The sequence below is a fragment of the Manduca sexta genome, chromosome 28, assembly GCF_014839805.1.
Source record: "Manduca sexta isolate Smith_Timp_Sample1 chromosome 28, JHU_Msex_v1.0, whole genome shotgun sequence".
NCBI lineage: Eukaryota > Metazoa > Arthropoda > Insecta > Lepidoptera > Sphingidae > Manduca > Manduca sexta.
Genome location: NC_051142.1, coordinates 2,319,928 through 2,460,736, shown reverse-complemented (window position 1 = coordinate 2,460,736; position 140,809 = coordinate 2,319,928). Strand labels below are relative to the sequence as shown.

At 36.1% G+C, this 140,809-nt stretch overlaps 3 protein-coding genes across 5 annotated transcripts; 2 read left to right on the top strand and 1 right to left on the bottom strand.

The window, feature by feature from the left end:
• Positions 1-5,026: 5,026 nt before the first annotated feature.
• On the bottom strand, positions 5,027-6,406 carry LOC119190970 (innexin inx2). Its single transcript, XM_037444615.1, is given in 2 exon segments — positions 5,027-5,400; positions 5,403-6,406. Coding segments are annotated over 2 exon segments (1,080 nt in total). The 5' UTR covers positions 6,303-6,406; the 3' UTR covers positions 5,027-5,220.
• Positions 6,407-52,042: 45,636 nt separating this feature from the next.
• LOC115449656 (innexin inx7) lies at positions 52,043-67,533 on the top strand. Of its 3 annotated transcripts, none has more exons than XM_030177526.2 (8): positions 52,043-52,231; positions 58,846-59,141; positions 59,526-59,703; positions 61,329-61,476; positions 63,634-63,823; positions 64,363-64,513; positions 65,312-65,501; positions 65,759-67,533. In XM_030177526.2, exons 2-8 carry the CDS (start codon positions 58,902-58,904, stop codon positions 65,913-65,915), a joined length of 1,254 nt encoding a protein of 417 aa, XP_030033386.2. In that variant the 5' UTR covers positions 52,043-52,231; positions 58,846-58,901; the 3' UTR covers positions 65,916-67,533. The 3 variants fall into 3 exon arrangements, with proteins under 3 accessions (XP_030033386.2, XP_030033385.2, XP_030033387.2); XM_030177525.2 differs by lacking the exon at positions 52,043-52,231 and adding an exon at positions 54,870-55,022 and having other exon boundaries at positions 58,843-59,141; XM_030177527.2 differs by lacking the exon at positions 52,043-52,231 and adding an exon at positions 54,932-55,027.
• Positions 67,534-74,880: 7,347 nt separating this feature from the next.
• LOC115449650 (innexin inx1) lies at positions 74,881-137,125 on the top strand. The gene is made up of 8 exons (XM_037444306.1): positions 74,881-75,212; positions 100,867-101,187; positions 106,634-106,741; positions 111,903-112,058; positions 128,492-128,649; positions 129,291-129,485; positions 132,641-132,802; positions 133,051-137,125. Exons 2-8 carry the CDS (start codon positions 100,939-100,941, stop codon positions 133,106-133,108), a joined length of 1,086 nt encoding a protein of 361 aa, XP_037300203.1. The 5' UTR covers positions 74,881-75,212; positions 100,867-100,938; the 3' UTR covers positions 133,109-137,125.
• Positions 137,126-140,809: the final 3,684 nt, after the last annotated feature.

Sequence of the window (140,809 nt, the reverse complement as noted above, 5' to 3'; positions counted from 1 at the left end):
TAAATATGCGGATAATCATCAAGCAAATCCTTAATTACCACCATATCCGACGTCCGTGTGCTATTAAATCCAGTGAAATCGTAAAACGACTATAAACGAGATGTAAATGGATGTGCAGCTGTCGACAGTTCTCTAGCGACATTAGATTTATACGACTTGAGTCTATTAATAAATAGCTTGTGTCAATAATATGGTTTATGGCGGAATAAGCGACGGTGATATCTTTCGAGAGCGTTACATTTCGAGGCTTGAAAGGCAATTATATCTAAGCGACAAACAAAAGACTTTTAGTGTAGAGCGATTTAAAATTTTAAATATGAAAATTCATAATAATTATACTATTTACATTATAAACATATAGGCCAATGATATTAAAATTGTCAAGCTGCAAAATTAGATCAAACGACGCACAAAAATCTGGCAATTCCAAATATTTATATAAATTTTTTCGGTATATTTGTCATTTCGATATTATGATTGCTTCAAGCGTGAATTTGATCTTTACGTGTAGATGAATTAGGTGGGTCGAATCTAGTACAATAATGAAAGGATGTAGTTCTTTATAAATGTCAGTATGCGCCAAGGAGCTTACAAACTTCTTGGTTGGCACAGCCTGTTAATGCACCTAAACTCGGAACTTGGGCTAAACGCTCTAAATTAGTAAATGTGTTATGTCCATTATGTCCATTCGCTGTGGTACTTTATAAACCAGTACCCCTAGTACGAATTTCCGCGCTATCATAAAGAAGGCGCGTGAACACTACGCGCAGGTAAACTAATAAATTTCGAAGAAATCACGTAGCCATAGTATATTAAAATGTTTGGAAATCGGAGGGACGAATTTGTATTTTAATCGATTTCAAATAAGAAGTTTTTATATTTGACCCGTATACACGATACGAATCATATGTTTAAAAGATAATTTTAGGTCTTTTGAACATTTTAAACCCTTCAAATATTCCTTCTTAAACTGTCTGTCTAAGAGTCTTTGATAGCAAGTTACAATGATGTGTATTTTAGCAGATGTATGGAAACAACAATTTTAATTGCATTTTGACAATGAAATGACTGAAACAAAATCCAGATTATAAAAAAATTAAACAACCAGAGTCTTAAAGTTTCTGGTTGTTTAATTATTTTATAACTATAGTATATTTATCATTTTGTATATATATATTTTTACTATCAGTTATAAATTTTGAATAGATAGCTTCTAAAATACGGTTACCGTGTCGTTTTCCTGGGGAGTACCATAACAGTTATTTACACTACTATAAAGATATATCTCGGAACTACTAAACACATTTCAAAATTCATTTACGATTAAAGCTCCATACGTTGCTCCTTGAGTAGCATTAATAAAGAGCATAAGCCATTTTTTAAATTACATATTCCAGGCACAGATCCTAGAGTGAGCGAAGCTTCTACTTTCATCTAATACTTCTTGACATAGTTAAAGCAGGTTGTAATAGTATTTGAAATAGAGCATGCATGTGTTTTGTCAACGCTGCACCAATTGTATGCATTAGAAAAGTAAACAGAACACGATTTGTTTATGCAATCGTCACGTAGATTGCTTTTGTCGAACATATGTGAAATGTGGCTCATATGACGCCCATTGCAATAGGTTAATGCGAAAGAAATTTGATACTCTATTACAAAACATGCTCAGAAGACAGTCCAATATGTCGAGGAACTTTGAAATTCCTTATGTTTGACATATCGCTGGCTCATTATTACAAGAATCAATGTTATGTTTCATGTGTTAATTAAATTATAAAATTCTATGTCTTTTCCAGGAACAAATTCATTAAATAAGTAAAAAGAATGAATTATTATATTTTTTTTCCAACATTAAAAATTTTAAACCTCATTTTTCTAATAAACTTAAATACAAATAGACATTGGGTATATTGAAATAAATTAAAGTATTCTTATGAGCCTTCCAGTAGTATAGCAGGTAGTTAAAACTTAAAAGATTCGGGTTGCTATGTGAGCTGTCGGGGCTAAGCGACAGAAAAGTGATTTACTCGTCTCGACGATCTTCTGAGTTTGAAATTAAAACATTAAAACATTATTGAAAGAACAACAAGTGCTGTGAACGCTGCTCCTTACAGTTCTTGCTCTATAAAAAATGTTAAAGGATATGCCTTCCTATAGACTATCTTATTCAATTAGGTAACCAAATAATTGTTCTGTTTATTCCTTATATAATTTGGGACTTATCGAAACACAAGTTTATTCACTGATTAAAAATACTAATGGGTAGTCTCATAGAGTAAATATTCTCAAAAAAACTCAGTTTTATTGAAGAAAAAAATGTATTTGAATACATCAATGCAATTCCGATTATTCTATGTTTCTTGTTAGTTAAAAATAACTAAGTTGAACTCTTTATAGAACTAAGCGCGTTTATAGAGAATTGGCAGGAGGTTCTTAGTCCACAACACTTACCCGCCGTTTGGTACGGTTCTCGGAAGTGATCCATTGTGTGAACATCCTTTTGTTAGTTTACAAACATTTACAAATATAACGCGTTGAGTATTCACCACGCGCGTACAATTAAACTAAGTTTTCTATTATTTTATATTTTTACACGTAGGTCATGGATTGTATTTTATAGTCAATGTTTTAGGGAGACGATTCCAAAACAATCTCTTGTAGGGTTTCGAGCACATGTAAACATCTTTCTACAATAAATTATTTTAATTTTGATAGTTTATTTTTTTTTATTGCTTTGAATGACGAGACGAGCTTGCCGTTCGCCTGATATTAAGCGATACGACCACCCATAAACAGTAAAAACACCATCCAACACATAAAATTATAAAGTATTGTTTGGTATTCCAATGCGCTCGCCATCCTGACACATGAAATATTAAGTCTTATTATGTCCAGTAGTTACACTGGCTATAATGGCCTTCAAACCGGAACACAACAATGACTACACACTGCTGCTTGGCGGCAGAAATAGACATTGCGGTGGTATCTGCCCAGGGGGACTCTCACATAAGAGAGACCTACGACCAGTGAAAAAAAAATATGTTCGTATTGTGTTTTTAATTTCAAAATAAATATACCACTAAAATTGTTGATTCCGTGCATCTCCTCCTATAGTACACATAATTCTAATTTGCAACTAACACTATTAAAGAAACAATTTAATAAGAAATATTTAAAAAAAAATGAAAAGACCTAAAATTTATTTTTTCGTAAATCATTGCATATTCCAGACGTAATTCGTGCGTGGAAAATTTATGGAACAAATGCTCAAGGCCTTCGCTCGGGGGAGGGTCTTAACATAAAATTTCATTAACATATGGAAATCTATTGTAATCAAATCACCGTGCATCACGAGGTTTAATTAGGTATATTATATTAAAAGTATTTATAGTTTTTCGAATTATTAATGGATTCAATTTAGTTAATACAGGTTCATTAATAGTAGATAATTAACAATTATGACCATTCGTTTAGGAATTTTACTAAGAAGTTCATATAAGAACGCTTTTTGATAACTTTATCATAATGAACACATGATTACTTACGTATTTACGTAGTATGCGTAAGCTCAGCATTATTTATGTTCAAGGTCTAAGAAGCAAGGTCTAAGCTTAGCTTTATTATTTAATTTCATGAATACCTTAACCATTAAGGCCTTCAAGGCAAGGAATCAAGATTAGAGAAGAGTAAGGAGTTTTTTGGCCATAGGAAATATTATTCACCAAAGAATCACAACAGAATGCTTATGGTTAATTTGTAGCGAGACTGGGAAGATGTCGAGATGGGTCCGAATGACCCATAATTTTGCAGATAAATCATATCAGAACATTGTGACCTTTCCAGTTTAAAATTCATCTGATGTTATGGTTACGCTGTGGTGTTGTTAAAAACTATGTTTAGTTTAGATTGTTGTTTGTTGTTCAATTAACAATTTCTTTCTTCTTTAGATAATTTATGAAACTATAACGCCTCAACTTGTAGGAATGTTATTTACCATGTCACCTCTGTGATAATGGTTATTATCATAATTAGTCGTTAGTAAACATAATGATATGTATTACTAGCTTAATAGTATAATGTATTCATCGGTGAATGTAATGTTACGTTGACAAATTACAGCGTGACGTATGTAATTAATTTATTGCCGTTGTGTTGGTATGTGTTGCGTATTACATAGTATGTCACTATTCGTTGTGTAGTGACTAGTCAGTAAGGTTATTGCGTCATAACAATGACAATTTCTTCTACGTAAGAACATACTGCCTAGCGTCATCTATTATCACTTATAAACTTTATGTTTTCGATCGTAACGCACAGATGGCGTTAGTAGTATAACACGGAAGAAGTTCCAAGATTCAGCCGTGATTACGAACAAAGCCAACTTGTTTTATTATCTTAATTTAGTAGTGTGTTGAATCATCATAATGTTATTTTTTAGCGCATAATTGAAGGGAATCGTCAATGAAACAAATGTAAATGTTTTTGTGGCAGTAAATATATTCAGAAAATATGAACAATGTCGACTAAACTTCGTCGATATAAAAAACGTTTCATACACGTGTATTCTATCAAACAGTAAAAATTACAGTATTGTCGAATTCGCTTAATTGATTGCTTAAAATTAATAGGTAGTTTATTGCTTTTTACAATATCGTATCGAGTACAAAATACGATAACAAAGACATCAGTGTTAACTATCTTAACTTAGCAATAAGCCAGCCGTCCACTCGTCCAATCTCGTACACGATATACACTTAATTTAGATTTATAATAATTACATATCACAATGAGATATCCTTCGACGATAATTCACTCGCACACAGACAGTACAGTACAAAACGAAGGCACGAGATCTACCTACTAGCTACGACTATTAGTAAATATGCCCCTATTAACCCTAAATGCGCGCGCGTCCTACGTGACGCGACTCAGTCGAGTGTTGCGTGGAAGAGCCGAGTGCCGGTCGCCGCGCCGCCGCCGCGACCCGCGGGGTTCGAGCCGCGGTGCAGCCGGCGACGGAGCCCGCGAGTGCGCGGCAGCGTGGCGTCAGGTTAAAGCGGTTCTGGAATACAATGAGCGGTCGAGCTAATGGAATGTCGGCGTGCGGCCGCACGCGGCACGACCGCTCCCGGCGCCCTTTGTGCGCGCTGGCGCTCCCCGCCCGCTCGCCGTGCCGAGCGCGGACACCATGTCCGCTGTTCGCTCGCCCCCTCCTCACTACACAGTGTCCTTCCCTTCAAACTTCTCGGCGAGTTCGCCCATCAACTCTTTGTAGATGAGCGGATCGATGTTCTTGCCGAGCTGGTACAGTACGAACCAGTCTCCGATTTGCAGCTTGCGTGCGACCGCCTCCACTTGATCTTGCGGGGCGAGACGGCTGCGAGCGCGCAACAGGTAGAGTAGCGCACGCGCGGGCCGGCCACCACCGCCGCACGGTACAGCAGCGAGATACCACTCAGGATTGACAGGATCATGAACCAGAACCAGAGGAACACGTAGATTTTCTCGTTAACGATGTTCAGCGGCAACACACACAGTCCGTCGAACTTCTGCACCGTGCCGGAGGGACCGTATTTGTGGAAGGTACACTTGGTCACTTTAGGAAACACGCGCGCCATCGGGTCGACACGCTCCTCGGGCTCCATCTCAGTGAAACTGACCACGTCACTGCCGTACGTGGAGAACTCACCGTCGAGGAAGAAGTCCATGAAGAATATCTGTCCGACTACGTTTATGAAGTTCAAAACCTCACATATGAAAAATCGGAACGCGTAAAAGTTTTGTGTGTTAAGATTCGTGTAGAAGTAATCGACGAGGAGCTTCTTACGGTCCGCTTTGCAATCCTCGCCAACGACCGGACAGTTGAGGTCGAGCACTAACATCTTGATGCGGCCGCCCTCCCAGGTCTTCCACAGGTAGCGCGGCACGTAGAACAGGATCGCTTGGAAGAATAGCACAAAGCACACCCACTGGTAATATTTATGATACTTGACTTCGTCTTGCCCGTCGATGTGCGAGGCGACGCCGGCCTGGACCATGTCTTTGCCGACGCGGCCCACCAGCCGGTTGGGTATGGTGAAGGTGGAGTAGATCCAGCAGTACGTGTCCATGACGGCGAGCGGTATCTCGTCCACGATGCAGTCGATCGGGTCGCCGATATATTGTCGTGACGTGACCAACAGCGAGAACGCGATCAGGATGATCACGGTGGCTTTGTAGTGCAAACGGAACACATTGTTGTCGATGCACACTGAGTCGAGCTTGAGCAGCCCCTTCACAGAGCCGAAAACGTCAAACATGGCGGTCGTGCTAGCCGCAGGCGCGCGGCGCGTCGGTCGCGGTCGAAAATGTCGGGCGTGCGCTTCGCCCTCGCGTCGAGTGCGGAATGATCGGCAGTGGGGCGCCGCAACAGTCGAGGAGGGCGCAGGCCACGGCGGGGAGCGACGGCGGCGCGCGGGGGAAGCGGCTCTCTTTTCCCCTCGCGTCGGATCAACGACACAGCACTGACCCTATTTCTATCTGTTCGTGGCGTCATCTGGTAGCCACGATGGCGTACCCAGGGGCTATGCATCTCGGCGCTCTCGCGGCGACGGCGAGCGGTGATAACCGGCCGCTGCGCCACACCACGGCGCGTAATTAGAGGTGTGTGCGGTTACATCACGGCGAAAACTGGCGAGACGAGCGACAGCGCTGACACTGGCGAAGGTTAATGAGGCGTATCCAGGCATCGCTGTTGTGAATCACAAAACTTTCAGATTTTAAGACAATGTTGCACCAAACATAATAGCGATAGTGGTCCGTCAGCTGTGCACACAAGGCAATTAACATTGCTAACATACTTTTATTTGTTTTACCATTACATTATTAATATTAATGAGTTGAATGCAACAGTCACGGAGATGACAGACAATTAATTGTAACAAATGTTGATTTATGTTAATTTAATTTCAACATCGATTTATGCATTCTTATTGACAAGCTCGCAATCATACAACGGTTTTTTGTAGCCTTTATTTGGCAAGATTTTTCCGAATTCTATTATTATTTAGATTTATGTCATTTTGCGCCGCACAATCTCAATGCGAGGGTTGCTAGAAACCATTCTATAATTATTTATTAATATCTAACAGTCACGTACAAATGGGGTTGGCTTAAACCAAGGGCGAGATTTAAATTAGGCTATTACGTGAATCGTATTATAATTATTAAATCATAATCATGACGTATTACGCGAACGTTTCAATTTGTGGTCGTGTACCTTGGACTATGTGCTTGTCTGTGTTACATTTAAAGCAAAACTCCCGGCTGACGGATTCGTTTACTGACTCATCGTCCTAACCGATAAGGATAATTTGAAATTTAATAATTTCGTTATGCATTTTTAGAGGTCTTTAAATTTTCCTTGTAGTAACATTATGCTGATAGGTTTATGTCTAGAAGTAAAGCCCACGTTTCGTCTCGCAATCAAATACTATACCTACTTTATACGTATGCATTATGAAAGATTCTTTAGTTTATAAACTAGTATATAGGAACTTGAGAATGGGTGATTTTTTGGAGCAATAAATGTGTATAAGTTACAGATTAGTTATAGTAGCGGTGAAGAGTCCATATAACTCGATTCCTATCGGCTTCCCTTTCGTAATTTATGTAAAATCGAATTATTATTAGAACGATTTGCAGACCGCATATATGTGTATTAGTACCTATATGTTGTGTCGGGTTCCTTTTCGGAAAATTTCACCTTTGGCCCCTGAGTAATCGTATAAATAATATTTGTATTGTTATATAAAAAGTATTTTTTTTTAAATAGGGGATACCACTACTTTTTACGAATATTCCCTATCAATTTCAGGAGTAACCTTTTGTGACTCTCGCGAATTGTATACCCTCGTCAAAATAAACCCAACATAATAACTTTGTGACCTATACAGCTACTTCAAAATAAACCTTGAAAATAAAAACGAGTTAAAGTAGTCATTGGACTATTTATATGTGAATTTACACATATATTTTTTAATGAGTAACCACAAAATACTTATATCAAAGTCTTGTTGACAACCCGCTCGCGTTTAAGTCTTTTTCCGGAAGAAAGGTAATGGCATAAAAATTGAGATAACATTATTTTATTACGGGTTAAGAGAGCTTTATAAAACTTAAAAATAAAGTTTAGTATGCAATATTAAGTAGAACACACACATAGATAGAGGTGAAAATGGTGCACCCACTTTTTACAGTGTGTATTCCGTTCCATGATGTGACAGGGGGCGAGCCTATCGACATATCGTTCAGAGACCTAAAAACTGTAGTCATAACGTAATACAATTATGCCATCGACAAAGTTATTATTAAGTATTTAAAGTCCATTATTCAATATTAAACCAATTAATATAGAGTACATTTTTGCTCGCGTTTAAATCTTTTTCCGAAAAAAGTTGTAGTAAAAAAGAAATATTTGATTATTACGTGATGATTAATATTTATAATAATAAAACACAATGTGAATCATTTCAATGATACTAAAAAAATGCACAAATAAACAAATACTTAAAAACTATCTTTTTTAATCTCCGAATAACACAGAGGCGTCATAAGGTTTTTTTTACCCTGCGTATCTCTGTAGCCGTCTATGTCAATTGCATAGTTCTCAAACGAGTGAACTATATTAGTGTAATTATTCTTGGAATTATGTTTATTATTTTGGTGTAGGTAATTAATAACTTCTATCATTTCAACTTACATATATTTCCACTAAACCAGAGCTACCTTTAGTAGACAGAGTTAGCAAGTCCTAAAAGTGGGACGGGAAAAATGTAGCTTGAGTCAATTAGCCTTTAAACGCAATAATAATAATAATAATAATATCAGCCCTGTATTATATACTGTCCCACTGTTGGGCACGGGCCTCTTCTACTACTGAGAGGGATTAGGCCTTAGTCCACCACGCTGGCCCAATGCGGATTTGTAGACCTTACACACTCGAAAATTCCTATAGAGAATTTCTCAAGTATGCAGGTTTCCTCACGATGTTTTCCTTCGCCGTTAAAGCAAGCGATAATTCACAAAGAATACACACATAATTTTTTAGAAAAGTCCGAGGTGTGTGCCTTTAGGATTTGAACCTGCGGTCATTCGTCTCGGCAGTCCGTTCCACAACCAACGAGGCTATCTTTAAACGTAGAAATAAGAAAATGCCCTGGTAGTTTTTTTTTTATGAATGTCCCCTTTCTCCGCACGCTTCTTTATACCCGAAATAGTTAGCACATTAAATATGATATGTATTACTAAAAGAAACAAACATCATGCAGATGGTAACGACTCTTCGCAATGTCTACATTGTGGACTGGGTCAAGGCGTACACGTAATCTTTTGAGAACATGGCCGCAGAAAATCGAACCATATTCAGAAATTAAGGCAAATTACATGTTCGATAAATGTTCTAGAACGTTCTTTATACTTATCCTCATAATTTAATAATTTAAGAAGTAATCTTCTTCATGTCCAATAGCGTTTTGTACACGGATGTCCATTTGGATAGGCATCATACCACAATTTAGTCTATAGCCACCATAGCACACAGGCAATGTTAAGATGTAGGGTTATATTATAGTGTCCGTACAGGTAGGTAGTAGGTTCTGTAGGTATTGCACTGTTCAGTTTATTTTTTCTTTTCAGCGGCTTGCGAGCCTTGTTTTTTTAGGTTTTAATGACAGTAGGTATAGTTATTTGCTTCACCATCCTGAGAAGTGAAATTTCGTTGCTTCAAAATTACTTTGGGTTCGATTCCCTCTGTACAACAGTTCTTAGTGTTAGAGTTAGATATCGGAATGATAGTTATCTAGAGAGATTGTGGTATACAAGTACTTAACATTCCATTTTTATTCGTACACCGTTAAGGTAGTACACTGCACCCAATGCTGAGTGGAGTGGGGTGAGTGTCGACTGAGAATTGATGATTACCCCTCCCAGTCGCCACAATTATGCCGGCCCGTTTGAAGCACTAACAAGCGATACGGTCAATAATAATAACAAAAGGCATTTCAGTACAAGATTACCTTGTTTATGCAAACAAATAATTGAAAACCGCGTCATTAAACACTGATTCATAATATTAATTTACTAGAAAGTGAAATATTCTATTTTGTTCGCAAGAAACTCCGGTATCTAATCGTACGGTGGATATCGGAGATACCACGTCGGCGTATCGAGTATATGATACGTAATTCTTAATAATACTCCTTTGGTTTCAAGGCGAAATGATTTGGCATTAACACCGTTACCAATAAACGTTTTGTTTTTAATCAAAGTTTTGTCATGTTTTTCGGTAAAGGATGGGCGAATCGCTACTCATAACTTGTAAAGAATTTAATGATACTGGTCATAATATAGAAGTTGTGCATTAACCAGCTTTGTAAACCAGACTTTATAATTTTAGGTATTCGATTGTTGCTATATAATTTATTTATGGTGTACCTTTATAATTCTTGTTGATAATAATACTGTTGTATAATAAAAGAAAAATACTTTATCACGTGATCAATCAAAAAAGAAATAATTAAAAATTTCGTTTAAGTTAAACACATCGCGTTGTTTCTCGTAGTCCTTAGTAGTAACAATGTATTCCTAGCCACAAAGAACTAATGTGTTATTCGTCATGTGTTTTCAACTTTGCTGCTTGACGGCAAAAATATATAGTCCATTGAAATGTTCCATTTTTAGGCCTTACCTTGCGTTTTTAGAGGACGCAATTTTATTTTTGAAGTGTAGGGGGGGTCAGTGTAAAGCTAAAACCAAGTTTGTGGGGTCGCCACCCTTGTCCCACGGCCGCCATCTTGAAAATAGGGGTTGAAATGGTTTTTACGATGTATCTCATAAACTATTTATCTGCCAAAAAAAAAAATAAACATTTTTTGTTGCAAATTAAATTCTCTACAACTTTGGTCCAGTAACTTTTTGTCGTAGAACTATAAATAAAAAAGTTATAAGCGAAAATGTTAAGAAATTCAATGTTAAGCAATGTCCATTGCAACGTCATCAGAACGTGTGTTTATAAGGTTCATAATATTTTTTTTTGTACTCTCATTACGTACAACATAAACCCGCGGTTGTCGGCTTGTACGCGAATTACTTGGATCCTGAATCGCTTTGGCACAGATGAAGCAATTGTTCACAAATACAATCCTCATTAAATTAATCACTTAAATTTTTTTATTGGCCCTAATTACATGTAACTAGATGAATAAGTTAATTTAGTGAATGAATTCTTTGAAGATCAATTAATACGAAGTTTTATTATTATATATCCACACTATTTCATGACATAGAATAATAATTTATATCACAATACTTGTTTTATGAGATGGTAGATTAGTTGTCGATAGACCTATGTTGACGTATTTAGGTATTTAGGGTTTGGTAATCCGTAAAAGCGGGGATACCTGGCCGTAGAACGGACTGCTGAGACGAATGTCTGCAGGTTCTAAACCTAAAGGGCACCTGTGACTTATTGTAGATTTATATGTGTATTTGTGAATTATCACTTGCTTTAACGGCGAAGAAAAACATCGTTCAGTATAAGAATTTTGAGGGTATGTCAAGTCTGCCAATTACACTAGGCCAGACTGTTGGATTAAGGCCTAATACTTCTCAGTAGCAGACCTGGCCCAGCAGTGGGACGGTATTTAATACAGGGCTGACATTATTACTATATTATAATTTGTAAGAGAGGAGAATTGGAAAGGACAGTTAATGATAGCTGTTATTAACAGGCAAAACACACATCATGCCTTTATACTCCAAGGCGGATGTGAAACCAGAGCATCCACTCTTTGCCATGTGTTTCAGTGGCAAGGTGCCCATAGAACCCGATTCCTACCGACTTCCTTTTAGATTTATTAACTTTCGTCTTTGGTTTTGTTTTCTGTTAAATTGGCCGCAATATGTTAACTAAGGCAATGTGTTTTGCATCGGGTTACCTTTTGAAAAATTCACCCATCGCCATTGATGTGTGTTCCATGATATGTTGTGATACGCGGCGAGCTTATCACCATATCGAGCTAAAATGTCCAGTCCAGGGTGGTACTGAATATAAAAATATAATATCAATTTGCCCAACCTGGGATTCGAAACCGCGACATTAGGGCGGTAGTCGTACCTCGTATGCAATAAACTATGCCTCGGGTTAGGCTTTTATTAATAAAAAACTGAAACTATGCGTTCGTTTTTGCGATACAAAAATATAGTACTTTTAAAAGTCCCATACATGTCAGATGGACGGCAGTCTTAGCCTTTAGGTTACAAAAGCCGGCTTATTCATGTATTTCAAGAAAATATTACATGTGCATCGTAACAGTGACTCACTTCATTCAGTGTTTTTATTATTCGTGCTTTGAACCACGTATTAGCAACTGTTATTTTTAGAACTATAAATATTTGTGACTGTTCATTCTCCTTCAAAGTAAGTCGCGTTAGAAGTTGATCACATTTTTTATTATTATTTTATCATTACATTAATTCGGTTTACATATTTTATTGTATAAATTAGGAAAACAGATACCCTAGTAACGTTCAGGAAACGACGACAGGTGAAATTTCATTATCAATATCATTTCATGTTATGAATGATATCATTTCATGTCTTTACAAATTTAATTTTGAACTATATAATTTATTTCCTATAATTTTTATTTATCCCCCTAGGAGTAGGCAGGGGCGCAAGAAATACACACACTTTCCGCCGTGTTTATTTCGTCCTATAAAAGTGATAGGTGACGAGCCTATCGCTATTTTGGGCGCAAATTCCAGACTAATACTGGCTGATGCTAAGTAGAAAAACCCATCATCACTGCCTGACCCGGCGATCGAACCCCAGACCTCAACACAGTCGTACCGTAATGCAACCCCGCCACCGAGACAATACATTTTTATATGTAATAGAATTATTATATTATCATTAGGTTAGTCGTTTGATAGTTAGTGTCCCACTACCCATACGCACTAACGCAGTTTAATTCAACCATTTAACATAAAGCTACAGCGACAACTACTACACCGAAGTTAATCTGTCTTTGTGTATTTCGCTATCCTGGCTTTGTGCGTGCTTTGTGCTTTGCAGCCTCAGGCTTGCCGAACTTTACCACTTAGTACCACTGGCAATCCCATCCACAAAAAAAGCACTTCCATACCTACAGAAACTTTAGATTTATAGGTACTATGACCTTTTATAAACCAACCTACAGAAACAAAAGAAATGAAGAAATTGAAATGAAAGTTTTTAAAAGAGAACCCGACACAATTTAAGGTACTCATAATGTGCTCAATGCGGCCTGGAAATCGTTCTAATAATTACATTTTAGATCAATTAGTAATTCAATAATTAGGTTATAATGAACCATTTGCCACTCTTACTTAGGAATCTATCGTAAAAAAGTTTTTTTCATGTGACAACTTCCAAATCCTTTAAAAAATATAACCACAAAACCCCCTTCAGAGAAAAACCCAGTGTTATTCGAAAAGAATTAATCATTCGATGACAAACTTCGCAGTAAATACCGAGTGTGCGTGCGTATTTTTTTCCTTATTAGACATAGCTGAAACGTAAATCTGAAATTGTTTTTTATGGAGTGACAGGTGAATAGGTATTAAGTTTTTTGATTGCTACTTATGCAGGACTCACGTTGATCTTTAATTGAAATACATTGTAGTTAGACCAGCTATACCGAAAATTGCGGCTCGCGGAACTTATGCAACTGGCTGACGTGAATTAAAACATCTCACTTAAAGTAGAGAAACATTTTCCAACATCATTTGACTTGTATGCTATCCCTGTAAGCATAAAAACATTCAGGTAGGTAGGTTAGCTAGGTTAGGGCCTATTTAACCTCACCGATGAGGAGAGCGACGCGTCCTTGAATTAATTTCATTAAAATATAGAGAAATAAAATTCAATAAAACGTCACATTTTATTTCCGTTTATAGATACTTATGTAGATCAATATTAAGTTGTGGCCCGAGATACCGTAACTAAGATGTCTCTGTGGCTCGTAGCAAAATTAAAACAGTTGGATTATACTGTTCTTAGGACCACATCAGGTTAAATATGCTCTTGCGAGTGAGTTTGGCAGTGAACTCCAAGGAGTTCAACCAAGAAGGAATTTGACCAAGATTAATGATGATAGTATTGATAGTAACGCAATACAAGTATAATTGTACACGTGTATCTCTCTGGTTGCTAGAAAGCTTCATAGTAAGTGTGCCTTTGCCCTTGTGAACTATCGAATGCATTAGCATTCGGGCCGTTACGTCCAGTTTCTGCTACGAGTGTCCACTCGCAGCGTTGATTCGAATGTTAAGCGGTGCGTAAACCTGTTTGTGAGGTGACACTGCCGGATCACTATCACAAGGTTCTAAGTTATTTCTTGTATAAATTGAATTATATATCACATCATTATATGTCTTTTTCAGTAACAATTTCCTACAACCCCAAAAGATAAATAAAGAGGAACCACTAATGGTCTATTCTAATTTTTTACTAAAATGACTTTTAAATGAAATTTAAAACATATATAAAAATTAACATAGGGCCAGATATGCCTTGAAATTATACTTTGTGCCTAGCCGTGGTACTAACTACGTTGGCCAAGAATTTCAGTAATACCCGTATTTTAAACAGTGTTTTGCAGGCATATCAGAGACGCTTCGGAGGCTGAACGTCAATAATGGAAGGATGATGCCATCTTACTGGACGTAAAAAGACTGATTCCAGATCAGAAAGAGCATTTAAAAAAGGTTCGGCGAAATATGTATTAACAACTTCCATCTCTGCTTACCTTTTCTGGAATACAAGCGTAAGTTATTCTATGTTGGTTAATAATAATTTGATTATGGCCTTGATTTTTCACTGGCCATATATGGGTTGTAAAGTTCTTAATTCTTTCTAGTTGGGGTAAATTTCTTAGAATCATGATACTTTATAGATTTTTTTAGGGATTTGATCCACCAAAGAGGAACAAATCCATTCTGCAATATTCTTTGCAGTTAAATATTTTATATTTTCTTTTATTTTGAATATTTGCTCTTTAGGGCTTTGATTATCTATTCCACAAGTTATCTTGACAGTCCATAACAAACAAGTAACGCATACAATCACGTTTACGACATTTTGAATTAATTTCACGAAGATAACGTAACACAGCCGAGTTACGAGTTTACGCTGTCAGAAAAAAGACCCTCGGGTTTTTATTCCGGTAAACACTTTCTCTCAAGCAAATCCGTGTGGAAGAGTCAAATTGAATTGCTGTTATAAAATAATGTATTGGAAATACCCCTGACAAGTGAATATCTCGAGTACTCTGTTACAGTTTTGACGTGGTTATGAAATCATTGTAAGAACAAAAACTTATTTTGTTTTCTTGCAATTAGTTTTATTATTGACTAAAATAAGCTTTAAGTAAATATTTACTTCACAACCGAAACAAATCCCCTAAAATATATGTATAATAAACCAATGAATAAAATCCCTACCTACGTCATTTCAATATCAAACCCTTAAAATGTTACAATCCGTCTATCAATTCAATTGAATTTTTGGATTATGGCTCCAGCGTTAACAGGCGATGATTTTGTCAATGTCAAAGTCATCTCTAACAAATTTACTTGCAAATCATGGGAATTGTCACGTTTATCACACTGATACTCATAATCTGTCACCAATGGAGACACAATCCTAAAATTTAATTAAAAAGAACAAGAAATATTTTTTAGCATCCAATATTATTTACATTTTGAATTGGGATTAGGCAAGCGAGGGAAGAGTTATCATTCAGCTTATTCCAGCTTTACTAAGTTTGCGTATTATTTTCTGGTGGTTGCGGTATAAGATAAATTGTCCAGTAAATATGTTGGCTAAGACTCTTTTTGAATAGGTATGTGGTATCTCCAAGTGGTGTAAAACAAATCCTTTAAAGTTTATGACGTATGGGTTTCTGTTCCTATTGTAACCGCACATTCGTAAACACTTACGTAGCGTAACTGAAAATATTTTTCATTCATAAATTTATCCATAAGGATTAATTTATGAATGAAAAATATAATGAGCTTAAAATTGTATTTTTGTATATTCACAAAGGTACCACACTGCACCTGATGATACGCAAGGTGGAGCCCAGATAGAGTTTTATTCCGGATTTGTTTTTTCACGCAGGCGAAGCCGCGAGGATAAGCTATTATTCTATAAAAGACAGCTTAAACTGGCTTTGAGATTATGCATAATTTACAGTCCGGTATTATATATTAGCACAAGTAAAAAGGCTTTGGTTCATATTAACAAATAATTAATAAAGATTGTTGATGAGTGTGTGTACACTAATTGCAACGGCACAGTGTTTGATCCCACCTCGGGATAATTAGAAAACACATATCAAAACACATGTCGTGCAATTTGACAATCAAGTGATACGTCCTTGACCCCTCATTTAAAATATTAAGCTGCCAAGAATATAATTCCATTAACAACGCAAAGCGCATTAAACCTACGTGTTCTAAGAAATATTGTTTATTTATTGGTGTTTTCATAGTTATTAAAATTGGCTTCAATTAAGCATTTGTTATCGTCAACTTTGCGGTTACCTCATAATATAAACATAGCGCTGTGCGCAGGTTTGTTTGAATAGGCCAGCTCGACCGGGTTTACCACTGTCTTACCGAAAACCGTGTAGCAGCGACAGAACTTTAGTGCATCAGTGAATTTGTCGGAAGGCTGATAAACTCCTTCCTTCGTTCGACTACTTTTCTTTATGTCTGTTTTTTCCTATTGTAAATCTTCTAATAGATTGTTTACAAGTGTGATTAATTTTTGTCCGGGGAACCTACCTGCTCATTCGTTTTGTTATCAAAATATATATTATAAAGATCTTGTCACGGCAGAATTGAGTTTTCAGGTGATATTGTTGGGACGAGTGGATAGAGAACTTTAAAAATATACTTGGAGTCGAGAGCTAAAAACAAAAGAGAAGGGGGTACGAATTGACTGCTAAAATCATTTTTCACTGATCAACTTTATAATAACTAAGAAAATTATATTTCCATGTGAAAGTGATGAAGCATACACAATACTAGTTTAACAACCACCAACAGTTCATCAATATGACGATGACCCGGAATGGGACTTCGGAAATGTTAGGTTTTATCCTTATTCACATGCCGACGTGACTCATATCATGTTATACTGGTACTCAACACACGTTATGAAAAACCACGTCAACGGCAGACAGGAAACTTAGAACCAAAATATAATATACAGAAACACATATATTTAATAAGCAAACAACATATTTGGACTGACTCGGTTGCGTAGTTGTACTGCATCAGTGCATACGCGCTACAGCAGCACTTTGAGGTCCTGGGTTCGAATCCCGGGTCGTGCAAAGTGAAATTTGGGTTTTCCTGCTCAGTATCAGCCTGCAGTCTGGAATTTGTGGCCAATATGGAGATAGGCTCGGCCCCTATACCATCATCGGACGGATCACACTTGACGAAAAATGGGTGCTCTGGTTGCGCCTCTACATACCAAAAGACCTGAAAGGGAATAAATGCGTAGAATACTGTATACCTAAGGAGTTCTCTGTGGAAATTTTAGGGGTGTATGAAGTCTACCTATCCGCACTAGGCCGGCGTGGTGGACTAAGGCTTTAACTCTCTCAGTAGTAGAGAAGGCGTGCGTGCCGTGCAGTGGGACGTATTATATACGGGACTGATATTATGTTATGTATATTATATGTATGTAACATGATGTAAATCAAAGTATTATGCGCTCTTTGAACAGTAAACCGCAGCTATAAATATATATAATTAATCGAAAATGGTTCGTTAGCAATGATGTGTTACCTTGATTATGTTTCCTCTTAGTGTGTATTAAATTGAACGCTTCATATGTTTTTTCATTATTTTTATACGGCCGTGGCATAGTGGCCCCACTGCACCTTACAATAAGTGGAGTGGGGTACAATAGAATGTAGACAGACGAGAGATGATTACCCTTTGACAGTCGACACAATTATGCCGGCCTTTTGGAACCGGATATACACAAGCGGATATAATTAGCGGCGATAGCCTAGTTGGTTGTGGAACGGACTGCCGAGACGAATGTCCGCAGGTTCAAATCCCAAGGACACTGTGATTTTTCTAAAAAAATGATGTGTGTATTCTATGTGAATTATTGCTTGCTTTCACGGTGAAGGAAAACATCGTGAGGAAACCTGCATACCTGAGAAGTTCTCTATAGGAATTTCGAGGGTGTGTGAAGTCTATCAACCCACACTAGGCCAGCGTGGTGGACTAAGGCGTAATCCCTCTCAGTCGTAGAGGAGGCTCATGCTCAACAGTGGGACAATATATAATACAGGGCTGATGATGATGATGATGATACACAAGCTGATCCCGGAACGCGACAAAGTTACGTGGGCCACTATGGCGGGTTTAACACCTTGTGGACGGTGGTTGCTATCTGGACGGATATAAAATATATCCTACCACCAACAATCTACCATTATATAAACATCTAGGGTAACTTTTTATTATACTATTGTGCACTTTTAAGCCGGGAGAGCTATGAAGAACTATCTTACATTTTATAAAACAGAATCTCCCACCGCGTCTGTCTAAACGCGGTAAACTCAAACACAACCAAACCTATTCAGATGATATGGAAGAACTTTCAGACCCTGGGAAGAACATAGGTTACTTTTTATCCCGGAAAAGACATACACGCGGGCAAAATCTCGAGCTAAACTAATCAATTATTTTTCTTCATTCGGGCGTAAAAAACGTCTAGAATAATAATTGACCGTCAATAGTTATCGCTTGTCATTTATATGTCTTGAAGGGTATAAAGTGGCATTAAGTTGTCAAAAAATATTTTATCGCATCGCCGACAAGCCGCGTCATAAATAACTGGCAGTAAGTATTGAAACTGTAGATAAGTAATTAGAAGGCAGTGATATTATAACACTTAGGCAGGTTATGTATTTGTTAAAATTATTATAAACTAAATCGAAATTGATTCCATTAATTACTGGAAGAAAAATATATTACTCCTCTCTTACGACGGGATAACGAAAATAGTATATTCAGGATGGGAACAAAACGCTAATACAAATAATAATAACTTTTAAAATAAGGCTTTAAAACCTATTAGCATATCAATTACTTTGAATATAATAGAGATACCTGGAAATAAGATAGATCTCTTAATTATAATTAATTTGCATTATGTGTCTAATGTCTTAGTTTGAGGATCACAGTACGATGCTATGTAATCTAAAATGCAAGTGATATTTCAATTGTTTATGGCGAGCGCCTTGCTCGTTTCGTGGCTCATAAATATATATTATATATGTATGAAATACTAAACATACATACTTGCAAAATTAATTAATTTATTTACATAAAATAAAAATACACGAATAATACAACACGCTTGGTTTATACTAGAGCTTTGTAATATGCAGGCGCAAACACATCTATTAAACACACTAACGAAAGAATAAAATGATGTAAAATGTAGCATGCAGGCTGGTTGAACACCGTTCCTCTTTCAAATATCGTGACACATTTTCGTTTCATCCAGTTTCAAATCAAAACGATTTTAAGAAGTTTCACTTCAAAAACTCTCTTTATATTCTTTTCTTTCTCTGATTGTTAGATACATGATGGACCGTTATTTATATTTGTCTTCTAGAAATAGCTACGTGTGTAATTTGTGTTTATTGTCTTTTATAGAGCCGTCTGTTTGTAAGCATAAATGTCCGAATATAATAGATTTTTGCAGGTTAATAGATGAGTTTTATTATTAAGTTAGTGTGAAAACAATTTCAGATGTGAATTTGTTTTCTTTATTTTTGTTAATTAATGTCTTGAAGTTTCTCAAGAAACCGGCCTATAATAAGAAACATTCGAATTTACTAATTAACAAATAAAACCAAATGAAAAACGTCAGGATGTAACATGTCTGTAATAAAACATCATTGATAGACCTAATTCCAGTGTAATGCTACGATAAGGTAAAGTGTAGCGTTACGATTGGTCGAAGGATATTAAATATACTTACCATGAAGGATTTTATACAATTAATATCCTTTACATTTAGTTAATTTCGTAATAGAGACGGCGCAGTACAATATATAGTACTTTGTAATTCAAAGTTCAGAATGGTTTGCTTTAGGAATAGTTTTACTTGCATAAAGTGAGAGAGTCACTGATCTGATCATTTCGGGAGGTGATTTTTTTTTGAGTGGTAGAGTTATTCTCTTCTTTATATATTGCGTACAGCATGCATAAGCTGTTTCAACCATGCATGCACGGTTTTATTGAAAACCATCACAAAGTAACACATTGCTGCGGCGTTTTGTACGGTGAGTGGGATTACAGGCATACATATCTGGAAATGTTTTTTGCCTAATCCTTTGGGACGTTCCTTTTACTAGTGGTAAAATGTTTGGATCCAGATAGCAATACCAAACACAAGGTGTAAAATCCGCCATAGTAGGCCACGTAGTGTCGCGTTCCGGGAACAGAATGTGCATATGACTGTCAATTATGCAAGCCTGGTTTTAAACAAGCGAGGGATCCACCTGGCCTCCACTCACTTTACCATCAATTGCAGTGGGTCCTTTTGCCCTATTTATATAAAAATACCGGCAGTGAATCCACGATTATCTTGGTGGCTGTCTCTCAGCAATTGCGTTTTGGATTAGGCCGTGTGCGAGTTGTAAGGCAGGTCAATATACTCAGGTCTGGCGAACGTGACTGATATACCGTTTCTGTACGTGGACTGTACTTTATTATGAAAACTTCATATAGTTATGCTATCGACGATAATATTAAAATAAATAAAATATAATGATTTCTTATGTTTACGCGAATGATAGACCACGGTGGTCATGGGGCGGAACATGGGCGGCGCTGCAAAATCTTCAAAACGTCGGAAAATAATAAAAAAATAAGCGCGATATAATCCGTAAATAGTTTTATTTCAATAAATAAAATGTTTAAAATTTCTTATTAAAAATCATATCGATCATCGAGAAAGCGACCTTGTGAGTTGAGATGAAATATTTCTCTAAATCCCACTCGACTGACACCTGCCATCAAGGCTTATTTTATCTATTTTAGGCAACGAATTGTTTCCTATCACGAATTGTCCTTCAAAATGCTGTAATGTTAGAAATATATATTAAATATTACCATAAAATCATTCTAATGCCGTTAGATGTCTCCTAAGCGAGAAATTAACTGAGTATTACTTTGTGTTTGCTTTATGTTTTCTCAAAACTGTTATTGTTACAAGTCATTTCGTCCTATTGAGATACAGTATATGCATATATTTTTTTATTGATTTGAATGACGAGACGAGCGTGCTGCTCGCCTGATTCGCCTATACGACCGCGTATAAATAGTAAAAACACCATTCAACAACTTGAAATACAAAATATTGTTTGGTATGCCACTGCGCTTCGCTATCCTGAGACATGAAATGGTAAGTCTTATTATGTCCAGTTGTTACACTGGTTACAATGTAACACACGTATTTAATACCTCAATATGTAGAACACAGAGCAATGTTATGCAGTGCTTTAAACTCTTACCAGAGGAGCGCCTTGCTCTCGTTCAGCTCCATAAAAACATAGCAGTGTTCTATTACTAACCCATCACCTTCATAGTTTGCGCGATAAGATACCTTATCAACAACGTATTACAATCGGGCCGCACCTTTTTATAATTCATTAGGCGTGGTGGCGACAATTAAGATAACGTCTACAATAATAGCTGTTAAAATGATATCGAACAATCGATTGCGAATTGAAGTGGGTGGGATTAACTGTTGTTTAGTGGCGAAGAGTTACATTTTCCGAAAGGAGACCCGATATAAAATATCTATATATATTATAAGACAAAGTTCCCAAAATCTGACTGACTGTATTTGATTTTTTAAAAACTACTGAATGGATTTTTGTATGGCTTTTACTAAAACATAGGGCAAATCTTGAGGAAGGTTTAGATTAATTGAGCATTACGGTTTTATGTAAATTGACTGAAATATAACCATCACTGTTGGTGCCGCTCCGCATTCATGTGCCTGTCTGAACGCGATAAACTCAAAATCTACTCAAAATCTACTCCCTAAATAAAATCGCTTTTCTTGATGGTGAGTCCAACTCTCTTCTACATGTTAAAATTTAGTATTTAAAGAGCATTGCTGTGTTTCACCGCTCGATGTCATAAAATGGGTCAGTCCTGCCTGAGGGTTGCAGTGGCAAGTATAAGGGCGTTATAGTCTAGAAAAATGGAAGCTACATTACCCAAAATTATAAAGTATGGTTCTTTTAAGATACATCTGGTATAAGAGGTTAAGGCAGATAATACCCTGTAAAAAAAGCAACAAATTACAATTTCCTTCAAAATTGAATACAATGAACTTTCCAGAATTAACAACTTTCCTACACCATTCAGGCAATGTAATCTTTAATAAAGTATTCTGGAATCCTATTAGTTATTCCTATACTTCATACAAACTACCTCACCATACTTAATATAGATAGTTGTGGATCACGTATAATGTTTCTGATATTAAGCTCGGTAATGAGAAAACCTGCATGAGTGACTTTGCGGTCTGTAATGCGGCCGGTCCGGAGGGGAGGAGAAGTGCGCCGCGCGGGGTTCCGGATTCCAACAGAGATTATTTTTTTATTCTTAAGATACACAGTAGATCAAGCATGATTAATAAAGAATTGTGTTAAGAATCCATATTGAGTAAGTTAAGGTGTCCTTTAACAATCCTATACTACAAAAAACGGATTCGTACTACCGATTTCCATGCATTTTACTATTACCATGGTTACACGATTCGAAGTTTACACACGTTTGATGTTCATGCTGCTGTATTGTAGCTCTTAATACGATCACGAATCCAATGTCTTGTTTATGAGTTTGGTCAAATGGAACTTCAAGTACGATTAATTCAATTACGATTAGTAATTGAAATATTTATTATCCGTGTTGTTAAGAAGAAATGCCAGAAATGCTTTTAGTCAACCCAATACCGTAAATTTCGATGCCAATTATTTGTTCTAAGTTTCATTGGTTGATATATACTCATGACTCAAGTCTTTCACTGTTTATTCGGAAGACAACTGGCCTGGAAGACAGCTGGATCTGTCTCTCTTTATTGTTTTTTTTGTTATTGTATCGGGCTACGCAGTCAATACTGGGCGAAACCTACGAATGGGATACTGAAATCCCCCTTACCGATTTCAGGCTTCTGCAGGAAAGTTGGGAGGAGATATCCGGGGAAGGAAGTGTAGGGGAAGGAAGTGTAGGGGAAGGAGAAGGAACCCTCTTAGGATTGGAGGAGGGGAGAAGGCCAGGAAATGTTCGCGAGTCCTCATAGGCCTCAATGTGAATAGACAACTATGAGGTATACCCACTGGACCGTGTGCCTAGAGTCGCGGCAGATGACCCCCCGTGCGTGGGTGTGCATTTGGTGTGGAGACCGTTCGCGCAAGAATTGCTTTGAGGAAGCTCCATGGAGGGTTAGGAAGGTATATCCATGTATAGTATTTTTTCTCCAAAAAAGTATTTGTGATTTGATTGTTTTAAACATGTGTAAATAGGTAACCTTGGTTTGATATCAGTATGTTATCGCTGATAAAACTCGTTCTATTGGGAAATTGATATTAGATGAATGACAGTCGGCGTCATTGATGTATATTTATAAATGGTTACCCGTTGCCCTGTTCGTGTTGGCATCAGTTATATATTTTATAATTTATTCATTTTGAATCATTTGTTGCGGACATAAGCGCGTTCAAACAAACAAACTCTTCAGCTTTATATAATAGTATAGATGGGTAACTATTTGTTGGTCGCGGCTTCGTGCGCGTGAAATGGCTTTCCCCATACAAAAGTCCTTTAACTATTGCAGTGATTCATAGCGCCACCACATGTAAGACGTCGGCGTCATGTAGTTAAAGAATCAGATTAGTACATTCTATTACTTCCGTCTATGTGTTAATCCAAGAGATGGTCTATCCATGTGCTAAATTTCATCTAAATCTGTTTTGATGCGTTTACACCTTCCAAACATCCAAACATTATCTTAGTAAGAAGTAGTATTAGTAAGAAGGATTAATAAGCTTTTATACATTATTCTGCATTTGCCACTTACAACGTCTGCTTAATAAATAAAATAGGAATAGCCCTAAAGATGGGACCATTAGAGTATATTTTTTACATTAGCTAAACTATTAAATATTCATAAGTAGATAATTTATCTCATATTGTCAGTGGACCACTGCTCCAAATAAATGAACTTATTCTCGTAATACTAAATTTTATCCATACTATAGATATTATCACTAATACCTCACTCCTTTTATAATAAGACCGCTACATACAACATCGGCGAATGTTGACCTTACTTTGTACGATGTTTTAAAATGTTTATGATTATTTTAGTACGACTGCATAATCTTTTCGTTATCAATGCTTTGATGTTCGCGACATGAACATGACAAGAATGTCCTAAAAGAAGAGATATGGGAATGCAAAAAGTCCAAGGCCTCGCCGGCCATGTTGCGTCAGTGTTAGGGTTACCACACATAAATTAAGGAATGCCTGGCTAGGGTGCCTAAAATTCCTGATTCAGAAAAATGCATGGTTGTAGAAAGCTGTGGGTAATAAGTAAAGTCCAACAGATATTATAATGATAAGTATTTATTGATAAAATATTTTCTCATTCATGATGGAAATTCACAAATGCATGTCTCAGATTTATGTTGAAATTAGTCCGCACATTCATATCTTAAAATACCCGTCAAATGCGGTAAAAGCATGGCGTATGGTAACCCTAGTCGTTGAGGTCGGTGCAAGATTCAAATCTGTTCCTAGACGGGCGAGTTGCGCCGGCGCAGACGGGCAGCGGGGTGGCAACGGGCGGGGGCGACGTGGAAGAGGGCTCGGGGAGGCCGGGACGGGGTGTGCGGGGCGAGGATGGGTAACACAGAACCCGTCAGACCTGCAACCGGAGTCCGAGAGACCGAGACCCTCTCTCGCGAAATACCTCTACAGCCTTGCAACTTGTTTTAGACCTAACCTTTAACGAAATAAAGGTGATAATTGAAAAGCCAGATGTTACCATCCGTTAGAGTTTCTGTTCCTTTTTACAGCTCACACTAAAACAGCTTTAAATCTACATTTATCTAATGAAACCTCGCTGTTGACGGTTTTGACATAAGGATTCTATTTCTCTGCTTTTCATCCTTATTTTATATAAATATTTTGAACTTTAAAACAAGGTCTTTAAAACTTACTTTTCAATGAATTTGCGTAGGGCATTTGTACCTTTTTTGTAAACGAAAACAGATAATGCACAAGATATGTTTGGAGTTTCTCAGAATTGAAAAATGTTTGTCGTTAGTTGGACCATAGACTTTTTACTATATTTTTTTAACAAAATTAAGTTGTCGTTATTTGAAAGTTATAAAAACTGGTCAGTTGTGAAACGGATATTGATTTTTACTTATGCTAAAGACAAAGGTGCGCCTTTAGTTTATTTTTATAGTTTTCACACTTATTTTTTACTGATTTTACACTTTCCTATTACGAAAGCATTAAACTATTCTGTTTACCAAAGTCAAGACACCGTTCTAGACCTAAATAAGTTTAAAATAGTTTTTATTTTGGCACGTATTCAGACTAAGATATAAAGAAAGTCAAATACCCAACACTATTATTGATTATTTTAATTCTCAATTTTTGGCATAAATAAAATTATTTCCAAAACGCATCAAATTTAAAAAATAAACTAAATTTAATTTGAAAACAGAACACAACCCAATCAACAGTACACTTCTACACATTAGTTGTGGGAACGTACCCGTTCTTTGTCTACTGAATATTTATCCTGCGCATCGATACGTACGTTGCATTTTTATGAGAGAACTTGTCCTGCGGCGTCTTAAACGACCACAAAAAATGGTCACAGAGAATCGTCAAAGCTATCTATCCACCTCGGATTAGAGCCTCACAAGTCTACTGTTGTTTGCTTTGTCGAGTTTTTTTTTCACGCTGGCTTTCGTTTTTTGTAGCGTCAGGCGTGGTGTAAACGGCACCTGAATACGAAGTTAAGATGGTCAATTAAATGAGCGGTTGCTGTCGTCTTATTGCAATAGTTTATTTAGAGTAAGTAGGCAAATGATAAGAGGGATGTTAAGTTAAATCTTAAATAAGTTTTTCATTATTACAAAAAATATATCGATGGTTGGCAGGATATTATTCGCGATATTGAGTTTTATACATATTGACAATCAGTACATTTTTCTTCGTTTTTTAGAAAGTCTCAATTATTAGAAAAATTATGTTGCTTAAGTCAATTAGTTTGCACCCCCTGGATATATTCCATACCCATTGTACTATTTACATGTAAAGTGCTACATTAAGTGCAACGACTATGAAAAATGTTTTTTTTTATTATTTATTTTTTTACTTCACATACTATTTAGTTTTGTACATAGGCGGATTTAATGACGAAGGCATTATGTCCCAGTCAACTTTAACGGACAACTTTAAAGCACAACGGAACCGCGAGCAAAATCAGGTGCATAAGTGTGTGTTAGACTTGCATAAGGATAAAATAGGAAAAAATAATTTGTATAGCTTGGTTTCCAGGTAGCTTTAGGTATAACAACAAATGACTAAAACGTCTATAGGCTGAATGAGGGGAAATACTACCTTTTTCAAAGAAAATCTGCAGAGTTTGCGCTATATGAAGGAAATATTGTAAATACATTAGTAATACCTATGCATAGTTGCATTATCCTTAAGCTGTGTGCACGTAAGCCAACTAAATGTTTAGGTTCAGTATCCAAAAGCCATACACACACGAAATAGCCATTCGACGTTTAAAGGACTATGATATATCATATAGGCATATCTATAGAACTATGATTCTATCTTTTGAACAGAAAAGAGCACGCCAAAATGATCTTAAAATCTTATTACAGTGGCTGATATTGTGATGAATTATAATAAAACCAAATAGTGTTAGGTGCGGGCAGACTTCTCGTATAATTACAGAGATTATACATCGTTTGGTGGTAGTAATAATTGCATGAAAGTTTATAAAATTCTTATGCTTAGTTGTTTATTGTTGATAACTTTAAATGTTTAAGCAGCGTATGCATCGAAAGCTATCAAAAGGAATATGTTACGCCCGTTTTGCAGCTTATTTCATTGATGCTCAGCTCCTATTTGTCACAGCATTATTATGTATAGCCTATAACCTTCTTCGATAAATGGGCTATCGAAAATAAAAAGATTTTTTAAATTCGAACCACTAGTTCTTGGGATAATTGCGCTCTAAGAAACAAACTTAGCTTTATAGAGATGTAGAGTTTAATTCATCGAATGTGATGAAATTACATTACATTAATTATTTCATGTACTGCCTCAGTGACGTAGTTGTACTGCATGCGCGGTACGGCAGCGCTTTGAGGTCCTGGGTTCGAATCCCGGGTCGGGCAAAGTGATATTTGGGTTTTTCTGCTCAGTATCAGCCCGGAGTCTGGAATTTGTGCCCGATATGGCGATAGGCTCGCCCCCTATCACATCATGGGACGGAACACACTTGGCGAAAAGTGGGTGCCATGGTTGCGCCTCTGCATACCCCTTCGGGGATAAAATGCGTGATGTTGTGTGTGTGTGTGTAATTATTTCAAAATATTTTGAATAAAGTTGTGGACCTAAAGCTAAGTCAGTTTAGATTAGTTCTGTGTTTTTTTTTTTATTTCTTTGAATGACGATACGAGCTTGCCGTTCGCCTGATGGTAAGCGATACGACCGCCCATAAACAGTAGAAACACCATCCAACACCTTGAATTACAAAGTATTGTTTGGTATTCCACTGCGTTCGCCATCCTGAGACATGAGATGTTAATCTCATTATGTCCAGTAGTTACACTGGCTACAATGTCCTTCAAACCGGAACACAACAGCGACTACATAGTATACTGCTGCTTGGCGGCAGAAATATACATTGCGGTGGTATCTACCTAGACGGACTATCACATATGAGAGACCTACCACCAGAAAAATAGCATAGCCTAAAACTATATCTCGTAGTTTGTATTGTTTGCGTACTGGAACCCATACAAACATTTACTTTCAATATATTGTAAACATATATTATACTTTCCTGCTCGCTAAAATACTACGGGAAAATTTTAAAATATTTTTCTCTACCGATTCCCTACTATGCTAGCAATTCATTCATGAATATTCCACAAAACCACATAAACAACAGCTTTAAAAGAACTATGATTTATCCTCTTTGTTGCTACTATAAGTGTAGGGGAATGGCCCTGGATTATAATAAACACTTAATTTAAATATTTTCTTATAGTATAGAGAGATTTGCTAGAGGGTTTACACTTTATGTTTATTAATAATGTCTGTAGAAAGAGATTTGCTAGAAAGTCATTACACTTTACGTTTATTAACAATATCCGATTATTATAATTTATCGGGGAGTATCAAAAGTGAAAGAAAAGAAAGAAAAAATCATTTACCGGCTACAGATTGGGTGATAAACATATCTATATAATATATAAAAATTACTCTCTATTTCCCTTGGTCATGGCATCACGCGTGAACGGATGGAACAATAACGCTAATATTTTATTTGTTGTGTTAATAATTATTGAAATTTTGAAATTTTGTTGTCTTTGTCATAATATCCTAAGCTGTTTAATAGAGAAATACAATGACATGAACCTTTAGAAACCAATAAAGAATCAAACAAACATTCTTCAGTATGATGTATATCGTAATAAAATGTCGAGGTTAACTGTGGCTGTAGTCATCTGAGTTAGCCCTGTGGAATGACGAGGAGACTCTAACAGGTGCGAATCCAAGGCGGCGAAGGTGGTCATGGGCAGTACCTGACTCATGTTTTGTCAAAGTCCATATAAACTTACAATACCTACCTTTAGTTAAGTTGAGTATTGTACTTTATTTCTATTGTTGTCTATCAAGAAAAATTGAAGCATAGAGATTTGTTAGTATTGTATCATCCTGGTCTAATGAAAAGACCCCTTAACCAAGTCTTGGATTCGTCCCTGCTCGAAAATGTTGATAGCGAATGAAAGCGTACTGTTTAACGTGAATGGGCGATGAGTATTTCTTACAATCATGGTTTGTATTTACGGCATACATTCTTAAGTATCTAGAACTTTCCTAGAGAAACTAAGCGTGCTAGCTTGCGGAAACACCTTTGTAGTCTGCTTTTATAGGATCTACTACATTTTAGAATATCAAAAGTTAAATTCATAGTGTTCATATAAAAGTGTGTTTTGGGATTAAATTCAGCCCATAGCATTCTTTAAAAAAATAGCACCAATGATAGTATAGCCTCCAGATTAGCGCATTCAAACAAACGAAACTGCCGATTTAAAACATTGGGTCTCCTCCTAGAAAAAAGTCGCGCCAATCGTATTTTAGAAGCTATCTATAGAACATCGCACATATGTATAAAAAAAATTACATAATATTTATACAGTACGTTATCCTAATTATAGTGTTTTAAATTTTGTACATTGTGTTATTAATTTGACAATAAAAGTGACATTTAAATTGTTGGTTCCGTGCATCCTCCTTCTCTTAAACACACATAATTTTAATTTGTAATTAATACTGTTAAATAGATGATTTAATAACGAATAATTTACTAGTTTTAAATTTTCAAAAAGACTTAAAATTGTTTATTAAAGAAATTATTCGTAAATCAAATAAATCAAAAATTCATAAACAAATGCTCAAGGTCTTTTGCTTAGGACAGTGTCTTAAAAAGGACAAAAGATCGTATTGGTGACATTGTGTAAAAAAAATCTTGGAATTTAATCGTATGCAGTTACCTAATAGCCATAAGCTTAAGGAAAGTTAAATAATATTTGAGTGTTATATAATACTTGCGGAGGTATCGCGGCCTGTTAACCTCGTAACAGCCTGTGTCGTGCGGTCAACCACGATCCTCGCTTGATGTTTATGAACCACTTTATCTTGGTTTTGCATAATCGCTTTATATAGTATCTGTTATGTGTTGCTTAAGGTTTTGGCATTGTTAATACCTTTCTCGTAGAGGTCCTGAGGATTATTCCAGAATAAAATGCCTGTGTTAATCCAAGATATGGCCTATCTGTGTGTAAATTTCCCAAATTCGTATCACACGGCATTATAATTTTGCCCAATAGGCTCATTAGTTGTTATACGGTTGTGCCTCTTTTACTCATTCTTTCATATTTGGCAACTTTTTAATTAGTAATTATAACATTTACATGACTAAATCAACCAGTTATGTAACAGTGGTAGAAATTGAATTATTTATATTTATCTTTACATATATTTCTTAACATGTTAACATCCAATTAAGTAGGTAATAAAACTGTTTTTACTCCATATAAATATATGGATATAAATTATTTATGAGATATTTTATAATGATGCGGGAAAATGTACATAATAGTAACTACTTCGCAGACGCTATCTAGTTTTTTTATCTTTATTTAAGGGGCTTGGTCGTAACTTCACGACCATTTCGCTCGCTATCAAGTTGCTGAGAAACATTAGACTACATTGAAATGGACAATTGTTTCAGTAACTTCAGCAATTATTAGTTAGCCTCCTGGAGCCTTGGCATTATGCCCGTCATGCCATCCTACAGTTACGTCACAGAACATTACCAATATTAATTCAGAATACTGTACTTACCATCAGACAGACATCCTTTTAGTGTAAAGCAAAAAACAGCATAGTTTATGTATAAGTCGGTATACATATGTATAGAAATAACATATAATATATTCAGGTGGTCGACCGTAGTTTGACAGAGGTCTTGTGCAACATATACCGGCCGAACGGGTTTGCATTTCGCCTACTAATTTTTATAAAGCTATTTATGTATAGTTCGACGACTTTTAGATTTTTTGTTAGTGCCTACGTAATCTGGCTGGGTGGGTAGGGTGGCTATACTTTGCAATAACGCGAGACTTTTCGACATAATGGGTGGGAAAATGTAGGTAATTTATTTTGCGAAATTTTGTGATAAAAAATACTTATAATATTATGTAGAAACAAGCATATTTATTTTTATTTATCTTTCGGGGTTTGTTTTGCAGGGAGCAAGCCTACGTGATATTGGGAACGATTCTCAATTATCGATGAATGAATGGTAGATATGTGACTTTAATTTTAAGTATTGCCACGAGTGGGTCTACTGGGTTTAATATGCAATAACAGCTTGTTATTGCGTTTCATATGGCGAGTGAGTAATCCGTCCAAATACCCAGCACTCTTTTTAAAAAACTAAGTAAACAGCATCGCTCAAAAGTCCCTTTCTCTTTCCCGCATACGAACAAGTGATTCTTTACTATATCACTACAGTAGGTAAATAATATATTATGGAATTATTTAGTTCCCCCGAGTGTAGTGACGCACAACCTACGTACGTAAAGCATTATCCTTTTATGTGTTGTGAAGTCTGTGTAATGTATTTCTATCTGTAAGCAAGTAATTTTGCATTATGGTTGTATTGCATTAAGGTCCATTTTAAGTATTAATTATAACGCATCACAAAACTATTTTATTCATTTATTTAATACATAAATAAGATCTTTACAACTCATTAGTGAGGATGATCAGCGCAGTGGGTTACTATGGGTTGTTTTATACATCCATTTTGTGGGTTTTGCTACAGTTTAAAGGCAGATGTGGCTTTTTAATTTGGCTTCATCGTAAAACACTTAATATTTTATACTTAAAAACAGTTAACGTTTGATCACATTCCTTTTTATAGCGTATTTTGGCACACAGTTTAACTATGCCACTTTGTTTTAAAAGTCGATTCCAATGCTTAAAAATATTGATACCAGAAATATAATGAATGCGCTGCTAGCATCAAGATACGAGAATAAGGTTACATGCCAAAATAAAAAGAAAATGTATTATCCTAAATTAATATAGAAAATATTGTGTTATTATTGTGAGTTGGCTGTATTGTTATTGTTTCGTTTACTAAACGACGGCACGGCTATAACAGCAAATTGTATGGATTTTATGATGTCTGCATGCCAGGACCTGGTAAAACGTAGGCTAAGAACTATACAAATAATCCTCGTATAGGCTGGTACAAACATCTCATTGGATACAATCTCTCAAGATGAGTTGAAAACATGAGTTGATGGAACTTAAACAGGTACGCAAAAGATATTATAGTATACAAGTGTCTGCTCAATACACAGGTGCACTCTCTGTTCGTTCATTCTTTTAGTCCGGGGGACGGAAATCTGACATGATCTGAGAGAGATCAGGCGCAGGACCAACGGCTTTACGTGCTTAAGAGGCATGGGGTATCACATCGTCAACTTCCTAACTCCGAGCTGCAATTGAGTAATTTTTAAGATGGAAAAACCGAGTCAATTTTTTTTCGAACTTAGGACCTCAGCGTGGTAATCACACTCATCTATACTATTATATAAAGCTGAAGAGTTTGTTTGTTTGTTTGTTTGAACGCGCTAATCTCAGGAACTACCGGTCCAAACTGAAAAATTCTTTTTGCGTTGGATAGCCCTTTGTTCGTGGAGTGTTATAGGCTATATATTATCACGCTATGACCAATAGGAGCAGAGCAGTAATGAAACATGTTGAAAAAACGGGGAAAAATTATTAGTTTTGAGAGCTTCCGTTGCGTGCGCTGCGTAAACGCTTAAAGTTATGTAACAATGATGTATGACGGGATTGTTCCTCTTAAAAAGTTCTAAAAAATATATTATTAAACAAAGTCCCCCGCTGCATCTGTCGGCCTGAACTTGTTAAACTCAAAAACTACCCAACGTATTAAGATGAAATTTGGTATGGAGACAGTTTGAGACCCTGGGAAGAACATAGGCTCCCGGGAAATTACTACTTTTATAACGGAAAACTTTAGTCTGAAAAACTTTATAACGCGGGCGGAGCCGCGGGCAAAAGCTAGTACCGTATATAATCACAACTACGACACCGAGGCGGTCATAAATAATTCTACCAACAGTCATCTTTCTCCATATACGAGATATGGTGTTCCGTACACTCATTCTGTCCGACTCAACTGTACTGCAATCCGTACACCTGACTGTATGACATCAACAAATTAACAGCGTGTACTTATGTACGGAGTGACGCTCATAATATAAGAACTCGATTGTAAGTGTAAACCTGGATGTGAATAAAAAATATTAGTGAAATAAGTAAAATTATTTGTTGTTCAAGTGATTAATTAGGTTATAATTAGTGTTGCCCAAATTCAGTCTTGGTCTTGCAGTCTTGGTCTTGTTCTTGCGTTTTTGCAAGACCAAGACCAAGAACAAGACCGCGTATTTTTAGCAAGACCAAGACCAAGACTGACCGTGCAAGACTTGAGCAAGAACAAGACATAGCCTGCAAGACTCTTGCGTCTTGCAGCTAGGACTTAGCGCTATTTCACTGAGTAGTTAGGTGTAACAGTTCGGTGTATAGGTAGGTACGCTTAGGAATTCTATGAGACGCAAAAAACTGTATCAAAGAATATGAAAANCTGGACCTATGCGCATTACGACTAATACCATAAACATAGCGAATAAAAAATATCTATTACAATCAAACTGAGTGCATGCATAGCTATGTTTTAACCATCGGCACTTTGATAATGCGGCATCAAAGGTTTTGTACTTACTTCTCAAAGAAATTTGCCGCTTTTCGGAAGTACATGGTTATGATACACGCGCCGGCGGCTTCTTTTGAAATCTAAAACAATCGTTGCCGCCACGCCGAAATCATAACATTTGACACTATTTGATTGCCGCCATAGGGCGTAGGTATACTCATGCAAAATAATTTCGAATTTTAAGAGTACCTACAGGTGTTCCAAAGAATAAATAAGTTTCAGAGTGCTTAGAATGAAAATGAATACATTATACTGATCACGCAAGTAGTATTATGATTGGGATAAAATGGTAAGGATAGCCCGACTAGAAATTTAAAAGTGCGACCAATGGGGCCCCTCTTGGGCTTCCCTCTTGGGGCCCACTTTGGGATGTCACGCAAAGCCCTCTTGGGCCCCCATTGGGAAATCCCAAATGGGCCCCCATTGGGAAATCCCAAATGGGGCCCAATTAGAAATCCCCATCAGATCCCCAAAAAATCAAAAATAATTTTGAATTACGGACTCTGATGGTACTATAACTTTATATTTCGATTAGAAAGTGAACTATTGGTTGAATGCATCCTTGTCGTCAGTTGGGCTCGAACTCGGGTCCTCTTGATCATCAGTCGTTCACGTTAACACTGGTCCAAGCGGGAATATTACATTCGTCGCTTTATTTGATGTACATCGAATCAACTAGATGATATTACTAATATTGCGGTTAAATGTTTAATATTTGTTTCTGTTTTTTCGTTTATCTTAGTTAGATTTATTCAAGCGGAACTATTAGCAATAATTTACTATTTCAACGTTGGGATTTCCCACTTAAATCCCACTCAAGCCCCAATTAGGAAATGTTAACAATAATTTTTCATTTTTACTTTGGGATTTTCCCACTTTGGCCCCACTCGGGTCCCAATTGGGAAATATTAATAATAATTTTTCATTTTTACTTTGGGATACAATGATAAATCGTAAAACTCTTTTATTAAATTTCTTATAAGTTGAAGGTTCAATCTCTTTCTAGACAGATAAGTATTGTTCTTTAAAATACAGTCAAGTTATTGTAATTAATTTGTTTTTTTACATGTTTTAGCAAATGTAAGCTTATAAATCATAAATGTTTATTAAGAAACAGTTACTTCCATGGAAAACGACATATAGGTCAGTTGATTTTTCGAATTTCTTATCAAATCTTCAGTTATTTATTAATCTGCTTGATCTTTACTATGGCTATGTTAATTCAAGCTCACAATGTTCCAATTCTAATACGTTTTTCTAAGATTTAAAGTAAACTTTAATAAATAGTAATAGACTAATAGGTAATTGCAAGACTTGCAAGACTCTTGCTGCAAGACCAAGACCAAGACCAAGACTGGGAGCGCAAGACCAAGACCAAGACCAAGATCAGGTGTATTGGCGCAAGACCAAGACCAAGACTGGCTAAGTCTCGTCTTGTTCTTGCATTTGGGCAACACTAGTTATAATAGTGACGTTTTGGTTGCTATTTTAGTTCCGATTTTGAACCAATAGTTTATATAGATGTTCGTGTCTATAGAATATACGTCAATGTCTCACAGTAAATGTTGTAAGTCGAAGTATAACATGGTTACCAGCCCTGCATCAGCCGCGGTTAGCATTCACCGCACGTTTATTGATAACCGTGGGCTTGGACTGGCTGTAAAACCTTATGCCGTTGCTATGTGAATAATGCATTTAAATATGTGGGAATGTTTTTTATTACAATCTCATTCGACGAAATTTGGGTGTGAAAGTAATGGTTTATTTAATCGAATGAAAGAAGAAGGCGTTTACTCGTAACAGCCACGATTGTAGATTTTTTATACGCGCACTGCAAAGTAATTGCACTCCCCTGATACTAAGTCCAAAGGGGTTCAGGTAAAATAATGATTGAGGAGAGATGTTCGATTGACCAATAATAGAAGCAAGAAGTACAATTCTGGTGTGTTCTGTAACTTTAGGGAAAGTGAGTAATTATTAGGTCTCCAAAAGTAATGATTCTGTAACAGTTAGGACGTTATTTTTACTTAGTCGATCTAGCACATCTATGACAGAAAAATAGTTAAACTACCATTAATATAGCTAGCTTTACAGGCTAAGAAATATACTACGCGAGAGCTTCAAAACTCGAAGAATACATTTCTACCCACATATCTGTCGGCTCCAAATCACCGACAAAGGCTTCTCTTATCTAATTTATGTCAAGCGTCAAATACTATGACCTACATTTGTTTAGTGCTGTTTAGTGTTTGAATTACGATTAAGAAGGTTGATAAATGTTATCGTGTGATCTCAAGGATAGATGTTTTAGAAATGCTGAATCACTTTCACTAGTTTTTAAAGGATTACGATTGCTTTTATCTCTAAAATTGTCGGCGCATGCGCAATTAAACATTGAATTCGGAAGTTTATTTCTGTTCTATAAGAAGGCAAGTATTAGTTACAATGATTATTTAATAAAAAGGTGTATATGTTATAAAGTCTTATGTCACGTTACGATTGAGCTCATTAACAAATTGTCTTAGTATCGCGTAAGCATCTATGGATATTTGTCTTCTAAAGAATGTTCCATAATATATGATACGTACGGTACATCATGTGTTGTTGTTAATACCCACGGTAAAGTGATCCACTGCGCCTGATGGTAAGTAGAGTGGGCTTCAATAGAATGTTGACTGACGAGAGATGATTACCCCTTGACAGTCGATACAGTTATACCGGCCTATGGCCTGATCCCGGAACGCGACACACTCATGTGGTGTACACTATGGTGGGTTCTAACACCTTATAGGGGCGGGCGGATATAAAATATATCCTACCACCAGCAAATGTTAATTTCAACGTCAATATCTTAAAAATGTCATATTGTAGTTTGTTATAATAATAAGTGAGTGCAGTACAATGTCGTATCTACAACTTTTTGTTAAAATATCATTGATCGGTTACGAAACTAGTGTAACTCGTATATAAAGTATTGATTCAGGTTTCATTGTTGAAGCTGGGAATTGAAGCCGTCTTGATTTTGTTTCTTTTCTATGTCTGCATTTTTTATATTAAATTTAGACAAATGAGTGAAGCGATCTCCTGGTAAGTGGTAATCCCCGTTCACAAACACAATCAGAATCATTGTGGATACGTTTTTGACCCGTTCGGCAGTCTTGCAAACCATACAACCATTTGTCCCAGAGTTGGTATTCTAGTTTGATCATTTATTCCTCTTGATGTATTCTTGAACGGCCTCTAAGCAATTGGTAATACAATTATATTCGTTTGAACAGGATCAGAGGCCAAATGGCTACAACGGTTGGTATTGGAGGGACGAGCCTCACTTGACCTCCCGACCTGGTGGAATGTACGCGCGCAGTCATGCAATCTTATCTGTAGGTATTCGCTAGCCACTCGGGCACAAGTTAATGGATCAAGTATTATTGATATGTTCGATTTAATAAAATTCTTAACAATGACTCATAGTGGTGATATATATGAAATTTGAAGACAGATTCCATCGCTAAGGACGTAGAATGAATTAAAAAAAAATATTCCAAAGAAAAATTATCGACACTCGACTAGTTAATTGAAAATAAAAATTGTAAATAGATTTAAGGAGGTCCAATTCCTCTTTCTTTATAGGTACTTATCAATTCATTCCTTTTAATGACGGCAATGATCGTAATTTTTCTGGTAACATGAATGTTTATAATCAGCGGTGAATACGTATGATGAGGCGCATTACCCAATTGCTTATTTACTGGACAATAATAATAAATTGTCATTCTTAGGTTCCACAAAAGAGACATTGGTGGCATTGATCTATTGTGTATTCATTCTGGTTGCAATCATCTCTACATTGTGCACAATGCACATCCGCTTGTGATGCGAAGATGTCCAACATTGCTAAACATGTTCGGCATCACGTGTAACACCAATGTTGTCACAAGATTGTAGGGTCATAAAAAGCTGATTAATTTTAAATAAGAATGTAGTGTTCCAAGATAATGCAATGTTGATGCGAGAAAATTCCGTAGCTTGATAATATAAATACATATTGTTTTGGGTCGTTACGTAATGTTTTATTATGATATGATGCCGATGTTTGTTTGTCCGCGTTTCGAGGCCGTAATGATTTGTCAATTATTTAGCTTCTGTTGGCAGTTCGCTCTCGTTATAGTTTATTTCTGGTATAAAAAAGGTCTGGTTTTTATTTAGGCATGATGTCGCTCTCTACAGCCGTTTTCAATAAATCCCAATCTCAATGTTCAATCTGATTCTGAGAATGAACCAATCAAAATAACTCATTTGTAAGAATATCAAAAAGATTCCGGATTCGAGTTCGCTATTAGGCAAAGTTTTATTGTATTTTTTTGTTAAATGTTAACTTGGAATCTGGAATTCGTTCCCGATATAGCGATAGACTCACCTAAGACATTACGCGACAACCACGGCAAAAGTGCCTTTGCCTACTACTTTAGGGATAATAGGGTGAGGTGTGTGTATTTTTGTTTTTGAATCATGTCAACAGTTCGTTTTAAATACTTTGATGCATAGGTTTCAGAATAAAATGTCACATTGTCCTGAATGTCGCAAAATGCCTACACATCTACATATTAATATACTAACTGACAATGACAGAGAAACTGTAGTCACACCTGAATTCATTGAAATTAAACGAAAATATACCTTATATAGAACATATTACTGACTACATTGTTAATTATTATTATAAAACGCACCTGGTTTTTCTGCATGTTATTATCCTTTAAAATATTCAAAGTAATAATTATATTTACATTACCACGTATAGTAATCGAGTGGTTTATTTTTATTATTGACGAGTGGTTTATTTTTATTATTGATTATAATCATTACCTATTGTTGTTTAATGTAGCTTATATGTTAAACTAACAGTTAATATAAGTGACATATACACTTATTAAGGAATGCCGTCTGAATATCAACCACCAAGGCATTGCAACCACAGAACGTAAAAATGTTGCTATTTGTACCTATCAAACAGACTTACTAGCTTGTCTTCAATCAACCTTTTTTTGGACACTACCCAAAAAACACGTTATCTCTACCACCATGTGGGGATCAGTGGAACGATTATTATTTTACCGGTCTTCTGGCCCAATGTCGACTCGGGAGTATAGCATCATTCGAGCGAGCATTAGACCGAGTCTCTAACCCTGTGCATACACTAGCATACCAACCAAAACCCGCAGAGTACTTATTCGGCACCCGGGACGGCCCCGGGGTATCTTGTTGCACTGAGATATCATGCCTTTAATCAACCATGAGTCTTCTTCTGGCATATAACCGTCTATTTCAATAAACTATCCCGATCGCTTCTTTCGTTCTATCGCAAAAATTGAGCAATTACATTTTTTATTTGCTTAAAAATTATTTATTTCGTTTGATTTTATTCGCACCGAAGATTAAGATTTGGATTATTTATTTAAATCGGCCCGTAAATTGTCAATTCTCAATTATAATATACTTAGTCGGAAGACATTGTTTGTTTCAACACGATATACTCTGGTTCCACTTAATTTATTTTTATTTTTATTTATGTATTTTTTACCGCCACTGGTCAATGAACGATGCGAATCGATTTTTTCAATCTATCACAAAAATGGATCAATCTGAACAACATTTTTTTGACATGCTTACAAATGATTTATTCTACACTGCAATATCCTTCAAACTGAAACACAAAACAGCTGAGGCAAATTTACAATTACAATTGATTGGCGGCAAAACAGACAGTGCCTACTCAACTACTTCTTAATATAAGAGACCTACTTAGTAACTTATCGTTTTTCTAAAAATCATGATCGCAAATCCACGACCAGCGTAGATAACAAATAGCTCCCGTAGCACTTGAACTAATTGAGCCGCTCCCTCAGGACGCTGGCTCGGCAATTACTTAGGCCTTGGCCGCCTACACTCTGATTGCTACCAGTGTGTTTTGACGCCGCGTTTAATGAGGCTCATATTTCTTTCGATTCTTATTGTAATTAACAGATGGTGGAAGTTAATGTATTTATGCTTTTGTATGGGAATGTCGGGATCAAAGTTGTTTGAATTTGCAAAATGGGTTTTACTACTGGATGTTGGAGTTTTGTTTGAAGCAGTGATAGGAAAGCTTGGTTACTTTTAGACGAAGTGTAGATGTCTAGTAATAATATCCATTCCATTTTCACGTAGACTTACGAAGTATTCACTCGGTTTGTTCCCAAAAAAATGTAAACCAAATACAAATATTTATCAAATAATTCCTTCCTTAGCGCCTAGTATTTGTGATTTCCTAAGTAAGACAACTATAATTATGATATACAAAATTACACACATTATTAACAAATATAGACCGAATAAGTGCGTAGATTTCATATTTCTGGAACAACATTGATGAAACACCTACATGAGGCTAATAGATCAGTGTTTAATACTTCAGTTATACGTCCTGTTGTTGAAGGTCGGTACATAAAGATACATGCTTGCTATTTACGGACGCTAGGAAGTGGACTATTTGCATCCACTTGTGTTCATCAGGTGTCCTTGTTGCAGTATACAGCGCCGCGGCTCCGTCCGGGAGTGCATAGAGATAATTTATATTTATCAGGCGTTGGTCACGGACCGATTTGTTAAATATTTCCTGGAGTAAAAGTCACTGATACTAACAAAGGATACAATGGTCTGCAGGTTGATCCAGGATATATACCTTTATGATATAGGGGGCGAAAGAGCATATGGTTCACCCGATGAACATCTACAGTACCAAGGGGTGTATATTTGACGGCTTTTGAGGTGGGAATACACTCTTCATTTGAAGGTCATCAGGTCGTATTTGTTCTGGCGGCAATTAATTTCATAGTATTGAAGTAAATATATAGTTCTTTTAAATAAAAAAATTGGAAAGATGTAATGAATTATTCCATAGTTTTTTCGGATGGTCTAACTAATGTGGCAAATTTCATTCAATTCCGTTGAGCGGTTTTTGCGTTTGCACATAATTTCAAATGTCTACACAAATTTTCTGATTTATACCAAATATTAGTAAGAAGTAAGATGAAATGAGCGACCGTCTTAATGCTCAACCCTACTTAACAAAGAAGGCTTGTGAAGCACGGGGACAGTGTAATATAACTGATATTGTCCACTGGCGAAAGGAGAAATTTTCCGAAAGGGAATCCGACACAAAATTTAAGTACTATTATGCATAAATGCTGTCTGCAAATCGTTCTGATGATAATTAGATTCTACATAAAAGGAAGCCGACAGGAACCATATGGACCCTTTGCCACTGATAATGTTATTTCTTTACAGATCTAACGATTTGTCAACAATGGATACACAGCTCCAGGCCGCAGGGCGCTCCAGGGCTGAATCTGAAACCGACTCAGCAGTCTATTTGAGACAACGCTTTAATAAATCACGTGAGTACTGAGTGAATTACTGATGGTAGGTCTCATATGTTAGAGTTCGCCTGGGTAGGTACCACCACAATGTCTATTTCGGCCGCCAAGCAGCAGTGTGTAGTCACTGTTGTGTTCCGGTATGGAGGACATTGTAGCCAGTATAACTACTGGACATAATGAGATTAACATCTCGTGTCTCAGGATGGCGAGCGCAGTGTAATTCAAGGTGTAGATGGTGTTTCTACTGTGTATGGGCGGTCGTATCGTTTACGATCAGGCGAACGGCAAGCTCGTCTCGTCATTCAAAGCAATAAAAAAGTGTTAAAATTTCAAAATATAAATACATTGAAATTATAATAAACAATATACTTGCAATATGGCACGTAGTATAGGAAAAGAAGCGTCTGGTGCGGTGATGAATGTTTAACAGGTAAACCGTGGGGTGGTTACAATTACACGTAAACAATTGTGGTTATTGAAAATGTCAAAACACTTGTGGTGTTTATGTTGTCTCTTTTCCTTATTTTTGCACTATGCCTACTTTATTGCATGACTGCCTCGGCGGCGCAGTTGTACTGGATGTGCGGTACGGCGGCGCTCTGTGGTTTTGGGTTCGAATCCCGGGTCGGGCAAAGTGATATTTGGGTTTTTACGCTCAGTATCAGCCAGGAACACACCTGGCCAAAAGTGGGTGCCCTGGTTGCGCCTCTGCATACCTCTTCGGGGATAAATGTGTGATGTGTGTGTGCTTTATTGCTTTGATGTTAAGGATGGTTTCATTTTAGGGCTTCAGTAACGCCACTGACAGTATGAGGTTTGTGATGATTTCTGTGGTTGTATGATCTTGGTGCAATTAACATGGCAGGGACTGTATCTATCCATATTAGTTCATATTATATTTCAGATAGAATTTCACCTCCTTTGCCAAGTGGCAGTGTAGAAAGGCTGGTAGGATGGAGTCCTGTTAAAACACGTTGATGTTTCGGAAAAACTGAATCTTTATTACAATTCTCTATTAAGAATATTTTTTTTTGTTATAAATTACATTTTTACTTTTCTATCCCTACAGGATTTCTAAGTAATCATAAAAGTCACAGGTTCTAACTCCATGAATTTTAAACAAATCTTTAGATTGACTTTCTAATATAATTTGCCCCTGACTTGATCCTTTAGATACACCTGTCATAAGGCGTTAATTCTTACTCCCACTTACCTAGAAGTAAGTATATATACATACATTTTGCTAACGAGTTAGCAAATGAAGACATTATATAAATAATTTAGATTTACAATAAACGAGCGGTGTGGGGCCAGCGGTCCTCATGGTACCGTGTTATTAAAGCCAGGTACAGCTCGATTGTCGTGAGTCATGGCCCAGCGCAGGTAGGATCCTCGATAGCCGAGTCATTTTAGTGATGGAAAGGAGTATTGATTTTGTATCGATGGTTCTCGCATTTGTTAATTTTCGTCTGCATCCCTTCGTTTGCTGCAAAATCTAATAATGAAAAAGAAAGTCCTTTCGTGACATTAATGTTCTATTGTGCAATTGAGATAAAAAATAACTTAGGCGATTATCTATCTGCCTTTACGCATCGATCTTACAAAGAAATTACACCTTAATAATCGTTTAAATCAGAATAAAACAGGGATTGCAATTGCTGTTCGTCGGCAGCTGGCAGATATATGTATAATGACTATTAGGTGTTGCCTGCAGCTTTGCCTACGTAAAAAGCCTTTCCTGCTACAAAAAGGCCTAAATCACTAAAGCGATCCTTTGCGCCATTGATACAACAGCGCCATCTTTTAGAAAGTTTTTTATGGAAGCAAATCCCGAAATAAAAAGTAGTCATATGTTAATCCAAGACATTGGTCTATTCATGTGCCAAATTTTATTCCAATCCGTTGAACGGTTTCTGAATTAACTTCTAACAAACATTCAAACATTTTCACAAACTTTTGTATTTATCATATCAGAAAGGTAATATGAGGAATGACAAAATAGTAAGGTAAGATTTGGCAGCACACACTTCTAGGCTTATTTATTTTTAATTACGTTGTTTTAAGACTTACCGACCCGAGCCTTCAACTGTATATTATCGATACATCATCGGACATCACTAATGGCGCGTAAATGCAGTAGTCGTAACCCGAGACTACTTTCCTAACGGGTCCTTCTCCGTCTCTCTCTCTCTCCCCAAAATTCCCTATCACCGTCCTTCTCTTGCGTAGGTGTAACCCAAATAACTGAGTGCAGTGATAAGGGTTTTCTAAGAGTTTTCGATGAATAGGTTTGTTAAGGCGTATTGTTGATTGGAAAGTATGGGATGTATAGAATTTGATAGTATCTTATGGTACTTTTAATTATACGACGGAAGTCATTTGTATGGGACCTTTTTAGTTTATGTTTTGCGTAGGGCAAAGAGATGTTTGTAGAAATGTTTATGCAAAAATCTTTATTCTTATATATGCTTTAAGGCGATACCTCAAGGTCCATTTTCATACATTTTGTTTCGCCTTTAATCTGGGTAACTAAACAAGTATTGGCAAGTAAAGAATTTAAATTCACGTCTAGTTAGTGATTAGTTCTCGCAGTTGAAGAAAAATGTAAAAATAATTAATAATCATGGATATTTCTGCCTTTAAAATTTCGTCATATTAAATTTTAAAGGCCGAAATATCCATGATTATTAATTATTTTACGTTTTTCTTCAACTGCGAGAACTAATCACTAACTAGACGTGAATTTAAATTATTTACTTGCCAATACTTGTTTAGTTACCCAGATTAAAGCCGAAACAAAATGTATGAAAATGGACCTTGAGGTATCGCCTTAATGTAGGGCGATGCAAATGTAACCGTTGGTACAAATAATGAAATTGAAACGCTAATGTAATTATAATAAGATTTAAAATCACGGTGTGCACATGAATGCCTTGCTGTATTGTCGTGTCGGTAACTTCGCCTTATATCGCGGACAAAAGTTAGCCTTAAAGATAATGTATATTTGTAGATTTTATTTCGTTTCTATATATTATATTGATTAAACGGCACAATACTACGAGGCGACTTGCATACCCGAGAGATCTATTGAACTTCGAAGGTACCTACATAATAATTTTACCATCAAATATCTAAAGCATGAAACAAATACCAAAATATATGCAGTGGTATTTTTCTTCAAAGTTCGGTTACTTCGAAAAACCTATTGATATAATGTCTATAAACAGGTAAGTTATTGTAAGTATAATTTGTATATATCTACCGGTAAAACAAACTAAGGCAGAATGGAAAGCCAATAAATCGGCGTTGATTTATCGTGGGCATGCGCAACGTGGTAGCGGCGTGGTAGTTAAGGTCACCGCCAGAACAGGTTCTGCGACCACGGGATTCCAATCGATACCGGGATTTGGCTACATTCCACGCATGGCTTCTATGTTTTATTGCTACATAATTGTGGGAAAATGCGACAAATAAGTTACATAAACTAGTAATTATTTAATTTTCACATCTTACATTAATTTAAAAATGATGTAGAACTAGTAGACTGACTAAGCAGGATGCAAAAGTTCGGGCGAAATGAAAGGCTCGCAGAAGCAAAGAGGGGCTCTGGCATCTAAACTGGGATAACGCCTTCAGAATAAGAAGCAGATTTACACTTCAAACATGTTGAAACGGACTTAATGCCACAGTTGTTCTTGTTAACTCGAGGTGGTACAAACTTCAGACTATAGAGGTACAAAAAGCTATTTGGAATGAAATAAATAATTGATCAGAACCTATTAAATTGTATACATTATTTAGATTTCGTCAATATTAACTCTACAAACTGTTCGGAAATCAGTTCTCATCGAGAAGAACTGGTAAAAAACTCGTGTTGCAATGATAGACCAATAATGTTATGTAGTCCGTAGTAGACCGTGTAGTTTAAAATATGAAATCGATCAAATAGAGCTGTTCTCCAACTCTACCACGGTCAAAACATAACTTACATTAGTTCATTCTTAATGTTATAGAAAGTTTTTGTTTGGCATAAATCCTTGGAGTTATTAGTGCAATTTATAAGAAACTACATTTTCCTTGAGTGCTTTAATTTCTACCGTGGGTATAGATTTTATGCTGGTAACGAGCCGAACCGAGTACTAGATTTATTTTCTCATAATATATGGGATAAACTAATGTTCCATAGTTACAATTAATATCGATGCGATTTTACTTGGTTCATTTGTGTTCAGGCTATTTACATAATATTTTTTTTAATTTAACCTTACGTATAGTTACCATGTAATAAAATGACGAGCTATTAAGATGGTTTTATATATTATTTATGATACAGCATATTGAAGTTCCAATCTATAAGAGAAGGTGATTGGCCTCAGAAGGCTTTGTTAGCCTCGTCATCCTTTTACTACACCTAATTGCACAATATTAATGCGCGTTTGCCTACTAAGGTAAAAAATATGTTTAAACTTACCGCTTTACTACAAAAACTTTGTATACGTTTAATTAATTAGTGTTTTGTCTTGTTGAGTTAAATGTCGTTAACCGTCAAAGAAAGAAACAAAATTATGTGTAACTAAACAGCTGAACTTAGCGTTTATAATAAGGCCTGGGCAAGATTACCGATAAAACGGTGGAGCCATTTTTAAAAGAAGAAGTAAGGCCCATATTTATAAATAAATATCTTTAATTAGATTATAACGGTGAAGGGAAACATTGTGAGAAAACCTGCATACTTGAGAAGTTCTCTATATGAATATTGAGGGCGTGTGAAGTCTACCAACCCGCATTAGGTCAGCGTGGTGGACTAAAGCCCTCTCAGTAGTAGAGGAGGCTCGTACACAGCAGTGGGACAGTATACAGGGCTGACATTATTGCAGATTACATAAAATGTGTTTTCGATTCGAAAAGCATTAAATAAGTATTACTTACCAGTGATCGTAGTAAAGACGGCCCTCTACAATCGTTAACGCTATAGAAATGACGTATGTTAACGATAAGTCTGTTACTTGGATATATCATTCATATATGTATATATGGCGGCCCCAGTATTGGATTTTGGGGTAATATAGAGATGAACCCGCTTCCAATCATAAGTTGGACTTAGGTTTGGCGAACCGCGAGCGCCCTAAGACCTAGGTTATATTTTATGTACTCCTTGGGCTACCCCTTGGAGGATATGTGCGTGGTCATATTGTGTGTATATAGAACTAGATACACCAAATAGCTGTAACAAAAATGTGTAATACTATGGATTTTCAAAACGATTCACATACCTTATGGCATTATTGATTACGCTACATAACATGAGATGTATCGGGCACAATGGAGGTTAACTAGCTAGTCTAGATAAATTAGTAGTTTCTCACGGCGAGAGCCAACCTGGCTGTCTGACCCGTGACTCACGCGCACATACACGCTGTGTGTGTGTGTGTGTGTTAACGTGTGTGTGTGAGTGTGCGCGCGTATATGTGTGCGTGTTGTGAATTCAAACAAACACGGCCTGGCAACAATATTCATACTTTTTTTAATGAGACAAGCAAGCCTCTCGCCTAATGAACGCCTCAAATATACATAAGAAGTAACAACTCCCAGAACTGAGTTTTGCAAAACATTGCTGTTAAATTAATAGTTGTTAAGTCTTAAAATGACCAACCTTTATCAGTATAAAATAACCCTATACTCTCTTCAATAATTAATTAATTATAGTTAATTCTCTATAGGTACTTTAAATTTGAACACGACAGACCTTACTACAGCTTGGCATTACAAATACGTTATGTATATCAGGTACCTACTCCCAATTTATTTTAATTATGACATTAAAAAACACCATGACCAAAAAAATATTAATAACAATTTAATAGGATTTCCTTTAAAAACTGCTGATTAAAAGAAAACATTATGTAATTAAGAAAACAACATCAGAACAAGAGTTTTAACCCAAGGTGTAAATTATGCTCCCCATCAGATTGTAATAGTGTTAATATTCGGAGTTGAGGCTCATTCAATCAGTCCGGCGAAAGGAATGCAGTCTCGGTTGCTCCAGACCGTGCACACATACAAACACATGCTGTGTGTGTATGTGTGCCGCTCTACTATTGTGTAGTAAGTCATCAAAACTCGACTCACGTTTTCGTTGCAAAGGATAATAATAATTTGGAATGATATAAGTTGTGTTAAGTTTGAGGGATTCTAAAGGTGGAATCTATAGTTTAATGCTTTGTTTTGTAAATTATCAATTGTATGGAATAATATATTTATATTTTTTAAATAATATTTATTTACAAAAGTACCATTTTTATAAAAAATAAACATTCTGCTTATGCTGAGCAATAGCGTGGAAGTTATTATTATTATGTAATCTAAATTCACAGGTAAATAAAAACATTTCTATTTCAGATCCCATATACAACAAATGACCTTTGGAGTAAAGGTGAGTCTCACAAATTATAATATTAAGATAATGATTTGTGTATCGCAGTTCAATATTCTTGTATTAATTATGGATTGTTCCGTCAAATTTTTACTGAATTTGATACAATACAAAAAATGTCGGATATAAAAAAAGGGATGTAAAAACAGTATTTTTTTTTATTTGTGTATTACAGAAGAATAATGACATTTTATTAAAACTATAGAAAAATGGTAAATTATATGGGAATTTTGTGAGTATTGGAATAAAGTACCTAAAGTTGAAATAAAGGTAACATAAGCTTCATGAACAAAACAGAAAATTACGATTTTTACTACCATATAAAAGTAAACAATTTAACGAGTTAAAATCGAGTTTCCAAACACTTTGTTTTCCCTAGTAGCGGATAAGTTGCACATAATATCTCACAGCGTAGACACACAACGTACACACATACAATATTTTTTATTGCTAATGATGTTAATATAGTTACTTTATAACCAGTTTACTGTGGTATTAAAAGTGCCATGTTAATGTATGGAGTTTGGGTAATGATTACACGTTTAGCATCGCGGATGTGGCTTTAAATACTGTTAGACAAAATTTAGTTATCACTGTTGTTAATTGTTACTTGTCATTGTAATAGTATGCAATCTTTATAAAATGCTCGCCTGTATACAATAACTATGTTAAGTAGTTTTCTCAGTAAGTGATTTATTTATAATCTTATGAGAAATAAACGATTCTTAAACCTAAACCTAAACCTAGATCAAGCAATATAGAATGTAAGTGAAAAGGTTTGCTAAGTACATGGGCAAAGACAGTTTTCGACTCAAAGGTGGGCTCGATCCAATGATCTATTCTCGAGTATTGACATTGAGACGTAAGACCGGTGAAACCAGCATAACTGTTCCACTCAACCTTCCCAGTGGTGGGGAGGGAGGTGTTAAATCTCAAATTTTGATCCAATGGCCCAGCAGTATATGATAGTTCTCAGATGAAATGATTTATTTTAACGACTTAAAATTTATAAAATATGGTATGGTGTACTCGGGACTTATAAATGTAATTTTTTTAAGAATGTATCATTCGTTTTATATTAACTTTGTTATATTTTAATGTAAATTTGGCACAGATGTTTCAGACTAACATAATAAAGACGTTTCACCCCAAAAAAATATTTTATTTTTATTTCGAGAAACTTAATTTCAAATAAAATTTATAACTGTCTATAATATTACGAAGCAAGCAAGCAGGTGTCCAATAAACTGTAATAGAACGCGACACCATGACACAGCAACTGTCATTGCTATTAATAACTAGGTTTCTGAGTAATCACGGCGCTAGTAATAATTACAGCAACGAATCAAAATTTCTAGGTAGTAGGTTCTTCAAGTAAGAATCAAATGTAATAATGGTATGTTTTCTAGTAAAAGTCCGTCGGGGGGGTGTTCCAAATGTCTTAGGCAAGGCTTGTTCTGTTTTAGTTCGAAGGTATTATGGCCTTTAACATTATTAGACATTACGAGATTTATAAATTAAAACCCTTTCCCGAGAAAACGGCTTTGAGCATTTGTTCCTTATATTTTGGGCGCACGAGTTATGGTGGAATTATGCAAAGATTTACGAATTATTTCACAAACGAATACAAGTCTTTATGACAAATTTAAATTACCAAAATATTCCTTATTAAATTGTCTATTTAATAATGTTGGTCACAAATTAAGATGACGTGTACTTTACATTATACATGTTTTATAAATTTTAGATAGCTTCTAAAAATACGCTTACCACGCCGTTTTGCTGGGGGAGTACCATAACTTTAAAGTCACAGGGAAAATAGCGCAGCTTTGTTAAAATATGGCGAAATACATGACACGAGAGGCGACTTCGTTTTATTGTGATTGATCAAGAGAACAACATGTCACTCACGAATTAGTCTATTAACCAATTACAATAAAACGACACGGGTCTTCGCGTCGTATTTATTTTACCGCATTCTAGGGCCGCAGCGCAGTATTGTACTCTCCTTTGATTTTCAATTAAGTATTTAAAGATCTAGATGGCTGCTACTGTTTATTGTCAGTAACGTTTACCATCAGATGAAAGGCTCGCTCGTCTTGTCATCCATATGTATCAAAAAGTAATGGCAATCAATTTTAAATAATATTAATAGTAAAAAGTTTGAATTCGTTAACATTACAATATGGAAAAAGGTTCAAGTCTGTAGATCCAATGTAAAGTTGGGTAGAGTTTCTGTCGTTTACTGGAGAGGAATAAGGATGACGATGAAACCAATTGTATTAAGGAATTTTCACTAATTGTATGGAAAAAAAAAAGAGGCAGATTACGCTCATTAACTCGAAGATATCCCGGTTAAATCGGGATACCATTTTAAACAAGGAAAATTGCACTTTCTTACATAAATCTTGACACTCGAAAACAATTGTCATATAAAGATTATTCATCATCATTTCCTGCTTGTTTGAAGATTGTAAATAAAAGCCTGCGATTACAATGAATGCTATTTCATGATTCAGTGTTAGTTTAAATTGTGAGTGATTCATGCTCAAATCTGTTATTGTAAGTATTAATCATCAATCTTTGTGGAGCAGCGGTGAGAACGAGAAGGCATGGGTTTAAGTCTTGTTTGCGACAATGGATAAAAACTATAATACCGTTCTACTTTGAAGGATATTTTCAAGAGCGTCGCAAGGCGATGGCCCACGGGGAGAGGAAAGTTGATATGGACAATGAGAACAGTATGAATTGTAGGTAAAGTCAAAAGCACATGTGCCTTCCCCACACTCTCTCTCCCGCTTTAACAATAACATAGAGCAGAGCATAATTTAACGTACAGAATATTAGGAATGGAATTGGCGAATTTGTTCGAGTTTTAGAACCTATAGGGAGCCCCGCTACCCCTCCCTGCCCCCCCTTAACGACGTCCTTGGCTATTGTAACTAATATAACTACACCGCATTGTGAGAATTAAAATTTAATGTCTAACTGTGACGAGCGCAGTGTATTGATAAGTACTTTGTAATTCAAAGTTGAAGGGTGCATTGAGAGAGGTCCTGACTCATGACTTACCATCAGGCGAGCGTTGTGCTCGTCACGTCAGTCAGTAATATAAAACTTGCTAAATCATATTTCGTACACAACTTGCATTATCAGGAGTTTTCATACGATAACACTACAATTTCCGATAGCTAGAACGATAACCTAAATAATGGTCGAAGTAAGAAATGCAAGCGAACAGACCTACTCTCTAACTAGGAAAGAAAATTTACCATTATAAATGGGATAAAATACTAAATAAAGTTTAAAGTAATAAAAACTTGAATGAACTCCCTTCATAGATGTTCGGAATTTTAAAAAGAGTGCTCAGCGCTCACCTCCCGGTAGACAACGGCTTGGCTGTGTCTTTTGAATTGCAAAGTCCATGGGTATCGGATGCTCCTTACCATTAGGCGGACCCCTTGCTCGTTTGCCTACTAAAGCAATAAAAAAAAATCCAGCCTTGTATTATATTATATTGTCATGCTGAGCAGAAGATCGCCATCCATTAAAATAATGTGCCTGTGTTTGTTTAGAAATGGAATTAAAGTAAAATATGGCGTTGAAATTCTCCCATCTGCTGTTTTATAAGAACTATTATCATAGAAATTACAATCAGAAAAGACTATATAATTGATGATGGCATGTTAACATTTCTTACTAGGTAATCCTCGCGGCCCAACGTTTCCAGATCCAAGCCAGGGGAAATTTAGCAGGATGCCATACTAGGGAATCCTATTTAGATTTAAGAGTGCGTTTCCTTTCTTCTTTTTCGCCGTAGGCGTAGTCGTTTTAGTGGCAGAGAGTCGCCAATATAATATTGGAATTCGTAACTGCAGGACATAACAAAAACTATGGGTATACATTTTTGAACCTGAATTGGTCTTAAAACCCGCTATAGAGGCTACGTAAGAGTGTCTTGTTCCGGGAACAGCCTGTTTATATCCGGTTCCAACAGGCAGGCATAATTATGTCCACTGCTGAGGGGTAATCATCTCTCCTCAGTTGATATTCTATTGGACTCCACACCACTTGCCATCAGGTGCAGTAAGATCACTAGGCCGTGCTACTGTATTAAGAAAAAAATGTATATTTATTTACACGTATACGTCTCACTTTATAATATTATGTTTCTATACGAGACAATAATTTCTATGTAATATGAACTTAAAATTCGACACGTTGCGTTTCAAATCACCTTACCAATCAATTTCAATCACAACTCCTCAAAACGAAATATTTAATCCATTTTAATTCCTAACAATGTTTGCTTGTGTTTGATTCTTCACTATTAGTGCTAATAAATCACTTTATCAGTTAATACTTTAATCCTCTTTGGAAAAATCTACGTTTAATTACGCATTATCAGTGTGGTGTGGCGCTGGTGTGACGGAATCGAAGTTGTCTCCTTTTAAAGTGTTTATTTTACGACAAATTTAATACAAAATTTACCTTAGTATTCTTAAATTGTGATCTATTACTCTAAATTAAATTTAAATCTAACTCGGAGTACAGTAATAGTGGAAATTATTCGTTACGCACGAGTTTTTAAAGGTAAAACAGTTAACTTATGTTTTTTGAGCAGGTCTTGTTTATGTCGTGGTTTATTTTTGTACATTATTGACTTATATGGTATATCACAAAATATTTATCACACCATTCATGTAAAATTGGACATTCAGTTAGTCAGTTATGTCAAACGTGATATGTTTCTGGTAATAGGCGTGGCTGATTGTGATAATAATTGAGTTATCTGCATTCAAAAAGCGGGTAAGTATAATAAAGAAATACTTTGTGCAGTGGTAGCTCGATTATTATCATTAACACACACACGTACGGGCGCACACATGCAACAACGCAGACATGCCTTTCATCCTCGAAGGAGTAGGCAGGAGCGCAAATGTTGCACCCCCTTTTCGCTATACGTATTCTGTCCAATCATGTGATGGAGCCAGCCTATCGCCATATTAAGCATACATTTTAGACTCTAGGCTGACATTGAGCACAAAAACCAAATATCACTTTGCCAGACACGAGAATCGGATCCTTGACTTCAGCACTGCAGTCGTACCGTAATACAACTACGCTACAGAGGCAGTCAGGAAGAAAACATCATTTTTTTATTGCTTTGAATAACGATATGAACTAGCCGTTCGCCTGAATGTAAGCGATACGACCGCCCATAAACAGTAGAAACACCAACCAACACCTTGAATTACAAAGTATTGTTTAGTATTGTACTGCGCTCGCCATCCTGAGACATGAGATGTTAAGTCTCATTATGTCCAGTAGTTACACTGGCTACAATTTCTTTCAAACCGGAACATAACAGTGGCTACACACTGTTTCTTGGTGGCAGAAATAGCCGTGCGGTGGTACCTATCCAGGCGGACTATCTAGAGACCTACCACCAGTAGCGTGTGGTTAAATCAACATTTTACATGCAGAAGTTCTTAGTCGCTGGCTGTTCGTTTTTTTTTATCTTAATTTAGGACCATTTTGACATAGTGAAAAGAGAGTGAACACCCGTAAAAACGGACGTATGGAGCTGTTCAGTTGAGCGATAGTTTTGTTAATTGCTGTTCGGATAATCGACGCTCTATTGTATGTAAATAGTATATTAAATGTAATTTTATTTATAATGTTTCTACATACTTTTATGTAGAATCGGTATATACTGATGGCCAAAGTAAATTATTGTTGTAAACAAATCGCACATTGATCATCAATTTGTCTTCCGCAACACCAAAATATCAAGTCTTCAAATTTAACTAACGCTATATGATTTTGTTGACATTACCATATCCAAGAATAGAAATCACAGAGGATAATTACATAGTGACACATAAACACATCATTACGGATGTGATGACGTAATATTATGTCTTATAGAGGATCGTGCGAAAATTTATGGCATTGCATTCGGACCTTTGTTTATAAGTTGGATAATTGTGACAACTTAATACTTATTTCAAAGCTCTTTTTATTATTATGTTACCAAAATAAAAGTAGCTTGAGATAAGTGAGAGAAAAGGTAGTCGATTGCTTTTTTACTTAACGTTTACGGTACAGAAATGCATAAACAGGAGAATATTAAGGAAAGATTTAAAAAAAAAATAAGAGAATAAATAAAAATTTGCTAATTTAAGCATTGATATGGTAAAAACTGGATGCGTAAACACAAAATTTCAGTTTATTATACAATATCTCTTTGTTTATTTTTTAGTTGCTTTCTACTTAATACTTCCTCTTATTAATTCTTTGTGTCACTATTCATAAAAGTATTTTAATTATCTATAGAAAATACCCTGTAGCGGAGATATAAATAATATTTTTCGTTTTATTTATTAAATCATTTTTATTTAGAGCAAATAAATAACATAAATCAAATTAAATGTTAATTATGCGAGTTATTCAATATAATATAATATGAATAATTTATTAGCATATGAATATATTTAAATGGGCATCATTTTGTTAGGTTAGTGGACTAGTTCTAATTTTCAGGTGGCTCTTTGGGTGTAATAGAAATATAGTTAAATTATTCACTAAACACAGTAACATAATTTTTTGAGTAGAATTTAAATGTTAATTCCGTTTTAATATTTTTTTTAGAAGTTCTAAGAAGGAACAGATCCATCATACATATTTGTTGCGTAACTTGCAGCGCTCGCAACGTAATCTTTCAAAAGTAATAAATTTTCACAGTTTTTGCAATATTTTTCATTACTGCTCTGCTCCTATTGATCATGGCGTGATGATTTATAGCCGATAGTCTTCCTCGATAAGTGGGCTATCCAACACTAAATATTCTTTCAGTTCAAAACAGGAGTTCCTAAGATTAGCCCGTTCAAACAAACAAACTCTTCAGCTTTATGTAAGAGTACAGATTGTCTGCGGCTCCGCCCGCGTGAAAAAGTTTTTCTAGGATAAATATATTCCCCGGATAAAATACCTATAACCCTCAGAAGTTATATACGTTAGCTTCCTATTAGAGAAAACAAAAAAAAACATCCCTATAGTATGTAGTTACTGAGATTAACGCGTTCAAACAAACAAATCCTTCAGCTTTATATATTAGTATAGATGTAGTTTTAAAGATAGTTTTACTGTAGAAGCATTAAAAGAAGATTGGTGAATTAAATCTGCAAGCAATGCGTTTAGAGAATCATTATTTATTTTCCTATTAAATTACGAATAGACATATTTATCGTTTCCACAGTATCTTATCGTGTGTCATCGAGATACGCGAAGTAATGTAACATCGTCGGGAGTGTGGTTCGCACGTCTAGTATTGTAATTTTTTTTAAATTTCGGCAATAGTGTTGTGATATCGAAGTAAAGAATAAGGTAAGTTATATATTTTTTTTGGGTTATTTTTGAAATTAGTTTGAAATAAGAGGTTGGAATGAGGCATTGTTTTTTATGTAGACACATCTTTTGACGTAAATCTATGAGAAAATTATTTAGTTAAATGTATGACAGACAATCTATTTGCATTCAAGTCCTAATGAAAATAACCTAAGTACTATGACATTATTTTGGATAAACAAAGATTACTTTACGGTACTGTCAGTAACAAAACTTGACAACTACCTTCTTCGACTAAGAGTACCTAAAGGTTAAAGCTTCTTGCGGTCAAACCTTAAGGTAGTTGCTACTGCTAGGCTTTGAACGTTTAAATAATTCTGGTGTATTAAAAATTTAAGCCATATTTCTATTGAAAAGCGGCGATAGCCTAGTTGGGCCTTAAGAGTGGAATGTACCGCTGAGACGAACATACGCACGTCTAAAACCCAAGGGCACGCACCTCTGTCTTTCTAAAGTTTTGTCTGAATACTTTGTGAATTATCGCTTGCTTTAACGATAAAGGAAAACATAATGAAGAAGCCTGCATACTCGAATTTTGAGTATATGTGAAGTCTGCAAATTTGTACTAGGCCAGCGTGGTGGACTTAGGCCCAAACTCTCTCAGTAGTAGAGGAGGCTCGTGCCCAGCAGTGGAACAGTATATAATACAGGGTTGATATTACTAATAAAAGTTTTCCACCTACTCTTATCTCAACTTGGAGTTGGCGCAACATCGTTTTTCAAGCACGTTGCATAAAGGAATTGGCTTTGCTTTTGTAAACGGCGGTCTAATAGCATCTATCGTAATCAGTAAGTCTCGGACTATTCCAAATTTACAGTCTTATAAAAATTTCGCAAAGCTAAGCTTAGTTAAAGTACAAATTTACTCGACAGCTGCAAGTCAAAACCCGCCATCTTATTAAAGTTTAAACTAGGAAACCGGTGATTTTTTGACAGAAATTTAAGCAATTCTTAACCATCTCTTAACGCTAAAACAAGTAAATAAGTAAGACTAAGCTAAACAAAATAATGAACATTTACTGCTTAAAACACTAACATATATTGTTTTAAAGTATTAGTACTATGGTATCGGCGCAGACCATTCCGCGCACTGTAAGCCAAACCACGTATGGATTAACAGCTTTGACATAGTAATCCACTGGTTTCAAATATGAATGATTACAAGAAACTAAAGCGATGCTCGAATATTGAATTTATTTTACGGAGTTATATATTTATTCAAACACTGAACTGCCATGATCCTGGTGTAGTCCGTTTCTCGGTTTTTGAATTTATTTCTATCAAACATCCTAATGGGAGCGGCGATAGCCTGGTTGGTTGTGGAACGGACTGCCGAGACGAATGTCCGCAGGTTCAAATACCAAGGGCACACACATCTGACTTTTCTTAAAAATTATGTGTGTATTCTTTATGAATTATCGCTTCCTTTAAAGGTGAAGGAAAACATCGTGAGGAAACCTGCGTACCTAAGAAATTCTCTATTAAGAATTTTCGAAGTTGTGTGAAGTCTACCAATCCGCACTAGGTCAGCGTGGTGTTAGTTATTAAAGAGTTTCATTTTCTCTCCGAAGATCTTTATCAGATATTATATACTAAAACCTTCCCTGAAAAATATACATTTAAATAACGAAAACCTCATCCTAACCAGATGAAACTTGCATACACACATACGGGTCGAATAGAGAACCTTCTTTTTTGAAGTCGGATAAAAATATTAGGGATATTGTTTTCGTAGTTGCAAGTTGACCTCTAAAATTCATAGCAAAGTACATACTACTATCTTTCACTCTGTACAATTTTCACCGACTTTTGCTCCGCAGGGTTGGTCTATAATTGACTATCCAATCCCTGATGTATGACGTCACCTTATCATTATTTATCACGGTTGAAAAAACTTTGTGATTAATATTCTGTGTTATCAAGATTGTGAGTAATTTTTCATTTAATTTTAAGCTGATGCATTTTAGGCGATAGCAAAATTGTATAGTTGAAGAAATAAGTAATATCTAATCGTTTGTGGTCGGATTTGAGTAATTATTTTCATGTGTATTGTGTGCAAAGGAATCTTAGCTCATTCATCCGTAAAAGTTTTTGATTGTTTGAAAATCTTTCGTAATATTTTTCATGATAATGTGGTAGGTCTTTGTCTACAGAAAAACTATAATAGTCTTTTATAGTTAAATTACTGTCAACATTACTTTAACGTTTGGAAGCGTTACTGTTTTATACTACCTAGTATATTTTGTTTACAGCATTTTCAAATGTAATACTTTGCTGAAACGTAATGTCGTCACTCAAGAATAGCTTTTAATTTTATTAATGACGGCTTTTGAAAATCGATTCCGTATAGAGATTATACCGAAGAAAAAAATAGAAACAATGTCCCTTGACAGGGACTGCTTGAGCGTAGTTGAATTACGGTATGACTGCAGTGCCAAGGTTTCGGGGTCGATCCCCAGATTGGGCAAAGTGATATTGGGTTTTTTTACTTAGTACCAGCCTGGAGTCTGGAATTTAAGCCCAATCTCTTATCACATCATGGAACGGAAAATGCATGAAAAGTGGGTGCTTGAGTTGCGCTTATGCCTACGACTTCGGGGATAAAGGGCGTGCGTGATTGTGGCCTTTAACAGCATTTATATAGCACAGATTAAATAATGATAGCTACGTAAGGCTTATGGACGCACCCTGAGCATGTGTAGCGTTAGGTAATAGAAGGACAGAATTACAAAAGCAGTAAAGCTGTAAATCCACAAGATTTGATAACAAAGATATTGACGAGTTCCATTGTTCCACGTACGTGCACAAACACTTATGTTCTATCAATTTTATACAGCGACTTTATCAACGTATAGTTCAATAAAATATTGGAATGTAGAACGTAATTTTATGAAAATCGCTTTCGAGAACTATGACTTGTTCGGTAATATTCGTATTTTTTCGCGGACACATGCTGATCATGTATCTGATGGTAAGCGGAGTGAGGTTCAGATAGGGTGTTGACCAACGAAAGATGATGAGCTAGTCGACACAATTATGCCGGCCCGTAAATCGGATATACACTGGCTGATTCCGGAATGCAACATACTAACGTAAGGCTACTATGGAAGAAATTTGAAATGCGACATAATATTATGTGTTACATATTGAGTGAGAAATCTCTACTGAATTTTCTATTTCTATGGCATCTTATGGCCGACAGCGCAGCAGTGATTAGTCTATGAAGATTTAAAGAAAACAAGGAAACCATTTTTACGATTTTTTATTTGTGTGTAATAAGTATAATTATTCTCAAGCTTAGGATGATTACAAATTATGATAATCTAAATTATAAAATGTCTTCTTTCTGGCTTTTATAGTTCTCGTACTTGTTTCGAATCTAGGCTAAATATATTTTATGCAATGTATCTTGGAGAACAAACAAAATTTTATCTGACATATTTAATTCAATGTTTTGTGTTTGTGATGTCTCATAGATGTCAGGGTCAAAGTATGATAAAACTAAAATTTGACTTAGTTATTTCAATTCTATAACAAAAAGTAAATTTACGTTGAATGTTATGAATAATTTTGTAAAAATAAATCAATTCACCAGCATCTTCCCGGTTTATATTACTGCATATTATAAATACATATGGCGTTGGAAGAGGCCGTTATGATGAAAAAATATCGTATTATTCTTTTAATTTTAAATTATTATTTTCTTTAATATCTAAAATTGTTTGATTTTATAGGCACTCAGAACAGTGATTATTAGTTTTTATTAAACCCGTGGTAATTACTATTGTTGTCAACAGCCCCGCCTTCATCAGATGACATCTGACCTCACCAGGTCGTCGAAGAAACCGCCAAGATGTTGATGGCAACGGTAAATACCCTGATACCGCGCATCCGGTACCGAGGGATCAGGCCGAACATCGAGAACATAGCCTTCAAACTACATTACCAGCTGACGGTGACGCTGCTGATTGCGTGCGTGATCCTCGTGTGTGCGAGAGAGTTCTTCGGGGATCACATCAGATGCCTGTCGGACCAGGGCGTGCCTGACCATGTGATACAGACGTATTGCTTTTTCATGGCTACGTTTACTATTGTGAGTAACTCTTTTTTGCCTGTAACAATGATTAACTAACTACTAGTGTATTAGTTTTAATGCTTTTGCTCATTATTCTGGTGTACTGTTGTGAGTGTTTTTTACTCTTTTTTGCCTTTAACAACTAACTAGTGTATTAAGTTTAATGCTTTTGCTCATTATTCTAGTAGTTAAACTGAGCTATGAAATTTTATCTTACTCGATGAGTAATCGTTTGAATTTTTATTTGAAAAGTTGTGTCTGTTACGAAAGAGGTGCCATCTTTCACGTAACTATACTAATCAACATTGGTAGCCTCTGCCTTTTCGTTAAAACGTAAAAGTATGACCTTAGCATTTACTAAAGTTATTATGGATAAATTTTAAATAATCAATTTTGTTGAAGGTGCGTCACTACAACGAGAGCCTCCTTCAAGGCGGGTTCCTGCCGCATCCCGGAGTGGGGCCCATCTCCGAGAACGATGAGACTCTGAACCACACGTATTACCAGTGGGTGCCATTTGTGCTGTTTATCCAGTCCTTGTGCTTCTACATGCCGCATTACATATGGAAGAGGAAGGAAGGTTAGTGACATTAAGAAGTAGTGTAATATATGTTTAATTTGGATTCGAAAAATTGGATTTTCAACAAATTAAGGTGTTTATGTGCACGATAGATTTGTTGAGATGGAACGGTCTGCTTATATTAATGTATGCAGGTTCAAAATCGAAGCCATATACCTCTGAATGTTCAATACGTGTGTTATACACAATGTTTATCAATTATAGTTCGCTTTAACGGTGAAGGAAAATTTCGTAAGGAAACCTACATACCTGAGAATTCTTTAAAAGAATTTCGAGGGTACGTGTCTGCCACTTCGCATTAGGCTAGTGTAGGGGAGGCCCGTGTTCAGCAGTGGGCAGTAAAATACAGGGCTGATATTATTATTTATTTATATATGATGTTTATGAGCAGTAGAGGTCACTTGACATCAGATGACTTACTGTTAGTTGCCGACCTTCGTCTGTAGTTAGGTACGTTATTTTCACCGATAAATACCCCGATAAACAATAATTAGTCGACCATTTGACAGGTATGTTAAGTGACAGATTGTAATAATGCAATTCTTATGTACAGTTATCATCGTAAATCTAGATTCTGGGTTAGTAAATAAGATAGGAATTATTTTTATTGGCATATTAATATGCATATGTGATGTTTTTAAGAATTCTCTGGAATAATTTTTATACAATTGAATAAAATGTACCTATATAAATATTAATTATTTGTCCCAAAGCTCCGGATAAATGTATAGGTTATGTAGGACATTATTTTAAAAAGCAAATTCGAGTCGTCGAGCCGCGGGCAAAAGCTAGTCAATCATAACCTGATCTATTTATTTAAATACAAGGATAAATATAGAGCTTAGATATAAAGTTTACATACACAAATCCACGCAATCAACACGACAAACACTTCACCTTCCAAATATGTGTTGCCAGTATGACAGCTCGTGATAATAGCATAACCCGAATTAACATGATAAGATAAACCTGATACAGATGCTGTTCTAAAGAGAACGGCACTGACATCACAAAAAATCATGTCGTTGACCCCGCGGCAACAACTTGAAAGAAACTTCTTTTATATACCCTGATAGTTGATTGTCTATGATTTAGGAAATCTATATAAATAAATTAAATTGTTTGTCTATGCCTGTGTGCTTCGGTGGCGTATTTGTATGCGAAACCGCTCTGAGGTTCGAATTCCGGGCTAAGTGATGTTTGGCTGTTTCTTCTCGGTATCAACTAGGAATCTGAATATTTGCCGATATAGCGATGGGTTCATCACATCATGGGACGGAAATGTAAAGCCTTGGTTATTCTCTGTCTTGTCCTTCGGGGATAAAGGCGCGATGTTTGTATTAGTTAGGTTTTTATGTTCTGTAGATATATGACTATGAAATCGAAGTTACCGCTGTACCAAACATTAACGATGCGATATAACTTTTTTTATCTGATGGTTCTATTAGTCTGAATGAATATACGGTTATTATGTGAGAAGTTACCTTTCGAAATTCATATAGGCTCATAGGGGGCAATCTAGAGAAAATTCAGCTATACATTACCTTAAAAATATTTTGACACGGGCAAGCCTAAAGCATGTAATTAACGGCTTTGTCAATGCTTACAATAGTAAATTGTTACAGGAGGCAGGATAAAAGCCCTGGTGGATGGGTTGCAGTACGCAGGGCTCGCGCTGCAGGACCAGGACATGACTGTCAACGGCATGTCGGTGCCGACGAAACAGTCGCTCGAGAAGAAACTGGACACCATCAGGAAAGACATCATACTGAGGTAGGAATGTTTTTATTTACTAATTTGTACTTTATATACAAATGTATATCGACGGACGTAATGCCAAAAGCTTTCTCTCTCAGCAATCTTAACTTGATCCAGAGATAAGGTCGGTAAGCGTATCAAGGTAACTTGATATTTAAATATACCTATAAGTATATACGTACATAAAAGTATATAAGACAATTCCACATGCTGGTGGTAGATAATTGTACCCCGTTTGAAAGCGACCACTGTACACAAGGTATTAATCCGCCATAGTGGCCCATGTACTGGTTCGAAACATTGAAACAGGCTAGCATATTTGTGTTGAACGGGGACGGCTTAACGTCTTTGTGGTTGTGTAGTGGGGTTACTTGTTCTTTTCCTGGCGCTTGAACTCTCTTCACACCTCATTTGTTCTTTTCTTGATCTCTTTTCGACCAGGTTAGAATACCGTCTCACACCGGATTCATTAATTTGTTCAAAGTTTTACTTATGGATGTATGAGGTGCGTGTCGTATAATATGCTGTTAGTCACAAGACTAAAGTATCACATCTATTTTAAGGTTCCGTACTGCGTATTTAAGAATGTTAGTTGTTTCAGGATACACAGATCACTGATATAGAAACTGTCATCAGATATTGTATCTGGAGATTTTATCTAGCTGTCTCTCAGCGTCGATAAAGGTGTTATCTTGCAGTTCATCGTTATAAGTCAATTTATTTACTGTTGTCATGTCTTCTTCGCCCTCTAAGGTATAAAATAGATCTACTAACTGCAAGGTAGACAGAGGAATTGATAAAGGTAGCTGGAACGCGTTGTACGAAGATCGGTTTTGATAGGTCCATCTGGAAATCTTTACGAGAGGCCTTTGTTCATCGGGGACTTAAGGTGGTTGATGGTGATGGTGACTTAGTACGTATATTAATTTACATAGACATGTTTGATTAATGGCTGATATATGACCCTAATCCCGAACTATCCCTAATACGAATGCTGTGTACTCCTTTTAGTTGGTTGTGCATCAGAATATTGACCATCGTTATACTACTTCTGCAAAAATTCAATGTATAATTTGCTGGAAAACCTAAAATTAAATAAATAAATAAATAAACTTCGCGTAATAGCAACCACTAACAAAGCAGTCAAGAAGCAATTCAAACAGGATTTTATTCTGATTGTTCAATTTTCGCAATCAATCCGAAGACAGTTAAGATGGCTACTGAAATCGGCCGTAAAGCATATCTGACAAACTTTGCAGTTTTAGCGTATAATAGTTTCAAATTTTGATTACAGCTCGTTTGGTGTATTGTCCTTGTAACAGAGATGCCGAACTGTTCGAATTATAAACGTAAACGTAGATTTTTCCAATATGTTGCAACTTGACTTATTTCCTTACTGAGTGGCTTGTTACAGAAACAATTTTCAGCATTTGCGTAACCTATTATTAGGTTAATAATTCAGAATACTATTGCCCAAAACCTTGCAGTAGTGTTTTAAAATTGTTCAGAAACAGTTCCGACTCGTATCTTATCTGTAATACTGTAGATATTGTGCCGACCGTGGCCGGCGTCCACTGATCAAACGATAATGGCACTTCTTTCTGTGCAATTGGTGATTTCCTCGGCGGCTATCAATTAGTTCAAGTAGATTCTAATCATGTAGGGCTTATGGCACTCTTGCGTTACGGGACTTTAAATGATATGGCACTAAATGGCACAAATATGATACGAATTGAATATAAATATCTATGGATTGTGGGTTTGGACGTTTATGTTTTTTCCAATGTGATTTGTCGGGCAAAGATCCTCTATAGAAAACATACAGGCAATCGGGTGTGAAAATAAGTCAAATTATGCACTATGGTCGTCTCATTATTTAAAAAATGGCCTGTCCTGGTGACGGAGTTGTATTCCGATACGATTGCAGTGCTGGGGTCTTGAATACGATTCTCGAGACCAGTAGAGTGATTTTGGGATTTTCGACTAAGTATTACCGGATACGGGAGTCTGAAATTTTCACCTGATATGGCGATAGGGTCGCCCCCTACCACGTCATGGGACGAAATACGCATAGCTGAAAGTTTATCAGTTACGCATTTGCCTATCCCTTAGAAGGTTACAGGCGTGAGTGTGTGTTAAAAAAATATTTTTCAAATTACTACTTCTGCACAGGTTAAAGATATCCCGAACGTGGTCGACGTGGCTGGTGGCGATGGAGGTGACGAACCTGCTCCACGTGATGTTCCAGATCTGGATCATCAACATGTTCCTGAACGGCGCATTCATCTCGCTCGGGGCGCGGGTGCTGAACACCAGCGAGTGGAACCATATCGCTGATCCGCTGGAGCTTGTGTTTCCGAAGGTGGGTATTTTAAGAAGTTCTTTTGCGGAAAAAATGTTTATTTACTGGTGGTAGGACATATTATTATGCGCGGATAGCGGCCACCGTACATAAGGTTAAAACCCGCCATAGTGGCCCACGTAAGTGTGTTGCATTCCGGGTTCAACCAGTGTATAGCCGATTGCAACAGGCCGGCATAATTGTGTCGACTGTCGAGGGGTAATCATCTCTTGTCCGTCAACATTTACTGAATCCCAATCCACTTACAATGAGGTGCAGTGGGGTAACTTTATCGTGTCCGTATAGAAAAATATTGTTAGTTATATAAAATGTAACATGAATGAAATGGTAAAGGTATCATTTGTGACTTGGTACTGTATAAACTCATTAAAAACTTCTTAGTGACGTCACAGACATTCAAACGCACTGAGACATTATTATTTTATGCAACATTATTTGTGTAAGGTTGTAAATACGTTCTGCGTCTTTTTGATAGTAAACTACAACATAAACCTTAAACGACACACATATTCATACAATGTTTAAATTGATTCCATCAGGTGACGAAGTGCATCTTCCACAAATACGGTCCGAGCGGCTCGATCCAGCAGCACGACGCGCTGTGCGTGATGGCGCTCAACATCATCCACGAGAAGATCTACACCATACTATGGTTCTGGTTGCTTTTCCTTTTCATCGTCTCCGTGCTTGGTGAGTGTGTTAATTATTTACAGATTTCTTGTTTATAACCTATAGCACTTAGAAGTCATGTAGCTGTCAGTTCTGATACAAATTGTTTCTGAGCCTTGCTTAAACACTAGTATTTAGCTATGACAATGGAAAGAACTAAAACACAACAGTTGATGAATCAAAACAAATACTCCACGGACTTAAGACCTTTTAAGTAAACATAGATAATTCTGAAAAGTGGTACTTAGTCAGCTAACGCTTTGTTCGTCAAATGTTCTTATGTTATCTCTTTTACTGCGCACACGTAAACTATAGTATAGGACTTAAAAAGAGGGCCCGCATCTTGGTATGCAGTGAGATGACTGTAACTCTGGCGTTGTATGAGTTCATGGATGGCGAATATCGCTTACCATCAGGCAGACGGTTTGCTCGTTTATCTACTCAGGCAAAAAGTTGAATATTCTTGAATAATAGTAGTCGCTTGGATTCTAAATGTCGTTACAGTATAAGGTGTATACTGCAGGCATATAAACACAAAATTATGCACAAAAAAATAACACTATAATTATAGCGTGTGAAATTAGGCACAGACTTAAAATCTACATTAAATTACAATTTTGAAAATAAGAAAAGACAAGGGAAAATTTAACAAAATCAATTAAAAGACGTTGAAATATTGCAATCTCTGGCTCATCATTCTCTATGCGAATCAACTGCCTTAATTTTCCTAAGTTTCACAAATAATTCCTATTCACGCTCATAGATATAATTTGACACCGTCACTTTCATCCAAGATTGTCACGAACGTTTCCCTTCCAGCGGTGATCTGGCGCATAATCTCATACTTTATGTTCCGGCGCTCGCTGCGGTTCAACGAGATGATGTTCCGTCACGTGAGCAAGGCCAAGTTCAACCCGTACAACGTGATCCGCGTCGTCAACGGCTGCGAGTTTGCTGACTGGCTGTTCCTGTACTATCTAGCGAAGAATATGCAGGGATTTGTCTTTCAGTGAGTATTACCTGCTGGTGGGAATTGGGTAGGTGTTGTGATAAGTGAAGCCAAGTAGAAGAGTTTATTGAAATTAGGGGGCTAATTTAGACTCTTAGTGAGTAAGACGGGACGGCCAATTAATTTCAAGTAAATAATTTTTGTTTTTCTTCAGAGTGGCAGTTTCGATAGGTATTGCTCTAAGGCCAAAACTTATAGCACACAGGAAAATTAGTTCTATTTGAATTTTAAATATATTCGTGGTTGTTTTTTCACAGAGCTCTATTTACCCGCCTGGCTGAGGAGTTGGAAAAGCGAGAGCTGCCCTTCGAGAACGAAGGCACAGAAAAGAAAGGAGCGGAACCAGTGCTGGTCGGACGAGTGGACATTGACGATGAGACACTGCCTTTGAAGGGTGACAAGAAGTCTTCATGAGGATCTATGTAATGTTTTTGGTTATTGTATAAGACATTAAACAGGGTTGATGCACTGGTTTACTATCAAGTGCATTAAGTAATTGTCCTGCCAGTATATTCGACAAAGTATTATTTGAAGTAAATTTTTGTTGGTTTCTAGTGTTTTATCGTGTTAAAGATATACCCAAATATGAATGTACGGATACTGCACAGAACGCAATGGCGATGAATTCTTTTGTATATTGTATTCAGGGTTATTACTATTATGAGAAAAGAGCGACGCAGTATTTTTAGTGTTCACTTCTAAAGTGATCTTGCTGTTGTCACAGTGGCAGCTATTAGTTTGTCATTTTAATCAGTAATAGCTTCAGGTAGTATAAAAAGCCAGTACTTAGAAATTTTGCTGTTCACAATACTTACTTGTGAGAGGGTTATCTAAGCAGGGCTTAACAGTAGATGAAATATGACATACATTGTCGATGGCTTTAGTTTATTAACGGATACTCGATTTGTTTTATGTCAGTGTGAATGAAATAGCATTTATTTATACCTTTATTCTGTAGTTATTTGAATATAGTAACATCTATATCTTAGTTAGAAAGTGCAATAACTCGGAAGTAGGTTTTTACAAAATAAAACTAATGAAAATTATAAAACTTGTACCAATGTATTTTAACAATTAATTGAATAAAATCAAATTTAATATATACATTAATTTTATCGATTGTGAATATAAATACGTTGCTAAAGATCGCAAATATGTGATCCTGTATGTTTATATTCATTTACCAATTTTCTTTTAATTGAGACATCGAATGATTATGTGCATGATTCTGAAATCGAATTACGTAACTTCGGAAATAAATATAGTTATAAGTTTTTTTAATGATAAATAAATTTATAGCTTTAAATTTATGAGGTTCTTACTTTCATAGTCAAAGTTAAAATCCGAACGAGGCTTATTGGCACCTACATTAGCTAATTGTCGAGGCTTTGGCTTATGATTTCTTAATCATAAATAGTTCACAAGGCCTTTGTCCAGCAGTTATATTTAGCTTAGTAAACGTTTTACAGCATTTTCGAGTTTCCCTATTCGTTTATGAGATTCGTATACTCTCTCCCTGTTCACCTTCGTCCCTTCTCTTCCTTTCTCAGAGCGATTGCAGTACAACTTCTAGATGTTGAGAGTACACCTTGATAATTGTAAAACATTTTGTACTTAAGTAATACATACTAATTAAGATTATTGTTAATATTAAGTGCCTTACTATGATTTGCTCAAGCCATACATTTTTTAAGTATTTTACAAGCAATATTTTTCTAGTCGTTAATGTCAGTCTAGTCTGAGATGCCATGATTTTAGACCAAAAGCTAACCGAAACGAGGTTTGTTCTAATAGCTTCGAAAAGTATTATTTTATTATTTCAAGAAGCACTAAAATGCACTTTAAAATTGGTATTCTATCAAGAACCAAAACCATTTGTAGTTTTTTTTGGCTTTAATATTCAGGTATCGCATGCTAGATCGCACCTATATTAATAAATAGACAGATGGACTCGTTTTGTGGCTTTTTTACTCGAGTATCGTTGCCTTATTTGTGTTTACGTTAAGTTTGTGAATAAAACTATGTTTTGTTATTTCGTTTTATTATTTATTACATACGGTTGTAATGATAAACGGTACTTACCTAATATCTTGACCTTTATTTATAACAATTATGATACGGATTTTTCTACGCATAAAAATATCAGTAAAGGCAATAAATTATAAGATACGACTACGCTTTAGAATAAGTTTATTTGTAAAATTGTACAACCGATTCTAAAAATATTTCGCTGCAGCCTTTTTTCACGGAAATCAAACGCAAAGGAAACAAAACATTTATTTAAGTATAACCTTGACATTTTCTGTCTAGTTATAATAATACGTTCAAATAGATATAGCTAAAACTGTAAAGCTAACGAACCGTGCAAATATACAGCTTAGAAATTAACACGTACCAAAAACAATGCGCAGGAACTGAGCGTTCTCGGACAAAACACGTTAATTATGTCCATATGAAGTGTTCCACTGCCCTGTATTAGCAGTAACAGTTATATACGTAATAAGTAAGCTAACTTGAGACATTTAATAATTTCTCAAGATTAAAAAAAAATAAGTTATCTGTTTTTATATGTCGGGTTCTATACAGTAGTTCAATAATAATACATCGATATATTGGTTATATTACTTATTCAAAGTGTTCGAAATTCAAAATTACCCGTGTTTTTTTTTATATTATAATAGGAATTTAAGATTATCCAATTGCATAATTTAATAAAAAAGTTAAACACTGGCCGAAACATAAATATAAAAAAAAAATATGCTCTCTAAGGAAGTAAAGTAAATAACGGGCAAGATTTTTCACAAGTGTCCATAACTAGAGATAACAGTATAGCTACCTACTTTATGTAATCTATAGTATGTTAAGCTATGTTATGAAAGATTCTCACAGTGCTAGTAACTTGAGACCACGTTTGGTAAACGTTTTATAGCAGGGATTCATAGAGTATAATTCATTTAGCCCTCCCCATAAGGCATGGAGTAACGAGAGAGTGTTGACCCCTCCCGAATGCTGCGGGACGTAGACAAGTAGCCACGGTATCCCTAAAGAATTTATTTTGCATGTTACTTTATTAAAAAGTTTACTAGTTGATATCATGTATATAAAAATGTTCAATAAGATAGTGTCTCAAATAATGTTTTTGTTAATAATATTATGCTTTAAGAAATATGCGCATGGCGTGAGTTTGTAGAAAGAACGTGAGGGCGGAAATAGCAAACAAAATAGGACATCCATTACTTGTCATTGTTCTGAGACATCCATCGTTATTTATGTTATGCTTATAATGACAGCAGGCATTTTTAAATTAAATTTGTATGCACAAGGCAGCTTGTAACATGAGATGAGATGAGTCACGCGCAGATACAATGTATTGTCAAGAAATTATTACAAAACAATATTATAAAAAATATATTTTATATTTTTGATAATCGTAGCGCTTTCTAGCATCTCAATGATGATCTAGAATGATGTGCTCAAATCGATGTTCGGAAGCTTTTATAAAAAAAAACTCAGTAACGCCCTGTATCTTGCGGTTATTCTTACGTAAATTTTTGCCCAGTTAAAACGGGGGCATTAAATAACCAATAAACGCAGCCTTCTATGAATAAAAATAACATCAAAGTAAAAAAATATGAATCTTTGAATAATCGCATTACTACAACAAAGTTATTTAAACGAAGATTCAATTATTTTGTTTAGCGAAAGTAGGTACGATAATATAATATGTAGATACATGCAATAAATATCATGGAGAAGGACAAATAATGCACATAAATTCCACGCAATCCACGAAGATCGTAAAATAAATAAACATAGCTGACCCAATTCTCAAAGAATAACACCAGTTTTATTGACATCGGGTGAAACGTGAGTAGCAAATTAGCATATCGTCGTAAAATTACAGGACTGTGTGACGTAGCAGACATATTTTACATGTAGTGCATGTCATGAATAACGGACATCCGCGCGTTGTGAAATGAAAAACGGTAGTGGCTGAGTCACAGCAATTATGATACTGATTAAAGCAACATTTTGCGAATTTAGGAACAAATCATTACTTTGTTCCTTACGAGAGATGTTGCAATGTTGTAAAAGGCACGTTTTGCAATGCAATTTTGTTCTGCATTGTTTACAGGATACTTACGATTGGCTAAGCTTATTTGCGGCCCATTTTATGATAAAGAGCTGTTCGGTAAGTGTAAATGAATATGCTCTAATCTGATAACTTACCATTCCAGCCAGCTTTCATGTATTTTGGTCTTCGGGAATTGAGTCCAGTGGCCTCTTTGCCTTATTCTTAGTTAATGTACTGCTACTAGTTGCGTGTACTTAGATCAGTAAATTGACATATATGTATCTGCAATTTTAGACCATCAGCCATATTCGGGTTGAATATGAGTCACAAAGTATAAATTAATGTATGATTGGGAGATGGAATCATTTATCTTGGGAAATTTATTTATAAATTATAGATAAAATATATTATTGTTATTAACTAATTATGACTTGTAGGTCAAGATCGACAGTCAAGCGCGGAGGCAAAAGTATCTATATACAAAATTTATCTATTCATACATATCATAAAACAAAGTCCCCAAAAGCTATCTGTCTATATGTGATCGATTTTCTCAAAATCTAGAGAACGGATTTTTTACGGTTTTTACTAAAAGATAGTGCAGAGTTTAGGTTAATAATACATAACGGTTTTATCTAAATTGACTGAAATATAACGATTACTGTTGAAGAGGTCGCGTGGGTGTCTCGTAGCTCGGGATTTACGCGAAAAAAAAATGTGACAATTGACACACTAATTTTCACGCGGGTGAAGCAGCGGGCACAGCTATTAGAAAATAAATGCCTCGTTATTTCGTACGTAATTATTCTACAATACCCTATAAAGTTTAAGATGAGAGCGTCCCGAAGCATCCGGTTCCATTTCCTGGAATTCGCCCACTCAGGTAGCGCGTACTGCCAGACTGGTATTGTTGAGACCGCTCGCGTGGCATCCGTCATGATTTTATATTGAATTCGATGATCGCATATCATGGCGACTTTACGTAAATAAGTCATAAGATTTATTGCTCCAATGCCCGGATTACAAAATTACAACAATTCCGAGGTTATATACGTACGTGATTACAAAATTTAAAAAAAATCGGCGTTACGTACGTATCTATTTACCCTTTATATGGGTTAATATTTAGTTTAAGGCGATACCTCAAGGTCCATTTTCATACATTTTGTTTCGGCTTTAATCTGGGTAATTAAACAAGTATTGGCAAGTAAAGAATTTAAATTCACGTCTAGTTAGTGATTAGTTCTCGCAGTTGAAGAAAAATGTAAAAATAATTAATAATCATGGATATTTCGGCCTTTAAAATTTAATATGACGAAATTTTAAAGGCAGAAATATCCATGATTATTAATTATTTTTACATTTTTCTTTCAACTGCGAGAACTAATCACTAACTAGACGTGAATTTAAATTCTTTACTTGCCAATACTTGTTTAGTTACCCAGATTAAAGCCGAAACAAAATGTATGAAAATGGACCTTGAGGTATCGCCTTAAGTACAAAGATTAATAATTTTGTTTTAAATACTCAGTATAAAATTGAGAAAAATAATATTCTATAGCTTATGCCATTATTGATTATTTAACGAATTTCGGAAACAATGGTGGGTAGTTTTTATAAAATTATGTTTTCCGCGTTTTAAGAAAAAAACACCTAAGCGATTTGAATATGTGCAGTTTGCGCGGCGCAGCGAAAAGAACATATTTATTATTTATTAATATTTATCTACCAGTTTATGGTGGTTTATGGATTTACTTACTTGTTCTTAATCTTCTATTTGTTGCAAAATATCTGTTTTAAAAATACTTACTAATAATAATGAAATATCTTCAAAAAAATTCAATATCTTCTTACTATTGAGATAGTACCTTTCCCCTTATTTTGATATAACTCTTCGAATTATTAAAAAATACGCTTGAAGAATTAAATTTTGATCACGAGGTTGCGGAAATAGAATAGTTTAGATATTTATTAATACATAAATTAAACTAATGAGAACATATTTTAGTATAATTCACATAATTTGAAATTATTTCACTCTTACTGTCTACTTCCCATGTGCGATCATGGTCACTGTGATGCTTTCTTGCCTTATTTAGAGCCCCAAGACATATAAACATTTGGCCACCAGGCATCACAAGGTTTTTGGACTAGCGACAATACTAAAATACGTTTGAGTGGTGCAAAAATTCAAGTTCCGTTCCTGCGAAACTAATTTGTTACAAAATGTTTCTCAATAGGTGCGATTAGGAGTGGCGCCGAATACCGAGGAAGCAACAGCGTTTTACTGTCGCTCCGCAGTGAACAATAGAAAATGTGCAGACGGCACGAAACTGCATGAAGACAATTTGCAATCTGCACGGAACATCATCAAGCTGTATGCAGAACCACCTAAACTGCATGAAACGGCAGTCAGTTTGAACTAATCTGCATCAAACGGCACCAAACTGCAGGCAGATTTACCTTATCTGCACCAAACTGCATGCAGATTTACCTTATCTGCACGAAACTGCATAAAGACAAATCTGCACGAAACTGTATCAAACTGCATGAAACTGCACCAAACTGCACCTGCACGAAACTGCATTAAACTGCATGAAACGACACCAAACTGCTTAAAGGCAAACTGCACCAAACTGCACATTACCCAATCTGCACAAAACGGCATGAAACTGCATCAAACTGCACCAAACTGCATAGGAGCTAATCTGCACCAATCTGCACGCTAACATGCATGCAGATTAGTCTGCATGCAGATTTATCTGCACCGACCCCGTGCAGATGCGTTGTGAGTGAAGTGAAGTGACAGTTATTGTGACAGTGCAACAAACACACTCGGGTTGCAGTGAATGGAGATAGGGGAAATCTTGCAAACACCGCGGCTGGACTTGGTTGCTTAATTTGCAACTCACCAATCATACCAAACCGAACCCATGAGCAGTGACTACGACGAAGCAGATTACTACACAACCGACGATGAAGAAATACCAGACAAATTCTTCCCATTCATGGCTGCAAATAACAGCTAAAAGAAGAAACAACAAATCTAACAGCGAAAAACAACAAGACTATGCCCCGATTAAACCTAACAACAGAGAAGAAAAGACGGAAGACGACTACAAAAAACTGGCAGATACCTCAAAAGCATCGAGGATGCAGCAGCTCAAATAATAGACCTCATCGTAAACGGGGGAAAAGCGTCACTGCGGAAAGAAAAAAAGGTATAATAGTACGCGCCAATAACATCTCCACCATAATACAGGAACTAAAAACCCAAACCAAGATGAAAGAAACGATCCACAGCATCAACCAAGCCCTGAGACAAAACACCTAGGATATCATAACAACAACGGTAAAACAAGCAGTACAAGAAGGAATGGCCAGGTATACGCCTACTACCAGCGCACCCATACAAACATATGCAGCCGCCGTAACCAACTCCAACACCAAGGGCAGCAAAAACACCTCCGCAACGAAAGACACCCTTGCCAACAAACCCGCGCTCATCATTGCCCCTACTAACTCCGAGACTGACGTTCCGCGGCACCGGCTACGCCCCAACCAAAGTCAAACCTATCGCTGGAAACAAAGTCAGGATCGAATTCGACACCCCGGAACAACGCGACGAAACCCTAAAGAAAATAAAAGCCAGCAAGAACCTAACGGCCGAATCTGCGAAAAAGCTCGAGCCGATGGTGCTCCTAAAGGGCATCACCAAAGACACCAAAGAAACCGAACTGATCGAAATCATCCTCGGCCAAAACCCAACAATAGCGAACGCCTACAAGAATAAAGACGATATGACCATCAGATTCCGCAACAACACCACTACAGCCAAGTGTCACAACTGCACCATCAACAACAAAAGACGCGGTTAAACGGTCAACACAAACCACACCACCACATCCAATAAATGTCCGGTCATCAGGAAAATAAGGGCGGACATACTGGCCCGCGTGAATTATGGCCAGTGACCCATTGACTACCACATCACTCCTCGGAAGAAGCCAAACTTATATAATTCAGTGAACAGACAATACCGCATAGACACTAAGTGCTTTATTTCATTTTAATTATCTGGTATGTATTCGTTTTTAAATTATGTTTAAAGTTGAGCAGACCATCGTCCGGCACCCTTCTGCAGTCGCAACGAGATCTGGGGACACTTAAGAGACTCAGCGACCAAAACAGCGGCGTTCTTCGACCTGGGGTTCTTAGCAGGATAGGGATAGGAAACTATTTTCTGTCCAACGGACTTCGGAGGCTGCATGTGCACGGGTAATCCTTCGGCACCACGCACAGTGCGGAACCCGAAGAGGTATAAGGGCAAACGGATGATGGCCACCGCCAACAAAGTATTGTATTTAGTAAATAAGTTCGTATCATTGTATTAGTTCTATATATAAGTTAGTACATTTGTATTAGTGCTTAATGAACAGTAATCACACAATTGTATAAGCACACGAAATTGTAATATAACAATAAATACAGAGGTTAAAAATATACCCCGGGTTTTACGATTAATCATTATGATTTATGACACTTCGATTAATTACGTTGTTTCATTTGTGATGATAATCATCTTGGGTTTTCGAAACATACAAAACATATGCAATAATTTAAACTAAAAGCTTATAAAAATCAGTTTTAAAATAATTATTATAAGTTTTTATATTTTTTAGGTATGCCAAATACGCATATTCACCGTTCTATTGATTTAGTTTCTTTTTTTAATTTTCTTTAAATGTGTTAAGAAATAAGAAAACAGGAAAAAAACTTCCGAGATTCTCAGTAAGAAATAAATTCACGTTGATAACCTAAATTTATTTTACGGATTTGTTAAGTATGAATCCTTTAAGCTATTCTACGTAAAATGGACTATGCGTGCGGAATCGGTTTATCTGTAGGTTGGTAGCATAGCGTAAAATAATATTAAGGTTTGTTCAGACTGTACCATCTAACGATATCATAATTTAAGGCAGTAAGATCGCTTGGAATTTATTTTTATAAAAACATTTACACTATCTTATAATACTCTCTCATTTACAGGCAATCACAGTCTTCTATATTTGAAGCTACACTAATAAATGACGTCATCATTTATGTTTTGACTTAGCTATTTACTGAATTGGTATAAACACACCCTAATACACAAGTCAAATGTCATGGAACTAACGAACGAACCGTTGAATACACGTTGAACGAATTATATCTGTCTTTTTCTAACATGCGTCACCATACCCAATATCTGCTCATCTATCTCACGCTCACCACAGATAATATTCACGGCTTGATGTAGCTACGTAAAATCAAAATAAATTGTCGAGAGCAGAATCAACCGCGATACGGTATACTTTTCTTTGACGTTGCATGGTTGTGCTGTGTTGTTTTGCGTTCAATTTCGTGTATTATTTACGAGAAATTTGGTATTTCCAATGAAATAATTCGATAAATTTGTGGATGATAAATGTATGCGTGTGGATGTGACAATTTCCTGAATAAATTATAATTGTGATGTAAAAAGACGTGCTTGCGAAAGACTGATTCAGAGACCTTATATTTTAGCAATAAAATATATTTGTAACACAAAGGGTATCCAAAATCACCAGAATTAGATGCGACAGTAAAGAAATTCGGTAAGTTCGCTCACAATATATAGAATTATAAGAATAATCTATTCAAAAGTTTATTTATAGTGAACGTAAATCTTGTCGCACAAAAAATATTTTTTTAGACAATGTAGGTCGTTCTCATGTTAAAACGAGGTTGGTAGGTCCTGCCTAGTGTAATTATCTCTCGATATGTGTTGTAGTTTGCTGTAAGTAAGTAATAAACTTAATATGACGCAACAGACGCTATTTGCATTCAATTATTTTGGAATCATAATCATTCTAAGTTTTTCATTCCATTTTTTTTTCTAGTAAAATGTTTACTTACTGCTTATTTGTGGAGGCCACTTGTTGGTCTATTACTTGATGTCAAGTCAGTTCAGGGTTGATTTGATATTTTTCGTCAGACAGAAAACTAGGATTATTGTCAGGCTTCATATGTGGTGGTTAGTGTGTATCTGCCCTAAAAAGTAAATATTGAATTGACCCTTTATCAAAACATTTTTAAATTTCCCTGATGTTCAGTCATGCTACTGACAAATGTTTTTTATTTAATAATAATAAGTTTTAATTGAAAATTTACATAGTGCTTACAGTTACAAACAGTGGTTTCACAAAACAAATTTCTAAAAACAAAAATAATAATTGATAGCTTTTTACAAACATGCTAAGTATTATTTATCAAATAAAAAATCTCATATCTTCAGTTTTCTTCAAGGATTTTTTTAATGTTGACTTTTTTACTTAAATAAAATTGTCTAAAATTGTTTTAACACAGCAGTCAAATTACAGATGACAGTTTTTATAATATGCATGTTCCACCACAAAAGGCAACTTTTATCAATAACTATATTATGCTTAATAACTAAAAAAAATGGTTAACAAATATGTTTTACTTGATATTGCTCATGGACCTTCTTAGTCCACATAGTGTGAAGGGCTCTACATCACAATAAATTGATGAATCAAGTATTTAGAATGCTTGATAATATTAAATGCCACCAGATATACTAATCAAACCGTGGAACATAATTTAAACACATCTATGTCTTCCAGTTTCAAGGATTTGGTGATCAAAATGTGTTGAATGGAATAAGTTAATGGTCTGCTGCTATTGGATATTGTATCTGAATGTCATTTCGCTTACTATCAAGTTCGATGCAGTTTCATTTACACTGGACTTTAAAAAATACAGGTTGTCTTCTCGTTGTTCTTTTGTATAAACTTTGATATTGAGTATTATGGTAATTACTAAACACTGACTATTTTAATTTTTTTTATTGCTTTGAATGATGTGACAAGCTTGCCATTCGCCTGATGGTAAGCCATAGAACTGCCTATAAACTGTAGAAACACCATTTAACTTGAATTACAAAGTATTAACATTTCAGTACTTTATTTTTGCATAGCAATAGTACTGAGCATCATAATTCAGAATGGAATCATTCTTGTCAGTTATAAAAATTTGCACAGTAATTTGTATGAATTCCATGTAATAGTGTTAAAGTCATTGTTCTGAGTTCATTGCATTCCTACAAAGTTAATTGGTGTAGCATTAAATGTGTGAGAAAATAATAAAACTTTATTATGTTTTACCTTTTTTTCCATGAAATAGGTGGTCTAAGATATTCTAGTCTTAGTTTTATTACCAGTTGAGACCAATGTGTTTTTTTTATAGAGGCAGATCAAAGTAATGGTAAGGTTGAATGTAAAATGAGTTGCATCCATGATTATATTTGTAACGAATGCACTAAATACTGTAGGAAATTAATGTGCGCTATTTGTGATAGAGGAGGGGGGTTCAATAGAATGTCGACTGACGAGAGATGATTACCCCTCAACAGTCGACACAATTATGCCGGCCTGCTGGAACCGGATATACACAGGGTGATTCTGGAACGCGACACACTTACGTCGGCCACTATGGCGGGTTTTAACTCCCTGTGAATGGCGGTCGCTAACCGGGCGGATATAAAATATTTCCTACCGTCCCCAAACATAATATATCATGAAATTAATTTTTATCCCTTTAGAGTCCAATTTTCGAAGCCTTCATTTGCGTAGTCATAATGTTTTTTAAAAATTCAGAGTTCTACAATGTTGTTGAAAGAAATGCATTTAGATATTTTTTTGTTTAGTTGATTTTACACAAGTCAAAACAAGAATATAACAGTCGGTTTATGAACTTTCTATACTTGTTTTGTTGCAATCAGAATACCTACCATTCTTGGTGAAAGTGATACACTGTTGTTAAATTAATGGTTTAGATGTGAATTTTAGTTCACAGTTATTAACAAATGTTATCGTTGAGGAACAATGCAATAACTTTTTTAAGTAAGGTAATACAAAGTATGGGGTGAAATAAAAATGCGGTACTTTAATTTTAGGTTTGTGAATTCCGTTACTTGTAAATGAACTGTAACAGGGATGTTACTAAATTTCCAACGATCATACGCATTACGAACATTCAACCGTACCGACCATCCAGTGCTGGATTTATATTTTTTATGAGTGTAGACCACTTTATTTCCGCCGCCCCACGTAATTTATGTATGTATGTATGTAGTTTTCTAAAATACTTAATATTTTTCCATTTGTTTGTAGAAGGCACTTAAGTTAAATAAACGAATGATTAATTAAATCGAGTGAGCGTCCTCTGAAATCTGCCGCCACTAAGAGGCTGCCGCCCATAGGCCGTGGCCTATACGGCCTATTTACAAATCCAGGACTGCTTCCACCAATGCCTTAACAACTATTAATAACATTAATATGATTAGCATTGTATTACACAGAGCTGAGTCATCTCAGTATCCCGACGCATGTAGAGGTGTAATGAGTTAGTTCCGTTAATCTGAAAGGGTTTGGAGAATGTCAAAGCTAGTGGCGAAGGGGGAATATACAAAAAGGAAACCTTAATTTGCTAGTAATTTTGTTATACAGTATATTGGCAGGGTTGGAAAGGTGATCCGATAGAGTTGGGTTATGTTGGTTTCTCATAAGTCAAAATAACACGTATTATGTTATGTTTCCTTTGCTATTTCGCGGAGCTATTTCTCTGTGAAGATAGCTACAATTTGGTAGTCAAATAGAAAACCTTTTCCGATTTAGAAGTCTTGGTTATCTCAGAGTGTTGATGTTGGAGTATCAGCATTGCATCATCTCAAGAGATGGGCTTAGAGCACGTGGTATGTGCAGATTTACGAAAAAAAAATATCTATAGGTTTCTGGCGGTATTCTCATAAAGAGAAGAATACGGTCAAGTTTATCGCTATAAATACTGTGTAGGAACGTTTCTTATCAATACCTCCCAATTTTTTGTTTTGTGGGACTAACCCAGCACAATGTAATTGGCAAAATTGTTAACAATCAACGTCATTATCTTAGCAATAACATTTCGGCATTAACCGGAAATTAAAACAGCCAATTTGTTTTATGATAAAAATAATAAAAGTGCCATTGATGTTGTACCTAAATATAGACTTGTGAGGTCACCGACATCTCGCCTATATGTCCTAGACGCGGACATAATAGACAAAGCTAGTCGACTTTCTAATAGGAAATTAAATTTAAATTGCAATATAAATTGGTTCGGAAATTATATTGTGTTTATATACTTAGTCTGGCCATAAATACTGTTACACTTAATTATAAAAAAATATTACATTTGAATTTCGAATCTGTCATTTTTATACGATTGTTCATTGTGTTTTCTCATTTTGGCGCCAATACATTGTAAAATATTTTGCGATATTAAAATGGTGTGGGGTGATAAAGAGAACCGAATCGCTGTGATAGCATTACACAAAGTAGGTATGGAGCCAAATGCAATTTTTAAAACTCTCCATACACTTGGTATTAGTAAAATGTTTGTGTACCGGGCTATTAATAGGTACAATGAGACCTCCTCTGTTTGTGACAGAAAAAGATCTGGCCGTCCACGTAGTGTTCGTACGAAAAAGGTGGTCAAAGCAGTAAGGGAAAGAATTCGAAGAAATCCTGTCCGAAAGCAAAAGATTTTATCTCGGGAAATGAAGATAGCACCTAGAACCATGTCGCGTATTTTAAAAGATGACTTAGGACTTGCAGCCTATAAGAGACGCACTGGCCATTTCTTAACTGATAATTTAAAGAAGAATAGGGTGGTAAAATCGAAACAACTACTGAAGCGGTACGCAAAGGGAGGTCACAGAAAAATTTTGTTTACGGATGAGAAAATTTTTACAATTGAGCAACATTTTAACAAACAAAATGACCGTATTTATGCTCAAAGCTCTAAGGAAGCTTCCCAATTAGTCGACAGAGTGCAACGTGGACATTATCCGACTTCAGTGATGGTTTGGTGGGGTGTTAGCTATGAAGGAGTGACTGAGCCATATTTTTGTGAAAAAGGTATCAAAACATCGGCACAAGTGTATCAAGATACCATAATTGAGAAGGTAGTTAAGCCCCTTAACATCACCATGTTCAATAACCAAGTATGGTCCTTCCAGCAAGACTCGGCGCCGGGTCATAAAGCTCGGTCCACGCAGTCTTGGTTGGAATCGAACGTTTCGGACTTCATCAGAGCTGAAGACTGGCCGTCGTCTAGTCCCGATCTTAATCCGCTGGATTATGATTTGTGGTCAGTTTTAGAGAGTACAGCTTGCTCTAAACGCCATGATAATTTGGAGTCCCTAAAACAATCTATACGATTGGCAGTGAAGAATTTTCCCATGGAAAGAGTGCGTGCTTCTATTGATAACTGGCCTCATCGTTTAAAGGACTGTATTGCAGCCAATGGAGACCACTTCGAATAAGCTTTTTATATTTTTAATTGTTTTATATTTATGTATTAAACTGACACACTGTAAAAGTAATAAATGTTATTTGCAGTTAACAATTTTCTTTTTTCTTTATTACAATATTTATGGCAAGACTAGGTATTATAAATTGGATCCTACAATTATGCTGAGGTCGACAATGAAAGGACAACTCGATTAAAAAGTTTGAAATTTGTAGGAATAATATTAATTTGGGTAAGTGGGGTTAGAGCTCTCACTGTGGGTTTCGTATCCAACACGTTGTCTTTATTATTAAAACTACTGCTTAGCGAGCATAAAAACAGATATTCTGTGACAACTTCGGCGCGCTACTAATAAAGGATCAAAAGATAGAGTCTTTTAAAAGACAAGTGTTAGAGGTTTATTAACTCTCATGGAACCGTAAGCCATATTTGATAAAGATGTCAAAGTTAATACAATCAGTCGTTATGAACCCACATCTCAGTCTCAAGGTGAGGAGCGCTATGATATAGAACTTTATAATTCAAATTTTTAGTTATTACTCTTTATGGGTATGCTACTGCCACATACTCGGATTGTTGTTGTATAGACATAAAAGAGCTCTCTCAGCTGCGAAATAGAATGGTATTTTATCTGTATCTTTAGATGATTTGCCTGTCCAAACCATCTTAGTCTGCATATCAATTTAATTTCAGCCAAGTCGTAAAGTACGAGCGTGGTAATCGAACTGTAAATTGTAATTGAAATGTTGATTGAAATAGTCATCTGCGGAATGTATGTTCTTTTTTCAAATTGATATATAAATTTATCGTTCCAAAAAAAGTAATTTCGGTCCAGTCATCAGAATTGCAGAGGGATCCCAGACGTCTAAGTAATTTTGCGAGTCACGCAAACACTTGATACACTAGGTTATATTATGACTCATTTCTAAGGTTGTCATCGTCTTTAGCTTGTCCGTATAATCTCATTTGCAAAGCTTTCAGAGAAGTTAAGTGAAATTCTTTTGATATTGCGATCTCTACGAAACTTCACTTAATTTAATTACTAGGAATTCGAGTAAAGGACCATAACAAATAGTCTATTTTATTAAAGGCCTGTTCACAATATTTATCGGTAGGTCAAATACAAAAGTCAAGGTCCCGAATAACTGGTAAACAAAAGACTGTATTCAGTATTAACTGTCTTATACTTTAAGTGGCTGATAACATTTACTTGAACCTTGTGAAATAGGCCCCAACGCATATTTTCGGCTCTGTCTTCAACAATGATGGTTTCACGCGAAAGCATGCTAGGTCCCAAGCACGTGTCTTAGGAATAACGACCGCGGCGCATTTTTGTGGCCCGCACGGGCAGAGCGTGTAATTCGGCCCATCCCGCCCGCCTTTAATGACCTCTAATGATAGAACCGAAGCGGGGCGGGGTGATTTATATTATAGAACTTGTGTACCGACCAAACGAGATGCTCCAAATCACCTCCCGGCTAAGTGTCGAGTTTACTTAGCTGTGCGATGGTTGTCGGAATTCTCGGTTGTCTGTGGTGTTGTGGATTTGTTGGGATTGGATGTGAGTATTGGAATTTATTATTATCTGTTTTAACAGTGGTTGTTTATAATTTCAAGCACTGTAAAAATTAATTAGTTTTATGACTTCCTTAAATAATGAATGATCTGAGGGCCACAGATAAAATAATTATGAAATGTGACGAAGAACTTAAATTTCTATTTGTTCAAAAAAGTCTGTGTGTTCAAAATTATTAAGTACGGTATTGAAATAAGTTATCGGCAAGCGGTTACGAACCGTCAAGCTGTCCACTTATGCTCTGTTTCTACAAAAAGACGTCAAGTTTTGCAAGCTAAAACACCTTTTTCAAACTTTCATCTTTGCCACTGTCTTCGGAGATGTGGATTGAAAAAGCTTTTCAAAAGCCCGCTTTTATGTCGCTATTAGAGGAACTTTGCTTTGCCTGAGGGAACTTGTCTTTCGTCGAGCTTATTTAGGGTATGAGAGATTTGCATCGTTCAGTCATTTATCGCTAGAGATAAAATAAAGTCGTTTCTTAATAAGTCGTTTATATTCTGTTAATTGTTAAATTTTAATTTCCTTAAGGTCATGCATAACATTTTCATATCTTACTGAACTCAAATACCAAATACTTTTGGCTATATCGCTGAACATACGAAAGGCAATAGGAAAGTCCTTTGCCAGTTTTATGTACACCGTCAGACAGTGGTATTTTCGCAATCGAGCTGACCTATGACTATAATACTAGCCACAGTATAGACCTAACAAAGTTTCATTATTTGAATAGAATGTATAAATTCATACAATTAAAGATTTCAAGTTGTTTTTTAATTAACATTTATTGAAATTTATTCTATGTTCTCGCCATCCAGTTGATATAGCCACGGAAGATAAATGTGGTTTCTAACGATAGCCTCTGACTTCTTGTCAGATAAATTATCAAGTAAAATTCCGATCAGTTTTATAAATATCCAAAGAAATATATATTTTGCAAATATATATGCAGGGTTTTGCCCGCAGCCTAGCTTTCCTATTGATTTGGGTTGTTCCAGCTAATCGTGTGTTAGCTAGCATAACCAAAGTAAGAAATTATTTACAAGACCGGCGATCATTTCATTATTTTATATTATTATTTGCGGACACCAGACTAGGAACACATTTATCAATGCGTTTATCCTCAGATACTTTACCATTTTAGACAAAAATGTACAGTTCTCGAAAATAAATAATGCATGTCGCGCTATACATGTGTGGCAAAAACAACATTCAATAAAGTCGAAATTGACCGATATATTCTAAGCCTTATGTCTTATTCATTTTTACGTATTATACATACCTTTTATAGTTCAGAAGAGGTCAATTTGCCTTGCCAAAGTAAAATCCAACTAAAACAGACTCCGCTCTAAAGAGCTCAAGTACGATAACTTTAAAACGTGATGCATTTGCGGGCGCCAGGTGTCTTGTTCAGTGCAACCCGATAAAGGCGCACCTCGTCGTGTTCGCCTTGGCCCTCAAACGGACCTGTTTGCCATTATGCAACATCTGCGTGGAAACGCTCTTGTGAAATTATTGGGTTACGTTATGTTCATGATGTAGGCTGTGAATGTGGTGCGCTGGTCGTTGGATATATTTTGTATCCGCTCAGCGACCACCGTACACATGGTGTTAAAATCCGACATAGTGGATCGGTATGTGTGTCGTGTTCCGGGAACGCTCTGTAGATTGGTGACGTGAAGGGTGAAATTTTACGAAAATGAAGTCGACACAATATTTAGGTACTAATAATTATTATTTACCTCACTATGCTATGAATTTTGATTTGTTCATTCACAGCACATGATTGAAGATTGTGGTTTTGATCGATTATTGATAACGGCTGTAAGGCGTCTTCCTAATTGTATTTGAACTTGCGATGCGAATTAATTTCGTGATTGAAATGCTCACACAATTTCCTGATCATGAACATCATTTAGTCAATAATACGTATATTTGATCGCGTGTTCGATATGTTCATGTGAGTACTTGGTAAAGAGGACGTCGTCATGGATTGTTATTTGATAAAGAAGGTATTGTGATAGTAATTGGAGCTACATCAAATTTGCGCGCATCGCACAAGACACCTCCTGTTGGAAAACCGTCGTCCACTTCGCATTCGAGTTTATTATCTAGATTTATTACCCTCTTAATTTCAACTCTAATACTATTAGAGGTCTATACAAATGTTCAATAGGACAATAAGCACTAAATTGACCTGTCGCAAATCTTCCTAAAACCACTATCACATGACGTACAATTAACGGAACAATAAAACACGACAATATACAAGGTGAAGCTCTCAATGTGCAGTCTTTCTATCGGCAACCTCATGGGCGTTGGCACGTTATTTACGACGCATTTATTTTTTTATTTTAATGAGCAGCTAAGTTGACGAGCCTGTTATGGACACTTGCGAAACGATTGCGTTACCTTTGGTCTAGACTCTAAAGTCTAGACGTTTTTATATAACGTTTCCATATTTATATTTTACGATGAATTATATACTATTATAATCAATACCATGGTGACTTCCGTTATGGATAATTTCAAAAGTATAGACAATGTTATCTGCCTAATACTATAGAAAGAAAAAAAAATGTGAACAAATTTATATTCAGTACCTCGTTTTTAATGAATGTCCTTGTTAGAATGTGTCAATTACTGTAAATACTATGGATGTAATGAAAAAGTAGGTTGCACATGTTTGTTTACAATACATATTATTATTATTTAACTTTCCTTCCTTGGGTGTTGTACCCATAGATGCTCTTCATCCTATAGATTCATGGGAAAAATCAGGACTATAGATTTAAGGTATCTTTTAAGGCTTTTATTTGAAGTTTTTTCGTTATGGTCAACACACTTTAGGGCATGCCAAATCTATAATTTAGCTGACTCTCGAAGGACGCAACGTCCTCAATTCCACTACTTTGTATTTGGACTTTATTTTATAAAATTCTTTAAGTCCAGATTATTAACTTTCCCATGCCTTGGTATTTATAATTCCGTTAATCCAGATTCTTATCTTTCGTATGCCTGGGTAAATTTAAATCAAAGTATTTCATGTATTCATGGGTTAAAAATTGGAGAATCCATAATCTATTATGGGTATATTTCATAGCTTATGAAAAGTGTCTCGCTTCGAAATGCCTAAGGATTAACTGTCATTTCCTTGGTCAAGTTGGTAGTCGTTTGTCTCACAAAACACATAAGATCTTCAACGTTTTATATGCTGTGGATATGCTGGTTGCGCATTTACAGATTCGTTTTTATTTTTTATTTTTTTTAAATTTTATAATGTGTAACCGATTGTTATCCTAAATAAATTAAAAAAAAAGAAACTTTACCAATATTCCTATGGACATATTGACAGAGTAATAAAACTATCATGTCATGCCAATTGGTCCAGCCTGCATGCCGCTGGGTCGCATTTTATCGGTGACCTCTGACGATGGAGGCGCGGCAATCACGGCCCCGTGCCACTCGACAATCAACTCATTTGGCTCGCGTACATGTTATTAACGTACGCTGAATTGATAGGAATGGATGGTTTCACATCTGTGATTTTTTTTGTTATATAACTGAATACCTAGACCACATAGACTGTAAAGTGTAAAGTTTAGAATTTCATATTGTTGCTTGTTTAATCTTGTCTTGTTTTTTACTAATATTATAAATGGTAATTGGTGAAAATTTTTGGTTGGTTGGATTTGTTTTTTTTTCTTTTCTAATGATTTAACAACAATATAATTATATTTTCACAATTTTGTTTCCTTGTGGTTCTCATTGGGTGTCAAGCGTGAGCGAGGATCTGCTATTTGATACGTGTAATATGTTATTTGGTTAATAATATATTTATTTGCATATTGTGTCTGTCTGTAGACATTTGCGACGTCGTACAAAGTAAGATATTGTTCTTTGCACTTTGTACATGGGCCGTTGTCCGTCGGGTTTACCGCTATTCGGTCGACTCCGCTATTCGTATATTTGAATACAGTTGGACTACTGATCCTCTTCCTTATATAGATTTTATGTAACAAGATTCTTTCTTCTTTGTAGTTGCGCCAGCATTGAATTGATTCAAATATTTTATGCAATATTATTTTTTTATGGACATATGTTTGACTGCGTCGGAGGCGTAGTAATATTACGGTAAGACTGTACAGCTGAGGTCTGGTATTCGATCCCCGGGTCGGGCAGTGATATTGGATTTTAGCCGGTATCAGCCTGGAGTCTGGAATTTGGGTTTGTTACGGCGACAGGCTCGCCCTCTATCACATCACGGGATGGAATACGTATAACGTATACGTATACCACCAGTTATGTCTCTGTCTACCCCTCCGGGGATTGAAGGCGTCAGTGTGTGTATGTATGTTTAATATAATAGCAAAACCCTCATAGTCTAAGATCCCGCTGCAGAATTAGTGCGCTCATCGAGTACATGTTAAAAACTACATTCTTACACATATTTATGCTTAGAAGAATATATATCTACTAGGTTGCCTATTAAAACTTGGCCGCAAATATTTTTAATTAAATTATTGTTAATTGATTTTTCGGAAAACATTTCATTCATTTGTTTTTCAAATAAAATATCGTCCACTTCATGACAATACACATAAAGACTCTGAAAAACCACGGCTGCCGTTGCGCACTTGGCCGCACCTCTTCGCAGCCAGGTGTAAGCAGGTATGACTATGATACATTTACTCGTTCATAATGTATATTTATTAGCTATACATCAAATTAAAGCTGAATTTTTTGTTGATCATGATACACGGTTGCCTAATTAAATCTGGCCGCAAATAAGGGTTGCCGACTCTTAAAAATGATAAATATTGAAGGTAGAGTGAAAGAGAGCTAGCGCGTTATATTACCAGTCAGAAAAGGATAACATACATAGCATGTAGTACATAATAAGGTTATATTCCCGTGACACACGTCATGTAGCTGTCATGTTTGCCGGCAAACATTCCGATGCTAAATGGGTTAATAAACTTCGAATAAAATTCATGAAGATGAAGGCGTGTTTTCTGTGTGAGAAAAAATGCAATGTACTTGACTTTGATGATGCATCATTCAAAAAGTGTTTGCTAATGTTATTATTTCGTCGTAAAATAAAATATAAATACAATGATATTATATTAACAATTGAATCTACCTATGACTTTGGATATCATACAGCGTGTCTTAAAAAAATTACAGTTTTAAAGCATAAAGATACAGAAGAATTCTACATGGTTTCTGGGAGATTCAGCTCCAATGCAAGTTGAAAATGTTCTCTGTGATTCCACGAACAAATCTTCCGATAATGACGATGATTATGATATTTCTAGCGATGAAAGTTATGAAAGTGATAGCTTCTATGATAGTGAAAATGAAAGCTCTGATGGTTCAGATTTTTAAATAAAATTTACGGATAGATAAGATACGTTTGTTTAATTTTTGAGTTACTTAAATGCTTCATTTATATGTAATAAGTTATTGAATACTTGAATAAAATATAATATTTACTCAAACAGTACTTGCACAATAAAATTTTATTTTACGTGAGTAACCCTAATTTTATTTTTAATGGATAGTAATTTATTGTGGTAATTTTTACATTTATCATTTTGAGAAGACTTTTTTTTGGAGTATTTATTAAGTTGTATCTACTATTGTTTTAACTGGTGGTTGAGAACACGATCATCAGGCGTATGCGCAATGGCTCAAAAGTGTCGTACAGCTAGTACTCGCTATCCTTTTCTGACTGGTAATATAACGCGCTAGCTCTCTTTCACTCTACCTTCAATATTTATCATTTTTAAGAGTCGGCAACCCTTATTTGCGGCCAGATTTAATTAGGCAACCGTGTATCATGATCAACAGAAAAAATTCAGCTTTAATTTGATGTATAGCTAATAAATATACATTATGAACGAGTAAATGTATCATAGTCATACCTGCTTACATCTGGCTGCGAAGAGGTGCGGCCAAGTGCGCAACGGCAACCGTGGTTTTTCAGAGTCTTTATGTGTATTGTCATGAAGTGGACGCTATTTTATTTGAAAAAAAAATGAATGAAATGTTTTCCGAAAAATCAATTAACAATAATTTAATTAAAAATATTTGCGGCCAAGTTTTAATAGGCAACCTAGTAGATATATATTCTTCTAAGCATAAAAATCTGTAAGAATGTAGTTTTTAACATGTACTCGATGAGTGCACTAATTCTGCAGTGGGATCTCGTACTATCAATCAACAAATTTCAATCAGATGTATTAAAAGATTTCGCAGTTTTATTGTATGGAATTGTCAACGCAGATTAAAATTGTAACAATCGCGTCCATTGTTAGAAATAAAAACATTTTTCGACGCTCGGAACGTGTTTTGGGACGTGATGCTATAGATGACGCAATCGTTGCAGCGTTTTTAGCATAATATAACGTTTCGGGGAAAACATTATTGCAACTTTATTCTGTATTATTTTTTCTGTAAGTGTACCGTCGTGTTGCCAGCGTACCGTCCGCTGGTACCCTCAGTGATAGCGGTAGGGCCCACCAAATCTTCATTGGGACTATCGTGGTCGCTAAGCCGGAGGATCGCTTGTACACCGTTAGCAGGGTACCCCAGGTGAAAACAGCGGCAGATCCCAAAAAAAAAAACATCTATACTATAAATAAGTATAATGGAAGCAATTTTAATATCAAATATAACATAGTCCACATTCGTTGGTTCACTTTATTTTATAATAATAATAATATCAGCCCTGTATTATATACTTGCCCACTGCTGAGCACGGGCCTCCTCTACTACTGAGAGGGATTAGGCCTTAGTCCACCACGCTGGCCTAGTATGGATTGAATTTTATATTGGAATTTGGTTATTACCAGCTAGTTTTTTTTCACTATGCAGTTAGTTTTTTTACCGTGTGTGCAGCAGGCAATAGTGTTCAGGAATATGATATGTAGTTCCATTTGAACCAGCGCTTTTTCGGATAGAAAGTTAAAAGCCATCGTGTCGATGAAACCGTACAAATACAACCAGATTGATCGGAGCGTAAATGTAGGCTCAGAACCCCGAATAGGGGAGACCTGTGAAATGTAATCTCTGTATCGGCATTGCATAGGTTTACTGTAAAATTTATTATGTTTAAGAGTCAATAAGCGGCGGCTGATATTATTATTATATTATTAAGAGTCAATACTATATTGTATTTTGTTTGAGAAATACTCGTGTTTTTTTAACGGGTTTTAAAAAAAGAGGTTATTCAAATAGTTGTTTTTTTATTGGTAAATGAGTATTATGTGTACCGTTGCATTATACTAATGATTTCTTATATTTACGCGAATGTTAGACATTGAAATTAAACTACTTTGCAGCCTTCATGTCCCCCCCGTGACCATGAAAGCTGCAGTCTTCAAAACGTCGGGAGAAAACTAAGATATAAAAAACCGCGATAGAATCCGAAAAGTAGTTTAATTTCAGTTGCATTATACTTCCAAAGATAGGGTACTTGGGTGCAGTGGCGAAAGGGAAACGGACACAACATATAGGTACTATTATGCATAAATGCGGTGTGCAAATCGTTCTAATGATAATTAGATTCTACATAAGGGGAAGCCGGTAGCCGGTAGGAAGGTTATATGGAGCCTTTGCCAGTGCTTGGCTGTGTAATGTGTATTGGAATAGCATTAAAGACTGTTTTGTGTTGTATTATGAAGCTGGGTAACAATAATCACTTCAAGTTTTGTAAATAATAAAACTATTTTCTTTTCCGTGATCAGAATTTGTGCTCAATATGATTCTTCCTAAATACTCGTCTGCTGTCACATTTTGGGACGAATATAATCTCAGCTACGCGCGAGTACCGTAATTGCCTCTATCATGTGTAGACTTATTAACAGAAACAAATTAGTCAGAAACAAGCTAGTCAGTCAAATAATATTATTAGTCATATTATTGCTTACTCTTGCCTTTGTTAAATGTATTGTTAATTATTTACATAACAAACAAGAGGCGGCAGGTAAGGAATGCTATGACGAACCACGTATAAAAATAAATATACTCACCACAACATAAACATGAATTAAATAATAATATAAACTTAATGAATATTTTTCTTTGGACAGTATCCGATGATTGGCTAATTTCAATAAACGATCCTACTCTCTATCTTTGGATCTAGTAGTTAGAAATTGACCTATCAGGTCCAAGGTGGTCCGAGGCTACGGATTGGGAGACCGGCATAGGTACCATACCCAGTAAAACATACTGGTACTTATAATTGTGGCAACCGGCGATCGCAACGTCTTTGTTACTTGATACTTGACTAAGCATATATGGAGAGTGAATAAGGCAATCCGCCGATTTTAAAGCCGAAAATAATTCGGACTACCAAAATGATGCGGTTCTACTGCCGTGTTGAGGTTCTCGGCTTCGACCTATAAAATAAAAATTACTTTATATTGATATTTATTTCGTTCAAACTGCCATTTTATTATTTTACATCTGCGATTTGAGTCATTTATTGTGTTATTTTTATGAAGATAAGTTTGTGTTTTTTTTTCTAACGCAATGTCAAAATGATCCTGTATAATATCTATTTGATATCAGGTCCACTGAAACTTGTGTTAGCAAACATTTTGATCCAATACTTTGCATATAAACACGGCAGATAACACTTGTCAAGAGTCGCATCCTCTACAAACGCAAGACGCAGTTCCTGTGCATTGTAGTGTCGTAAGCATTCACTGGCCGATGTCAATTGGTACTGACACACACAATTGTCCAATTCGGGCCGACATCAGCCACAATACCCTATCATGATTGACGCGGACGCGGGTCCGGGGCCTTGGCTTGTGTGACAAATGTTGGCGAGTCAATCAAATGTTTTGCATAAATGTTGGGCTGTTGGTTGGTGTTTTTATAAATTTCTTTTAGACGCTATGTTTTGTCGAGTCAGGCGCTGCTCTGATACATCTAACAGCCGTTTTCAATAACCGATTCCAATCATCGAACCGATTCCGAGAATGAACCAATCAAAAAAACTTATTTGTAAGCATTTACAATTGACTTGTTCTGATTGGTTCATTTTTTGAGTTATCGAAATAAACTATTGGTGTCATTTATTAAAAACTAGCTAACCCGATAGACTTTGTCGCGTCTTAACTATGAATTGAAAATGAAACATTCAGTCATTTGCTGACAGTTATTTCAAACAATTGACAGTTATATAAAATTAATATTTTCGTTAAGTTTTCTTAAATTTTCTAATTTTCCGCGCAATTTTTTGATTTTTTTCTTTCATAAGAACCTTCTCCTGACAATAACAAACACAACAACAAAAAATAGTGAAATCGGTCCAGCCGTTCACGCGTGATGGCGTGACCAAGGGAAATAGGGATTCATTTTTATATATATAGATGGCGGTAAATAACTTGTGAAATTAATTATCAATTGATTTAAATAAGTGTAGACAGCACAGCTATGCTAGTCTATTCCTCAGTGCATTCGGCATGAGCCATTATCGTTCTAAGCTTAGTATAGAGTGGGGCTCTATGATAACTAATTAGCTAATATTGTTATGAGACTACTTTCAGTTCGATGTTGGACAAAATATATTCTTAGGATTACGAATTAGATTATATGCGCTTCGCATTATGAGTCCTCGTAGGATTGATTGTGAATACAAACTTAAAATACTTAACTCAGCAACATGATCTGTCAAATTTTACTTGTATTAATTCTTTTTTAAAATAACAATTGGCTTTATTACATGGGAAGTTTATTGAAAATGCGTATGCTTTGACTAACAAAATAATTATTTATTTTCATACGGAGAATGAGACGTAAAACACTGCTAATTGACACTGGCTTACAGATTACGCACGTATGCGTCTGGCGTTATCATAGTTGTGCGTGCACTCTATCAACTATTATGGTCGAAACAATTGTTCATAATCTTTGTCTATTCCCATAGCTACGCAGCAGTGTTTATTTACATGTTTTGGTTTAAATGACTGTCGTCATTAAACATTAAAGAACTGATCTAAGTCTGTCTGTTCGTTTAAGTGTTAGTGTCGAATATTTATTCTTAATAATTTAGGCCGCAGCCTATGGGCGGCAGCCTCTTAGGGGCGGCAGATTTCAGAGGACGCTCACTCGATTTAATTAATCATTCGTTTATTTAACTTTAGTGACTTCCATAATACAAACAAATGGAAAATTATTAAGTATTTTAGAAACCTACATATATACATAAACCTACCTACATGGAGCAGCGGAAATAAAGTGGCACTCATAAAAAATATAATTCCGGCACGGGTTCTAGGTGGTTTGCCCACCTGTTTACGGACAGAAGTTGCGTTGCTCCAAAGGGTTTTAGGTGAGATATTTGCTCGTCTTGTCCAATCAGTTGTATATTACATAATAGTATAAAGAAATAAGAACATGAATTCCGATTGCAGCTGAACAAATAAAAAAAAAACTCCTCTGCATATTAACTTAAATCGCAATAAGTATTGTTTTTTTATCATAATTAAAACCATTGAAGTATGTTTTAGTGAGGAAACAACGTTTTGATAAGGGCACGAAAGTTTAAAGGTGATTTGAAATTCTGAGTTAGTTTAGATAATTTTATGGCTGACTGTGCTTGTTAATTTAAGCAAGTGATGTAATGAGATTCGATTAGTTTATAATTGGTAATTGATCTCTGGCACTTGCACTCGTTAGTGGTCCGAGGAGGCCAGAGGTCTGGTGAGCTAACCGACGTGCCAGTGAACTTACATGTGAACAATTATTGCACTGATTGGAAAAAATTGTATGAATAATTATTAATTTTATTGACTATGTGTAGGTGGCTTCGCTCGTGTGAAAACGTTTTTCTGGGATAAAAAGTAGTCTAAGCATTCTGGGCCCTTATTCTGTATGTTAGTGTAAACGCGTATGCGGCCGTGTCATGTTATTTTCGAGAAATGTGCGTGGAATGGTATTCTGTAAGGCAAATTTCTATAGTCCTAAACATGACGCGTTGTGTTACGTGCTTGTTACGCACTGTCAAAATAACGTGCGGGATAGAGAATAAGGCCCCTGGAGTAATGTAGATTAGTAGATACCTCTTAGTGAAAAAAAGATCCAATCCGTTTAGTAGCTCTTAGATTAGCACATTTAGAATTTTGATAGGTAGATGAATAAATAATGACCAACTAGCTCGTCGGCTGGCATACGAAAAAAAATTTGGACTTAACATTATAACAAAATGAAACAAGCATAACCCAAATAAACAAGACGTTTTGTTGCCAATAAACAATGATTCAATAGTTTGTTCTGGATTCACAGTCCTTACATTCACATCTAGTAGATCTCACTTCTTTAGGCCAGGTCCCAGGACTATTGTTAGAATTAGACTGTACCTTTATTGATGATGATAGGATATATTTTATATCCGCCCGGATAGTGACCACCGTACACAAGGTGTTAAACTCGCCATAGTTGCGGATGTTAGTGTGTCGTTTGCCGGGATGCCTGTGTATATCCGGTTCCAATGGGCCGGCATAATTGTATCAACTGCCGAGGGGTAATCATCTCTCGTCAGTCGACATTCTTTTGGACCCCACTCGACTTACCATTTGCACTTTGTAGTGCCGTATAAACGGTCCAGGGGTTAAACTAAACTATATTAAAAAGAGTACAAGATTACTGTTGACACTTAAACACAAACGAGCATAGGAAATCAAGCAGAGGCAGCAGTATTTTAGCAGGTTTAACGATTAATTCCTGTGTGGATAAAATATATTATAGTCATGTTCATATAAGGACAATATAGATAGGTCATACAGGGACAAACTCACTTGTGTAGGCATGATTACGTAATAAATAACTAAATATGTCATATCGAATGCAATGGTACTGGAATATATTAATTTTCCTATTCTGGGAATGTGGTTTTTGTCATTCAGTATTTGTCCGTTCTCGACGGTTGTTAATTAATTCAGTTTAATTCGTGGCTTATACCTTCGCTTGTTCAGGTCAGTACAATAATTATTTAATACTAATATATATTGTCTTTTTTTCAACGCATTGAAATATTATGCTATTACAGTGTTTTCAGTGGTCTGCTTTGCAGTACCCTCGAACTGTTTTGCATCCCCAAAATATTGTTTTAAGAAAAATTACCCTAAAAATATTAATTGTTTGTGCGACCAAAGCGCCAAATTTTCAATTTGAAAAGAGAAAGTTACACAAGTAATACAGTGTATTTCCGCTTTGAAACGGTAGTTTTTTCCCCAAAAAGACCCCTGTAAATTTCCCTCCATGCTGTTAAAATGTCCACAAATTGGTGAAGTATCTTATAGTAGTTTCTATAAGTAACTGTGACCCAGTGTTCCGATTTTGAAAATTCTTTTACTAATAGAAACATTTATTCATAAGTGAACCGATTTTGAAAATTCTTTTATTTATTTATTCATAAGTGAATCAATAAAATTATTTATATCTAATGGGTGTTAGAAAGATGTGTTACGTTTGTTTTCAGTATAGTTTCAGTCAGTGATATAGTCAAAAGGAGCCCAATTATCGACATTGCAATAATATTATTTTACGTGATCACAACGATGTAGTCGGTGTCTCGGATTTTTGTTATCGTCTTCAATTAAACTAAAGGTGTAACACTAAGGGATATTCTTGTAGCGGCTCTTGTTTGTTTTCATAGTAATATGATTAATTGTTTATATAACATTTGGTGACTAATTTATAAGTCGTCAAGATTGGGTACAGCCATGCTGTCATTTTTTATGTTTAACATAACATCCTGGTAACCATAACCGGCCACGTACTCTCAATATTACTAGTAGAAAACAACACGAAGTTTTTCTTTACAAATACTGTTTTAATATTACTGCTGAGTAAATTGTGTTAGAAAAACACCCAAAGTACTGTCGGATCTGGGAATCAAACGCACACACTCCACGCGAAGCTTGTAGATCCAAAGGCCGTCCATCTTTGGACTATAAATCTATAAATAGTATGAACGCAACTTGAGTGCGATTCTAGGAACTAGCGCGTGCATTACTCGCCCTCGAACTACGGAAATAGCTCCCTTCCCCTTACAGTTTATGGCGATCGTAAACTATATAGCTTAGTCGTTACTTGTAATCTTTGATTTAATATGGCACTATATTATTTTCAAATCATCACCAAGAACGGACAGTAGGTGTTATTTCCAAAATGACTTGCTGCGCAGGCGTCGTTCTCTCTATAAGTAGTGATACAACCCCTACAACAAATCAAATAAATTGAATCACATAGTGTTCGAAACAATGTCTTTTAAACCGCAATATCAATGCTTGTACACCCCTGGTTAGTGATAGAAATAAATAAAGCGATGACTACTACAACCCTCTTTAGTAGCCGACATTAATGATGATGGAAACCCAGTGACTCCAGAGACTGGCTGACTTGTTATAAATGACTTTGTTGACCGTGTTTATCATAGGTGAAAGGTGAAGTTATCCAAAAAGGAACCCGACGCAACATATAGGTACCTTTAAACCGCAATATATGCATAAATGCGGCCTGCAACTCTTTCTGATGATAACTAAATTCTACAGAAATTCTACACAAAGGGAAGCCGGTAGAATCGGGTTATATAGACCCTACGCCATCGTTGCTTATTAATACCCGCCCTGTATTAATTAATGCCCATTATTGAACACGGGCCCCATCTATTACTAAAAGGGTTTTATAGAATTTGAAAGCGTGAGGGGATAGTATTTCAAAAACAATAGTACAAAGAGCAACGCCTGACATGTATATAGGGCCCGAGAACAATTTAGCAATCTGTCGTAATCATTAAACCGTGACGACGCTTGGTGCAATTTTGTGGTCATTTGGCGCGCGGCACCAGTTATATTAATTGAGTTTTATGACTTCATTCAACACTTGATGACCAATTCACATAATTTAAATGAAGTTTAAGGGTTTGGGCTAAATTGTATTTGGTGGTAGTTTCGACATTTCCGTATTTTGATGTGGCTAGTAACGACATAATTAGAGCGTCAAGGGATGTTTTTAAAGGCTGATGCCCAGGATATAATTGTATGGAGTAGGCATCTCAATTCCACAGACTGAATTCATTAATTTCTTAACAGCTGTAGTGGCAGCCTTTATTAGGAAAGTGAGATCCATATGTTGGCCAATATGCTTACATCATGACAATTGCTAATTGTTTTGTAGCAGAATTAACTTGTTAGTTTATTTTAACGTATTCTTTGACCAATATATTTACTAAGTAATAATGTGAGTGTAGCACGCGATATGTTCAACTAGGTTGATGTGGCGGTCGTGGGGTGACTGTGTATAGCTCTTTGGTCTTACCCCAGCTTTGGCGGCCTAGTTGAATTGCATGCGTGGTACGACACCGCTCTGAGGCCCTGGGTTCGAATCCCGGGTGGGTCGAAGTGAAATTGGTTTTTTTGCTCAATATCAGCCTGGAGTCTGGAATTGTTGCCAGATATGGTAATAGGCTCGCCCCCTATCACATCATCGGATGGAACACACTTCGTGGAAATTGCGTGCCTTGGTCATACTTCTGCCTACACTTCGGGGATAAAGGCGTGATGTATGTGTATCTGTCCAACACAGTTGTTCATTGTATTTGAGGGTCTGTTAAAGATTTAAGATACTGAACTATTTATTAAATAAACATCAAATATTATGTAATATACAATTTATCCACTCTTATCAATACACCTGCAATTATATATAAATTTAAAGCATAATATATATATTTAACTACATAATAAGATAGTATAACGTAACGTATTCACACAAAATACAATAAAGTTATACAATTGATTAAATTATGCATCCGTCACTAAGGTCTGAGCCTTAGTAAACTACCATTGATTCTGCGTACATTACTGGTTACTGCATAGAGTGAAAGCTTCTGTGGAGCGTTTAAAATTCATGCCTATTTCGGTAGGGCTGGCACAAGAGGACAAAATAAAATAAAAAGTTAATCGGATTTAATTATAAATACTTACGGTCAAATATATTTATAAATCTATATAAATTTTATAAAACTGAAAAGTTTGGTTTTGAATGCGGTAAATCTCTGTAACTACTAAACCGATTTTGATTTTTTTTTCACTAATAGCTACATTACTTCTGAGTGCCATTGGCTATTTTTTTTATCACGGCAAAATATTTATTCCGGAAAAACTTATTCACGTGGGTGGAGACTCAGAGAGAGAAGCTAGATTCTATTTTATTGTTGTATAATTTTTTATTATTAATAATTTGTTGTACCTTTTATAGTTTTGTGAATTATTTTTATTCTTCATCTTAATGTTCGGAACAGCAAACCATCTTTTTTCACAGCTCAGGTTCCTCAGTTTTAGGTCCAATATAGTAAAGGTGTGTCGTATTTATTACAACCGGTGCGAGAATAAGATATTTTATTACAATGGGCAGGATTGACAATGTTTTAGATCTCTTGTTTGACTAGTATTTAAAGATGTTCACTTCATGTCTTGATAAGTGTTACTTAAGTAAGAGCTAAAGACTCGATAGATTTTTAAACGGGCATGGAAAAATAACCCCACAGTACCCGATAGTAAGCGAAGTAGGATCTGTATTCTACTGCAGTGTGTTGAGAGATGGTCATCCTTCGCCAGTCGACACAATTATATTAGTTGGAACTTATAAGCGGCGATAGCCTAGTTGGGTGTGGAACGGACTGCAAAGACGAATGTCCGCACGTTCAAATCCCAAGGGCACACACCTCTGACTTTTATAAAATCATGTGTGTATTCTTTGTGAATTTATCGTTCGCTTTAACGGTGAAGGAAAACATCGTGAGGAAACCTGCACATCTGAGAAGTTCTCTATAGGAATTTCTAAGGTGTGTGAAGTCTACCAATCCGCACTAGGCCAGCATGGTGGACTAAGGCCTAATCCCTCTCAGTAGTAGAGGAGGCCCGTGCTCAGCAGTGGGCAAGTATTTAATACAGGGCTGATATTATTATTATTTATTATTAATAATACGGCAATCGATAAGTAATTTAGATTATCAAACCAACTTTATAGACAAGATGTTTCTAAATACTTCTGTAAACTAGGTATTAGTGCATCAAGTCCAAAATTTACCTAGCACAAATTTTTAATGGGTTAATGCATTTAGAGTTGTTAGCAAACTAATAGTTGTGATTCGACTTTAAATTACTACATTAGCGAAAGCATTCACGGTGACCCTGTGCCCGCAATTTTGTATTATACTTACATGTTGTTAAAGTTGTATTTGAAAGCGCATCTAAATATCTTGTCACGATATATTGATTATTATAGAGTCTGCGACATATTGTTCGCAATAATTGATGTCAAAGATGGTCATTTAGAATGTATTACCACATATGTGTGGCATTTACCAAATATGTATGAATTGGTAAGGAGGTGACACTTTCCAAATTTGCACTTTGTTAAATTTCAGTCGGATATGGCCAGGTTTTTTCTGTTGGTATTTGCTGTTGATGTAAATATATGGAATGTAATTTTTTCGTAGTTTATACTTAGATTTTTTGTAAATTATTTTAAAGTAAATCAGTGTTTACTTTAATGTTGCCTTGGTCTAGGGTATCCGCACTTTCAATCCTAAATCATAGGTTTTGGGATTGTTTCTGAAGAACAATGTTATTGCACACGTTTGCGTCGTCCGAGATTGGCATTTGGGTCCTTCGATAATGATTCGTCCCCTAGCTACTGGCATTTGTGCGAGTATCGCCTCCACCCTCTGTGCGAGACGATTGGGAAACAACAGTTGCGAGGGGCTTACGATCTTAACAGTAGTTACGAAACATACGTTTAATCACGTGTAGTGAACATGCTTTGTCGGTCCAGTAAAAAATAAAATATTACGGCAGTGGTATTCACGATAATAGCACCTTCCCGAATGTGGAAAGTTTGCGATGGAACGTTCTCGAAAGACCTTGAAGTCTCCAGAATGTCGTGGAAACTCAATAACGGACTTTTATTCTATTAGAGTTATCAACCATTCCGGATCTTTCGATAATGTTCCACGGACATTGATGGTACATAAGGTCTGGTATAAAAAAGGTGCGCGGACGCTGCGAGTCAGTATTGATTGCGACGCGATCAAGAGCGATAAGCGAACTACGAGCGATATCGAAGCGTATACTGTGAATTGTGTGTGACCGCGTAGTATAGTGATTGTAACTAAGTTGGAGTATTTAATTTACGCGTTGAAGTGCTTGTGTTAGTGTTTTAGTTTTAATAAAAGCGTTTCATTGTTTGGTAGACGCGGTTCCTTATTGTTTATTCTAAACTCTATCTAGCACGTAACAATATAATCATAAATCCTTTGTGTCGTCGCGCGAATTAAATATCTTTATGGCTAACCTACTGAACTTATCGTATTTCGGACAAGACCATTTTCCCGCAAGTCACATCGAGAAAACTAAACTCAATCTGGTTCACACGTGACGTAGCATCGATTACAAGCGGAGTTAAACCGAAACGTGTTGGGCCGCGTCGTGGGTAACTGAAACAATTGCTCATTGAGTAACTTATCGGTTGTTTGCACAACGGAACGTTGTATCGACTGGCCGGTGTGGGAGTTATGGTGTGCTTGGGCCGGTTTAGTTTCACTTATCTTGCACGTTTTTAATGCAAGTTGTAGATGCATTCAGTTTTCTAACCGACATAAAAAAGGAAGGATCTTTTTTATAACTTACTTTTGCCGTGGAAAAAGCTTTCCAATGCACGGAATACGAACTAGCAATTAGACAGGCCGCCATGATTATGCCAATAATTGAGGGTTGCATGTCCGTCGATGTTTTTCTTTGCTTTCACCACACTTGGCAGTATATGCGCAATGAACGTAGCCAGAAAAAATTACTTTATTTGGCGGCTTTCGCGACTATATCAATTATTAGAATTATTAAAACCGAAAGAAGACGAATTGATAAAGGTCCGTGGAACACGCTGGATGCAGGCCGCTTCTACAGCTCGGTTGGAAATCTTCAAGGGAAGCCTATATTTATGAGACTTCCTGTGCTGACAATAGTGATGAAAAAAGTTTGCGAGTTCGATTCTCGTGTCGACATATACGTTCCATGTTCAAATCGAATCGACTCTCGTAGTTTTATACCCATAGCTTTTAATACTTATGAATTTACATTTGCATATCAGTGTTGTTTATTTACCGGTCGGTCCGTCTCCAAATGCAAATAAATCGTGTAACACGATTACGTGATACGGTCACGGACTGTTTGCGGCTATAAATCCTTTACACAAGTGATAACGGGTCGTTGAACTCATTACGTAAAGTAAAGGGTTTTCGGCGTTATTAAGTAGGAAGGATATTTTTGAAATCCCCTTTTCTGTCTGTCTGTATGTTATCGATTTTCTCAAAATATATTGAACAGAAATTTATGAAATTTGGTATTGAGATAGCTTAAGACCCTGGCAAGGTTATAGGCTACCTTCTATCCCGGGAAAATCGCGGAAAACTCCACCACGCGGGCGAAGCCGCGAGCAAAAGCTAGTATATAATACATCTCAATTTGAACATAATTGATTATGGTTTGATCTGAATCGAACTCGGGACCTCACACGTTTAGCAATTAACGAGGCAGTCACTACGCCTATGTGATACCCTGTTCATTACTTCATGCAATAAATGTGTTTTATGTCTCTCCGTCTATTTGCGTGTTTATGCTCCATAGATCGTGTTTATGTTAGACCTAAATTGATTTGCGTTTGGCTGTTTTCATGTTCTAAGTTCATGTCTGAATCGCGAGTGCGGTAGGTAGTGATATTATCAGTTGCTTCCATTAGATATTGTCTACCAGTTGACCCGACAGACGTTATCCCGTCTTAACTATAAATTTGCAGCGCACATTCTGTCAATCGCTGAAATTAACTTTTCTTAAATTTTCTAACGTTACGCTCAACTTCTTCTTCTCCAATATAACAAACATAAAAAAAATAGTGAATCGGTCTGGACCGATTCACTATTGAATCGGTATTACGCCATCACACTTGAACGACTGGTCGTTCAACTGTGATGGCGTGACCAAGGGAAACAGGGATTCATTTTTATATATATATAGATTTACAATCGAATGTAATTTTTTATGTATGTACATCGATTGCTCTGAGATTTAAGGGCGGATTTGCATGATTCTTATTTTGTTTAGTAGACAAAGTTCTTGTGATGGTTCCACAAAGATTGCGTTTAGTAAATTAATGTCTTTTACAGTGTTGTGTTTAGAACACACCTAAGTTAAACATAAGACAATAAGGCAAATAGAATTTTAATTGATGTTGTTTCCTTGTTTCAGATGCATCGACAATAACATTCCAATAAGACTGATTATATTAAGCCTATAATGAGCACAAACTGATCCACCAACATGTTCCAATTACTGGGCGGTTTGCGGGTGTACTTCAAGTACCAGCCGATAAGGATAGACAATGCCGTGTTCCGCCTCCACAACGTGTTCACTACGGTGCTGCTGCTCACGTGTTCCATGATAATCACCGCGACGCAGTATGTGGGCAAGCCGATCCAGTGTATCGTCAGCGGGCTGCCGACGAATGTTGTCAACACATTCTGTTGGATCACGTCCACTTTTACTATGCCCGATGCTTTCGCGAGAGAGGTGAGTTTTCTGATCTTGTTATATTCAATTCTTACTTATTTTCACTGATATTAATATTAACCCTTTCGCGGGCAATGCTACGGCTATCTTTGCTATAGAATAATTACAGATTCACAATCAACATTTTTAAAAGTGGTTAGAAAAACATTTTGTCCATTGTCGCGAAGGGTTATTATATGTGAAGCTTTGTGAGAATGTCTCGTTGTTAGAGAGAACTAAGAAAAACGTAGGAACTGTTGCTTTTAACGCGGTTATGGTGCTGCACTTTCAATTAGATGCAATGAAGTAATTTTGTCGTAAGATTTTTTTGACTTGATTTACGTTTGCTAACCCGACTAGGGTCAGCTTAAACTAACACACCGGACTTTTAGATGATCGCTTTAGGCGCTCGCAACCGGTGCAACAATTAATTAACCACGCTGAGGACAACCCACCAACGGGTTAAGAACCTCGGCTCGGGACGTTCAGAGGAGAGGATGGGATTACAACTATTTTTTGTTTGGACACGTCAATCTCTAGAAATATCACTCCTATTTTGAAAATTCCTTCACTAACATCCTCCAGGGCTAGAGGCTACTTATTAACCCCGGAAACTACACGGACTGAGCTGCGAGTAGAGCCTTGTGCCATATTATATTAACTACCAACGCGATAGGTTTTATAATTGCTGCCCACACCGTACGGCGGGTGTTAATGCGTTTTATGATACGAATCGCGCGAAGTTATTAATTATTATTATCGGCATCATCGCGCACAACGTCATAATCATTATGTCAACACGTGCTCTTAACATGCTCTTATATTGTTGGCCATTAACATCATCATTATGATTGCTATAAACACATTACCCTCCATCTGAGGCGTTCGGTTAAAATTATTCAGTGCAATTAAGTATGTGGTGATAACATCATTATCATCCACAATCATCAATTATTTGTTGGGTTATAAACTATAGAGATTCTGTGAACATCGTTGCAATTTGCTGATATAATAAAAAGACTGCATAAAAAGTAACTTGTGTTGGATTCTACGACCTGGTGGCAGATAGGAAGGTGCATCGGTATATTTTATACCAGCTTTTGCTTGCGGCCTCGCCCGCGTGAAAGAATTTACTAAGATAAAAGTTCCGCTACACATAAACAAACAAACTCTTCAGTTTTACAAGATAGTATAGATTAGTCTGGATATAGTATATTGCCATTTGATTGCCATAAAAATAGTCATAACGTCTACTAACTCATTTTGAGTTTATTTGTAAGGTCAGTCGTAATGAATAAAATGCACACACACATCAAGCCTTTGCCGCCAAAAGGGTAGGTAGAGTAACCAGCGCAGCCATTTTTCACCATGTTTATTTCATTCTATGATGTAATTGGTGGCGAGCCTATTGTCATATTGGGCACAGCCTTCATACTGATACTAAGCAGAATGATCCAATATTACTGCCCGATCCGAGATTTGCCCCCAGTACTTCAGAGCATTGTCTTACCGCGCACGCAATACAATTACGCTACTGAGACAGTCATGACGATGAAAAGCAGTGGCATAATTTGGCGTAAGGACGTGACATCATTCTTAAATCATATTTGGATTTCATTTTACAATGCACTTATCAAATCCTGTGAAGTTCACTCAGCCAGGATAAAAACACATTCCCTCTATGTGTCACAGTATCGTCTCCTTTCAAACTTGTTTGTTTGTGACTTTCGTCTCGACGCTGGCCCGGAGCCAAAATCTGTGCCTTCCCTTAAATTTCGATATCTTTGTCGCCTGTTGCTCATGTTTGTTATTGGAGTATTTTTAGTATTTTCGAAATTACGAGATCAGGAAGTGTTTACAGGCTTCAATTTAAGAAAAAAATATCTATCTTGAAATTACGACTGTATGGTTATTCCTCCCGTGTTCTTACGCCTAAAGGTCCACTCCTAAATGTCACCTTTAGCAGTAGCTATAGAGATTACTGCGTTTAAGCAAACAAACCCTACAATATTATAATATTGCAGATAAACGTACGCACACTTTGCTGAGTTTATTCTTATCCCATGATGTGAAGACGACTGCCATCCCTATTAATTTAAATTTCGAATCAAAAATCTCATCGTTGTCAAAAAAGGATCCCAATCTCAATCTTTGATACGATCACGCGAATAAGCTAATCAAAATACGTAATTTGTTAGCATTTCAAAATATCTTTGTTCTGATTGGTCGATTTTGACCACGGATCAAAAAAGGTGATTGGAATCGTTTAATATTTATTGTAGTTCTTTTATCTGAGAATCGATTGACAGCCTACTTACAGTTTTATTGACTAATGAGCCGATCAAAGTAACTAGACGCGACGTGGATTCAGCATCGTACAAATGTATTGTGGAAATGTTTGCGTGTAAAGCGAGCCGGGCGTGTTTATGCGGCATTGTCTCGCGGCGTGTTGTGGGTCGGCTGATAAATAAACATCAGGTTTGTCAATACGTTCCGATGTTACACGTAAGGGGTATTTGATCGATGTCTGTTGGGAAGGGATTTTATTAATTTTAACTTAATCAATACGGTAATTGGGTCGCATTTTATTACATGGGACTTAACATCGTGAAATGTGGATGTTGTACCTTTGCCTACCCTTAAAAAGGGAATCCTGATCCATCGTATGTATGTAATGTTATATATATTTATATTCGGTGTGATGACCTCATTTTACGGGGAATTGTTTTAAATTAATTTCTTACTTGTTTTGGTTGTGAAGTTTTACGGTAGTAGTCATATTATATGGATAGGCAGAAAATTACATCAGAACATGAATAATTTTAAATCATCAAGCCTTGAAGGAGTACCTAAACGTTTGAATAATTCAGACACTTTATGGGCAAAGGCATATTAAATTTACTGCTTTGTTATATGCTTAAGAAATCGATCAAAAATATAACTAAAGGTTTAACCAATAAATGACTTAATTTCGTAACAAGGGTAGAACGGGTCCGTCGTCGTCCTACACAATGAGTGTCCATTACGAGCGGGTCAATCAGACCCGTCGCATCAACTGGCCGCTTCCTGTGCACAAGATGGAGGGTTGGTCGCCCGCGGCCCGCGCCGTTCCACTATCATCCATCATTAGCAATTGTGAAATGATTGCGCATCTGCTCGCCGAATGATTTAACACGTGTCGTGGACAATCGCGGCAATTAGTCGCGGTTACTGGTTAGATTGGTATATTATGATGTATCTATCGGGGATGTTTACGTTTGGACATGTTGGCTCATTATTTTAATGTTCTATGTTGATTTTTATAATGTTGGAAATATGAGGTTTAAAATTTTAATGTGTGTGTGTGACAATAATTCACGCTTCCAAGTTTTTTTTTTATGCTTTGATTGACGAGGCGAGCTTGCTGTTCACCTGATGGTAAGCGATACGACTGCCCATATTTTATCTTTCGGGATTATTTTTGGACTGAAAAAGACATACTCATGTGAAATATATAATATAAAACTTTGTAAATTGTAATAGTGAGCCAGCTATGAGTTATTTCATGCTTTTATTTCCGAGGCAGATATTTCAGACCCTGGGTATTTAAAAGTTAATCGATGATGTGATAGGACGTGAGGCTGTTGTATACAAATTGTAATCTCAATAAAAATTAATAAGTTAATGTCTTTGTAATAGAGTATAAATTCGTGTACATTATACAATTATATCTTGTTTCTGCGAATCTACAGATATTTGGTATTGCAATTCAAGCGTCTGTGGCTGGCTAACATCCGTTTCGCCCGAAATTACTGGAATCAGATAATTAACATCTGTGCTTCCACTGCGTTCCTGGTAGTTAGTATCATATTCATGGTATTATGTCATTGCAATCAGATATTGTATTATCGAAATTCAACACTAATATTGAAGTGGGAGAGTTTGTGGGTGTTATGGCTCTTATCAATGTAAAAGGGCAGTGCAATGTGATGTCATTTTGTCTGATACGCTTTTATGATTATTTGCTGCACCATTTTTAATAAAATTTGGTGTAGGGTAAGTTTGAAATCCAAGAAAGGGCATGGCAACTTCTTTTTTATTTCTCACATTGAATTCCACTAGAGCAACTTCGGGAGAAAAAGCTAGTATCATGTCAACTGAAGGCGATGCTACGTTCTTCGACGGTCGACAGTGTTGTACTGGTTTTAGTGGATGTATCTACCTATCTTAAAATATAACTCATAATTAATGACTTACGGCCGTTTTCAATAAACGATCTCTATCTTAATCTTCGACCCCGATCCCGAAAATAAACCAATCAATAAGTTATTTGCGAGCATGTCAAAAATCTTTGTTCTGATTGGTCCATTTTCGGGACGCATCGAAAAAGAAATTGGTTTCGTTTATTGATTACAGTGGTATAATGGCGTCCAACAAGTCATTGCGTCTCTTGGATCATTATTCTAGTATGAGTAAGTTAATTCGCTGGTTCACTATCACAAGGTTCTATGTTCTATATTTTGCACAAATAGAATTATATAACAATAATATAATAAATAACTTTATTTGGCACAACAGTAAACAACTACATAATATTATTCAAATGCTAACATATGCATAATAATTGTTTGTGCTTACACAGAATTTTTAAATTTTAATTAACAGGGGGCCACAAACTAGGCAATGCCTGTATCTTGGAGCCCAGAACAGTTTTACATTATAGTTTAGTCTTAATATTCTGAGTTTCTATTACAGTAATTCTTTATTATATCGCGTAACGCAGTGCCATGAATAGAGAGAGATAGAGAAGTCTCGCATAAGTCGCAACCAATTTTTCAGACGATCCATAACCATGACCACTCCGCCAGGAGTGACCGAGAAGAAAAGATATTATATAACTCTATAATGATTTCTTATGTTTACGCGAATGTTAGACATTGAAAGAAAACTATTTTTCCGGTTTTGATCGCGATTTTTTATATTATAATTTTCTCCCGACGTTTCGAAGACTTTGCAGCCTTCGTGGTCACGGGGACACTATGTTCTATTTCAATAAAAAAATCACATAACCCCGAAATATAAAGGGGAATCCCGACTTATTTTATCAACATTAAAATTTAGAATCTGATTTTCCTACATGTAAAATTAACATAGGACCTTGTAATAGTGAACCAGCCAATTGCCAAGTCAGAGCTGTAATTGATGGCAGCAATCTGGATTGCCATTATGAGAATGGAATTGGTCACTGAGTAAAATAACAACTTTGATTTATTTCATTTGGTGTAAGTTGCTGGGTGTCGTATGCGGTTCTGTCCGCGTGAACCACCTTTCTTTGAATAAAAGTCCTGCTACTTTTCCGGGATAAAACATAGTCCAGGATATTAATCAAAATTCATCCAATCCAAACACCTTCACAGCCTTTTGAATTTATAAGTAAGAAGTATAATTGTATTTGGACTTGTATATGAAGTTTGTTTTTTTTTCTTAGGTGGGCAAGGAAGTGGCGCATCCAGGTATAGCCAACGAGTACGACAGCACACAGGAGAAGAAGTACTACACGTACTACCAGTGGGTCTGCTTCGTGCTGTTCTTCCAGGTGAGATCACCTCTCATTTGTATTTAGTACTTACTTGAGTAAAATTTACTATTAATTCAGTAGTCAAAAATGATCCAAAACAAAGTCACCTATTTTAGTTCTTCGACTAAACAACGGAATGATAATCTCACGTTTCATTATCCAATATCCCTTACTAAATGCGGATCGACTGACTGAACTAGTATCAGTCTTATAAGGCCTTTAACGTAAGAATTTTAAATTATTTTACCAAAGCATTCGGAACGAAGTCGCAAGCAAACTCTCTATTTTTGTATGTGTTAATCTTGACGTATCGGGAAGCGGAAGCATCAATCCTGCCTGCCCATTCGGAGACGCGGCGTGATGTAATATTTACGAGGTGACGGCGCACCTTACGTGAGATGACTGCCGCAGATTTCGTATCCCCATAAATGCAAATCGCTAATATTATGCGCACACAATAAAAGTTGAATCATAAAGATATGAATATCCATAGATCTAAAAAAGGTTCCGGTTTGAAGGACATTGCAGTCATTGTAATGACTGGATATTATGAGGCTTGACGTCTAATGTCAATTTCACAGTTCCTGATGATCGTTTGTGTTAGGAACCAAGGTGGTCCCTTGAAAGGCTAGTTGCTCGTTTGCTAGCCTCACCCAGTGATAGCATTAATGACAAAACTGTGACTAAACCCGATGGTAATTAGTCCAAAGACGACAAGACTGGACTGACAATTAGGCATGCATCCGGATTTGTAACCGAGTCGTCGAACTGTACTTCCGTAATTGATGGTGATCCTAATTGTATTCGCACAGTACAAATTGATCCGTTATGTGAGTGCTTAGTTTCCCAGAGGCCCAATCTTCTATCTTTTTGTGATTTCTTACTCCAAAGGGTTTAGTTTTGCGTTATTAGAAGTAGTCATCCGATCAGAAATCTTCGCAGCGCATTAACACACTTAATATACATAATATTTTAATGCAATTATTATTGGAATTATACCCATAAAGATTAGGCAAGTGCTGAGGTGTTTGGGCTTTCGGATTACACTTACCTACCATACAGAACGGATCAGCCAGCAGCCACGAAAAGTTTTGTGATATGTACCCTGGGGATACCGCAGCTGGATCTTCTTCAAATATATTAATAATACTGGCGTTGTAGGTGTTTATGAGTTAACTTAACATTAGTTTACTCATGCTGGTAATAGGCTATATTTTATATCTGCCCGGATAGCGACTACCGTACACAAGGTGTTACAACCAGCCACAGTCGCCTACGTAAGTGTGTCGCGTTCCAGGATCAGCCTTTGTATATCCGGTTACAACAGGCCGGCATAATTGTGTCGACTGCTGAGGGGTAATCATCTCTCATCGGTCGACATTCTATTGGACACCACTCCACTTACCATCAGGTACAGTGGGGTCGCTTTGCCGTGCAAAAAATTGCGTGATTCATTATCGTCAGCCACATAAGATCTACTGCTGCATAGGCTTTGTCTAAGGATACCCAGAGATATAAATACTTCATTGCCGGTCTTTCTTGGCTTTAGGAATCGTGGTACCTTAACTTTAATAAGTGGAGAAAGATGATGTAATGCTAATAAAGAAAATCAAGCGAACCGACTTAAGTGAGTAAAATGCTGATTAATGATTCAAATGTCTATGTATCTTGTTTGCTGTTAGTCATTGTCGTAAGTGTCTTGAAGATGTATTCGTAAGTCGTGTTTCATATATTAATAATTGTATGTCTTTTTACTTCGCTGGTGACATACCCGACTGCATTAATAAATATCGTCGCTTCAAACATATCTAAGCAACAATTAGTAGACTTTTGAGAAGTGTGTATTAAAGTTTTGATTTGAATAAGAATATTCATAATAATCAAACTATTAACTTCATAAAAATATAGTCTAATGATGTTAAATTTGTCCTAGAGCTACAAAATCTAGATCAAACGACGCACAAAACTCTGGTAATTCCAATTATTTATATAACTCATTTTCGGAATATTTGTCGCTTATATGTGATTTCTAATTAAGCGTCGATATATTGAAGTTATGATTGCGTGGACTTCGATTCCTTTGTCATTCCTTGTATAAAAAATCCACTCTCCGGATAAGATGAAGTTACATTGTATTCAGTAAACAATAGTGCTGTTGTTTAAGGCAAGAACTGATCTATCGTAATGCACTTTCCTTTTAAGGATCATGAAAGTGTACACCTGGCCGATATGATACAGAGGAAGTTGGGTGCACGTGTTTAGAAAATATGCATCATGTACCGTTGATTCTTGTTAATAGTTAAGCTTGACATTAATTCCTGATCGCTTTTTTATATTTATTTCAAAAATGGACCAATCGCAACAAAGATTCTATTTACATACTTACAAATGAGTTATATTGATTGGTTCATTCTTGGAATTGGATTGAAGATTGAGATTGGGATCGGTTATTGAAACCGGCTGCTAGTGACAGTGTTTTTAAACTGTTTCTAAAGGAGGAAGGTTTATATGTTTTAATTGTTTTATTGAATGTTTGTTTAATTATATTTTTATAACCCATGATCCAATTTAAATGATTCTTTTTGAGGTCGGTTTCGTATAGCTTCGAGATTATTCCTTTTTTATTTCATTGTTTTTATACTGTGAAATGTAAGGTTTTGGTTTGAATTCCGGTATGAGCAACTAGAATTTGTAGAAGAATTTCGAAGGCACTTTCGCATTTTAGATAGGAGTTTCACGCGAACCAAGCCACATGTAACGGCTAGTATTTAATAAATTACATAGTCAATGTACTACATACAAACATAGTATCATGCCTTTATCCCATAGAGGTAGGCAGAGACTATGGATTGCCACTTTGCATGATCCTGGCATACTACTCGCGCTTCCTCCACCTTCATTAATCTTTTCATGCATTCCCTCCGGTTCCGGGTACTTTTGACCTGGCCTTTATTGAGAATGTCAGATATCTGACATTCGAAGGTTCGGTGCGGTCGACCCCTACCAGCTCTTCCATCCACATTCGTCTTATAAACCCTCTTTGTCAGTCTCTTATCATCCATCCTCTCCAAATGCCCAAACCACCTTACCGTAGTCAATGTGCTGAAGATCATAATATGTTAAGTAAACAAAACTATTTTTTTATGTCTACTACGTTCTATTCTTATTTCTCACGTACCTTGGAGTTTGCCTTAATTCTTATTTGTCCTTCCGTATTACGTCATTGTGTATGTAAAAACATTAGGAAGCGTTTAATTATCGTACAAAACGAGGTAAGAATTATATGCGTCAACACTACTTAGTTAAAGATATATATTTAAATGTAGAAAAAGTATTGTTATGAGCTATAGACTGACTTACGTATTATCGTAAGCGCCATGCTGAAAATATAGGAACATCATTGGAATTTCATACGCTAGACATGTTTTAGTGTGGGGCTAGGACTGTAAAAGTTGGGAATATTCATATTTATGTATGAATAAATGTGAATTTTGCTAGGCGGGACCCTAGGTCCTGAATTAATTTGTATTCTTAATAAGTGTGCAGTAGGACGCAATCGGATCCGCGGAGAAATGATATTGTTCTATGGGGAAAAGCGGTGATTAGGAACATTGTATATGGTATACGTTTAATATTTATTTTTAGAAATCATTTGGCAGGTAATCAATTATTCGATCTAGATAATTTTAATACGAATCCAACAAACCTTGACATAGCTCAAAGTGTATTCCCCCATGCGCCCAATAGGTGTAAAATAGTCGTAACGCGGCGGTCACGATCGTATAATCGTGTCGCGGACAATTTGGGTCGGTGTGCTGTCATCTAACGGTAGTGATAGATGACGCGATTTAATGCCCGTGTTTGGTTATTCTAGAGTCGTTTTGACATGAAGTGGTGGGATATTTCTTTTTATCTTCTCTTTGCGTCGATTCCTCATTGCTGGAGGTCGTAAGTCATCAGGGAAACAGTCCTCCGTGCACGATGTTGTGTTATATGTTCCGTTTTTTGGCGATTTGAACAGCTTTAGCCACATTAATGTTGAGTGTGGTGCGAATCCGATTCGTCCAGCGCATTGGATTCCTGCCTCTCGATCTCTTACTCTCCATTTCTTTGCACGGGCACGCTCCAATATCTCCACTGCAGCTGATAGGTGGAGTGGCGTCCAAATTGAGTATTGAATTTTGAGATATAATCTTCATTTATGCTGGTTTGTTTGGAATTGGATGTAACACAGGCAAATAAAAGTATTCAAAAATTACAAACGTTTTGTATTCCAAATTCAATAATTTTCTTTGTAAAGAAAAAATAATTATAAGTATTTTTAAATAACCTATGTTTAAGTACGTAAGTTAGTAAACCTTTGTTAACATATTTTTAAGATTTCAAGACGATAAGATGAATTAATTTTATAAACTATCCGCTCGTAATTGGCTTATTTATTGTATTCATTTCGTCCTATATTTGTTTGTTTTTGATACCTGTGAGCTACCTAAATATAATAAAAAATAAATAAATTACTGATTGTAATTAATATTGATAATTATCAGTCATAATTATAATAATATAATAACATCAGCCCTGTATTATATACTTGCCCACTGCTGACCACGGGCCTCCTCTACTACAGAGAGGGATCAGTCATAAAATTTGAATAAATAATTTGAATTTTTCTTTACAAAGAAAATGATTTATTATTAAAAACATCCTGTTATTGAAAACACGAAATATCCTTACAAAGCTTGTTTACTGAGGAACGACTAAGGAAAACTATTATTTTCGTTATAATACTTGGAATTATTTCTAAACTTGGTATTCGTAATAATTTCCCTTTATTATTATTTAATAGTGTTTTGCGGTTAAGCTGGAATCTTGTGAGAGAACGACTTTTCCTTTTCAAAAGTTACGTCATCCCAATATGTATTTGCAACTTTACTTCGTTCAGCAAAGATTTTCCTTATTTAATCCTAGAACAAAGAAATATTTGAATTTAAACACTAATTATCCGGAACATATTTTTATGTTTCGCAACGTTTTGAGGAACTGTTATAAATTTAAAAGCCTTCTGATGTTTTTTATTTTTAAATCGCCATGAATTAATTAATATATTCATTTAAAAAAACATGAATGTCGCACAGACACAACAACATCTAACATATTGAATAATTTCTTCTTTCTCCAGGCTATAATGTGCTATACGCCCAAGTTCTTGTGGGACGCGTTCGAGGGTGGGTTGCTGCGCACCATCGTGATGGGGCTGAACGTGGGCGTTTGCCACCAGGAGGAGAAGGACAAGAAGAAGGACGTGCTCATCGGGTACCTGCTCAGGCATGAGAGGGTGAGTTACCTTTAGATATTGTAAAGATCCTATGTACTAGGTACTAGTGGCAAAGAGTGAAATTTTTGAATAGATAACCCGAGGTAAGAATGCCTTAGTTATCATATCGCGGTCAATTTAACAAAAACCAAGATAAATGTAAACAAACCTAAAAGGAAAAGCGGTACGAATCGGATTGTATGGACGCTTCGTCACTGAAAAAAAAAAATAGGCAATGATTACAATATTATTCATTGGTCCGGTGTCTTATCTATTCAGATTTGTACTTTGACTCCTAATAATTAACAGGACTCATTATCATAAGTTGCTGCATACATCGAAGTGTTCTCTTATTCCTTAATTAATTTATGTATACCGGTAGGTATTAACTTGTAGGAGGAGTTTGTCAATAATATTTGAATATGTTATTTGTAAACACTAATTTATAGTATTTCATAAATTCATTTTCTGTCCACGATACCTTCTCTTTAATAGCTAGAAATATAGGTTATAGTAATACAACAAAACGGCACACCGAACAATAGCACGTGAATTCAATAACTCCGAACGGTTGCAAGTAGGCAAATTAAAAACATTCTTCGAGCACAATTGCTATTCGTCGCGGCGCATCTGTGGGAATACGCCTTTCCTGCGACGCGAGGTGCGCGTGCGCAGCCTGCGTAATCAACCCTCGCCCGTTTCGATTGTTGTGCCGTCTGACACATTCCTAACTGGACGGTAGTTAGTTAGTCTCTGAATTTTATATTTAAAATATTTCCCCAGTTAATTAAAATTTTCCAACCGTTTGCTAGAGGAAAATGGGGAACTTTCCACAGGTAGAAGGATAAAGACAGATTAATGTTTCCAGAAACCCGACAGGCTGTACTGCTCGAGGTAATACAGTGCGCGTCATTGTCGATTTTAGCTTGCAGAAGTTAAAGTGACTGGTCTCAAAAATAAGCTAAAATAGCGATACCTTCGGCCTTAGACTTAATTGAAATAGAATATTAGGCGTTGGCCGAAAATAGAGTACTTACCAACTTTTGATCTGAATCGTTAAAACAAATTATTTAAAAATATACAGTATTATCATGTAATGACGAATTCGTGCTCGGAGTAGTAGCAAGGGTCGGGCAACCAGCAACGCTCTGTCTTTTGATGCGACAGCTGCATTGTTCAGTCAGTGCCTGTATTAATAAAAGATGGTGTATTTTTTATTCTTGCATGCATTTGCTATAATCAGTTTTTTTTAGTACGAGGGCGATTAGTAACAAAAGTACTCTTGTCTTTAATCGACAATTAATCATAAATTACATTATTTAAAATAAATTATATTCTATCTACTTCTAAAAGGAAATAAAAATCCATAACAATCTACAGAGTATCTAGATTGTTAAATTGTTTCATCACTGTAACAATGGTTAAATCAGATTTCACACAATCAATCCTTCATACTTCTAAAAAAATCTGATCGTGACACTCGATCGGTTTCCTAAGAGACAACTCGAGTTTTTTGTCTACGGTCATTGGCCACGGTTGCCCGTTGCTCGGAACTTGTTACGCAATGTACCACTTTGACGTACATCGAACAGTTTCTATTCACATTCAGATTTCTTTAATCTTCCGCTTACGAAATGCCGTTACTCTGTACAGAAATTAGAAGATTAATTTCGGTGTAATGTGCATTCGTATTTGATTTATTACTTTGCTGTAACGGTTGAAATATAAAACCTGGCTCTCACTGGAAAAAATTCTCGCTCCGTAGAGTGAAGTGTAATATCAAAAAAATCTGTAACTTTTATAAATACAACTAGAAATGAGAATTACTTGGCGTTTAGTATAAATGCGGAACAGTCTGGCCCATGCAAGTAGTTCTTTAGTAAATCGGGTTCTTTAGATGGTACATGTTTGTTGGCCAAAAGGCATCCATCTAAGGCATTATTTATTTCTTCCACCAAGCAGCAGTATGCAAGCGTCGTTGCGTTCAGATTTGAAGGAGTTGTAGCCAGTGCAATGCTATTGCGAGATTTAACATCTAATGTGGTGGCAAGCGCAACATAGCTGTGCAATACTTCCAAATTCTTGTATTATTGCTATAGTTTATGGATAATGTTAAAGCTAGCCATGGAAAATAAAACTTCTTCATCTCGCCACTTACTACTTTAAATGTCTCGCAAAGGTTTTATATTTATTTTTATCCGCCTCTATGGTACGGGAAACTTGTGTAGACTGAGCTTTATTATACTTCGTTTAGAACGTTTCCATACTAATCAATACAAACATGGGATTTCCGGGACCATGAAAACCCCTTGTTATGTATTGAAGGATGTTATGTTCTGTGGTTGGTTTTAAGTAAAAGTTTGAACAAGGCAATAAATGAATGTATTGCATTGCGTCAATAATATGTCAATGGCCGCAAAATGACACTGACTTTAGTATTACGTTGAGACCTTATGCCTATATTTATAGTTACTGTGTACGTCTAGGTAAATTATTCGTGTTTTTACTATCCTTGTAAGTAGTTGTGTAAGTACTGTTGTGGTTTTATGTAAATTGTAAACAATGTTATTACTTCAGAATCTTCACAGTTTATATGTGATTAGGTGTGACGCACTTTCATGCAATGAATTATAAATTCTAGGCGGCGAAGCTACTGATATCTCGAGATAATTAAATAAATTGTTTTAAATAGTTTTTTCATTACTGTTCAAAATAAGGTATTATAAATTCGGTTCAAATCGATGATTTATAAAATCGTCAGTTAAAAACGGGTTCCTTCGTCAGTTATAATTTGTTTATGGGCAACGGCGGTAAAATATACGTCAATGATCAACGGAAGTTCTAATAAACTAAGGAAACTTGGTAATTGCATCTTAAATATTGTAATGTTTGAAATCCTGTTGATTTTATTGACATCGCTTATTATATTGAGGAAACATTTTCATTTTGTTCAGCATTAGAATGCAGTTATATTGAGTGTCTCATTTATTGTTTCCGATATGCTTACTATATGAGAGGAAAACGATCCATTGAGTCATGGTCCTAAGGTTTTGAGTTCCATTTACAGTCTTAAATTTTGACTGGCTGATTCTTTTACTGTGTGTGTGAGTGTGTGGTACGATATTGCTCTGAGGTCCCGGATGCGAATCCCAGGTCAAGCAAAGTGATATTGGGTTTTTCTGCTCATTATCTTTCCGGAATCTGGAATTGGTGCCTGATATTTCGATAGGCTAAAATATGTGATCACTTCCTGGTAGGCAACGGCTTGGCTGTGACTCTGGCATTGCAAAGTCCATGGGCGGTAGATGCTGCTTACCATGAGGCGGACTGCTCGATAATTTTCCAAAAAGAATAAAAAAAAGAAGGAAAATGGCGACAGTGGGTGCTCTGGTTGCATCTTTGCCTACCGTTTCTGAAGCAGCTAGCAACTAGTCTATAAAAGTGCTACCTTTGTAGGCTTTAAAGGCATGATTCAGTGTATAATTCATGTCCCCCATTTATTGCGGTCGAAAATGCCACCGTTGACTCACGGCGCAACACGCAACAAATATTATGTGTTTCGTCAAAGTTCGCAGAATTACTTTCAAAAGGCTGTTGACTGTTTTTTTTTCATTTATAGCGAAATAATAAAAATGATAATTGGAATTTCCGAGGTTTTTAATTAAGTAATTGCATTGTAAGTCTGCTGTGTTTTTATCAGCGATTCATTAATAAGGTTTAAGGTTCGCCAGTTTTGTTTATTGCCGTTTCATTCAGTTAACCCCTTGATGGATTAAATGTTACATCAATAAGAGTTAATCGTTAAATATGGCTGATTAATCCACATGAATAATGGAACGGTAATTTTTTTTTACGCCAAATTCGACATTAAGTAAGATTGATTGATTTGCACGGATTAGTCATTTCGTAATAAGGTTTTAATGTAACCGGAAAAATAACCCGAGTTAAACCCTTAAAAGGGTAACGTTTTTGGTTTATTTTGTTAATTTACCTATTTACCGCCGATTTTAATAAACGATTTCAATTGTTTTTTTCAATCGATCGCGAAAATGAACCAATTAGAAGATTTTTTTTTAAGTAAAATGAGTAGAATAGCATTTTTAAGTTAAAAATGCTATTTCTAATCAGGCGCCTTCCCGAGCAAATGGCGTTGAGAAATTCGTTTTTTATACTTGGCGCGCGAGTTACGGTCGGGAATATGCAAAGATTTAGGAATAAACACTTTAAAAAATATGTTTTAGATTTTTTTGTAAATTTTACCCTACCAAAATATTCCTTATTAAATTGTATATTTTATAATGTTAGTTTTAAACGATTTTTAATTTAGGAAATTTATGGAATCAACAATTTTAGTGTCATTTTCATCATGAAATTACCAAAACAATATCTACATTATAAAAATTGTTAAACAACCATAGTAAAGATAACATATTGTATAAATATGATATTTCATTACTTTTTCTATATGTCTTATAAATTTCTAAAAGACAACTTATAAAAATACGGTTGTCACGCCATTTTTACTAAAGGGAGTACCTTAATTAATAGCATCGGTAATTAACGTATGGCATATTTGACATGGCCTCCTCTACTACTGAGAGGGATTAGGCGTTAGTCCACGACGCGGGCCTAGTGCGGATTGGTAGATGAACTACTAAGATATGCAGGTTTCCTCACGACGTTTTCCTTCACAGTTAAAGCAAGCGATAATTCACAAAGAATACACACATTATTTTACAAAAGTCATTTTCTCAGTAGACGTGGTCCGTGCCCAGCAGTGGGACGGTATATAATACAGTGCTGATATTATTATTATATATTAAGTATGTTTAAACGTTTTTGCGCCGGAAAAGATTCCAAAATATGGTGAAAAAATGGCACCATTCCAGACGATATACATTTTTTATGCAGCTCGGCTGTAGTGGTTCTTTTCAATGGTGGCGTGGCTTCAATGGCGGGCACTTGTCGAGCATCTGGCGTCAGTTATCATAGCAACGTAATCCTAAAACCTATTTTGTGAGTGCAAAAGTTTGTGAACACGTTTGGTCTTTGAATATTTCGATGCTAGAAATATCTAAATTAGACACAGCTGAATAGATTTTGATGTATTTGTTATACTTGACTCAACTCGTACATTAATGTATATATGTTTATCTCGCGAAAATGTGACTATGGTAGATAGGAATAAGTATTCCGGAAAAGATTTCTTCGTTCTCGAAGGAACAAGCCGTCGCCTATCGGACGGAACAAAAATGGCGAAAAGTGAGTGCCTTGTTTTACTTCTGCCTACACCTTCGGGGATAAAGGTGTGATGTTGTTAGTTTGTTGATGCAGCAAAAAATTTTATATGAGTTTAAAATATATGCAACATGCATCACATGTCCTCGTCGACGTCATGAACCCCCATTTGTCTCCGTTACTCATTGCACAAATATTCGCATTACCCGCTTGCATCATTTTCTTATTATTATGACTCATCGGGTACCAGGATATAAGGAACTGAGAGGATATTTAATTATGTAAAAGATAGGCGGTCGTAGAGTAGCTTCGGTTACCATATTTTAATGCGTAACCCTAATTAGTTAAGTGTTTTTTAACAAGTTTGTTTGCCTAACAGGCAGTTTAGTCGACTGATGATAAGCGATGAGTCTTATATTTAAACGCCTATTTAAGTGACCTGTATGAATGAATCCTTTCTATCCTATTTCAACGCGACTTTTCGCGAGTCGTGCTTGTATACAATTTGCAGTCAGCTTGATGATTATTTGCATAGCACCCAAAGATTGCTTACGGAAGTGGACGCAAGTATTCTTGATAGAAGACGGCAACCTGTTTAGGCTACATTTAGTTTGTCTTTCACGGTGTACGATTCGTTTACGCGTCGGTACGTATTGCGAGGCCGTATGGTAATGCCGTGCACGTGTTTACTCGAGTGGCGCGCTCGCGTCTCATGAATGAGCTGTCTGGGGAGCGCGGGAGGGGGAGTATCCAGGTTACTAGCCGGGGGGTAAATGTTCTGTGATAGGCGATCTACACTGTGCGTTTTGATGGCATGGTAAATTGAGTTCATTGCCCCAGTGCGAGAGATGATTATCGCTTGCCAGTTGACAAAATTATGCCGGCTTATAGCTCGTGATTTGGATTGTCTTCTAGTCTTCATTATTTATAGGGTTTCCTGTTATTTAAAATATTATTACATTAACAATATTAGTTTATGAAAATCTTTGTTTTCCATGTGACAAAATTTGAACAGGATCGGTAGTTTCAAAGTCCCACACTGAAGACTCACGCGTGGGAATATTTCGTTCTGTGTATCCAGCACTGGGGCCGTAGCTTAAACGCCTTCCTACAATCGTTAATGCTAATAGAAAACACAAAACGGGAATGACATATACGTTCGATGCGTGTAACGTCTGTCATTCTCATACATAACGTTAGCGTTAACGATTGTAGAAAGGCATCTTGGCTACGATCGCTTTTATTACTACACCCTAGCATTAATGGCTTATTAAAGGTATCCGACGTTTGCTAAACGATTACGCATCGGTGACTTACATTTTCTAAATTTGAAAATTTTTAATTCCAAGGAGTATGTATTTATTATAAGCCGAGAATTTAATCCAATAAGTCTTGATTAGAAGATTTTTTTTTCTAAATAAAGATTGCAGCCTTTTTATAATGCTATCGAGTGTAGAAACTTTTTTGTGACTGTCACTTGTTATGTTTAAGGGTCACTGTAATCTTCGAAGCGCGACAGTGGTTTCGTTTTTGCGTCAACTCAAGCGTTTCTTGTATAAAGATATCTTTTTATGCAGTTTCTAATGCATTTAGAAAGATTTTGCGCATCTAAAGGCAATATGAATAATAGGTTTACCAATGAATTCCAAAAATACTAGAGAAATAATGGGTGCGTTAAATATTCTTTAAAAAACAATTCGGTTTTATTGCTTCTAACAATTTCATAGATCAAGGTCAAAATTTATTGGAAATATATCATGTTAATTTTCTGTGAGACAGTGGAGCCACCTCGGTCCAGTGACCCCCCTATGCTGTAGATCAGTGTTTCCTAAATTCGCATGATCGCAACCCACTGGTGAGTAGCGAAATAATATTAGATGGGCCCTGATAAACAGAAGGAATGATAACTGATGTACGAGAAAAGTAACTGAAATTGATACTAAAGCATTCCTTGCTGTAATTAAGTATTAAAAGTGACTTCCTGGCAGACTAGAAGTGAGTTCAGAATTTGGATTTTTTTTAGATGGGTTGCAATTCAGTCAACTTTGGGAACCACTGCTGTAGATAAAATTGGAACTTAAGTTTGTGACGTTAAAGATCATGTTATTTAATTACAAAATTGATCAAAATCAACACAATCGGGGACTTTTGACTGATCAAATAACAAACATTGTCAATTTCATGTTAAGAAATACGAAGCAGTAATATTTCTAGAATATACTTTGATACCACACCTCGTGTTATCGTCGGATTACAAATTTCACGAAATCTAATGGAATTCGTATTGTATGCAAATTGATCCTTAGAGGTTTTGTGAATATCATTGCGAAATAGCTCGTCACTGTGTGTTCAAGGCGTGCCTATGTTAATTTATATGATAAACTTTGTTTTTCATACTTAAATACTTAGCAATTACCTTCTTGGAGTAATTTAGAATAAAACACATTGTCGCCCAACAGCTGGTAAAATATGAACCTTTTCCTAATGAACTGTTTTATAGAAAAAAATAAAACACTATTCTTCACATTAAAACGTGGGAACTGCGACCGCAAAATAAAAACAAAGCATACAAAAGTCCCTTTCAATTTGTGCGTGTTTCCGGAATGGAATAGAAAAAAATATTTGTCGACAATATTTTTTCAGCGCACTGGCACACAATTTTAAAATTCAATTTCATTCCAAATCGTGATTCGTTTTTCAAATTCCCCGAGCTTTGCACGTTCTACGCAGTTAGTTCGGTGTTGCAGTATTTTTGTCTTTGCGTGTATAATGACACGGTTTATTTTTGACTGTAGCACCTTTTATGGTGTCTGGATTGAACAAAAACATCGCTTTGGGCGAAACACATCTGGCGGACATCGCTCTCCTTGGTCGGGTACGAATATATAATTGTATAAACTATAGGTATAAATATATAGATATATTCTACGACGAAACGATCTTGTTAGTCTCGTATCAACGTATACATTAGGTACCTATGTATATAATGGTATTTTCGATTGCCAGGTCGGGCTGCTGCCAGTTCTTTGTGTGAGTTTTTCTCACTGTTCCCACGTCTCTCTAGAGAGACAGTTGATAGACAGACGGTCAGTTTTGATATTTAAGTCGTCGTTTTAGCAGCGTGGTAGGAAAAGGTCCTTCCACGCTACATTGGAACTGAGAAGAGGCAGATGCCTCATGAGGATGATCAATAATCAATATACTCAGAGGAACTCTTAAATGATGTATAAAAGTATACAAGGAATAAGACGTTTTGATGTTTAAGTCTATGCTTTAAGTCGTCGTTTCTGCAGCGTGTTAGAAAAAGGTCCTTCCTCGCCACATTGGAACTGAGAAGAGGCAAATGCCTGATGAGGATGATCAATTATCAATATACTCTGAAGAACTCGTAAATGATGTATAAAAGTAGTAGGATACAATGAATGAGGATTCCAAAACTCAGTATCAAATTATCATTTTTTTATTATATACGGGGAAAACGAGCACAGGTTCACCTGATGGTAAGTGAACACCGCCGCCCATGAACATCACAACACGGGACATAGAGGTGCGTTGCCGGCCTTTTAGGCGGGAATACGCTTATAGTAATCATAGGGGTTTCGTGTCAGACTCCAGGTAAACACCACAGATTTGTTTATTTCTGCTAACAAACCTGAACAACCACGAATTTGAATGATACTGTAGTCAACAGTGGTGAAAGGTGACATTTTCCGAACGGGAACCCACACAACATGGTATAGGTATCAATATGCATAAATGCGGTCTGCCAATCGTTCTAATGATTATACTATACATAAATTATAAAAAGTTATCAGGAACGGGTTATATGGACCCTTCGCCGCTGGTTGTTAGTATAATTATTGGTTCCATGTTACCTCTCAAGTTGTTGCTATGGTCGACAATCGACATGTTGACCGTCACGCGAGCATTCGCCCCTCTCTTCATTCAACTATAAAAAACATCATGTAATTAAAAAATAGTCTATATTACAAGTATTATGTATCTCCACGGTTCCGTTAACTGTTTTTTGTTTCTTAAATGGATGTTTGTCGATTAACGAACGGCAGATAGATCTATAACTATTACCATATACAATATAATGAGTAGGTGCGCGATTTTGAGTCTAATGACCTTTGGAGCAGGCGGAGTTAGTTAAGTTATAGTTAATATCGATCATACGTAATATATTTGATAGATGATAGCTTTTTTTTATTTCAACAAGGCGTATTGTGATCTTGTTGAATGTATTATTGTGGTTATTTTAGCTTAAATTAGCTGTCGGTAAGTAGTGAGAGATAGTTTTAGAGAAAGTGTTCTGTTTCTCCAATTTGTTTCTACAGGAAAACGCAATAACTACCACCCGTAGGCATCAGCCTAGTAAGAAGGTTTTATGCTTGGAACAAATCAGTGTTTCAAGCATAAAACCTTCTTACTTATAAACCCACGCCTTTTATCTCCGATCAATTTTCTCGCCTCGCTCGTGTGATCGAAACTTGCCCGAACACATTGGTATGGAAATTCTTAACCTCGTTGATGGCACGGCTCGCTTCAAGAAATTTTAATCACTCGCTCAGATTTTTTTTTTATTTACTACGGCACGGCAGTGGAGTGGTGTCCAATAAAATGTCAACTGACGAGAGATGATTATTCCTCAACAGTCGACAAAATTATGCCGGCCTGTCAGAATCGGATATACACCGGCTGATCCCGGACCCTGACACACGTGGGCCACTATGGCGGGTTTTAACACATTGCGTACGGTGGTCGCTATCCGGGCTAATCTATCTGTCTGTAATGGAAGGACGAATATATATACTGAGACGTGTTGATGGTTTTAGGTTCTTTATTAGACTGCACTCATTATACTATACATTATATGACTTATTTACTAAGTACACACACTACACCTTCCCCTTTTGGAAAAAAAATAAAAATTTGGTACAGAGTAATCCAATCTGTTCAAATTATTTTGGCTCTAGTTTTATTGATTGATTTCATAATATAATAGAAGTAGGGAACACATACACAACGTCTAGTATTATACGTGTGCGTATCAATACACTGGCTCGTTATTAACCTTGCATAAAGAACCCTTGATAACTAGTGTGCGTATTAACTAACAAGAATGTTCTCGCAGTGCAATGATCTGTTAATGTTACGTTTGTGGTAGTTGATTGCACAGCGCAGTCACAATGGAGTTTCACTCGCAATATGCAATGACTGTGGGTAGGTCCTTGAGGATTAGCCATTGGAACACTGGGTTGTCGCGTAGGAATAATTGCATACATCGAGGAGGATGTTGATAGTCTAAACAAGCTGATGTTAATTGTTTAGGGCGTGTTACTTTTGTGTTTGGTTGCCCTTTATATCTTAGTAGTTGTCCCGACAGACGTTGTTCTGTCTTTAACTATGTATGCTCGCGCGCATTCTTTCGATCGCTGACAGTTATTTCAAACCACTGACAGTTATGTAAAACTAATATTGTCGTTAAGTTTTCTTAAATATTCTAATTTTGCGCACATTTAAAAAAAAAAATCTCAAGAACCTTCTGACAATAACAAACACAACAAAAAAAATATAGCGAAATCGGTCCAGCCTTTCACGCGTGATGGCGTAACCAAGGGACATACGGATTAATTTTTATATATGTATTTGAGAGCACGTAAAGCCGTTGGTCTTGCGCTTGAACTTTCTCTGGTGGTTTGTCTCACTGGACTGTGAGGGTGAAGGAACGGATGGTGCACCTGTGTATTGCGCACACACTTGTGCACTATAATATCTCCTGGTTACCATGCTGATGCCCTTTGAAATTTACCGCCGTGACCGAAATTCGGCTAGCAGGGATTTATTCATTCATATTTGGCGATTAGCGTTTATACAAACATTGTGAAATACGCCCTTATTTGTATAACCATGTTGATCTTACTAATATAACTGAAAACATATGATTGTTCGAAAATTATGAATTTATAAACTGCAAAATTTATTTGATTTAAATTTTTAGCTATTGCATGCGGCTTCGCCCGCGTCAGAGTTTCCCGGAATAAAAGTCCCGCTATATATTTTCCCGGGATAGAAAGTAGCCTATAACCTTCCCAGGGTCTTAAACTATCTCCATATCAAATTTCATAAAAATCCGTTTAGTAGATTTTGAGAAAATCAATAACATACAGACAGAAAACGGAACTTTGTGTTATAATATGTATAAATAGATGATGCACATACCGTCCGTTGTTATAAACTTTACCCTTTCACGCGTGCAGATGCAGAAAATACATTCGATATAACAAAGGTCATTCGATATTTAATCCAATTATGAACACGTTACATTGGCGAAACATGGGCCAGGTGTCGAAGCGCAGTCGAAGGGCGGTCGACATCTGCCCGATCTCGGCCCCTCGCCATAATAATAATGGAACGCGGGACAAGAGAATCAAGAGTAGAGACTCGACGTCTATGCTTTGTACTCACGTATTGGTGGCAAGTTGTGGAATTTTGTATATTACTAGCGACCCGCCCCAGCTTCGCACGGGTGCAATGCTGATACTAAATACACTACAGAAAAACTGTGAACGTTGTATATAAAAAACATAGCGGCCCGCTCTGGCTTCGCACGGGTATAACATAACAAAATAACAGTATTACTCCACTATTTAATGGATGTTATTATACATATAAACCTTCCTCTTGAATCACTCTGTCTATTAAAAAAACCGCATCAAAATCCGTTGCGTAGTTTTAAAGTATTAAGCATACAAAGGGACATAGGGACAGAGAAAGCGACTTTGTTATATACTATGTAGTGATGAATTTGTGTTGGTCTTAAATCTTTACTGGTTATATGATTTATTGTAATGTATTGATTAATAAATGTATCTAAAATTATTTTATTAGGCACGCTAAATTAAAAATTAAATAATGTGAATCTTTAAGGGTCCGTTTCACAGGTTTTAGGTGACTTTTTTTGATGAGCGTATTAAACAGCTTATAGATAGAACTTATTTTATTACCATTTATTTGGGATTTTAGATAAGAATGTAACTTGTATTTGGTCGGATTATACATATTTATGTGACGAGTGGCATTGATTCGAAAAGTAAGGAAACACACTTATTTATGATGCCATATATTTTGATTCTAACGTGTACTCTTTAATTCCACGTTGAGTTATAGTCTTAAATGCTACTAATATGAATGTAAGTTAGTAAAAATTATTAATTTGCGAAGCACGATTAGACTTTACATACGGGTAATCATTCAACCCGCCAAAGAACGCTATGCGATAATTGGCTATAATATTATTGCTTCATAACTTTGCACAACTTTCTGACTCATCTGTTTCCCTCGAATAACATTCCATTTATCCGATTGTATGTGTGTAAGTCGCAGACAAAAACTAGTAATACGAACGATATACTAAATTACTATCAATAGGTTTGTTCAAGTCGCTAAAACATGACATGTCGATTGCCGTGAGATGTCCTCGTTCCGATTGCAGCATACACTAGCCGCTTGTATGTCGAATGTCGGCCGCGTGTTTAACAAATACCGGGCGAGATCTATGCGAATCGAATGTTTGGATAATATGTCGACGTGATAATAACATTGTATATGGCATAATGTGCTGTTAGTGCGCTGGTATTCTCTGATGAATTAAACCTTTATGATGCTCTCTTCAGTGAAACGACTCGCGTATTTTTAGAAGGTATATTCTCGAAATTTGTAAAACATAGAAAAAAATAAACATCATATTACTACTATATGTTATCTTAACTTTAGTAGTTTACATTTATTTTATAATGCGGATATTGTATCATTAATTTCATAATAAAAATTTAACTAAAATTATAAATTCTATGCATCTCCTTAAATACGCATTATTTTAATTTGCAACAAACTCTATTAAATAGACAAATTAATAAGGAATATTTTGGTAGTTTTAAATTTTGAAGACAAAAAAAATATTTTTAACTAAATTATATTTGAATCTTCGCATATTCCCGCCGTGACACGTACGCCAAAAATCTTTGGAACGAATGCTGAAGTTTGTTTGTACGGGGCAGGGTCTTAAGAAACAGCAATCATATATATATATATATATTTTAACGTTTCATTTTACGCATGGTAGAGTAAAAGAAGAAAATAGTCACTGACTAAAAATGCTTATTGGCGCGGTCCAATTTAATACTGATTGGTCTGTTTTTGCTGCCAAGCTACTGGGTGGTCTGCCGATATATCTGTCTGTTTGATTAAATACCATTGCTTCATCAATATAATATGTTATCAGGAACAGTGTTCAATATTGTTTTACAAAATTCCTAGCTTATTACTTATAATAACGTTTGCAGAAAGCCGTGTTGCTAAGCAAAAGCAGGCCACATAAACCGCAACTTAATTCATAAGATGTTAAAGCATAATATCAAGATAACAGCATATTTATATAACATTGAACAGACCGTTGTGATATTTTACGAAACAAAGGAGGTTCTGTCTCCCATATCTTTAATGCTGGCAGTACGGTCCGGTGTCACCGTGGTAATGTATCAGATGATAACCCAAACATGCGCGCGATGTTATGGGCCACACGCGCAGGCGCATTCATTGTCCATTATTTACTTGGGTGGGTTGTCTTGATCTTTATCAGATTATAAGGGGTAGGTATTATTAACGTTTAGTAATTTTCTATCTATCAGGTAGTGCTTATTGTCTAGTTTCATATGTTTGTATAGCGATAGATAAGTTATTCATAATCGTTTATGTCTCATCCTCTCCTAGTGGCCGTCCTGAGGCAAGATTCGTAACCTGTTAGTGGGTGGCCCTCAGTAGTTCACTTAATTTTCAAGGGTTTATTTTGTATCGGACCCCACAGTCAACACTACGATTGGGATACTGGAATCCCCCAGCTTAGCGACTGCAGGGGTCTGGAGGAAATTTGGGAAGGGATATCTGGGGAAAGGAAAATGAACCCTCTTAGAATGGGCCAAAAGTTCGGTGTGTTTGTATAAGCTGAACCTTGTCGGGCTATCAAGTCCGGTAAAAAAATATATGTAATCTATTTGGTCTATCACTGCTCGTAGGCGTCGCGGCAGACCAAAGAAGAGATGGCGTGACGAACTGGATTCATTTAAAAATAACTGGTTTACTATAGCGCCGGATCGTGATTCATGAAAGGATCTTGGGGAGGCCTTTGCCCAACATTGGGATATTACAGACTGATACGATACGATACGATTTGTTCTATATCGCGGTTGCGTTCACACATACCTCAGGAGTCATTGTCTTCCAGACTGGTGTTATCGAAGGAATGCGAAGTCAATTAGGTCAAGTAGAAAGTCTCACGACCCGTCTGCTCATTATACGGGTGACCAGACAATCGAGCGACGACCCGCGAGGAATGCCTTGCGTTTATTGCTTTTTTAATGTTAGTATGAGTATTGTATAGATATGAGATGCAAATGGATGGTTTTTTCATTATGGCAAGTATTTTTAATCTAGCGTGGGTATTGTTGAGGGTTGAGATCGTATCTAGGGCTCATATCGTTTCTAGAAAATCGTAGTTTGATTTAAAAGGTCATTGCGATATGGAAAAATTTCGTGACGGAACGTGAACAAAAGTTGACTGTCTAATCTATACTATTATATAAAGCTGAAGAGTTTGTTTGTTTGTTTGTTTGTTTGAACGCGCTAATCTCAGGAATTACCAGTTCAAACTGAAAAATTCTTTTTGCGTTGGATAGCCCTTTGTTCGTGGAGTGCTATAGGCTATATATCATCACGCTATACCCAATAGGAGCGGAGCAGTAATGGCTAATCTCAGGAACTACCGGTCCAAACTGAAAAATTCTTTTTGCGTTGGATAGCCCTATGTTCGTGGAGTGCTATAGGCTATATATCATCACGCTATACCCAATAGGAGCGGAGCAGTAATGGCTAATCTCAGGAACTACCGGTCCAAACTGAAAAATTCTTTTTGCGTTGCATAGCCCTTTATTCGTAGAGTGGTATATGCTATATATCATCACGCTATACCTAATAGGAGCGGAGCAGTAATGGCTAATCTCAGGAACTACCGATTCGAACTGAAAAATTATTTTTGTGTTGAATAGCCCTTTGTTTGTAGAGTGCTCTAAGTTATATATCATCACGCTATGACCAATAGGAGCTGAGCAGTAATGGCTAAACTCAGGAACTACCAGTTTGAACTGAAAAAATCGTTTTGTGTTGGATAGCCCTTTATTTGTGGAGTACTATAGGCTGTATATCATCACGCTATGACTAATAGAAGCGGAGCAGTAATGAAACATGTTGCAAAAACGGGGACAATTTATTAGTTTTGAGAGCTTCCGTTGCGTGCGTTGCGTAAACGGTTAGCGTTATGCAACAATGATGTATGACGGGATTGTTCCTCTTAAAAAGTTCTAAAAAATATATTATAAAACAAAGTACCCCGCTGCATCTGTCTGCCTGAACGTGTTAAACTCAAAAACTACCCAACGTATTAAGATGAAATTTGGTATGGAGACAGTTTGAGACCCTGGGAAGAACATAGGCTGCCGGGAAACTACTACTTTTATAACGGAAAACTTTAGCCTGAAAAACTTTATAACGCGGGCGGAGCTGCGGGCAAAAGCTAGTAAGTATGATAAAATTGTAGGTTTTTCGTTAACGTGTATTATAAAACTAAATTTTCCGTCAGTACATTGAGCAATTTTGGATTAAGATATTTGAAAGATACGTGGAATAATAATATATACACGTATATGAAGCTGAAAAGTTTGTTTTCAACGCGTTAATTTAAGGGACTACTAAACGAATTGTGTTCGTTTTTTTTACTAAAAGGATACTTTTTACTTCTGAGTGCTATGGGCTACTATTTATCCCGGAAGAACTTTTTCACACAGGCGGAACCGCAGACAAAAGCTATATAGAATAATTGTTAAAATCGAACATGGTAAAACTAGTATTATCATGTTTAATAGGTACAGGTTATGTGTTGTACATATATTTTAATAATTTTAACGGGAAATATCCGCCTATCGTATACGTCTCTGCGCCACCCTAAGAATAAGTCGGAGAATATTCCCTATGTTACCTTAGCTTAAATCAAGCTTAAAAAAAATAATAATAATTGTATTATATCTTTTTTTTGTAAAATATAAATTAAAAAAATAACTAGGCTTCAATAAGCATGCTTATTAACCACGTAATAATTTCAGACGCACAAACTGTACGCGTTCCGTTACTGGGGCTGCGAGCTGCTGTGTCTGGTCAACATCGTCCTGCAGCTGTGGATGATGGACAGCTTCTTCAACGGGGAGTTCATGTCGTACGGCACCAGGGTGCTCGGGTACAGCGAGGTGCCACAGGAGGAGAGGTACGTGCCATTTTTTTGAAATTTCATTTCATTTCATTGTTTTCACATGGGCGGAGCCGTGGGCAAAAGTTAGTTTTAGAGTAATAACGTGTTCGCCGTTTTATAGTGAAGGATAATTCACGATAATAAATGACTCATTATATACAGCAAATAGATGTTGCTTGCGGCTTAAAAAGTAGAAAGCCTATCCTTAGAAAAGTCTATAAATCAGGGCCCTTATTCTGTGTGATAGTGTAAACGCGTAACGCGGCCGTGTCATGTTATCTTCGAGAAATGTGCGTGAAATGGTATTCTGTAAGCCAAATTTCTATAGTCCTAAACATGACGCGTTGTGTTACGTGCTTGTTACGCACTGTTAAATTAACATGCGGGATAGAGAATAAGGCCCCAGTGTACTAATAGGAATTAGCGTCATTTGTACGACGTCAACGCCATCTATTTTAAAAATGATAAATATTTTTTAAATTATTTTCCTCTGAAGCAAATTACCGAGATTAAAAATATGTTGAGTATTAATCCACGACATGGTGTATCTATGTGTTAACTTCATCCAAAACTATTAAGAGGTTGCTAAGTTGACCTATTTCTAACAAATTTCTAAATATACAAATATCATTAAATACATTATTTTTCATTTTCAGATATGACGCGATGATATACGTGTTCCCGAGGATGACGAAGTGCACGTTCCACAAGTTCGGCGCGTCCGGCAGCATACAGACGCACGACAGCCTCTGCATCCTGCCGCTGAACATCGTCAACGAGAAGACTTACATCTTCCTCTGGTTCTGGTACATCATACTCGCGTTCATTTTGACGCTGCTCGTCATTTACAGGTCAGTATGATAGTCTAGCAAAAAAACCAATAACACTTCGCTCGACCCGGGAATCGTATCTGTGACCTCAGCACTGCAATAGTGCAGTAAAGCATGTGACTTTGTTCTGCAACGCGATGATGTGTTCCCGAGTATGACGAAGTGTATGCTCCGCAAGTACAAGTACAGCGCTACGTACCATGTTATCAAGAAGTATATAATGGCAGTAGTGCCTCAGAAACCTGTGCGAAATATTTTCAAATTTGGCACACTTACGGGGAACTTTATTTTAAATACATCTAGCTCGTAGGACCTCCTCGGGGTCCCGGGACACCCTCCTTGACCTTAGCAGACCTAGACGACCGGTTCGCTCACTCCCAATGCCGGAACTGGTTAGAAGTCACCTAAACGGACCAGTCGCTTAACGGCGTTGACTAGTGTAGTTAAAAATAAATTTAAAAATCCGCGATAAAATCCAAATCATAGTTATATTTTGATGCCTAACTTTCGCGTAAACATAAATAATTAGTATAAATTAAATGACATATCATTGTATCAGTTAAATATTGCCATTTATTAAAATACTAGCTTTTGCAAGTAGCTCTGCTTGCGTGAACAAGTTTTACGGAGATAAATATTTTTCCGCCAAAAGAAAGTAGCCTATAACACTCAGGAGTAACTTAGCTTCCTAAAGTGAAAAAAAAAATAATCAAAATCGGTTCGTTAGTTCCAAGGATTATCCCCTACAAACCTATAAACAAACAAACTCGCAAACTTTTCCTCTTTGTATCAGTATAAATTCCTCATCCACATTAAATCTGGCACACGTCTTATCGCCATTCAAACAATGCGGTTTGGTCGCGCCGCGGCGTCAAGTGTGCGCTAATGAGGTGTCTAGATAGCTCCACTGATTACTTTGTAAACACTTCGCGCGTTATGTTGTCCTGGTACCTGGTATTGTAACGTAACAAAATGGGGATAAACGGTCTTGACGAGATAATGTAATTAGTGTATAAGACTAGTCGACCCGACAGACGTTGTCCCATCTTAACTATGAATTTGCAGCACGCCTGTCAATCGCTGACAGTTATTTCAAACAATTGACAGTTATATAAAACTAGCTTTTGCTCGCGGCTCCGCCCGCGTTATAAAGTTTTTCAAGCTAAAGTTTTCCGTTATAAAAATAGTAGTTTCCCGGGAGCCTATGTTCTTCCCAGGGTCTCAAACTGTCTCCATACCAAATTTCATCTTAATACGTTGGGTAGTTTTTGAGTTTAACACGTGACAGACAGATGCAGCGGGGGACTTTTGTTATATTATTTAGAACTTTTTAAGTGAAACAATCCCGTCAGACATCATTGTTGCATAACTTTAACCGTTTACGCAGCGCAGGCAACGGAAGCTCTCAAAACTCATAATTTTCCCCGTTTTTGCAACATGTTTCATTACTGCTCCGCTCCTATTGGTCATAGCGTGATGATATATAGCCTATAGCACTCCAGGAACAAAGGGCTATCCAACACAAAAAGATTTTTTCAGTTCAAACCGGTAGTTCCTGAGATTAGCCATTACTGCTCCGCTCCTATTGGTCATAGCGTGATGATATAAAGCTTATAGCGGTCCACAAATAAAGGGCTATCCAACACAAAACGAATTTTTTGGTTGAAACCGGTAGTTCCTAAGATTAGCCATTACTGCTCCGCTCCTATTGGTCATAGCGTGATGATATATAGCTTATAGCGGTCCACAAATAAAGGGCTATCCAACACAAAACGAATTTTTTGGTTGAAACCGGTAGTTCCTAAGATTAGCCATTACTGCTCCGCTCCTATTGATCATAGCGTGATGATATATAACTTTGAGCACTCCACAAACAAAGGACTATTCAACACAAAAATATGTTTTCAGTTCGAATCGGTAGTTCCTGAGATTAGCCATTACTGCTCCGCTCCTATTGGGTATAGCGTGATGATATATAGCCTATAGCAATCCACGAACAAAGGGCTATCCACCGCAAAAGAATTTTTCCGTTTGGACCGGTAGTTCCTGAGATTAGCCATTACTGCCCCGCTCCTATTGGGTATAGCGTGATGATATATAGCCTATAGCACTCCACGAACAAAGGGCTATCCAACGCAAAAAGATTTTTTCAGTTTGGACCGGTAGTTCCTGAGATTAGCCATTACTGCCCCGCTCCTATTGAGTATAGCGTGATGATATATAGCCTATAGCACTCCACAAACAAAGGGCTATCCAACGTAAAAAGAATTTTTCGGTTTGGACCGGTAGTTCCTGAGATTAGCGCGTTCAAACAAACAAACAAACAAACAAACAAACAAACAAACTCTTCAGCTTTATATAATAGTATAGATTAATATTTTCGTAAAATTTTCTCAGATTTTCGAATTTTCCGCGCAATTTTTTGATTTTTTTCTTTCATAAGAAACCCCTCCGGATAATAACAAACACAACAAAAAAAAAATAGTGAAATCGGTCCAGCCGTTCACGCGTGATGGCGTGACTAAGGGAAATAGGGATTAATTTTTATATATATAGATATACTTACATATCTTGTAAAATACAAGAGGGCCGGTAGTGATGGGATGCTTATAGCAGCAGACCGGGCTCTGTGGCGTACGTTGGGGGAGGCCTATGTCCAGCAGCGGACTGTAACGGGCTGATGATGATGATGACATGTCTAACGCACACACAGTAACGCCTTTAATCCTCGAATGGGTAGGCAGAGGCGCAATTGGAGCACGCATTTTAGTGTATTCCGTCCTATGATGTGATGAGGGCTAGCCTATCACCATATGGGGCACAAATGTTTGACTCCGGTTACTGAGTAGAAAAACCTAATATAACTTTGCCCGACTCGGGAATCGAACACTTAGCACTACAGTCTGACCTTACTAATAAACGGTTCCACCTGGAACATTTAATTATGTATTAAACTTTAGATTTGTTATTATTTACTCTATCATCTATGTTGTTCATAATTTTTTCCTACAATAAAACTCACTGATCAGTAAAATAATTGGGAAATGTATTTCTACGAGATTATCTAGGAGAGTCCATATCTATTTATTTATTTAACCACGTTTCTCTATGCTATTAAGACGTCAAATTAATTTTCATTCCGCCGTATTTTAAAATGAACCTTATACGAACTGCAGACTGGTGATAATCGCGATGCCGTCGATCCGTCCGCGCTTGCTGCACGCGCGCTCGCGCACGCTGGCGATGGAGACGGCGGTGGCGGTGTCGCGCCGCACCGACATCGGCGACTGGTGGCTGCTCTACATGCTCGCCAGGAACATCGACCCGCTTATATACAGGTAACCAACATGATATGATTTGCTTGTCCGTGTGTATGCCTAAAATAAAAAATTCGTTAAAATCTAGTTTGATTGACAATAAGACGTGCCAACGAATTGTATGGCATTAAATTATAATGTGATTATATTGAGACAAGTAAGTTTAAGTCATATAAATAATAACCAATATTTTTTTGTTAACCGCGATTAAATTATCTTCCCCGCATGTTATCGATATAAAAATCTAAATAAATCTATGTAATTTCCAGGGAGTTAATATCAGAGCTAGCGAAACGCATGGGCGAAAAGGCGCGCCCACGCGCGTGACCCCCGCCCGCACCAGAGCGGCCAGCTATCGCTGTGCTCGGCCCGCTCACTGACACTGTCTGACGTCGTCTGACGCAGTCTGACGTAGGCTGACGCCGTCTGACTTCCGACTGACGCTGATATCGCTACACTGCTGCCTATATTGCGTACGTTATTTTGTGCGTTAAAACGTAAAGCTGCCCAATTGTGAAAGTAAGTGGAGTTAATAGTGTAATAATGGCCTTATGGTTATTCACAAAATACAAATAGTATCTGTTTCTACGAGTTTCCAAAATTTGAGGGACCTCTGAGTGTTAAGAGAATTCTTGTCTTACGAAAGAACTATCTAAACATGTTTTAATTCTATCCATAATTACATTTAAGTAGTTAAAACCTAGTTATATTTAGTCACGAATTCTTTGTACCATTATGTAATTCGGTGTTCTCACACATACTTAGGGGTCCCTTTAAATTAGGGATAGGTTTTAAAAACGCATTATTTCTATCGTAGCCGTACTGCTATCTTCACATTCTATAGATAGCACGAAGACAGACATTTAATTCAATATATAAAAGTAAAGCAGTCTAGACAGAGTAATATTAAACATGTTTTCACAATTGGGATGTTTCTGAATCATATTTGAAATATAGAAGAGTTATCTATCGATATGTTGCAATATTATAGATATGCAGCGCCTTATTCATGATTTAAACGTTTCGAATATTAAATGTTACATTTACAATATTATTGGCCATGTGATAATAAACTTTATAGTTCAATTATTAAGGTGCTTTTCCGAAGTTGGCCGCGGAACGCGATCTTAAAGAGCGAGTTATTCTGTGGGTGCCATTAGTGTTCATATATTTTTCTCTATTTTAATTCAAATAATTAACTATATTTGTTACACGAAACAAGATATAAAAATACAATTTCTTTAATAAGTTTCTTAAGTGGTGTAACAATAAACAGATATAAAATTAATTTGCATATTTTATATATAGAGACTATATCGTGACGCAGAAAAACCAAATATTGGTGTAAAAATAGTAAAAAAAATACGAGATTCATATAGGCTTTGTCGTCTGCGATTGACGTTTTGCTTTTGACTAGAGAAAAGCATCTTAAAGTATATTACACAACGTTTAAAATAGCCTATTTTTTATATAGCAAATGTAACATTTAGTACAGATATAGTGTGATTCTTTTTAGAAAGGTACAAATAATGATTCTAAATGTGTATAAAAGAAAATATTTTATTAATGAACGAAAATATTATTTCACATATCACATTATGTTTTGAATGTATTTAATTTTAGTCCGCAGTTAGACGGTCAGTATTTATTGTGATGTAATATGACAGTATTGACTGATGCCAGTAAACGTAATGTAGAATCTCCAGTATGATTTCTTTTTTGTATATCATTTTTAATTGAGATATCTATTGACCGTCTACGATTCTCTATATATTCATTTTATGAACACAAAATATATGACTGATAAAATATTATGTAACTCTTATAATAATTATGCTCAAAACGTTTTCGAATGTTTTTCATGACATTATTTGAATGTAATCTCAGTATTTTTAAATAGCGCAAATTCTCATTTTTTACCTGTCAATGAAGTTGATCAATATTTCGGTTGGTTTGATTTTTTTTTTGTAAAAAGATTTCCGAACTCAATTGCAACTGGCAACTGTAATTATTGTTTGCATCCAGTTGTATTTTTTATTATAAATTCAGTCGGAGTCGAGTTTGGAATCGTCCCTTAAATGACGAATCGCGCCTTACGAATGTCACGAGATAATCTCTGCGATGAATCTTCACAATGCCAACAGAATAACGTCTCGACGCTAAATACTGCCAATTTTATATAACTAAACTACTTTTAATGAATCTGATATAAAATAATAGTTTTAATTAGCCATCCATTTTAAGACTTTTCCAGATCTAGTTTTTTGGACCGTATTCTATTTTCGCACACGATCAATATTAAAAAAAAGATATTTTATTTATCAATACACGCTATTGGCAATTTTGCTATCATAACAAAATAACAGTATTTTTTTCGTTATAAATAACTCAATTTTCTTCTATATTTTCAATAATCAAGCAATTGAACAATCATCGATATCGATAGTGTCTTAAACAGCATGCTTTTTAACTTTAGGGATGTGCCAAAAGTGACATTTAAAAAGACATTCACATCATGCATATCAGTAGCTAGTGTTGTTTTAGTGCATTTACTGAGTGAGACGACGGTTGATTCATTTATCACAAAATAGAATTAGTTCTTTTATAATCTTATGATTATAACTTTTTTTTAGTATTTAATTATATTTTTTGTGTCACGATTTATTCACAACAGTTTTGATTTCTATGATGCTAGAATTAAATGTAATTTTTATTGCGTTAAATAAAATCATTGACGATTTGTAGAAGTCGAAATATGTAATTTTATATATATGAAGATTTGGTCATATTTTGCCGAGTTAAATCGTTTTGTAAAATTGACATGCCCATTATGAAATGAGCACAATATAAGCATTTTAGTATGAAATTTAAAATATGATCCGATTATTGTCTATTGATTGTTTTAAATATGTCATGTCACAACTTTTTTTTGTTATATAGTAAGAATTGTCATTGGAAACATGGCATCGCGGGTTGCAATAAATTGTCTATGGTTAAGAAGTATGGTTAAGGATTGCTAAGGTTGTAAATGGCGGTATAGGGGGTAACAGCGGCTGATTGGGAATTATCGGAGTAAAGATAAACAGGGAGATAAATTGGTTGCATATTTTTACATTGTATAATAACGATTCAAAACTGCCTTGAGGGCGTAGTTGTATTGCGGGTTACGACCCCGCTCTGAGGTTCCGGGTTCGAATGCGGGGTCGGGGACAGTGATTGCGTTATTAAGCTCAGTATCTAAGTCTGAAATTTATGCTCGATATAGCGATAGGCTCGTCGTTATCATAAGGGACGGAATATATCGTGTATAGTAAACTAGTTGAATCTCTACCTAACCTTTCGGAAATAAAGGCGTGATGTTTGTTTTAAGACAATATTTACCCAACTTTAACTGCCTTCCCTCAAACGTTATTACTCTCTGTGCGCGGCCATCTTGTTCCCTGAAAAGTATGAAGAGACTGCGAACGTAAGGACTGCCAATGAATGGCCTTATTGTAATTGTAAAAATAGTGTAGGCTTTTGTATCAGTTTATTCGAAGTTTAGATGTAGAGTCGTGCAGTGCTTGTATAAATATTAAACTTGAGATAAATAAAACACCTCGTCATGTTGTGGTATATGGAATTACTTATATTGGCAGTGTTCACTTCAATACGAAATGTCGAAAGTGGCGCCCCCAGAGCAGGTGCTTTATTTTCCTGGTCAAGCTATATGAGATAATAAAATTGACTGATTTGAGATGTCTGTCTTTGGGGCCCAGGTTTGAATTTCGGTTGAGAGTTCAATTGGAAAGGTTCATGAAAATCTGTCAAGGAATTTCTCATGTAATTGACACATGAAAATATTACAAGCACCTCCGAATAATTATGTAAAAAATTTAATATTTTATTTAAAAGCAAGCACTGATATAGAATGAGGCAATTTGAAATTAAATGCGGAGTTGTGACGAAAATGAAAGACTATTTGTGTTCATTTTTGGTAATTTAACTCTTTACGAGTACTATGTAATGTAGTTTATTGTAAATGTCGAAATTAATAAAATAATGAATTTATAAAACTCGTCGATGAATAAATCCAACAAAAATGTTGACGTTGTGTGAGAAAATGTTTATATTAACAAAAAGAAAATAATTTAGATTATTGTGCATTTTATTGTATTGTGGCGTATTTTGATGCGTATCCGAACGCAGTTTTTTTTTATCGTTTATTCTTTATATATAAAGCCAATTAATGTCTTCTAAAATTGTATGCTTGAATTAATTTCAAATAGAATTATTTTTATTTAGAATACATTCCTTTTGTAATCATAATTTTCTATGATAATTACATCGCTAGTAAGGTTCGTGTCACATTTTTTTAGTTTCATCATGTTTTAGAATAATTTATCATAATTCATAACAAAGCATATTGTGGTTCCTAAAAATAAATTTGTTATGTAGAATGTTTGGACTTGCCCTTTAAGGATTTTTATTGATCTTCGTGTGAAATTTTTATCAAGAGGCACAAAGTGAAAGAACTGTCTAAGTACATTTTTTGCAAATGGTAGTCTTCTTGTTGTCAAAAATATGTTAATGAAAAAAATAAAAGATTTTTTTTATATATTTTATATGCGGGCATTGAAAAGTGCCTCCACTGCACTTGAAGGTAAGTGAAGTGAGGTCCAACAGAATGACTAACGAGAAATGATCACTCCTCAGTAGTCGACACAATAGGGGACCGTCCTCTGTTTGATTTTGTACATTATTCTATATGTAATGGTTACTAATACGAAAAAGAAACCCTCCTGCGAAAACTGCATTCAAATTGGTTAAAAAATGAGCCAGTAATTCATATTTCAAATATTACTATGTGCCGAAGTGGGCGCGAAGTGGGGATATCGCTTCATCTCTTTCCTTCGCACGCGTCGTAATGCCCGATGACGTCACACGTGGGTATTGCGCCTCTTTTCTGTTTCTTGTTACTTACCCCTTCTACCGAAATAGAAAGATTTATAACTTGTTTTTTTTTTCGGATTTAAATAATTCTTTCTGTCTTATAATTTATATAACGTACATATTTGACAATAATAAAGAACAAAAATGAGTCCGGTCCCCTATTATGCCGGCTTGTTGGACTGGACATACACAAGCTGATCCCGGAACGCGACACACTTGTGTGCCACTGGTCGGTTTTAACACCTTGTACCACGCTATTCGGGCGGATACAAAATATATACTACCACCAGCACATTATGCAATGGCCACAATTTGTAAAACATATATGTAAAACGCTTTAAAATGGTTCATAGACCATTTAACGAGACTCATGCTTATCCACGTAAACATTATAGATAAGAGGGCTTGTCTAAACAAAATGTAAAACTGTGTATGTAACATATTCACATCTAATATAGTTTAGTTTAATTCAGTTTTAGACATTTTATAAATCTGATTATATGGAAATATCAGACAGTACCTGTAAAGAATGGTATTGTGATTAAGCACGTGGGTATCCTACATACTCATGGCCATAAAAAGGGATATTTGAATTTAAAAAATATGTAAACGGTTCTGTTTTTTTTTTAAATACTGTTTTATATATAATATGTTTGTATTATTGTGGGGTCACCCCCATAAATTGAACATTGGTTAGCGGCGAGATTGTTCGCGGCATACATCCTAAGACTTCAGGACGTAAACAAGATCTAAGCTAGATATTAAGTGTAAATTAGACACATTATATCGCATTTATTTTAGCATAAAATTGTTAATTGTAATTAATTTGTCTTATGTTAGTTTAGTATTAAGAGGATATATTCCTAAATGTTGATATTTGACGGTTATATTGAACAGTGAAAATAAATACTATGTTTTTAATTCTTCAGTTATTGCGTTTTGCATGGAGGTCTTATAACTCAACAACTGCTATTTCCGTTTTGATTGAATATTTCTAAAAAAGAGCATCACTTTCATAAGTTTCGCTAAATGTAAATGTTTGAGGGAATGAGGGAGCAGTTGGGAGAGTGACGATGTGCAATACCTTGGTTTGATTGTACATAACGCGGAGTATTTTTGGACCTTCCGTCAAGTAAGAACCATTTCGGTCGAAGGGAGATGCATGGTTTGGAAGCAATTCAAATGCTCATATTTTCGATACACAACTTTTTTATTATCATTTTTTCTCTTTATTCCTAATTTAAATTCGTCCTAAAGATTGCCATAAATTTGCGTAAAAATAATTGCCAATATGCGAACAGATAAGCAATTTTAAATAGTCTGTATTTTTGTAAAGCGGGCTACACACGTCCAGTCATAATTGACCAAACAGAGTGCAGATTGACGCATTTTACACGCTCATTTTTATTCTTAGTCCGTATTGTAGTTATCATTGTATACGTTGTGATACCAATTAAAATGTTACAAACATTATTATGCTATTTTACATTTGATGGTAGTTCCTTTGTAATTTAAGTTGAGTTTGAAATGCAGAAAGATGGTCGCAGACAATCTTTTTTTGTGGACTTCAAGGATGAGGTATTTCCTCGGATGATTTTATGTTTTGTATAAATTGGCAAATCATAATTGTTTCGCTGCACAGGTTTGACAGTCCGACTTGACGTGTGTAGCCACTAGCTTTCATACGGAGAAATTGTTATGGATTTATGTTTTGTGGCTTTTCTAGTGGAAATGAAACGAAATTGAAAACTATTTTGCAATTCATTATTGACAAGAAATATTGTAATTTATTGCCATTATAAAATATAAATCCAAAAATTAATGAACTTTTGTAGCTTGCGCAGAAATCTTTTTATCATTCTTTTTTGTAAATGACGATCAACTGTATTGGCATATTTTAAACAGTTTATAAATTTAGTTAAAGACAAATCATAGTTACGTTATTATGATGGTTATTCTCCCAATTTATTTAGATTTAAGGTTTAATTTAAAAATGAAATATATTATTTTGAATTTTTGTAACATTTTGTTTTATTTTACTAGCGGGTCTTCATGCGTGATAAAGATTTTCCACGATAAAAAACCCTGTATATATCTTCCTGGGATAAAAGGTAGCCTATTTCCTTCTCATTGTGTCTATCTCCATACCAAATATCATCTAAATCGGTTCAGTCGTGAAAACGTAACAGTTACTTTCGCATTTTTAAGTATGGTTGCGTACCAATACATTTTCCAAAATATAATGTTAACACGCTCTTTTTACAGAATTAAACATTATATTTAGAAAAATAATTACAGAATATAATTTTAGACATTTTTTGACTTCGTGCAACCAGAGAGAGTAATAGAATAGTCGCCGCGTGACATATATTGTTCTCTTCTGCCAGCCTGCCCGCGCAGCCGAATACTTCCGGAAACGCCCCATGTCATCGGACAGGATTGCGGAGCATAACAATAATTATATCAAATACACTAGCTTTTGCCCGCGGCTCCGCCCGCGTTATAAAGTTTTTCAGGCTAAAGTTTTCCGTTATAAAAGTAGTAGTTTCCCGGGAGCCTATGTTCTTCCCAGGGTCTCAAACTGTCTCCATACCAAATTTCATCTAAATACGTTGGGAAGTTTTTGAGTTTAACACGTTCAGACAGACAGATGCAGCGGGGGACTTTGTTTTATAATATATTTTTTAGAACTTTTAAAGTGGATCAATCCCGTCACACATCATTGTTGCATAACTTTAACCGTTTACGCAGCGCAGGCAACGGAAGCTCTCAAAACTTATAATTTTCCCCGTTTTTGCAACATGTTTCATTACTGCTCCGCTCCTATTGGTCATAGCGTAATGATATATAGCCTATAGCATTCCAGGAACAAAGGGCTATCCAACACAAAAAGAGTTTTTCAGTTCAAACCGGTAGTTCCTGAGATTAGCCATTACTACTCCGCTGCTATTGGTCATAGCGTGATGATATATAGCTTATATCGGTCCACAAATAAAGGGCTATCCAACACAAAACGATTTTTTCAGTTGAAACCGGTAGTTCCTGAGATTAGCCATTACTGCTCCGCTCCTATTGGTCATAGCGTGATGATATATG

Excerpts from the sequence above, each read along its gene's own strand:
- LOC115449656 (XM_030177526.2), top strand. The coding sequence starts at position 58,902 with ATGTTGATGGCAACGGTAAATACCCTGATACCGCGCATCCGGTACCGA. Across the intron at positions 59,704-61,328 it reads CATATGGAAGAGGAAGGAAG|GAGGCAGGATAAAAGCCCTG; the intron begins GTTAGTGACATT and ends AAATTGTTACAG. Across the intron at positions 65,502-65,758 it reads ATGCAGGGATTTGTCTTTCA|AGCTCTATTTACCCGCCTGG; the intron begins GTGAGTATTACC and ends GTTTTTTCACAG.
- LOC115449650 (XM_037444306.1), top strand. The coding sequence starts at position 100,939 with ATGTTCCAATTACTGGGCGGTTTGCGGGTGTACTTCAAGTACCAGCCG. Across the intron at positions 101,188-106,633 it reads CCGATGCTTTCGCGAGAGAG|GTGGGCAAGGAAGTGGCGCA; the intron begins GTGAGTTTTCTG and ends TTTTTTTCTTAG. Across the intron at positions 128,650-129,290 it reads GAGGTGCCACAGGAGGAGAG|ATATGACGCGATGATATACG; the intron begins GTACGTGCCATT and ends TTTCATTTTCAG.